The sequence below is a fragment of the Coffea arabica genome, chromosome 11c (genome assembly GCF_036785885.1).
Source record: "Coffea arabica cultivar ET-39 chromosome 11c, Coffea Arabica ET-39 HiFi, whole genome shotgun sequence".
NCBI lineage: Eukaryota > Viridiplantae > Streptophyta > Magnoliopsida > Gentianales > Rubiaceae > Coffea > Coffea arabica.
Genome location: NC_092330.1, coordinates 42761051 through 42883572, shown reverse-complemented (window position 1 = coordinate 42883572; position 122522 = coordinate 42761051). Strand labels below are relative to the sequence as shown.

The following is a 122522-nucleotide window of genomic DNA, read 5'->3' as shown; positions in this document are numbered from 1 at the left end:
TGCAACGAAAAATACATAGCTTTTTTCAGCTGCATAAAATTATTGAATGATATTCCACCCCCATGTTCATTCCACAGAGAAATGGTCATTAAAAATGTGATGGCTCTGTTTGGAATATTAAAACTTCGATCATGACCTATCTGAAAACAACAATACAGTGCCAATATGCCAAAATATTTGAGCCTATAAAATCCAAACGAGGTCACATGGATTCTAACCTATTTAGCGTCACCGTCTTCTCTCTATATGATATCATTTGTAACCTCTTGCTATTGTTATGCTACTATCTTTGGTGATTCAATCTGTAACCCTTTTTACCTCCTCCTTTGGTTTGCCCTTCTTGATACATATTGCACTTGTTCAATTGAATCACGAACACATGATTTCTTCTCCTTCAATGGTCCTTATCTCTTTTAGCAATTCCACAGCCTGTTAAGTGGTGTATAAATCCATATTGTACCGTTAAATCATGTGGATCATTATTTTTATTTGATTGCGTAAATTGATGGCTTTACTGACTATAGGTTGTCTTTTGGGGAAAAAGGGTTGAGTGGTACAGAAAGGTGAGTAAGTAAGAGATCCCGATTTCAAAACCTTCCGCTTACACTATTTAAAAAAAAATGTAACTTGTTTTTGTAAATCACAGAATTACTTCACAATAAAACAAGATGCAGTCGATTTAGTTATGAAATTAGAATTTGCATTAATGTATTATATATATATATATATATATATATATATATATATATATATATATATGTAAAGTTAGAAGGATAAGGGAGAGTTGATTACCAACCTTTCTAGGTTGTACCTGATCGATCCATCACATTATGCATGCATGTATATTAGTACGAGTATTCCCTGGAGAAGATAAAACAGCTCTAGTATTCTTTCACGCATTCTTGCATACTTTCCCTTCTCCAGCCTCCAAACTCCCATTTCCCCCTCCCAAAAAGTGCCAAAAGCTACAAGAAAAAAGAAAAAATCTTGATGCAAGTTTACTGGCTGTGTGACTCCATCACAATCGAATTGTAGCAGAATCTCAATATTAGCACTGATTTACCAAACGAAGTCAACCTTTCCCAACCCTTCGCCACAAAAAGTCGCTCTCGCAGTCTCACCCGATTTTGGCCGCCACTTTCTCTCTGGCAAATGCTTTTAGTGTAGGAAACTGAATGGAAAAAATAAATCAAGAATTTTCAGTTCAATGAATATCGCCCTGTACTGTCACGTGAATATCTGGTGTTAAAGAACTAGAGAATTCTGCTTTTGTTTTCTTCCTCACATGCTCTACATTTGCAGCACTTCCTCCTAGATTTGCATCTGTGTTATTATATACAGTAAAGACACTCATCCCTTAACTGCTGAATTCATACTTTTTCCCCCTTGTATTGTATGTACTCTTAGATTTGGATTCGAAAAGCTAAAAAGTAAAAGTTCCAAGTCATGGTGCAATAAGGCGATCGAGTTAAGAGGTAATTAAGTATTCAATTAAAGCCAATAATTATTCACCTAAAAAATCTTTCCTGTTTTGTTTTCTTTTGATTCATTGCGGGGAAAAGGAGAGGAGAGGAACGTGAGCAAAAATGGAAACTAATATATTGTACATCCATAAACCATTGTTACTACCATTAAGCCTTAATTTACCACTAATATATCAAACTCTCCTAATTTCATTATTTCCTGTCGCTGGAGCTTCATATCTCTCTCTTTCTTCTTCTCTTTTGCGGGCAGTTCTAAATTTAGTTAATATACATTATAGACAATGAAATTTTAATTAATTCTAAAAATTACTATTGATTTATAAATTATTTCTATGATTTATTTTTATTCAATTGGATGCTGCCACATGTCATATGTACTTGGAAGTTTGGCTATTCGGCAGCCAATCATGTCTCGCCACATGTTAAGTTGAGGAGGTGTCGAGATCAATTAAAATTGTTGAGGTATCTTGCTAATCAAATTATGCCATGTCACGTGTCTTTATGACCTGACAAAATTATGAATAAATATCTAAATAATTATTTCTTTATTAAAGAGATAATATTTATAGTTATTTAATCTATGTATATGTCTTATATACTGCAATGGTTCGTTCAGTTAAATTGTGTCATGTCATATGTCCCTACAAGTCTGATCAATTAAGGAAATATTTATTAATATTGTCTCTTTATCAATAAATATAAAATAAAGAGATAATATTTAAAGTGAAGCAATCCTTATATGACTGGATGTCTTATAAGACAAGTAAAGTTGCATACATGACTTCAGGCTCTACCCTATTTTACAGCTATAAATAGGGGATCTCTCCACCAAGGCTCACATCACAATCTCATGTTTGCATATTTTTTTGAAGTTCCAAGGGTGTGAAGGCTCTGCATTTTCAAATGTTTGAGTTCTTCAAAGGAATGACTTAAATCTTAAAGTGTTCGAGTTCATAAGTTCTTCAAATCTTCTATAAATCGACTATTGAATCAAGAAAATATTTTACAAATTAGAGAAAGAAGCTTTATACAAATTAGAGAAATTTTCAGAAATTATAACTCACATATTTTCTTAAAATTCATGTAATTCATATTTGTCGTATATTTTTCTTGTCTTATAATTTTCTTGCAAGACAATTTTATCGCGTACATACATCATCATACATGTCTAGAAAATATTTTACAAGTGACAAAATGATAACACAAAGTAGTGGTATAGTTTAAGAAATGCTAACCAGAATACATCCAGAATCCCCAATGTAGCTAGTTTGACAATCGTGACAACCACAAATTGTTTGAGAGGAAAGGAAAAATATATCAACTGACCAGGGGGAGGAAAAAAGAAAAGAAAAAAAAAAAAAAAAAGAAAGAAGTAAAAGAACTTGGTAGCTGGATAATTTCGGGATAGCCAACTATAAACATATCTGTCAAGTGCTTGGTGTTTAGCTAATTCAGATTTAGCTCCTAATTTGTAGGTTTATAATAATGTTCTACCTACGGACGTAAACAGCTAGCAAGGGAGTCGTTTGTATTTGCCGTCAACATCCTGCAGATAGAGAAGAATCGATCTCCAATTGAAATCGCATCTCTTGGTGTCCATCCTGGGTAACTAAAGTCAATGTATAGAATTTCTGACAAACCCCACAACAGATTTAATAAGGTGCATAGCAATGGATAATAATGCATATTAAACCTCTTTTTTCTTGACAAAAAATAGGAGAATCCTGTAACTGTTTTTAACTTGAGATAATGATACAAATTTCTCCCCTCACAAACAAACCTACTATCAGCCTATCAATGATAGAATATACATACAATTGCTCTTCCTTTGACGCAGTATATAGTATATCAAATAGTCAGATGGCAGCTACCTTCTACGACCTAACAAATAGGTGATTACTTTCTTGAATTTCCCAGTTCCAAGTGCTAGATCAAGACCACATGAAAAAAAAAAAAAGAAAAGAAAAGAAAAGAAGGAAGGCAGTTGTTATATTGTAGAACCATATGAAAAACAGCCGAATGAAAGACGGTTGATGTTTACCTTTTCTCCAACCGTCTAAATCTTACCAGTATCGAATCACAAGAAAGTTTCACAAGAATTGCGGTTGAAAAAGGAAAAAAAGTCTCTTTGATCATCATTAATTCATAGGGTAAAAGTAAAATAAACGAAGAGTTCCTAATGCTGGTAACATGCAGGGTATTATTCTTATTGTTTTTTATTATCGAGTTCCTATGTCTTATCATTAGCATTGTCTGATTAATACCATACTAAGAAATTAAATTCTCTGAGTTCAGCATGTGACTGCCCTCTCGCTAGGACGCATAATCCGTTGCAGGCACCATGTGATTATGACTAAGAGAAAGGTAGGGAGGTGACTTTGAAACAAAGATTAGAATTTTGGATTTCAAGTATACTCATTATCAGTTTCATTCCTCTTATTACTCACTAGAAACCGACAAAGTTTCACCACTCTAATTTTAGCTTTAAGAACTGGGGAATCAGCAGATGTATGTAGGGGAGGGAGGTTAATGCATGCAATAATTAGAGTTGTCATTTAGATTTCTGAAGAATATATATATACATATATATATATATATTAGAATTTTTGAAAGTGTATACTAAGGGTGTAAACGAGTCTAGTCGAGTCGAGTTTTGGCCTTATCGAGCCGAGTCTCCTGTTAATTTTATGAAGCTCAAACTCGATAAGCTCAAAATGTCAAGTTCGAGGTTAAAAAATAAAAAAATAATTATTATTTTCTTTTTAAAAAATAAAAAATAATTATTTTATTTTTAAAAATGAATAAAATAATAATTTTTTAACAAATAATAAAATATTAGACATATATATGTAATTTTACTATTAAAATAAATAATTAAAAAATATATATAATCGAACTCGCAAGGCAACGAGCTTAAATGTTTAGCTTGAATTCGATTTGATTAGTTCGAATTCGAGTCGAGTTTGTTTGTAAACAACCCTAGTGTATATATTATCAGTTAATATATAAAAAATTAATTAATTATATAGTAGTATTTTTTTTGGTATCCACGAGCATATATTTGGAACTAAAACTCATTCAAGGGACCATGAATGTGTTCCAAAATTTCGGCGCCAGGACTGTCTATCGGCCCCTCTCTTGTGCTATTATTTGCATGCGACAAGAAGTACACCTCCAAGCATTATAAAGATTGGAGTATCATATGAATAAACTGAGCAAACTGGATAAAATTGTGACTCTATAAACTGAAAATAATAAAAGCCAAAAAACAAAAGAAAAATCTAAAAAAATTTCACGATTGAGAAATAGGCAAACACTTTAATCGTGTAACAGTAGTATTATTATACATCCCGAATGTAGGTTTCTATCTTTGGCGTAGAGTTGGGATTATAATATTGTTTTCCTCGGTCCCCTGAGTCCAGTCTGGGGGGTCTTCTTCTGGCATGGATTAGAATAGAAGTAACGTAGAAGATTTGTTGCTCCATCGACAAACAAATCAAGCAAAAATTTTTTTTTTGCATCTTATTTTCTGATAGCGTGACGTAATATTTGAACAGTAAATGCAGTAAAATAGATTTTTGTTGAACCTGATATTGGTAACAGTAGTTTCCATTCCCCATGCTTATTCCCCCTCTACAAAGTCTAAACGCCTCGACTGTCGAGCGAAGTTAAAATTGGAAAACCCCACACAGAAAAAAATAGACCAATGCAATGCACCCCCTCAAATCCTCGCTCACTTTCACTGTCCACCCCAATCCCCAGACTCCATGTTCTCCTCCCCAACCGGTTCCACTCCAAGTCCCACCATACCCATTCCCACCCCACGCTGCTAAGATATAAAAGCCATTCCCCCCCATTTGCCATTTCCTCGCTCACTCTCTCGCAACAAACTCCAACCCCACTCTTCAACCAACCCAACCACCCACAGATTCCCATTTCCTCCCCCCACATGCCACCATTTCCTCCTCTCCTTACCGCCGCCGCAACCATCTAATACTCCACCAAAGGTTTTAGTACTAATTTTTACGTCAGCATTGCCTAAATGGCGCAGCTTTCTCGCCAACGGTCCGACTTAAAAAACCGAGTGATCACTTGCCTCAACAAGCTCTCCGACCGGGACACTCTTCCCCAAGCCTCCAACGAGCTCGAGTCCATAGCTAAGACCTTGTCCAACGACGGTTTTGCACCTTTCCTAACTTGCCTCTCCGCCACTGATTCTTCCGACAAGTCCCCAGTCCGCCGCCAATGCGTCCGCATCCTCGGCATCCTCTCCGCCGCGCACGGCGACGCTCTTTCCCCTTACCTCTCCAAAATGCTCTCCTCCCTCCTCCGACGCCTTCGCGACCCTGACACCTCCGTCCGCTCCGCCTGCGTCGACGCCGTCTCCTCCATTGCCTCGCACATAACTAGACCGCCGTTTTCTCTCATTTCGAAGCCTTTGATCGATTGTATATCTCACGAGCAGGACTACAATGCGCAGATCGGAGCTTCACTCTGTTTTGCCGCTGCTATTGAGGCTGCGCCGGAGCCTGACCCTGCCGAGCTCAAGAAACTCTTGCCTAGACTGCTAAAACTGGTGAAAAATGATTGCTTCAAAGCAAAATCTGCTTTGCTGTCGCTAGTTGGCAGCATAGCTAGGGTTGGAGGTGCTTCCAGTAAAAATGTAGTCAATAGTTTGGTTTCGACTATGGTCGAGTTCCTGAGTAGCGACGATTGGTCGGCAAGGAAGGCTGCCGCCGAAGCATTGGGGATGTTAGCAGTGGCAGAGAGGGATTTTTTATCAGATTTTAAGTCCACCTGTGTAGCTGCGTTGGAAAGCAGACGATTTGACAAGGTATTTTATCACTGTTGTTCTCAATGGCATTTTTGGTGAATGTTTTATTCTATTTTATTTTTTACTTTAATGAAAGTCTTTTCTGAAAACCTGTAGGTGAAGGTTGTAAGGGAGACGATGAATCGGGCAATGGAATTGTGGAAAGGGGTTCCGGGAGTTTCAGATGAGGTTTCGGATGAAGCAGAATCCAAGTCCTCCGTGAAAGGTCAGGTGCCCCATGCCTTAGTTTATTTTAGTATTTGGGATTTTTAATTTTAAATTTATGGTATGAGACTTGAATTTGTGAGTGTGCAAATGATGGTAAGGGAATTTCTTGAGTTGATTTGTGGGCTATGACCGATGGGAATGGCCAATAAGTTAAGAATGCCTTGTCTTTCATGTTTGTAATTTGAATTTTTTTGGGTCAGTTACTACTTGCTAGTAGTATGACAAATTGACTGTGGTAACAACATGGTCCCTGACCTAATATTATTTGGGGTCCCCTACTATAGTGTGTCCCCAAATAGCTTCATTTAAGCAGGCAAAAAACGAGTGTTTGTATAATGGTTTGTTGCTGCATAATCTTTGTTGTATGTACTCATACTTTTACCGCCCTACATACTCTGGCTGCAATGTCAAAGCATATCATTTTGGTGTAAAGTATCGAATGTTATTTTATTAGTAGCTGGTTTTTCATGTTCTCGTGTCACTTTTAAAGTTGCCAATCATTCCTTGGATGATTACCCCTGTTTCTCTAACCTTTCTCCATTTCTAGATATTGAAGCTAGCTTGTTTTCTAGAAAAAAAGAAAAAAGAAATGCTTTGGGAGTTTCTCCATATCCCTTTTAATTAGTCGTCCATGTTGCTTTTGTTAGTTATAAAACTTTGAAGGATTCCTTTTGTGTTATATTCGTGGCCTCTCCAAGTATCTGAAAATTTCCTATACCTGTTAATGACATCTAGCATGATGACAATCTGTGCAGATTTTGGCAGTGATGATTTTGGCTATGTGACCCCTCATATGAAAAAAGCAGCCCCTAGAATCAGGTCACCCACGTCCAATACTTCATCTACTACCAACAATCAAAAGAAAACTTCTTTGAAGAGTGATTTTGGCAAACCAAAAGCTGCAAGGTCTTGTCAGGCGGATTTTAAAAGGTTCTCTGAGTGCAGAATTGAAGTTGCTGTACCAGAAAATCCCATTGAGCAGATGAACCAAAACCTTGGAGATTCAGATTCAGAAGATGGTGAAAGCTGCTTAAACAGAAATTTTGAAGCGAAGTGCTTGCCATTCAACCGAAACTCAGATGAAAGAAGCAGGATTGGTAGTTCGAAATTTGGGGCTCGTGTGGTTCCATTATATGGGAATGCAGACTGTGATCCAACTGCACTAGATATCAATGCTACTGATGTGGCTGGGAGCCAAAAAGAGTTTGAAAACCTATCTTTGATACAGAAACAACTTCGTCAGATTGAAAACCAGCAATCAAGTTTGATGAATCTCCTTCAGGTACTTGCTCTCTCTCTCTGCACACACGTGTGCATGTGGTTTCATCTCTCTATTTTTGCTTATATTTTGAAACCATACTTCTGCCTCTGTTAACCATTCACCTGCTATTTGCTCGAGCTGGTCAAGGAGAACCTGCTTTCTTATACCTCATCTTTTGATGTCTAAGTCCATCATAATCCTTTGTGTGCGTCATGTGTGAATATAGTTTTGAAAGCATCTAATGTTCGTGCAAAATTTTTTTAGAGATGTAATCATGTGAGTTTCAATGGTTTTAACATTTTTCTTTAGTTACAAATTTAAAATTCTCCATTTTGTTATGTTTCTGCTCTGCTTTTTTGTTGATATGTTGTAGCTGGATCAACTGTTTGCTACATTCACTTATTTTTCAAAATTGTGATGCATTTCTGCCAAGAAAAAGTATGTTGAAACCGAATTGCTTTTTCATTTGTTGGTTTCGGAGGTTAAAGATTTAAAACTTGTTATGGTTTTCTTCTGTACATCTGGAAGATGCTTATGCGTTGTTTCACAGTGTTCAAATAGGATTGCATCTTTCTGCTTCTAGCATATGTAGCAGTGAATCCTCAATACGAAACTGAAAAATTAGTGCTGAAACCAGTTTTATGCATTGTCTCATGGTCATGAAATAGGATTGTGTCTTCTACGTCTAGCATATGTAGCTGGGAATCCTCAACACGAAACTGGAAAATTAGCTGAAATCAGTTTTATGCTGTTGTGAATTTCAGAGTTTTATTGGCCATTCACAAAATGGGATGAATTCTCTGGAGAGACGTGTAAATGGTCTAGAGAAAGCTCTTGATGTGATGTGCAGTGATCTGGCAATATCAGCAGGAAAGATTACAGACACTGATGCTACAGGAAATACATGTTGCATGCTGCCTGGTGCAGAATTCTTGAGTCCTAAGTTCTGGAGGAAAAGTGACGGACAGAATCAGAATTTCAGTTCGAAGGTTTCTTTCTCAAACCGATGCCAGTCACTTAATTATATGCCAAACAAATATGTAAATTCTGAATCATCAAAACTGGAGAGTCCAATAGAGAAGCATCAAATAGGGAGTGTGTCTGCTGTGGACTTCATGGGAGATGCTCAAGCAGGCTCTAGGGAAACTCCGGATTCCCACTCAAAAAGAAGGATTAATAGGTTACTCAAAGATGCTGATGCGGTAAAAAGTTTCTATAGTGGTGGCCTTGATAGGGCATCACATGCTACTTGTGTACAGAAGCAGACTTGAATAGCTGGTAATTGGCATTTGTTTTCAGTTTCGGCTCCATGCTTTGGAACATTTCATTCGCCCTTCCTCGTTTTCTGCCTAAATAATGCATTCAGCATTTTTAGTTGTTAGTGCATAGAGCTTTGTCCTTTTATGGAAACCCAAAAACTGCAGATGTACATCTAATACTTTGATACGTATTTTAATATTTCTGAACAGGTCATGAAGAACATGGAAAAGTCGCCGCAGGCTCCACATTCAGATGACCGATTGTCCATCATGAATTGAATTAGAATAGGTTCTAGGTTAAATTCCAAGCAGGGAAGATCTTAGTTCGGTAGAATTGCATGTCAAAGGGTTGGAGCACCATGCGGCAGCAATTTTCTCTGTATTTATACCACTTCAAAAAGATCCTTATTTCAGGGTTTATTGTGCACGACATGATGCTGCCCGTGTTGCGTAATTCTGATTTTTCTAGAATGCTTTAGATATAAATGTCGAGCCCCATTTTTAAATGAGGAGCAACAATGCCATAGTGCAAAGCGAATGAACGAGGGAATGATACTCCCAAATGAGGATGGGAAGGAAGACGTCTCTGCAGAAGTTCTTCCAAATTTAGGCTGAAATACAAGGTAGCCAGCTCACCTCAGATAAAAGAGAGTTAATGGGTTCTTATCTCTGGTCCGCAAATGAATGCGTGTAAAGCAATAACTAAATCTTGAATGACCTGCCGACCATTAACCAACGTATTGAAAATCAGCCGGACTGATAGGTCGAATCGGGAGCTGGCCGTGCCTTCGATTTGAGTTAACCATTATTAACTCAAAGAGTCGATTGAATTGATTAAATTAGATCAAGAATCAATTGAATTGATAAAAATTTGGAGGTTCAATGATTTTTTATTAATTTTTTACATTTGACGGCGAATCATCGATATCATTTGGGAAATGAACACCTCAGTTCGATCCACCTGCGTACTTCATTTGCGTCAATGAATGCTCTCTGTGTGATTGGGATGCTCGGCTCGGTCTTATCAATTGAACGGGTTGAACATTTGAGAACTTGATAATGTAGAAGTGCAGAATCACGAATGAAAAGGTGAAGCGAGGGGGAAGAGGACTAGTTGAGTCATGATAGTTGGTGGCTGGCGTACGCAGTAGTGCAGAGAGAATGGAGATTCAGGACAAAGTAGATCAAACGTACACGTTGCTCTCGAACTCACTACTTTTGTCCTTCATACCAATTATAGGGTCCTCCTGCCAGTTGCAGCGGCTAGTCTTTAGTCTTTACTGAATACTGACTGCATTAGATTTTGGACACGGCATCGACTCTCTTTGGCACTTAAAAGATTTTGTGAAGATCTTTTGCGAAGTTCCTTACACGCTGATATTCCCTCCTTTGTGGCTTTCAACTCTTTCTTCTTTTTTGGGTAACATGGACCCGTCTGTCTTCACTTGCTTCTCTTTTTTCCTTTCTCCCTTTGATGCAGAACAACTCAGACTGACTACTTCCTATAATTTTTTGATAAAATGCTTTTCCTATATTAAAAGTATTCTTTACTAATTTTACTTGACGCCAAAACAACGAAAAAAACCCACACATACACGCCTGCGCAAATAGCTTTCTTTCAGAGAACCCAAGTGAGTTTGTTCATATTTTTATTTTTTTTTTCCAAAAGAGTTTAACATATTAGGATCGACAAGCGACACTACTGTTTTCGTGATGATCATTTTTTTCCCTTTAATGTAAGTAGTTTAACATTTTATTTTCCAAATTAAAGATATTCTTAACTTCTCTTCACAAAGAGCTTTCTTTTGGAGATGATTTTTTTTTTTTGGGCTAAAATTCAGCCCGCTAGTTTGACCTGTGATATTAGGTGTAAATCACCATGTATTATTAGGTGTAATTAAAAGAAAAGTGAACGAATCTTCAGGTATGTAGCCTTTCGTGTTCCTAATAATGCCCAGTTTCCAAGTTTAGAGAGTTTTGTGCTTTGTAATTTGAGCGCAGAAAGCGCATTGAAAATTTTGATTTAATAACAATTATTATTTCATGTCTTACCATACAATATCCGACGTTAGGTATTAATTAGTCAACACTATTAACTACAACATATTTTTCCCTTTTTCAAGTTCATATCTTGACACTAAATTGTAATTTTCTAGTTAAAGTAAGTTCTTTACAACTTGCATAGGCATAGGGATGGCAATGGCTTGGGTTTGGAACGGGGGACTGCCCCATTGCCACAAAACTCCCCCTGCCCCCCCCCCCCCCCTGTCCTGTCCCCTGCCTCCGTTTCCCCTATCCCGTCTTGCCCCGTTTCCTCCGCAGGTGATAATTTTATTATTATTATTTTTTAGAAATCTTTATTCAATAGATCAAAACTAAATTTAGAGAATAAGCTAAAATACGGAACTGAAAAAAGTGAAAAATGAAAAATGAAACAAAAAAAGTGTCGAAATAAAACACCAAAAAAATTAAGGAAATCAATTAAATTGTATAGATAACATTTGGGAATACTTATAGAATGCGTAACATGCTTCTACCAAATATCAATTGGAAATTTGGATAGAAATGGGATAAAGATTATGTTTAGTTGGCAAACATTCTAAATTTATTATTATTAGATTATATGATATATTACATTTATTTATATTAATAAATTGAAGTGGGGAACCGAGCAGGGGTATCGTTCCCCTCCCCTCATCCCCGCTCGTGTCCCGTCCCATTACTTCCTCTGTAGGGCGGACACTCGTCCCATTGCCATCTCTACATGGACATGACTGCACGAGTATACAACAACTATCGCTAGCGAGAAAGGGCCTAAAAACAGAAATACAGCCACTCATGGGTAGCCCACATTTAGGTAGCAGGCTTTTGAGAATCCAAAAATAGAGTGGTCTGTCAGCATGGGCTCTTCTTGCCAGCCCAAACTCCAACTCATTGGACTGTGACTTTCTAATTTTTCTCTAGAATGGGCTCTGTTTTCTGGAGGAAGCAACGTGGGATTACTCTGATAACAAATCCACCAGATCAGTCCATCATTTGTCGTCAGCTGATTGTTTAAGACGGATTTGAATCCACTGTTGACAGATTTGACCGTGATCGGTCGAACCGTTGAACATGAGTTTGGCGCGATTATTGGTTTAAAATTTAATTGAATTTCAAATTAATAGTTAAGATAAACTTGAGCTCGAATCGGCTGATCTCGACTATAAAAAGTCCTCAATTACACTTACAATCTTGAAAGACCCGCATTTTTTAAAAAGTGACCCAATGTCAGATATTTCCATGTAAGTTGAAGCCTGTTTGAATTGTAAGTTTTTTGAATTTTTGTATAAATATATAATGTAGTAAAGTGATATATATGGAATAAAAAAATATGTCGAAAAATTTTGGACAAAAACTCACAATTGAAACAAGCTCTTGGGCTTTCAACCTCTTATCCGGTCATAAAAGGATTGAAATCCTTGCCCGACCACGTTGAGTCGAAATGCTAAGCGATGCCCAACTCTTTTGGTACCACATCATTTTTGACATGGAAGAGAACATGTGCCAGATTTGATATGAAGGGAATTAAATTAGATATAAGACGGCCATGCTAGAGATGATGAGTATATCATTATGCTCCTCCAATAAACATAACCTTCTTTTTTTTTTTTTTTTTTTGGTAATTGAGAGAATTCGGACTTAAAATCTCTTATACACTATTCCTTCCACCTTATCATCCAATCCAGACCTTCCCTAATAAACATAGCCATTTATTCTTTAATGTCCAATAACAACTGCAATAGAAAAATTAACAATAATGCCCGAAGTTCCCTAGCATAGTTGGTAGCTCCATACAGTTCCTGATTTTATAGACAAAAAACCAAAATGTCTCTTTTAATGCCAATTGGAAGGAGCTTTAGATGATTAAAGAAAAAAAGAAAAAAGGTAGAGAACATATATTAATTCCTTTTCCCAGCTGAGCTAGGAGAATCTCTCCTCCCCAATAAAAAAAAAGAAGAAAAAAGAAGCAAACCTCAGTGCACCTTTTCCAGCATAGCTGTCTGTTGTCTATTAAAGCGCGTGGTTTACACTTTAAAGAGGCGCATTTAGCGGTATTCAGCCAATCAACTGTGGGCTCTGTGCACACACACATGTCTAATTGCATATTCTAGGAAATTTCCATTATGTTAACTCTTCATTCCTTGCTTTCCTAATATTTCTCCTCTCCTATTACACTTATCTTTACTCGTATTGTTCTTTGTCACACGCGTGTAGATTACGTCGTTGAGGCCAATGTGGACCAACCACCGGTCAAGCAGCCCAGTTGCCGGCTAATATTTAATTATGTCCACTCAAAGTTTTTAAAGTTATGATTAAGGGGGAGGGATGTTACTGAATGATGTTAGTTAATCCTTTCCTGCATAGCTTAATAGCCAAGCTAGAAATGATGTAGGAGCAAGTGCTCTAGTCATGTAACTTTCTTGGTTTTTGTGATCAATGAAATTGTTACCGTTTGGTAAAAAAAAATAAAAAAAATTAAGGAGGAAGGATGGATTGGATGGTAGGAGAAAGAGAGTAGTGTAAGCCAGAAATTTGGACTAATAAAACAAAAAAAAAATGTTATGATAAAGTTAATAAATCGATACAATAAATATATTAAAAAAAAGTTACTGTAATAAACATAAAAAATAACATTGGAGGACTTTCTCAAAAAAGACACTTCGTGTGGATTACTATTCGGTCCGAAATCGCTATTATTTTTCTATTGTGGCAGTTGTTACTTGCCAATCATGCAGTTGTCCAAACCAAATAATTTGGCTAACTTAGCTTCAAACTTCTGTTGGCTTCTTGTTTATTACTGCTACTTATTACAAACAAGAAGAGCTTATAAGATAGGATAGACTTTCATTTCAGTCCGGTTCCAGTTTCTATAGTTAAACTAATAAGCCAACAACAATTTCAAACAATGCACGTGGAGGAGGACGCAAATTCCGTGTTTGGAAATTCCCTAAGCGGTGGTTAACTTGGATGACAATCTGGCACTAATCTAATCACACGTTCTGATATGTTTCTGACTTTTTAATCCTACTTGGGAATTGCAGCATGTGCATTTTGAAGCTTCCTCGTCGTTTGTGTCCTGAATATATTCCTAAGTACGGTCTGGATTATCAAATACTCCCCCGTCCCATTTTTATAGTCATATATTCCTTTTTCATCTGTCCTAAATTGTAGTTCACTTTCCAATTGAAGAATGCAGTTATATTTTAATTTTTCTAAAATACCCTTGTTCAATGTAAGTAATTGTTACTATAAACCTACCCCATTTAATGAGAGTTGATTCCTTTTTTACCATCAATTCAAGTTTCCATAAAGTTGTATCATATTTAATGTGAGGGTATTTTAGAAAAATACTAGCAATCTAAATTTACTTTTCCAACAAAGTTAACTATTTTTTTTTAAACTGTGTGAAAAAAGAAACAAGACTATTAAAGTGGGACGGAGGGGAGTACAAAACTGCTATTTAGCATAAGCCATCATTCCATCTGTCACGGGAGTCGATCGATTTGTACATTAAATTGCCAAGCTGTTAACCTAATCATTGAACACTTGATGATAAGTTTTTTTGTTTTTTTGTTTGGCAGGCTGTGATGATTTATGCATATAAATGAAAATTCATCGTATAACAAGATTAAGTACTGGTCCAGAAAAAAAAAAAAAAAAAGGTAAAATAATTGATGGTTCGGTTCGAAGTACTCTATGACAATGCACTCATGGATTAATGCCACGTTTGGATTGACTACATTTTTTTTAAAATTTTTTGTAAAAAAAAAAATTACTGTAGTGATTTGATATATATATATATATATATATATGAGGTAAAAAGATGATTAAAAAATATATTCACGAAAAATATAACAATTTTTCGTTGAAAAATTGTTTTCCAAACAAGGTAGGTATGATCTGCCAAATGCATAGAAAATTTTTGACAAAAAAAAAAAGCATAGAAAGTGGAAAGTCGTGCAGGCCGATCACTCTTGCTGATAATATGAGTTACTAAACTATTTAGGGATACAATCAATTAAAAGGACAGCAATTTGTGACAAAATAGCCTAACTGGCCTGGATAATAAATAATATAGGGTGTGTATATATATATGTGTGTGTGGGTGGCGTATGGTTGTCTACATGCATTATATATATGTATATATATATATATGTGGAGTAGATGATGGTCCAGGTTCAAGTCCAGCACGCCAACACCTCATTTTGTTCCTTTTTATAATTGTATCTTTCTTTATTTTATCAGCTGGCGCTGGCGATGAGGATAACGAAAGCAACTTCTAAACTTCATAAGAGGGAAGGGAAATGGAGTCGTAAGGATGTCATAGAACAATTATGGTCCAAAATGAATTATGATATCTATTCAATCATTAATCAATGAAACTGATTTTGATAATGACAATGAAACAAAGTTTGCACATACAAAATTCATATGGAAACTGTGCGGATTTGTTGAGCAGAAGTGATTCCGTAATGGTAAGCAAGCATTTAAGAAAACTGATCAGCTCGTTTTGTTTCTTTTTGCTCAGTATCGTTAATTAATTAATATTTTTTCCCTATCAAAATTAAGCAAATTTCAGGTAGAAAATCATCACTATGCTTAAGATAAAGTCACTGTGTTATTGTTGTTAGCGTTCTTTAGGTAATGATAAATGAGCATCATAAGAAAGAAAACTCCTAAAACAACCAAACCCCCCCCCCCCCCCCACAACACACACACACACACACACACACACACACACACAAAATACTTGGAAGGGGAGAAAAGTGTAATTGCGTAAAATTATGATGGCAACACACGCAGATAATTGAGTTGAATTTAGAAGTAGAAAGGAATTGATTAAATAATGGAATTCACTAAAAATCATGATAGATATAAATGTGGAATCCCTAAAATGATGGAGGAGGAGTAGGAATTTTCTAAATAATAGACTAGACAAAAGCTGAAAGTGAAACTAGAGAGGAATTCCAAAAACAAAGATGGGCTATTCCCCACAAAAAAAATAAAAATAAAAATAAAAAAAATGAAGTGAAGCGGAAGCCTCCGGTGTTCCAATAGCGCTATGCGACGCCGGCCCGAGCACATTCTTGACGCGTGACAACCAAACGCTGGGATTCAGTAGGCTTTAAGAAAACGAAAGACCCTCGTCCGCCGAAACCACTTGGGATCCTCGGTGACATGTTTTCTATGCCAATCCAATGCCACCTATAATATTGTGACAAGTGTTCTGTTATTATTTACACTTGTGTTAAACCAAACCAAGTTGAATTATTAAAAAATTAAAGTGTAAATAATAATGGGACACTTGACGCAATACTATAGGTGGCATTGGATTGGCATAGAAAAACATGTCACCGAGAATCCCAAGTGCGCCGCAACTACGTCACAGCCATTTGCATTGTGTTTGGATAGGAGATTATTTATTCAAATATATTTACTTACATCATCATTATTATAATTTTTAATATATTTTTTATTTGCTCAATTACTTTTTTATTTCATATACATCGCATCACAACAAGTGTTACGGTAAAAATATTTCAAATAATTTACAATCCAAAACTGAAAAACTTGACCAAAAAAAAAAAAAAAAGGGAAACAAGCTGAATGAATAATTCTCCATGATTCCAATAGCATATTTATATCGTTATCCTTATGCTTGACACTGGTTTCACTTCGATCTCTCATTTTTCAAGCTCAACACATTTGGTCTTTTATATACGAGTCTAACCTTATTTTCATCCATCACATTTCAATATTAGTGAATTTTGTGCATTACGTTTCCAAAATTTGATTATAAGAATGATTAGGTAATGATTAATGTTGCAACTTCTAAAATGAAAACATGAATGCACGAAATGCAAAAGAGTTAAAGAAAATCTCAACATAAATTTAATCACTGAAAATCCATTTATTTCTTAATTAATTTTGAATGAGGATTCCTTTCCACTCTTTCTCTTCTTTTAGAACATCAAAATAAGAATAGCCTAGAGTTAGAGATTATTACTTGATGATTTGTGCTTTACGACCTTGGATAGAAGTTGGGATGGGATTGATAAATTTTTTTTTAAAAAAAATGTGATAAAATTATCAACACATTTTTTAAGTATTTTTTTAATCTTTCCAACATACTTTGTTGTTTCGTATACAAAACATTACAGTATTATCTTCAAAAAAATTTTATAAATTACCTTAAATCCAAACAAACCCATTGTTCTAAAACACAAAGAACGAAAGAAAAATATGAGAATTATAGATGATTGATGAGGGACTAAATTAGGACAAGCACGAAAGATAAGGACAGGTATACAACAAAAAAGTGGGATTCTAACGGTCTAAAGATTTTTGTTGTATTGGGGGGGGGGGGGGGGGGGGGGTTACTCCACGCGCTCTTTCATGAATGGTCCACGTATTTCATTCAATCCAACCAGCAAATGTGGACTTTCAGAATCCAGACACAGCTTTTCTTGTTCCTTCATGATTTCGCCACTATTAATTATAAAATCGTACTAGCAAATACCAAAAGCGTTCCTTGGAGAATGAATAAAGCAATCTTCAATTCAATTGAGAATCATCCAAACACGTCCTCTGCGACAATTACCGGATTACCAGCTGAGCAGAACTGAGCATCAGAACCTCAAAAGGCCAGAGGACCTCTGTCGGCGTCCCATCCCACGTTAGATCTACTCCAACACAAAACTTCAACTTAAGCCAGAGAAACTCTTTCTTGAATTGAATGCATCCTAGCTCAAGATAACGGATTTTTTCCAGACAAGTTATGGATTCTTCAGACCAAAGGAGGAAGAGAAAACGGCTACTTAGAACATCTGCAGCATCGCAAACTTCATATCTATTAGTTCTACCTTCTCATTTATTTTCAGTAAGATCTCTTCTTCTTTGTTTCACCTTCTTCACCTTTCTTTACCTCCTATCCTACACGGCAAAGATTCATTCTTCAGTTTTTAGGCCAGTTTTGGTAGTTTCTAGCTTATCTTTATTGTCTTCTAGTAGTGATTCCGTTCAACATTTTGATGAGCTCATATCGTTGCCATTTAAGATAGAGGATCGGGTTTTGTTGCCTGATCATATACTTTTGTTGGTAAAGAATAATGGGACAGTGAAGAGAAATCAAGAATTGGATTGTGTTTACTGGAGAAGCATAGTTTCTGAAGGTAGGAACATCGATGGTCTGGAGGCAAGGCAGAGTCTTGTTGCCAAGCTGAATGTTCTGTCCGTTGATGAAAATGACGAATTTAGATTGATTGTCAGATGTCCACTTCCGCCTGTCAATTACTCTGCTGTGGTAAATTTACAAAGGCGCTGGAGAAATGGGATTGAGAATTTAGGGGATGAAAATGGCTTACGGGGGATTAGTAATCAGTCAGTTCATAAGTGGGAACGTGTGGCCTATACTGCTACTTTGGATGGGGACACTGCTGTGGTGTTTGTAAAAGGTTTGAATCTTAGGCAACAACGAGAATCGGATCCGAGGCAGTTCAGCTGCCATTTTGGGTTGGGGAACTGGGAGGCGGATGGAAAATTTTTGCTCACGACAAAAGCTGTTACGGCTGCTCAAGAGGTTGTGAGGTGTTTGTTGCCGCGGAGTATCAAGAGGGCCCCTGAAAAGGCTCAGGGAATTAGCGTGACAATTGGAGTGACAACCCATGTTCGTTCCAGAGCTCATGAGCATGTGGTTTTTCCTTCTGTGGCTAAGATTTTTAGTCCGAAGTCTATCGAGGGTGGGGTTGGTGGTCGGGGAAAGTATGAGCTCTGTGTGTGTACAATGGTGTGGAATCAGGGCTCTGCTTTGCGTGAATGGATTATGTATCATGCTTGGCTGGGAGTTGAGAGGTGGTTCATTTATGATAACAATAGTGACGATAACATCAAACAGGTAATTGGGGAGCTCGAGCGAGAGAACTACAATGTCACCAGGCATGTGTGGCCTTGGGTTAAGACTCAGGAAGCTGGTTTCTCTCATTGTGCTCTTAGAGCAAAGGATGAATGCAATTGGGTTTCGTTCATGGATGTTGACGAGTTTTTCTATTTTCCCTATTCAACACCAAGGCATCAGACATTCAGGGAAGTGGGCTATGCTGGTCAGAATTCACTACGGACTCTGGTGGCAAATGTTTCATCATCCCCAAGAATTGCAGAGATAAGAACTACTTGCCATAGTTTTGGGCCATCAGGATTGAGTAAACAGCCTCCTCAGGGAGTTATGGCAGGATACACTTGCCGACTTCAGAGTCCTGAGCGACACAAATCAATTATTCGCCCCATGGCCCTTGACGCTACCCTTCTGAATGTGGTGCATCACTTCCACTTAAGAAATGGATTCAAGTACCTAAATTTGCCTCAGAGCACAGCTGTGATAAATCATTACAAATACCAGGTGTGGGATGTTTTCAAAGCAAAATTTTACAGAAGAGTTGCAACCTATGTTGCTGATTGGCAAGAAAACCACAATGAAGGGTCTAGGGATAGAGCTCCTGGCTTGGGAACCGAGGCCATCGAACCTCCCAATTGGCCACAACAGTTTTGTGAGGTTTGGGACACTGGCCTACGAGATTTTGTTTTGGCCAACTTGGTTGATACCTCAAATGGTCTGTTGCCCTGGGAAACATCTTCTTTAGACCAATGAAGTTGCTTTAGACCAATGAAGTTGGTAATGGTTCCACGCTTGTAGAACAGAGAATTAATTATACACACCCAATTCTTTCCCTACATTGTTTTATGGCATGTTGTAGTTTTTCTTTGTAGACACTCAATTAAAAGGCACCAGTTAGATTAGGAGATTTTCTTGGAAATTATACATTCAACATTGTAGCAGTTTTGTGCAACGTAACCCTTCTATTTTCTCAGTGATTGATATATTATTTGATTCCTTTGTTCTCACAGTTCATATGTTGAGCTTCTATTGTGACTAATGTGACAGGAAACGCAAAAATAATGAAACCTTCCTTATGATCCAAGCAAATTCAGAATCATATCAGTCTAGCTTGCAACCTTCTGCTGGATAAGTTTCAAATGGAGCTGCAATAGATTTAGCAACGTGAATGGTTGAGCGAGAACAATCTTAGTTTTCAGCAGTTGTTGTTATTGAGGGTATCAATTCAGCGAACCAAAATACAAGAATAAGCAGCCATCAAAAGTTCTATAACTTTCCGAGTTTCGATTTAGTTTCTTTTTTGTTTTTTTGTTTTTAAATACTTCTCCACAAACTGTGGCAGTCAGCAAGGTCTCTGCAGTTTTTAGTTTTTCCATCCAATTAAAAGAAAAGAACTGCTGCATTTTGATTTCGAACCGTGGTTGGATTGTTAGTTTCCAATTTCGACGTGCGCGATATCATTGATAGTTTATCGGTTTTTAGTAAGCTCTAACTCTTTGCAGCAGGTCAGATTCCTAAATGGAATCGAACTTAGTCTACATGTATTTACGGTATATAATACCCTTCTTTTTTTTTTTTCTTCTTAAAATATATAGTTATCCCTCGTACAAAGTAGTATTTGAAAGTTTAACATCGAATCAATTTCTAAGAAATGAGAAGAATCAAAATAATTTCATGATGATGAAAGCCTGCAGCGATAAGTACCCTGATGTTGAAATCAAACGAAAGACAGAGGATCATCATGGATGCCTCAGATCTTATTAATGAATTGCTGGATGAAATCCTGTTAGAAATCTTTGTTACGCTGTCAGTTAAAGAGGCAGCCAGAAGTAGTGTTGTTTCCCATAGGTGAGTGAGTTTATGGAAATTTTACAGCGGCTGTTTTATGGTATGGTATGGTAAATTATGAAGAGGAACGAAGCAAGTACGTGAATTGCTTCGCATCAAGGAGGGACAAGGATGAACTGACTAACATCGACCGATGGATCCAGTTTGCAGCAGCCAAGGGGGTTAGCAGGCTTGAGTTCAACTTTTCAGATGAGTTTGTAATTCATCCACGACGTCAGACCCGCCATCTTTCGGAGGCTGAAAGGTGTTACACCTCGCCAACTCCAATAACTGAGTTAATGAAATTAGGCAGGGACTTAAAGCAGCTGGCTTCCCTCCGCCTGCGCTCTGTCGGTCTAGCCGATGAGCACGTGCCTTGCTTCTTGCATAATTGTCCCCAACTGGAGGAGCTATCAATTGTTCATGCACCATCTCTAAGTGATGTGAAGGTTGTTGCTGCCAAAGTTGGCCATGCTCTTAGGTTGAAGCACTTGGAGATCAGCGAGTGCAAGGGGTTGCAGCATCTTGAGGTCGTTGCCTCTTTTTAAGTTTGATGGGACTGTCACTGCTCATTGAGGTCCCCTCTTTTTGTTTGCAAAATCCAGAACCACCTCATCTTCCGAACATGCTCTTCCAGGATGTTCCCCAACTTTCTTCCCTTTCTCGTAGAGGTGGTGATTTACTCTGCACTTGGTAGCTACTGAATTCAGAGGGCTCCCCATTCCTATCGCACAGCTACATACGTTGGCACTGAGATCTGATTTCTTGCTGTGTGCTGTAACATGCTACAAGTTTCCTCGTCAAGAATTTGCAGCTCAATTTACGAACCTTCGCTGACTGGAATCAGCATTCAAGGTACTAGATGAGCAGACCATGCTTTTCGTGGGATCATTTCTACGTGCATCTTCTGCTCTGCACAAGTTGGTTCTTAAGTATCAAATGTCTGGGGAAGAGTTCTGTTGTTCCAAAAGACAAGGACGGTTTTGTCCATAAAAAGTACCATTTTCTCAGTCCTCCTCCAGCAGAAAGCAGCATATAAGTTGTGAATGCCTAATGATAGTTGCGATTGATCTAGCAGAAAGCAGCATAAAGGATACTAGCGATCGCCCTAAGGAATGGTAATGTAGTGTCAATAATCCCAATTTGGTATATGGATCAGGGTTAAAAGCTTAAACCTACGGTTGCTAACGATTCTTACAATAGCTCAGAAACGTTGAGATTTTTGGGAAGATTCTTTATTACACAAATGAAGGGAGTAACTTCCAAAACATTACTGTTCCCTTCTGAGGAGATTCTGCCAGAAGATTGGAACTTGAACTGACATTCTCTCCAAGTTCAAAATGCAATTGCTGATAGAGGAACTGTGGTACATTAAACAAGTGTATCAACTTAAGACTTGAAAGAAGCGGCTCAATAACTTGATGGGACTGATCAGCTGAGCATGCATCTTATGCATTCACCGGAATATTGTTCATTTTTGCAAGTGTAGCATCTAACTTTTCTCCAACCAGGGTGATCCATGCCTGTGCGTCAAAGAGAGAAGACATATACCTTAATAATGGCAAAAAGGCAACCTAGATCATGAATTCAGGGAGCATTACAGTCTAACAACAAACTTAATCCAAAGAAAGAAACAGCCAAGTGTTCAAATATACAAATAAAGGATGTAATTCTGTGTTTATAGATGTTAATCAGTAATACCACTTAAAAGTAAAAACTCTACAAGCAGAGAAGAAAGCATAATTGAAACTTAAAAACAATTCTTAGCTTCTCACCTGGTCAGAAGTAGTGAATCCCCGGATCATGTCACCACCAATTATGGCGAGTCCTTTATCACCAAGGGGTTGCAAGATGACTGCCTAGAGATTCAATATGGGGATCAGAAAAAACACTATATGGCCATGGGGAAAACAATTGACAGGATAACAAAATTTCAGGGATTGCAGGAATTGCAAAAAATTTTCTTTTTCCCTTCTTTGTTTGCTCATGCTCATATATAATCCAGTCATCAGTATCTTGGAGTATAATGGAAAATGAAATGATCAATTCCCTTTTAACAATCTTGAATCAACAATCGAACAAGTTAATAACCTCCTGGATTTTTGACAAAATTAAAAAAGTCCTAGAATGTGCTCACCTTTTTAAAGTTGTTTCATATAACATGTAACCATGAAAACAAAGGATCATAAGAACAAAGGAAAATCATTTTCCAAGATAAGTTGTTATACTGTTTTTTGTATCTCTCAATCTCATCAAACTTCTCAACGAAGAAAATATATCTCAATCATGATTATGCAGACAGAAAAAAATCATAACTACCTGTGTATTGGGAGGTAGAAATGGCAACTCAGACTTGGCAGGATAAAGAGATAAGTTGGCTAAGTAGCTCTCTGCAAACAAGGTAATAATTTGCATCTTCAAAAAACACCTGAGGTATAAACATTATACCAAACATGCCAGAACCAAATGAAGGTGAATGCAGGTCTCTTACGTGATTTGGATTTCAAAGCACCCTGGTAAAGCGATCCTTTCATCAATTTATCAACATCAACCACTACTGCATCGTGAGTATTAGACGATGCAGTAGCAAACCCTATTTGGAGGATGACTCTCTTATCATACACAATAATGAGAGACCTGCAGCATGTTGCATCTGATAGAGACTCCCATACCCTGAGAATAAGCAAAATTACTGTCTTCAGAATGCTGTCAATCATCATCAAACAGCTTGATTGATGTCCATTCTGGCATTCCACCTTTAAGTAGGACAAAAGCTTTTCCTTAAGCGTTTTTAAGTGAATAGTTGGTTCTCATTAACTCTAAAATCCGATATAAAGGTCTTCTGTCATAATAGTTCACCCATTTTCATCTTTTTTTTTTTGCTAGTTCATTCATCATCTGAGTCCTCAACACCACAATTTTAGCCCCAATCATTTGCTCGATCTAGTAGTTGTATGCTTATCCAGAATATGATGAGCTGCAATACTAATGCTTATGGGCTCTAAATCATCACAACAATCATCTTCAATGGATGGTGTAATCCCCAGTTACTAATAACCATCAGAAGAGGCATCTCCAGTCATCACCGTATCTAGTCCATTCAAGGATCCCAGTAAATGCCGCACATACAGAGAAAATATTGATACAGGACAACACCATTGCAGTTCACAAATTACAAAACCATCTATTAGACTGATGAAATTCGATATCACTAGAAAAAATAGCAGCTGAAACTATTCAAGGGTTTCACCAAAACTTCCCAGGCATGACTAGTGAATTAAGACATAGACGAAACATTATCAAGAACAATTGGACCGGCACTATGAAAGCGTCCTACCAAAGGAGCTCTGACGATATGAAATCAGGAAGCAAAGGACATATACTTTGGCACTCCGCACCTTCAGGGTTTACCTGTGGAAACTTAAAATAGTTGAAGGACAAAATATTGTGGAACTACAGATAAGAAAATAATGTGCAGGAGCAGGATATCAAGTATATTAAAATTGAAAAGCCTCACCGCAGACACAGATTTTGGTCTGATAGAAAGCCATACTAGACCATTCAGGATGTTTGTGACAGCCAATCCAAGGGTCAATAGATCTGCTCTAGACTGAGAACTACAGAAAGTCAAGGCTTTGAATTGTGAGAGGGGAGAAATAGTAAATTCTTGAAAAAATTACAAATCAAATCTGGAAAATTTCTCTTCTAGCAGTAAAGGGTGCAAAGGTATGAATTGGACTGACCTGCTGGCATCAGCAACCGGAGCAATGCCGGAAATAGTGCGATTAACGAGAACAGCTAATAGCGACAGCCCTCCAACATAAATGGGCAAGCTCCTAACAACGTCGTCGTTCTGAGAAACCCAATCTGCTACACATTCCCGTTTTGGCTTCGGGCCTCCATAATCTCCCTACCCATTTCATTCGCAAGTGTTGCAAAATTTGTTTGAAGATTTAAAAAAAAAAAACTTGAAAATACTAACTAATTCATTTATAGACGCGCAGACCTGGGAATTTAGAGAAGACGATGCCTTAACGGGGGTGGAGGAGCGCGGGATAGAAATAGAATTAGAGGAATGATAACCGGGAGTAGGGGTGCGGGGGGGTGGCCGTTGCTGGGACAGGGGGCTGGATTTTAATGGTGTTGGACGGATAAGCGTTCCCGCCCCCATTGAAAAATCAGTTATATTCAGTTAGTTGTAGCGGAAGGGATAGTGTTGTAGTTGAAAGTTGAAACGGATTAGCCGATTAGCATTGGCCAATCCACCAATAACTAAGCCAATTTGGTACAAGAACGGGTGCATGGAGAACAAACACTTAGAGCTATATGTCGTTGACCAAGTTATCCTATGTAGCAGCACGAAGCCACAAATGAGTTCACGAAACCACAAATGAGTTTCTTGTTGACATGAATGATCAACGCAAGGTTAAATTGATCAATAAGATGGTTGTTCTTAATTCATATTCATAATGAATTTATCATCGTGCGACTCTGAATGGAGCAGTAAGAATGACTAAGTCGGCTAATTATTTCATTTTGATGGATGAATGAAGAAAAGACAAAAGGTTACTTTTTAATAATTTAGCTTATCGCTCACAAACATTAATTCCCCCCCCCCCCCCCCCCCCCCCCCCAAAAAAATCCAATCCAGCAATAGAAGAATGGACAGAAAAGAAAAACCCATTAACCCTGAAGAACAATCATAAAAGAATTGAGAACCAAGATTCAAATGTGATTTTTTTCCGGGCAAAATACACTTTAATCCGTGGTTTAGCGTTTTTCATATAATCCTTTATAATTTCAAAAGTTATACATAATTTTCTTATGATTTGAATTAAAGTATCAAAATGACGAAATTTTCAGTTATTTATTACATTCAAATATATCACAACAAGCTAGACCTAGACCATATTCATGCCCTTCAAATCTCAGATTTGTATGAAAATATAAGAACTTTCTAGTTCAACAAATACTACTAGATAACATGATGTGGTGTGCCCGTTACACAAGCACATTTTCTCTAGTTCTTTACTACACTTGTAAGTTTAATTTAGTGGGCACACCTATATCATTTGCATGTATTTGGTTTCGGCTCATCCAAGTCAACTTTTCTTTTTGGTATCCCCAAATCTAGACCGTCCAAGTCACAAAATGTAATAGAGAAACCAAAAATCAAGGGCAAAAATTTTGGATGGCTCTCAAATTATTAAGTTTGTGGATTTTTAACTCTTCAATTATTAAGTGTATAATTTTTGTCCCTCAAACTTGTAAAAGGTATATTTCTTACCCTTTTGGTTGGAGATAATTTTAGAAACCTCTCCTGAGATTTTTGTTAACATCACTTGACATTCCGAAAGTTTCAAAAATATTACTAATATCTCCTAAAATTATATTTTTTTATAAGGGCAAAAAACCTCAGCGGCCATTAAACTATTGTCAGGATCATGTTTGAGCTATCGAATTATTTTTTGTCAATAATTGACCATTAAACAATTTAATCAGTAGACCCGTGGTCATTTCATCAGTAATGACTCTTAATTTCTGAAATTAGCATGACACGTGGCAAAGCACAAGGGCAAATTTGTCCAACAATTTACTAACCGTTGAAACAAATTATGAGTGGGAGCAGACATCCAGAGGCAACGGAAGGGTGTCCAGCAAAGCCACGAGCGAGGGGATTGCTCCGAGCAAAGCAAGAGTGGTTTTGGCTTGAGAATCACCTTTAGCGAGCCTTCTGACCTCCTTGGCTGCCTCCAACACGCGAACATCTGGAGCTAAGAAGCAATGGTTTTTGTAGTAGGGCAAATTTTTCAGTAGCCACGTGTCAGTTCGGACATGATGACCTGTCAGTTCGGCCAGCCAATCCACGTATGACACATGTCAGCTCGACTCTGTCACACGCGAGGTCGGCAATAGAGATCGTATAGCTCGGACACCTCAACTCGGTATAGAGGGAAGTCAGCTCGGTCACGGTCGTCGCCTCTTTATGGAATGGGCCAAATGGGCCGCCGCCTCCGAACCTTTAGGGGCAGTAGTATGAAACCCTAGAAAGACTCCGAATCCTAAGGGGACTCCGACTCCCATATGGAAACTACTACCCGTTAAACTTATAAATATAGCATTACGCAACAACTCAAGGTACGCCATCTACAGTATCCTCCATACTATTGCCTTATTCTTAAACTCTACTGACTTGATCGTCGGAGCTATTCCGGGGACTCTAGTCCCGCCGTTGTTCTTTCTCCGCAGGATAATCTGTTCGATTTTCCCCTCTCAGCTCGACTGCACTCAGCCAGCTCTGTTCGTAGCAGTTCAGCTCGGGTTGCGTCCTTGGCAGCTCACCAGCCCAGCTCGCCAGCTTGCTTCCTCTCAGCTCGACTGCACTCAGCCAGCTTTGTTCGTAGCAGCTCAGCTCGAGTTGCGTCCTTGGCAGCTCACCAGCCCAGCTCGCCAGCTCGCTCCCTCTCAGCTCTCTCAGCCCGTCGCAGCTTAACTCAGATCTTGTTTTTGACAGCCGCATCAATTGGCGCCGTCTGTGGGAAACACGTAAATTCTTCTCTCGCGAATCATGCCAAGGACTAGGTCTCAGAAGAACGCTGACGGATCCAAGGGGAAAGAGCGAAACGGCCCTCAGAACTCCCCTCGGGGTCCGACTCCTGGAGACGAGGGGGCGGGGCTCTCACGAATCCCGCCTGAGCAGCTAGTTCAGACGGTGACAGAAAACCTACCTACCTTCGAGGCTATTATGAACTACCTCAAGGGGCAGATAGGAGGTCATCGTGACCAGGAACCTAAGGTCCCAGGGGTGGAAGGAGTTGGGCTGTCAGAATCCCGAGCAGGGAGTCCTAATCCTCGGCTCAAGCGGATGCGTAAGGAGCTCACGCGTGAACAGATCGAGGTCGTGGAGTCCTCCCACAGCACTCCCGAACTGAGCACCCGAAGCCCTTCCGGAGGTTCTCAAGGGAAGAGCTCTCCCCGCGGAGAGAGCAGCTCCAGGTACAGGACGAGTTGGACCTGTTGTTGGACCCTGAGGCGGACATGTACATTGCTTCCCCCTTCGTCCCTGACATTGAGAACTACCTGCTGCCTGCGAAGTTCAAAATATCGACCATGAAATCGTACAACGCGACTACGGATCCGGAGGATCATCTGTTCGCATTCTTGACACAAATGCGCCTACAAACGGCCGCCGATGCAGTCAGATGTAAGATCTTTTCAATATTCCTGGAAGGAAAGGCACGCTAGTGGTTCCAAGGACTACCTCCCAAGTCAGTTCGGTCCTTCAGCCAGCTCGCGCGACTGTTTTCAGTTCAATTCATTTCGTCACGAGCCTTTTCCAAGAGTACTGCTCATCTGGTGACAGTTCAGCAAAGGCCCGAGGAATCGCTGCGTGAGTACATGGTCCGATTCAACAACGAGTCCCTCCAGGTCCGCGATCTGGACGATAAGGTCATCATGGCCGCCTTGATCAACGGACTATGTAAACAGAAACTATATACCGAGTTTGTGGAGAAACCTCCCCAGTCAGTTCGGGAGATGCTGGACCGAGCTCACGAGAAGGCTAATGCAGTGGAAGCTAATCGCTTGAAGGGTGAACAGGAGAAACTACGAGGCCAGAGATGGTAGAACTTCTCTATTCGGCCTCAAAATAGAGATGATAGAACTTCTTTGTTCGGCCTCAAAATCAAAATGGAGATGATATAATTTCTTCTGTTCGGCCTCCAAATAAAGAGAGTAGAATTCCTCTGCTCGGCATCTAGTCGAATAATGACCTGCTAACCGTTCAGTTCGGCCTCCAGCTGAGTAATGACCTGCCAACTCTTCCGTTCGATCTTCAGTCGCAGAGGAGACCGAACAAGCTGCCGAGGTCGTACAGGCCGCAAAATCCGCCGAGGCTGAACTGACCTGAGACGCAGCTGAGGCCGAGCTGATCGGAGAAGCTACCGAGACGGAACAAGCCAGAGAAGCTGTCGAGGTCATACAGGCCGCAAGAGCCGCCGAGGCCGAGCTGACCGGAGACGCAGCTGAGGCCAAATAGGCCGGAGAAGCTGCCGAGGTCGTACAGGCCGTAAGAGCCGCCGAGGCCGAGCTGACCGGAGACACAGCTGAGACCGAGCAGGTCGACGATACTGCTGAGAACGAACAGGCCGGAGAAACTGCCGAGGTCGTACAGGCCGCAAGAGCCAACGAGACCGAGCTGACCCGAAACGCAGCTGAGGCCGAGCAGGCCGGAGAAACTGCTGAGGTCGTACAGGCCGCAAGAGCCGCCGAAACCGAGCTGGCAGGAGACGCAGTTGAGGCCGAGCAGGTTGGGGAAGTTGCCGAGGTCATATGGGCCCCAAAAGTCGACGAGGTCAACCTGACCGGAGACACAACTGAGGCCGAGCAGGTCGGAGAAGCTGTCGAGGCCAAACAGGTCGGAGAGGCTATACTGGCCGAAGAAACCAAGGAGGTTGCTGGACAGGCCATCCCAACCTAGACATCGTATATTAATAGAGTATCAAGTAAGGGTGTGGAGTCAGACCCCTCCTAATCAGCTTTACGGGGGAAGAATTGACTTACGCCTTGAGGTTCGACTTTAGGGCCTCCAATAACGTGTCCGAGTATGAGGCACTTTCATTAAACCTCACTTACTCTGTCCATACATGACCTGAGTTGTCTGGTTCTGCATGGTCCTATCTTTTCGTGCAAATATATGAACTATTTGGAAGTCAGTTCGCGCGTTAGCCCGGGGTCTGTTCGCGCAAGTGTATTCAGACAGTATGATAAGAAAGACATGAACGAAAAATTTTGCTAAGTATAAAATGAACAAAAGTCTATTCAATCCATAAGAGTCTATTTACAAAGGCGGAGTTCATACAAAAAATGAGCTGGTCCTACTCAGTTCGATCTTACAAGTTACTCGAACAAGGGCCGTCATCGTGAAATCATGGGTCTCACACCGAACTGACTCTTCGCCAAGAAACTTGGTCCAGACTCATGCGACTTTTTCGATGACTCTAGACTCAAAGGGGGACTAGTGTAGTTGGGCAAATTTTCCAGTAGCCACGTGTCAATTCGGACATGATGACCTGTCAGTTCGGCCAGCCAATCCACATATGACACATGTCAGCTCGACTCTGTCACACGCGAGGTCGGCAATAGAGATCGTACAACTCGGACACCTCAACTCAGTATAGAGGGAAGTCAGCTCGGCCACGGCTGTCGCCTCTTGATGGAGTGGGCCAAATGGGCCGCCACCTCCGAACCTTTAGGGGCAGTAGTATGAAACCCTAGAAAGACTTCGAAGCCTAAGGGGACTCCGACTCCCATATGAAAACTGCTACCCGTTAAACCTATAAATATAGCACTACGCAACAACTCAAGGTACGCCATCTACAGTACCCTCCATACTATTGCCTTATTCTTAAACTCTACTGACTTGATCGTCGGAGCTATTTCGGGGACTCTAGTCCTGCCGTTGTTCTTTCTCCGCAGGATAATCTGTTCGATTTTCCCCTCTCAGCTCTGCTGCACTCAGCCAGCTCTGTTCGTAGCAGCTCAGCTCGGGTTGCGTCCTTGGCAGCTCACCAGCCCAGCTCGCCAGCTCGCTTCCTCTCAGCTCAACTGCACTCAGCTAGCTCTGTTCGTAGCAGCTCAACTCGAGTTGCGTCCTTGGCAGCTCACCAGCTCAGCTCGCCAGCTCGCTCCCTCTCAACTCTCTCAGCCCGTCGCAGCTCAATTTAGATCTTGTTTTTGGCAGCCGCATCAGTTTTCATTTTCCTTGAGTTGTTGGCTACTGCCACCGCTACTGCTACTTTGGAGATTCTTCACCATTGTCTTCAATTCCTCCAGTGCCTCCACTTTTCTTTTCACCTCCTCTGCCTTCTTCTCGTCCAGTTTGTTTTTCTTTTCCGATAACTTCAGAAGGTCTGATAACTTGTCTGATCCGGAGGGCGGTGTGTTTGTTGGATACTTAGTCCCACCCCTACCATCGCTAGTACTACCTTTACTCAACTCAGATCTCAGTGTTGTGACTGCAGTGAGATCAATGTCGGGCTCGGGCTCGGGCTCTTGGATGGTTAATTTGCCAGTGTTGTTGTGCTTATGATGCTGCCGTGTCTTGCACCGAACTGTGTCTAGTATAATGCGGCGGAATGAGACAGACCAAATCTTAAACTGACGCACTCCGCCAAGAGTCGGGTAGTCCAGCACCACGGATCCGAGGTTGTTCCCGTGCAACTTCCCCATTAATTACTAGTAGTATCTGCACCATCTTTACTTGAGAATTGAAATTAATTTGATTTCCCAAGATGGATGTTGGAATTAGAAATTTGACAGAGTGTTTCTGGTCAAAATCCAAAGTTATGACAATAAATTATTTGACAAATTTGCTCATGTGCTTTGCCACGTGTCATGCTAATTTCAGAAATTAAGAGCCATTGCCGACGAAATGATCACCAGTCTACTGATTAAGTTATTTAATGATCAATTATTGACAAAAAATAGTTCGATGGCCCAAACATGATCCTGACAATAATTTAATGACTGCTGAGATTTTTTTGCCCTTTTTGTAACGATCTCAACCTTGCATCATTTATAGAAAACCCTTGCATCTCCTAAAAATCATTTTTTTTTTGTAACGATCTTAACCTAACATCTCCTAAAAATTTACAGAAAACAAAGTTATACATGTCTTTTTATGTAATTTGTAAGGCCTCAATGCAAGAAAAATCTCCTTCTCTTCCACATCTCAACAAACCAACCGCTAGCACACCTCACCCAAATTTCCAACAACAATCATCAACAGACAGGGCAACCACAACATTAACAATAATCACTATACCCAGAAATCACAGGATAAGGAGTATTCAAATAATGGAAAACTCTTGCGCTTTTACTAAGGATCTTTTTACTCTAAATTTGAACCCTCAATTTACATAAAAAACGAAAAAAATGAAATCTTCATTACTTATTCAAGATTCATTGGAAAGTGATAAAAGGAGCCGGAACTGCTGATAAAGCTGTATGTGTAATCTATTTTCTTGCCTGCAAAAGTTAGAATAGTTTCTTTTATTGTTTTGAGAATTGCAGAGTGGATAGAGGAGGTAGGAAAAGAAACAACCATGGTAACAATAATCATAAAACTAGAAATTGAAGGATGAAATATAGTTGAATATAACAGAGCCCGTGTGCTTCAGTTGCCAAGTTTTGATCTTTGTGCTTCCAAATTGAACCTTAATTCCGTATGAAAATGGGGAAAAATATATATCTTCACTACTGCTTCAAAATTCACCAGAAGATAAGGAGGACAATTAGAAGCAAGGGATTCTAACGCGCTTACACAAAATGGGTTATATATACAATAGAACAAAAAGTTTTTTCAAATTCTCTTTCTACGTCTATGTAATCTTTTGTACATTGAGAATTTCAGAGTGAAAAGGGAAGATGGAAGGGGAAAAGTTACATATACTCCTGATTCTAGAAATGGAGGAGGGGAAAAATGAAAAATGATTTCAAAAAATTGACAGGGAAGTTGCATGGGGAAGAAAAGGGGTCTGGAGCCCAATTTATCTCCAAACCAAAGAGTTTAAGCCGTCTTAAAATTATAGAGCTTAAGCCCAATGAATGATTTTTATTTTTTTTTTGGTTCAATCTTTTCTCATGGCCATGGCCAGTTTGGAAGCAAAGATATGGGAAAAGAAAAAAGATTATAAAAATAAAAGAAAGAAAAAAATTGATGGTTATACATTTTCTCACTATCTCTATCTATCTGTTCTTTGTCCCTTTTTTCCTTTCCAAGTCTGGGGTGGGAGAAATGGAAAGGACAAAATTTTGCAGGATGGTTCTCTTTGTTATGACCACTTTTGCCCTTGGAACACAATTGAAGAACTTAAAACGGTAAATTTGCAAGGACACGTATGATGTTTGGATTACTTTGACTTTTCATCAATTGTCTGAAATAACGTGGGAAGGGAAGGTGAAAATAGGAAGGAAATGAAACTATTTATTTTGTGTTTTCATTTTAATCGAAGTTTTTTTTCTCCTGACTTCAAACATTGCAAAGGCCAAAGTGCAATTTGATCAACAATCTCTTAGTAACGTTCAATCACCTCAATTGTGAGATGTAATGCCAGTGCAAGATAATCATTGGATGTGGGGCTTTTTTACCCACAAAAATTGTAATAAATTCATAATAATAAGATTATGATAAATACTATATATAATTATAGGAGTTTTTCGAACGATAACGTAAGAAGCACTTGTCAAAACACTTAGGTCTTGTTTGATAATTTAATTCAGCATTTAAACTTAATATATTCATACACGTTTGATAATAAAAAAATCGAACATCTGAATTAATTAAGTGGTAATGAATTTTCTAGGTAAAACTTGCTCCCAGAAATAAAGTGATAAGTTATTCATTTATCATTGAATGCATGCGACGTACAATCAAATATGTTTGATTTAACACTTAACAATCCAATAATTTAATGAATGCAGTTCAGTTTTCAGACTTTAATTTAATCAAACGCACATCTTACTATATGTAAACACGCACGCATACTAACAATTATTAACCTATGATGATGGAATCGGAAAGCATACTTGATACTACCGTAGCAAGCAGTTTGGCAGCGCAATTGTGTTCCGATCCTTTTATTATTATAGTCTGATTTTGTGATTATGAAGTTATTTATAATCAGTAGTGTTTTGCTTTCAAGTCCATCCATGATTCTCAAGTCAAGAAACGGTTCCACACCATAGCTTATGAACTGGGGATGGACAGAATTAGGTCGAGTTTGCGTTTTTGATTGGCTTTCAAGTAGTATAAAAATCAGTAGACAGTGGCAGAGTAATTTTATGCATCCCATCCCATCCCATCACGTGCTTATGCTGGAAATCTGCTGTCCTAATTCAGGACCGTTCATCGATCGAAATGATCCTGTGGGCAGCCACGCACATAATAACCCCAAAAACATTATTGTACCATGGAAATTGAACAGGGAGCACCACCGTAAAGGGATAAGATGGGGTGTGTAATGTTTGTTTCTTACGGGATATCGATTGATTTTTTGTAGGTCAATAATCTGCAGAAGGGTTGTGGAGAAAAAGACTGCATATATTCACCCTTTTGTATGTTATTGGTCCGTACTGAACAGGGCGACGAGACAATGGCACAGCAGGACGCCCACGCAAGTTTTAAAAAAAAAAAAAGGACAATTGAATTGAATGAAAGGGATGGATGGAGAGGGGAAATTAATAAGGATAAGAAAAACGTGCTATCCATCCACTTCTCTAGTTCTCTTCTCCTCCTCCTCCTCCTCCACAAAATAAATACATACAGCTCCACCCTCTCTCTCTCTCTCTCTCTCTCTCTGACAAATAAAATACTTCACTCTTTTTTTTTTAAGAAAAAAAATATATATATATGTATGTATATATATGTCATAGTAGTACTACTAATTATTCACTTGGGATCTTCGATAACATGTTTTTCTATGCCAATCCAATGCCACCTATAGTATTGCGCCAAGTGGTCCGTTATTATTTACACTTTAATTTTCTAATAATTCAACTTGGTTTGGTTTAACACAAGTGTAAATAATAACAGGACACTTGACACAATATTATAGGTGGCATTGGGTTGGCATAGAAAACATGTCACCGAGAATCCCAAATGCTAATTATTGGTCGATCCAATAAGCAATGACAACTTAAGAAGAAGGTTACTAGAAATAAAATACAAAGTCAGATGACCACGAGGGAGGGCTCACGCGCATGTATGTCGGCTACAAAAGGAAAAAGGCAAGACACTGGAAAAATTGATCTGAGCAGACCTGTGAATATATAATACAAAATCATCTGAAGGGGTGTAATTAAATATGAATTATTTCATAAAAAAAAAAAAAAAATAGAGAGGAGAAGAAGAAGAAGAAGAAACAGGAACTTCCACTACAGCCACTCGAAAAGGTTGATGAAAAGGAGTTGGGGTGGAGGGATGATAAGTGGGGTCTTAATGCCCCTTATCCTCACAATTCACAAATCACACCCACCAGTCGTCCACCACCACCAGACCACCACCACCACCACCACCACCACCAAAGGTGACTGACTATACAAAGCCAATGGCAGGACGAAAGCAAAATATTAGTAATAGAGACAACCATCATATCTTTTTCCAAAAGAAACACAGCCCCCCCCCGAATATGCCAATTTGACGGTGGAGAACTGCCCCTCCACCTCCACCATCCCTTTTTCTTTCCATGTTTTTTTTTGAATCCGGTCTCTCTCTCTCTCTCAGTCTCCTCTGCCATTCCTTCTTTCATATTTCTTTCTTAATGATTCTTAAGCATTTAGTATACTAATGGGGCGAGCATTAATTCTCCCCTGTCACCTAACTCATACTACTACTCTCATCCATCGGTTCAAAATACTCTTCTTCATCAACTAATTTAAAAGTTTAAATTCGACCCTTCTTTTTTGGCAAGAAAGTCAAGTGTCTAACAATCGTTAATTAATCACGTCAATTTCCAGTACTCAATAAAACGCCTTTACCCCCGCTAGAAGGAACCATAGGACGGACTCGGAGGAGAAATTATGGAGACACGTGGTTTTAGTGATAATAATGACGCTACTCTCTATTTCCAGTGAACCACGACGACTTTGATTCTTTGAAGTTGACGGCTTCGATTTTTGTGACTTTCTTTGATTCCTGGGCTCATTTTTGATGGTCGACGTACGAGATTTAGAGTTGTAGGTATTTGCAATGTCCCTGCGAAGCATTGGAATATTTTAAGTAATAGGACGCAGTACCAAGAACAAGTCATTAAGCACAAGCTGCTGTAATAAACAAAGAAAACCCTAGCTTGAATGCTATGGTATAATAATATCAACAACAGCGGCATCCCATCCCAGTCGTTCTTATTCATCCTTTCTTATTGTCTTTCTTTCTCTCTTTCTCTCTCAGGAGAGAACAGAACCAAAACCAAAACCAAAAAAAAAGAAAAAGAAAAAGGAAAAAGAAAGCGTCCATTTCTACTTTCCCCTTCTTTTTCTCTCCCTCTCTCTCTCTCTTTTTGCCTGTATGGGCGGCTGAGGATCATTTGCACCAAGCTTGATAGCAGTATATCATCTAACCGTACGTTTTATTTCTTAATTTTCTTAACCAAGTAAGGGAATAGCTAGCTGGGGAGGCTGCGAAAAATGGCCAGCTCATGCTCTCTGCAGTGTGGAAATGATGGCCAGAACTGCTGCCAAACATGCCCGGAAGTTAGTGGTGCCGGGCCGGCCGCGGCGGCTGCAGCTGATGGTTGTAATAAAGGGTTCATGCTGTTTGGTGTAAGAGTGATGGAGGGATCATTCAGGAAAAGTGCTAGTATGAACAATCTTGCTCAGTTTGAGCAGCCTCAGGATTCCATGAATAATAATGATGTTAACGCCGGATATGCTTCCGATGATGTTGTCCATCCTTCTGCTAGAAACCGGGAACGAAAACGAGGTAATATCTTCTAAAATCACTCTTTTATATATATATATATATATATATATATATATATCTGTTAAATTTGATACATAGCGAGAAGGGGCACTCAGTTTATTGTAGGAACCGTATGAGTTTTTGGATGATGAATTGGTGTGTGTGTGTGTGTGTGTATATATATATATAAATATATGTATGCAGGAGTGCCCTGGACTGAGGATGAGCACAGGCTATTTTTGCTGGGATTGCAAAAAGTGGGGAAAGGAGATTGGAGAGGAATTTCAAGAAACTTTGTCAAGACACGTACACCTACTCAGGTTGCTAGCCATGCTCAGAAATACTTCCTCCGCCGCAACAATCACAGCCGGAGGCGCCGGAGATCTAGTCTCTTTGACATCACCACTGATACGGTATTCAACCAATCACTTTTATTTGTTTATTATGATGATGATTATTATTATTCAGCCAATAAATACCCTTGTCAATTGTCTTTCTAAACTAGCTAGTAAATCCTTTCTGAAATGAATTGACAGGTTTTGGGCTCAGCAATGGAAGACAGAGCACAAGAAGAATCCGTGCCTCAACCAGCAATGCAACAGCAGAAAAATCTAATCAACAATCTGGAAAAATTTCCCATGTCCACCTATCCAACAAATATTGCGCCTGTAATGTTACCAGTCAACCCAGTCAAGGGTGTATCATCGTTAGAGAGCCTTACATTAGGACCAGCCAACAATCAATTGCTGCTAAACCGTACCAATAATACATCATCCCCAACTCCTAAGCTTATTCGTCCAATCCCTCTTGCTCCGATCCCTCCATCCTCAAAAATGGCAGATCTCAACTTAAACAAGACAACCATCCCAGACCCTTTGCCTTTATCATTAAAACTATCAACCCCTTCGTCATCAGCAGCATCGCAACCATCATCAGAGCAGCACTCGCCGTCATCATCGTCACCGCCGGCGAGGCACACATCACCATTTCAGGCCATGCCAAGTAGTTTTGACAATAGCAGTGGAGACAGCATCATCAGTGTTGCTTGATGGAGAAAAAGCCTAATTAGTAGTACGTACAAGTAGTAATGTTATTATAACTAATGCAATCTGTGTTGTAAAGTAGAGCTTTTTTTTTTTTCTTTTTTAGAGTAACATAATATGATAGGGTTAGGTTTGATTAGCTTTTAGCATTAGATTATTAGGTGGTTAATTAGAGACAATTCCTTGTTGTACAGGGTTTGGGGGTAATAATTAATTAATTAATTAATATTGTGATGAGAGTGAGATAACGTTAAGTCACTTTCAATAGTTGGGGAAATTCCTGTTTTATTTATGGCTGATTCCTTTGTGGCCTCATACAGGCAAAATGGATCAACTTTCTGCTTGTTGGTGTCCCCTTACTATATGTTGCTTCCACTTGTAAAAAAGCAGTATGGAGTATTTTTCTTTATGCCAATATTCGTAAGATTCCTATGCCACCAAACCCTATTTGTACCAGAAATGTGGCGCTTTTATGATTTTTGGGCATAAATGATTCCCACAGACTTTTTGTGATTTTTCCCCTCGCCCTAATTTAGGTCATCTCTTCTCTGGATATGGTACATGACAACTGCCAGACCAGAGCATGTTCACTGGGTCTTGGCATATTAGAAAGGTAATGGGTATATATGCGCAAACCACTGGGCCAATGGCTCAGTGCCCGTCAGGGAGGGAGGGGCTCAAGTCCTTTCTTGGGCAGTAGAAATTACAGCGAAAAAAATTTAAGAGTTGTGTCGTAGCATTCTCTTAATTTAGTTGGGTCTGTATACTCATTAGTCCTCTACCACAGCCTCCTTAGGCTCCTCCTCCCCCTAGATTAGGATAGAGAAGATTATACAAATGTATTGTTGCTGGAAAAGATATATATATATATATATATATATATATATACACGCATCCAATGAAAGAGAAGTCAAAAGAAATATTCTTCTCCTCAACCAAGCAATAGTGTAAAAGCGATTTGGAATATTTAAGCAACTTCAACCTTGTAAGCATCCTTCCATTGGGCTTGTTAGTCTAAGGCTTATTAGGGGTAATGTTACATGTAACCTCACTACATACTTGTAGGAAAAGTTTTTGTTTATGAGTCGGCATGAATGGTTAATTTACCTAACAATTTATAGGAATCGTTAAGTGATAATTTTCTGGTATAAGCAACTGCTTAATTAGGTAGTGATCAAAATATTGTAGCATTTTTTTTTAAAGTAGCAAGAAGATCCAGGTAATTTATTTAATTAGTCCAGAAAGAAGAAGCAGAAAAGCTGTTAGTTCCAAGTGTCAGTGCTTTATGTACGGCTAGTTGAATTTTCAGGTACTTGATTAAAAAAAATATTGGTCATTTCAGGTGATGGTTAATACCTGAATCGCGAGGGCCTACGTGGATCCGAATCTTCATTAGTACGAGCAATCAATTCCTAAATATTACATCAGGGTAACGCAGCTTATAGAGACCAGAGAATTCTTTGTCATCCAAAAAAACGCAAAAAGGAAAAAAAAAATGAAAGACCAGAGAGTTATTTGAAGGCCAATATAAATATGCATGGCATATTTCTTGATGGATTTAAAAGAAAAGTAAAGAAAATGATCCACTGAACAACCAGCAAAGTGTAACAGTCTAAATCCTATTAAAAGTTGAGTAGGGGAATTTAGCATTTGACAAATATCAATGTGGTCGACTTGCTAGTGGGAAATCTAAATTAATGTAATTGTTTATTATGCATTGACAGAGATAATCGTGCTCCGCTCTTTTTTTTTTTTTTTTTTTTTTTGGGAGAAGATTATACAATAGTGAGAATAATACAATCAACAAACTACTAACTCACAAATGTTAAGAATTGCAAATACCACAAAAAATGTGCCGAAATCCAACAAATGATCTTTGATAATCAAGTACATCATAGGGTTCTAAAGAAGCATATATTATTCGTCGTTGAATTCTGAAAAACTATTTCTCAAAAAAAAAAGGCGTAAGGGTGGATTGAATTGGATAATATCAAAAAGAGTACAAGCGAAAGGTTTCAATTCAAAACCTTTTACTTATCTTTCGACAAAAGAAAAAAAGAAAAAAGAAAAAGTGAGAGGTGCAGCTCAGCGGCATTGTAAAAATCCACGCCTTGAGAGAGAAAGGCGCGGCAGGTCAGTTGCATAACTGTAACGCTTTTAAGTAATCGCTTGTTTGAAGCAATGTACCCCACCCAGAAAAAGCGTGCTCTTCAATGTCACGACTCATTGCGTAAACTAGAACATCGATTGAGAGGTTTTTGGTATGCATAGGTCGGTGAAATTCAACAGTCGCATGGTATTCACACAAATAATCGTCGATACATTCATTCCACAGGGGAGAGACATAGAATAGAGATCCATCTCAATTTGATCCACTTTTTCTTGAGTTTAAACAAGATGAAATCCCGTTTGGCTCCGACGAATTGGCCGTTTGCCGCCGTCCTCTTCTTCTGCTCTTTAATCTCCGATCTCTCTGCTGAGGTCCAAAGGTAAGAGCAAACTTCTTCCTCTGATTAAAGATTCTTGCTTTATGGGATAAAGTTAGTATCTTTACTTTTTTTTGGTTAATTTGTTGATTTGAAAATAGTGGAAGACCAAGAGGGAAGTGGGTTGGGGATGTTTTCTGGGTTCTGGCTTAATTGGTTAAGCTATTTTCTTGAGAACTATTGAGGTAGAACTTGAGGAAAAAGAATAAAAGGGGAAGTCGGGTCTGGATTCCTTTTAGTGAAATTCTTGCTGTATTGGTTTTTTGTTTTCTGGGGTGTATGAACAGAGCAGGAGAAAGTGGAGAAGTGGGTTCAGGATATCTCAACATTGGAAGAAGAGCTTTGATGGGTTTTAAGGAGACTCCTAATGGTGGAAATATTACCTATGAATGCTCACCTTCAGGTCCTTGTGTCCCCTGTGCCTACTCTGAAAAGGTATGCTCACACTCTCTTGCCCCCTTTTAATGTAATTTTGATCAGATATTCATGACCATTTGTTCGAGTGTTTAGAATGTGCTATTGGAATAAGTGTATAGCCGAAAATTCTTTGACAATATTGAACTGATGGAATTACTTCAAGTTCTTGAGCTGATTGACGGGAATGTGCAAGCTTTAGGACTAGTTAAGTGAGAGGTTGTTGATTGTATTCTTTCCCGGGAAGTTAATTTAGGACCTGCTGAGCAAGTACCTGTGAACTTTAAATGCTAATTTGTGTTTTGTATGCATTTTACAATGAGAGCTTGTTTGGTGCGTCTGCTGCACCATTATTCTATGTGGCAGGCTGAGTTAAAGACAAATTAGAGTATGCATTTGCACTTTTTAAGCACAAAAAGCATGCATGCTGAACTTAACCTCGGATGCATTCACAAGCTAGACCGTTTTCATGTAATGGTTGGTTTGCTTCAATTTCCATACGTGGAAAGCAAAGTAAAGGATATAAACTTTCATTCGTCTGATTATCGCAATATGTCATATGTCGTCTTTAAGACCAAATAATCTATTCTAAAGCTGCTGTGAATTTTTCTGATGTGCACAAGAATGAATAATATTTTGTGGAGCACTACTGTATAACTATGAGGCTTGTTACAGAAATTTGAAACAGATAAATGATTGTCGATCTCGATAAAATCCAAAAAGCTTCAAAATTTGCTTAGATGTTTGCTGCTATCCTTATTGATCCCTAGACATTAAGTACTAAGTCATTCTTAGCTGAACATATGTTCATTTGATAGTATTAACCTTGAGTTGCAGTAAGTTCTAATCATCAAATGCAATAAGAAATTCAAAGATGAAATGAAAAATGGAAAAATGTTGTTTTCTGTCAGTTTCTGTTTTTTTATGCCTCTTCCACAATCTGTTAGTTGGACTTAGTTTTGAAATGGCATGTTTGCTGTAGAATGATGAAAAGTATCGCTGCAGTGAAACTGGATATCGTATCCCCTTGAAATGTGTGGATACTGGGTCTGATTCAAAGGAGGCAAATGGCAAGAAATTGCAGAAAGGTCGATCTGCTCTTGAAAGCATGAAGGTTATGCAGCCTGTCAATATGAATTCTGGAGACAAGCTTACTATAATGGCATCACAGAGACATTTACTCGATGAGTCGACCACATCAGATGATGGCAGACAAGCTTATATTACTTACAGAAGTTGTATACCTGCTGCAAATGAAGAAAAGTTGTCTGTGCTGGGTTTTGAGGTAAGTTAAATCTCAACTCACGGATTCTTTGACTCCACAATGCCTTCTAACTATTGAACTTTTGATTGATTAAGACCCCTATACGTTAAAAACGATTCTCTTTGTACTATCCTGTATTTTGGATGGCACCCTGCTAGTTTTATTGGTAGAAACAAATAAACTGCAGACTGGAAGGGTGTGGAATGAGTTATACCTGACAGAAAATAGGGTGCTTAGGAATAAAATTTAATTGTAACCGAAGCTGCTACCATCATGATGCAGATTGTGACCCACAAATGAATGATTTCTAGTATATTCATAGAATAATCATCCAACCTCATTTGATGAATACGTTAATGCAAAATTCTCTCTTTTCTTTTCATTTTGCTTGCTGGCTGGTGTGGGTTGGATGTATAGGTAAGGCATTCATCATCATGCATAAATAGGTAAACTTTTGCTCAGTGGCGGAGCACGGACCATGGTTGTCATTCAGGGGACTGGGTCCACAGCGAGTGTAGTCCTGGAATTATTGTGCTTCAGTCTATAATTAAAAATTGTATTTGAACAAAAAAAAAAAAAACTAACAAAACTTGTATTGAACAGAGAGAAAATAAACTTTAGTTACTCAACTTTTTGATGCTACTTGGGTAGACAGTACTGACTAGGAGTAAAGTTTGGGGACATGGGCTTGTGTGTGAAGACTAGTACCTTTGTGGTTTATGAAAAAGATGCGGATCTTCTGTATGCCAATACTTCGTGTGATTATATGCCAGCTTTTTCCTTAGATGAACAACAGAATAAACAAGCTTTTAGTGCTTTGGTCACACTTGTTCATGTCTGTATTCAAATCTGCTCTATGTAGGGGATTATGGTCGGTTTGCTGCTTATTAGTGGTTCAGCCATATACTTCAGAAGGAAGAGAGCTAACGCTGTGCCAGGGGGACAAGCCAGAGTACCTAATAATTCTAGGTTTTAAATTAGTGCTCCGTGGCCCTCACTATCATTCATAAAGGAGGAATTAGTTGAGGAATTTTCCCGAAAACCTGCTTCCCTCCTTTCCTGTATCACTTTTATTCTTGGTTCTGCAAATCCTTTTTGCATGTAATTTGCGCTCCAATTACCTGCTTTACCCGTAATCTGATTGCCATTTCAAGGTGGCTGCTTCCGAGTTATGCTAGCAAAAAATGTTGCCGCAGTAATTTAACATTAACTGTGTTCAAAGTTTAGGTGTAGAACGCTTGGTTTTGGAAGGGGATCCCATCCGAGATGCCTTTTAAAGAATCCAGTGTTGGCATTGCTGTAATATTTTCTCTGAACCTGTGCGCGGATATGCAAGGCACTCATTTATAACCAGTACAATGTAGAAATCCCTCGTGCAGATAAAGCGAGAGACGTTCATTTATCACCTGCATGGTGAAGGCTACATCTACCCAAGATAGGAGCTTTGTAGTATCATATCAACTCAGCAGTAAAATGCTCAGCAGTTAAATGCTCCGCTACGCTGCTGAGAAACAGATGGCGCATGGCAACGCACACACCGTCGTGCTACACCAAGATTCGCCGAATGCTTTTTAAGATTTAAATGACCAGATCTCGGCAGAACTATTTGGGGCCAAAAAAAAAAAAAGAACAAAAACTGAAGTTTCTAATCCGTCGCGGAAAATTTAGCTGAAATAATTAGTCATCAAAACACGCAGCGCTGACTCAGAATAGTGCCGAGACCTGTGTCCTAAAATAAAAATTCTGACATTACATAACACAATATACCATGTCATGTTATTGCTGCTTCCTTCTATTCCGGAAAAAAATATACAAGACAAAAGACTTGGTGCCTCCCATCAATTCTTGGGCAAGAATCCCGAGCACATAATCAAAGTCAGCAGCAGAGCAACGCCACAAAAAAAAGAATGATGGTAGTAATAATCCTCAAACAGCAAAAACTCCTCTTTTTAGACACATCTACAGAGAGAATAGCAAGCGAGGACTACAAAGACCTGGCAGGAAAATAAGCTCACAAAAAATAATCTGGGGTTTTCCTTGTGGTGTCAGGTTCAATCTGACGAGGTGCTGGATCAAATTGAAGGAAATTTTGCTCCATGTTCTCCCCAATTTCGAGGATTGCAGCCATATTTCCGCACCGATAACAATAGTTTGGAGCACTAAATACAGTCACCACATTCTTCTCCTACAAAATAACAAGAATGAATAATTAGAAACTATGTAACGCACGATGCAATGAGGTCATTTCCCAGTCAACGAACCTGACACCAGTTATAGCCCTCCATGACAAGCTGATGGGCTCTTGAAATCAGACTAAGCCCATTGGTGTGGTTGAACTGAGCTGCAATATCCTGTCCAAAAGTGTAGCCAGCCCCACGAGGTGATATGCCCCATCCACACCGATCATCAGGATCAGACCATAACAGGTCGCACATTGGTCCTTCATGTGGGACCTATACAACCACAAACATATTTGCCAGCCAAATTCTCATTAGGAGTGGTAGAAAATTTTGAGCAAAATTCGAGACAAGTAAAAGAAGAGAGTTCGTCTCAAAGAAAGAGAGAGAAACCAAACGTAGATTTGGGAACATTCAAAAACAGAAGGGGATCGAAAATCCTTACATAAAGCCAAAGGAACCACTTGTCATATATATAGAGAAAAGGTCATCAGCTAAAGTACGTGAAATTGAAGCTAAGACTAATGTACCTCCTGTATGCGGTCCAAGGCTCGAATATTATCTAGCGTATCAAGTGATGGTGAAAGCCCTCCATGCAAACAGAAGATCTACAATAGAGTAATATTGCTATTGGAAGCGGTAATGAGATTAATTAAGCACACATATTCACATACTACTGCTCAAACCTGACTCTCAATAAGTGCTGTCAGGGGGAGGTAATCAAAAAGATCAGTAAAATACTTCCAGACATTGGCATTTCCATACTTCCTTAAGCATTCATCATAAAAACCATACCTGACATTAGGAACAAACAATTTGTTAATACTGAAGCAGGCCTGAAATGAATCAGTATGGTCCCTTGCTTCTAATTAAGCAAAAGAAAGGTTCATTTGTCGCATCCACAACAATAAAAAGGTCATAAGAGGAGGCTCACAAAGCTTGACTGAACATTATGACAATCGACTAGATGGAATTTCAGAGATCATCACTACTTATGGAAAATAAAAATTGCTGGCCCTATATGAAACTTGCTGAAGAAAAGAACAGGCAAGATGCATAGGCTAGAAATAACTCAACCAGGCTAAAGCAAGACACCAGGATAAACATCTTGATATATGGGACTTAAACTTTATGATTCATCTTCCATTAACATTCTCTCGCACAAACCCCACCCTTACATGAGTTTAAATTATTTGTAGGAATGATTCTAACTTTTCGCACTACAAAGATTATGGTATTGAAAACCAGGATGGCTGTTTGGATTCAAGAGTTTTTAAAAAATTAGATTTTCACATACTATTAAAATTTTTAAAAAGTACTCTAAAAGGCACTCTAAAAAGTAGTCTAAATTTTTTTTAATGTTTAAAAAAATCCCAAAATACATTCTAAAAACTCTTTTACTCTTAAATATCCCAAAATATTTTCCAAAAATATCCCAAAATATACTATAAAAACTTTGTTACAGTAAAATTTTTCAAAAACACCCCTTAAAAGAGCTAATCCAAACGGTCCAATCGTGTAGAAAAAACTTTCGGACAAATTGAAGGGAGGATAAAAATAATCTTTTGAAGGAAATGAAATTCAGGAAAAACATATCACATGTCCCCCAAGGTTGACCATCAATGATACTTTTCACCTATAACCAACTCTCAACAGCATAATCCCAAACTAGTATGGACAGAAAAAAACTAAAAACTTATGCCTTAAAAGATCAGTTGGCATTGCAAAGAGAACCACAACATTACAGAAGTTAATTTGACAAAATGCAACAAACAGAAACCTTGTTGGTTCCATCCTTTCTAGCTTTATTCCTTCCCTAACCCTTCTTTCATACCACCTTATGCCTGTTTCATTCACCAGTTAACCACATAAGTATGTATTCAAGTATGCGAGCTGGAATATGCACCTACTGCTGCCAAGCAGAAAGACAAATAATATAGACTTACAGATAATGGAAATAAATACCAGAATGCTTCTTCTGTTGTGAAGCACAGAAGAATGGAGAAAAGTGCAGAGCCATGTCCAGGTGAGAACTAAAGACATATCCACTAAAGTATGTGGCGACTCCCATACTAAATTGTCCAAGTCTTTTAAATTAAACTTTATTATACAAACTTTATGATACAGAATTCCTAAATCATGTATTTCCCATGAAACAACAAGAATCGACATATTTAACCACAGAATTTGTACTCTTAGCAACAATGTACTCATCCGAGCGTACAAAAGCCTTACACTTGAGTAATTTGCCGACTTTCATGATTTCCTCTAAGAATTGTGATTCTATCTCTATAACGAACTTTCAGAGCAACTAAGAGTGTGACAGTCTCCACTGAGTAGTACCCACGGTCTGCATTAAATGGAATTGTCATCAACAGGATATTGAAGTTTGATATCAAGGAAATATTGATTGTCAAGGAACAAGCTCTATAAGCACCAACTTCAAGCTCATAAAAGATACTCATCCAATTAGAAAGGCATCAATGGTGGAAAACATGTCTAGAGCATGGTTATCAAGCCATATAATTTCTAAGATGGACAGAGATATATTATACAGGAAAACATGAATATCATCTCTACTAATGCAGATACGAACTAAAAATAGAAGGTATTCAATGACAAGAAGCAGATAAGACCAATTAACCATCTGTTTAGAAGGCTCAAAATTATAAAGGCAAAATAGAAGTAATGACTAGTAGCAGCCAGAAAAGTTCCCATCATGACAGGAGCGCGACACCTCAAAACCAGAGACAAATTATCTTTCATGTTTCTTCCATCTATTTGGCAATAATCTAATAACACTAAGCAGTTTCCCCATCTTTTCAATGTTTGAGGAAAATCAACATTAAATTGCAGAACCAACAGGATGTTTAAATGCTAACAAATACTTCTGAGCATTACGTACAACTGGTAATCCATATTCCCAAAATCTGCAGAATTCATTTAAGCACCATAATAAATCTTGAATTCACCTATGGTAATTAAGTATCCATTTTCTTCAAACTAACAATGCTTCCACTTTCCAAATACTCCCAAAGACTGATTACTACTAATCAAAGAGGAAAAGGAACACCACTGATTGCCATTCACTGCTGAAATTAGACTGGTTAACAGATGGAATTGGAAATAATATGCAAATAGTTTACAGCAATAACATATAATAAATGAATAGCCAACAAACAGAACAGCATGAAGCTTAAGGTTCTTTACATGTGCAAATCATCCCACAATAGCCAACATAGCCAACTTCCAAGGAATTACAAATATGAGAAGCATTGGCAACATGAATAGAAAAGTTTAACAATCTAATCAACAATGCCTCAACATGTAATTGCAGTTAGTCAGCAAATAGACTGTCTGTGAACAAATCTCATATGCATCGAACTCAAAGCAAACCTTTGCTTTATGACACTAAAGCTCAATCATGCCTCAACCAGGTTAAGCAAGTAAAAGTCCAGTAGATTACAGTGACTAATGACATTCCCAGCAACTCTTCTAACAAACTCTCCAAATCAAATAGCAGCTCAGATCAAACTTGTTAAAGCGCAAATCCGTTTACTAACACAGCAACTTCACCTTCTTCACAAGTCATCAAACTTTCAAGTCCTGGATCCAATAATTCTTCTTCACCTACATTTCTCAAAGTTGCTTGCTGGTGATGTCAAATCCAAATTAACCCACAACAATCCACTCATTGCTGCCTATTACAAGTCAAATACCAAAAAAAACTTGGCAGCTGAGCAGTGCAACTACATGCCACCATGTCAAGCCCCTTTTTTCCCCAAAACTTCCAGAGGAAATTGAAAACGTCAGCCAAATAGTCTCTTCATTTATTTGGTTCCTTTGTTCAGACCTTGTATATCGTGCAATACAATTCCAATAAGCAGTAATCAACCACTACAAACAACTGACATGAATAATGCCACTCGAACAAGGGATACAAATTTCCATAAATGCGAAGCAAAATCCATAGTCAAAGAAATTTATTTTCAAAACCTAGAAAAGTTATTTTGGAATGAACCCCTCATAATGGCTTCAGCTCCTTATACCACATAAATTCCTTCCTAGAACAAATCATAGATCTACCTAAACTGAAATATTCAATAATTTATAAACACCCATCCAAACAATATAGACATCTTTGAATATGCCACTTCTTTTAAAAGCAAACACATCCCTTGATCACATATAAAGCAAACATATAAAATAAAAACCCATAAAAACCAAGAAAACTAATAGATAATCATAGATCACCAACTATTCGACCTTTATATGTACAGTGAAATCAAAGAAATCCCTAACTTTAATAAATTTCCTAAACCGGAAATGAATTGCTTACCAACGTAATCGCCCATGAATAGGTAATTTGTGTCGGGAGCATTTCCTCCTATCCGGAAAAGTTCGATGAGATCGTAGAACTGGCCGTGAATATCGCCGCAGACCGTCACCGGACATTTTACCGGCTGCACATTCCATTCTTCCACTAGAATCGCCCTCGCCTGATCGCAGAGCGTCTTCACCTCCGCCTCAGTCAGCGGCTTGCACTCCATCAATTGCTCTATCTGCCTATCCAGATCCGCATGCGACGGCATTTTTCCCCACTCTTTTTTCCTTTCTTTTCCCTTTGTTTTCGCCGATCTAGGTTTTCTTTGTCGATCGACGCGAATTACAATTAGCTAAACGATGATGCAGGCCACCAAATAAACAAAAGAAATTACCGATTAACTGTCTACCAGAATTCACTTACAAATTCGATTGGCAGAGAAAATGACCAAAAAAAAAAAACTAGGGCTCCAATTTCCCAATTTTCCAAATCATTTTCTGTTTTCTGAAATTTCTCTCCCGAAAATGCAGAGAGAGAGAAAATTCTTCCAATATATTGGCCTAGGATTATATATATGTGTGTATCTATATTTTATCAGAACATATATTTTTTAATCTATCGAGCTGTATGTATGTTTGTGTATTATCTGTATATGTGATGATGGTGTGGGAGAAGAGAGAGAGAGAGAGAGAGAGAGAGAAGAAATGGTGGAATGTGAAATGAAACTCTAATGAGCCCAAATGAAATGCAAATGTAAATGAAATTTGAAAATTTTGCTAAAACAGTCCTTCGCATTTTGATTTAACCTGCATTCAGCCCCGTTAAAGTCCAAATCAAGCAAATTTTTCCAAGTTTATTTAAACAGCTCTACCTTGGTAGTAAATCACTTTTTTGCCCCATTATTTCTAACACCATATTATAACTTTTCTATATACAAATAATTTGGAACGAAAAATGTCTAACATAATGCTTCCCTTTTGAAATAAAATTAAATATATTATTAACAATCTTTTTATTTAATAAAATGGCCAAACACAGTCCCAAAAAACACAAATAATTCTTTGCACATAGTTCCTATTTTAAAACAAAGCAGTCGTAATTTTAATTTTAATTTTAATTTGGAATCAAAGATTTGGCATTTGGGTGTTTAAAGATGACCAAACATCAGTATCAACTATCAAATCTAACCAAGTGTATTTGTCACCAACCAAAAAAAAAAATTAAGGTTCAATCTGTCTCGTTTCAGGCAACAGGTATCAAAATAGGTTTTTACAGAATATGAGGGAGCATTGTAGTATTTTTGAAGTTTCCAGCATGAATTTGTATGTTATTTGTTAATAAATTAATGTTTTTGCTTTGTTGCGGCGTCAAAATTGTTTAACGAAATTTCTCGCTCCGGTGGCTCCGCCGGGTCAAAACAAAATGCTGGGGACACGTGTCACTGAAGCTGCGTTCTAAGATTACGAGCGTACGCGTAAGGCGCAAGATAGTGAAATGTGATTAATTGGGCCAGAATGAATTATGAATCCATTTTGATTTTAGAAGTGGAGCCCGCTGTGGAAGTGTTTAAGTACAAGGAGCCAAGATCGATCAAATCTTCAAATTTGTTACGGTTCAAAATTTTGTTTGGATCGAGTATTATTTGAAAGAGGAAATGACCTATTTCATTTCTCTCATTTCGTAAAAATATTTTTTTCGTCCCTCACACTTAAAATGAAATAAATTGGTCATTCACATTTAAAAATCCAAGCTTTTACATCCTAAAAATAAACTCTCAATTGTGAATCAAACCATCTAACAACCCGGTTACAAATTTTGGGGATAGAATTGGTAGATCACTCGCAAAAATATATTTCCAACAAATAAATTAAAACAATTAAAAAATCTTAATTAAAACCCATTTGCTTCTTCAAAAGAACGAAATAATGCTAAAACTCTCAAGCACTAAACCCTTAGACATATTCCTCAGTTTTGTTGCACTAAAGGTTTAGTGCTTGAGAGCTTTAGCACTATTTCGTTCTTTTGAAAAAACAAATGGGTTTTAATTAAGATTGTTTAATTGGTTTAATTTATTTGTTGGAAATATGTTCTTGCGAGTATTCTACCCTCAAAATTTGTAACCGGGTTGTTAGATGGTTTGATTCACAACTAAGAGTTTATTTTTAGGATGTAAAAGCTTGGGTTTTTAAATGTGAAGGACCAATTTGCTTCGTTTTAAATGTGAGGGACGAACAGAATATTTTTACGAAATGTGAGGGATGAAACAGGTCATTTTCCCTATTTGAAATATTATTTGAATTAATTATTATAATGTTTTTTGTGATATGATGTATGTGAAATAAAAAAATGGTTAAGAATATAAAAAAATGTGTTTTTGATACAAGTAAAATATTATTTAAAAAAATTTACAATCCAAACACCATTTGTCCAAAATTATTTGTGTTTACAAAAAAAATTAATTTTTTATATACTGACAGTGTGTATTTTGTCAATTTCGAATTGAATGATAACTATAGTAACTATTGTAAAATTGAATTTGAAATTCAAATTTTGGATATGTTTCATGCAACGAATTTAGAACAATACCACATACTATGAATTTAAATTTGAAACTCAAGTCATACGCATATGGCATATATACAAAGCTGTAAGTGTAAAAAAAAAAATCAATATACTGTCCGTTTATAAAAAGTTAATCCTATAAATATTTCACTTAGAATCATACCAAGGAGGAGAGGAGTCTCATCCACGAGGAGGATTATGTGGCTAAAACAACGTTTATGTAAGTGTGACACAATTTTTTTTCGAAAATAAATCAAAATTAATCTAGTACTATTTGCGAGGGAGATTTCCAAACCATTTTTTTTTTTTTTTGGAAATAATGAAATCCATTTAGTTCTTTCCTTGTAGACTATTTCAATTTGCACTCCAAGTTGACTTCAAAGTTGGCTGTTAGATTTTGCTACTGTTGAATCACATTTCAGTCATAAAACATTGATGTGTTCAGCTGACCAACAGGAAGTAGTCAATGGCGGAGTTGGAAATTCTACTTATAAATTAGGTGGTGGGGTTTGATTCCAACCTGACTGTTACTTCAGTCAGTAGTCACTTTTGGCCGCTATTTTAAAATTACCTGCTCATATATTCTTCTTGTGTTGTGAATTAATCCTCAAGATTTCTGTCACTTGATTAATTTGTGTATAAACTATATATACTACAGGAAGATATATAGCAGTACAAAAACTTTTGACACTGAGGGCAGTTTTACCATATTCAACATAGATCACTGATCTTACTCTTTTGCTCTTCATAATTTTAGACTCTGGAATATGCAAGCATCATAGTTGAGTTACAAGGGAGAGTTGAGTCGTTTACAGACTCGAGGACGCCACAAAACGGGGGGGGGGGGGGGGGGGGGGGGTTAGTGATCTGATCTCCATCACATCAGCGCCAAGTATAGATCTAATTCCAGCAGAGGGATCCTCTTATGCTTTCTTCGTTGATACATGATTAAGCTTTAATTTACTTCTTGTGGAAAACAAAAGCCTGCTACGACAAACTAGAAGACGAAATCAGTATTCGAAGTTTCATTCAGGGACAATGAGGCCTCCCTTTCATGCATGCAACTAAAGATCCTGTCCTCTGAATCTCTTTTTCTTTTATCCCTTTCCGGTAAATTGTCCCACTTGTTGAATCTCAATAACTTTAGACCAAGTCTTGCTTGCTTCTAAGTAAAAACCAAAAGGAAAAGAGAAATAAAAAGCATAAGTAGTGATGCATTCGGAGTTCCATCCATCACCTCACATTCCGAAGGAATTAATGGAATAGAAATACTACTAGTACTCTATAATTTTTAGTTTCGACTTAATTTTGGCCGCCCTTTTTCCAAGCCACGAGACTGCAGAGCCTGGCATAGCTTTGTAAGTTTGAATAGGTCACAGTCCAAAACAGTGTATGGTACACCATACACATTACAGTGCCAAAGAATCCAGTGATAAAGACTAACACGAGATGCTTTCACCTTTTTCTTCTTTTTTACGTGGTGCAAACACCTTTAAATGGTGGATTTGCTTTTGTTTTTGGAACACATACCTATTAAGAAGTTGGATAAATATTTAAAAGAAGAGTACGTGAAATGACTTTGAAACAAAATTAAAAGCATAGCTGATTGATCAGACAGATAGAGATTCTCCCTAGTGTGCATGCATGCATGGCTGCTAAAAACTTTTCTGGTTGCTTAATTTTTTATGTTCCATCAACTTTTGTAAATGAGAGCTAGCTAGTATCCATCAAACTTGTTCTTCCACTTCCAAAATTTCGACTGCCTGATCTCGACTCTCAAGACTCCGTCTCTTTTCTCTAGAACAACTAGTTGTACACTTGTCCAAAACACATTTAGAAAGGAAAAAAAAAAAAAAAAAGGATTCTACATTCCTACAACAGTTAGCTCGTCTGTTTTTTTGACAACATTTTCTTTCCTTGTCTAAAAACACATCCCCAAGATTCCATTAACTCCCACGAACCTAGCAAATTGATCAAGTCAGTAAAAAATCTAAACAATCTGGGATTTCTCAAACGCTGTCAATAAGACGTGGTCACATTTCCAAGAAGTACATACAAGAAAGCAAATGATGGCCTGCAGTCTCCTCTGCGTTAAATCGTAGCTTCTCTTGGAGTCTCCTATGCTCGACCTGGTGGCCGATGAGAGTTGCCAGCCCTTCTGTTGAGAATGAAGCAAGTTTGATTCAGTGCCAATAATTATAAAGCGGGAACTTATTTCTATTGCATGATCAAGCTTCTGTCCTATTATTTTTTGGTAAAGACTATCTCCAGTAGCTAGTTTGTGTTTCTGAAATCTAGAAGTACGATTATTCACTTTTGGTAAAGAAGATGCCTGACCAAAAACTGCAGCCCCCATTTATCAATGATACATATATTTCTGATTAAATTAAGGTGCTTAGGTGTGAGGATAAAGGACGAAAGGAAGGGAAAAGAAGAAAAAGAGAAAGAAAAGAGGACAACATCAAAAGGTTAACTTAAAGGCCTCGTAAGTGGAGAGAACAACATGAATATATATATATATATATATATATGTATGTATGTAGCTTAAACACATGGATTAAGAGAAAGCCTCTTAGCCAATACTTTTCTTCATTTTTTTTTTCGTGGGCCTTTAACATAATTGAAGAAAGTATGAATTATGGTCAAAGATTATGTTGTAAAGTGAGGAAAAACACTACATATCCGTTTGACATGCTTCGTCCCTACATGATCAAAGATGGTCGGGGAACTTGTAAAATAGAGTATAAGCTAATATTCTCTAATCTAATTCGGTGGTGATCGGCCAAAGTTGGGCTACAGTGGATATGACTTTATATAATCATTGACTAATGATATAGGTGTAATCCATCTGTTTATTGTATATAACATCGGCTTTCACATGACTAGAAAATGATGAAGAATAGGAACAAAGAGCTTAATTCTTGATGAACTAGGTTATGGATGTTTAAGTTTCGCTCTATAATTTAGAGAAAGAAAAGAATTTTTTTTAATGGTGATAGTCAAGAAACGACTAAATTAAATCAAATACTTATCACAGAAGTCAGTATAATCACACCAGAATTATACTCTAATTTTCATCCACCACTATTACTTAATTAAATCAGCATGGCGGTGAAATATACCAAGAGACAATTGAATTTGAAAGCATGCAGATCGCGAGAATACAATCAGAGTAAGTAAACTCAACAAGTGCAAACCTGTTGTGGATGGGGTCTGGTCCATTTGGAACTCTTCTTTTGCTGACAAAGTTAATTTCCAAATGTTTATGAGCATTAAGAAGCCTCTTTCCTATCAGTTCCATATGCTTCCAACTTCCACCTGCTACCTCAGAATTTAGCGTTGCCGCTTCATTCTCTAAGATGCCTACCCACAAGAACAAAATGAGTCCTACCAGCACAAGTCTTCGAAACAAAACCTCTGAGCACCACCTGCCACTTCTGCCGCAATTCATTTCTTTGGCTCTAAATATATATCAACTTCAAGATTGCTGCACCTTTTTCCGTGATCAAGAAGTTTTTCCTGATCAAGAATATAGATGATGGACGGAACAAAACAAGAATTGGCAACAAACGTAAGTGTTGTACCTTTGGAGCATATAAATGAGAGTAATAAAATTTTGAGGTGGAGAGCAAACGAGAAAGACAAAGAATAGGATGATTTGTGCTAAGGCTAAAAGTGGTGATGTCTTAGCTGCTAGACCAGGCCGGGGGTTGTGGGTGCCGGGGGGGGGGGGGGTTTACTGCAAGGGATACGGATGGTTGGTTTTCTTTATAGATTGGAGCGATTCGGTTCCTTTCTCGAAGCTAGAGAGAGAGAGAGGTGAGCTGGTTCGAACGTGACATGGAGGGAAGACATTGCTTTATACTGATTTTAGGACCCCCTTACCTTATACCACATTGTCTTTTTTGCTTTGGTTTGTGTATTTTCATGCACATACGATACCAGCAATAGCATGCCAAACTATAATTCCTTACGTACAGTTCTTTGATTGCTGGATTCCCAGGAAACTATTTAACTGCATGAGTTCTAAAATTTCAAATAGTTAAATATCTTCCACGGTAATGATGGAATATTTGGTACATTTCAGAAAATTTGAAACTACATTTTCTGCATGAGTCAATCATTTTTGCACCTTAGAGACTCGTATGTGATCCATAAACGCCACTGATCTTCAAATAGTTGGCCTTCCTCGTCTAACTTTGACTCAAGCACGAAGCTAGCTAAAAATTAGCAAAATGGTCAGAAAGAACTTATCATATATCATTCAAATGCAACATCGCTGTCTCCTCTTTGTCAAGAAACATCAGTTCTTGAAATTGATGAAAACTGATATTCAGAACAACAAAATTAAGAAATTAAAGAACTGGACGATGGTATTCGTGGGGCTACTTTTCAACCCAAGAAAAAAAAAAAGAAAAAAGAAAACTAGTATTCATTTTGATTAAACTATCGAAGTTATCTGAGAGCACGTTCGTATATTGTGTGCCGTATTATTTGAGTTTGAAAATTTGTCAGCCTTTTCCTTTTTCTAATAAGTTAATTTATTGATCTTATTTGAATGAAAAATGGTTCGTGGATTAGGGGGCCACAATGGCGACAAAATTTTTGGTTATATTCGCGCAATCTCTTTTGGAGAACAAATGAATCATTGAATTGTTTGTGCGACTTAAGTTAGGACGAAAATTTCAACTGCTGAGCTCGTGCCTTGGCATCGCTCACTTTTTTTTTTTTTTTTGTTGTCAATCTTCAGCCTTGGCATCGCTCACTTGGATATAGCTTTTCGGGGAAGATCTTCACTATAAAGGCCCAAATTATTTATACGCTAGATACCAAGCTTCAGCCAAAATAAAACGGCACTAGGTCGCATCATTATGAAGTAAAGGAATTTCAGTTATTCTATTTCTTTTTTGTTATTATAACAAGCTCTCAATAAACTATTCAATATTGGGAAGGGTGCAAACCCCCCCCCCCCCTTTTTTTTTTTTTTTTTTAAAGTCTGGACGAATTCTGCAAAGTTAAAGTTGGCGTATGAAATAGTTTTATCTTTAAAATGTGCTATAAAGTTAGATTGTACAAAGTTTAAAATCCTTTAGAAGGATTGATTTGAACAATCAACAACTTTTAAGGTAAATTTTTGTTCTCTAAAGCAAGAAAATATTGACATCATGCAATTAGAGGTGTCAAAATGAGTAACTCGATGGATTTGGGCAAATCATATTTGTGTCGATCCATTTGTACCTATTTAATAAACAGGGTCAAAATGAACCAATTTGTTTATGCTCATTTAATGAATGAGTATTGGATATACCCAATTATTCATTTATAACTCACTTGAAATTTTACTTTTTTTTCACATGTTATTTGACAAGAAATAACGATATTCTATTTGTTATCAGATCAGTACAAAATTCATACTTATTTACTTAACACCCACTAAAATTTGAGTTTAAATGCATAATTATTTTTAAATGAATATAAATAAACGAGTCAAGTCAACCCACTACCTACTAATTAAATAAATTTAATTGGGTATCCATTTAGACATATTTAAAGTTCATTACATATCCAAATCCACTTATTGGTGGACGGGTAAACATACTTATAGATTGTGATTGATACTTCTACAAGCAATCGAGCTCGGACTCAGAAATTTGTGCATGCTTGATCGCCATGCGGGTTTCAATCAAGAAATGTACTTGTCATATTTTTCTGGTAAGAGTAAGACACGCCAAACTTTTAAGTACATTAAGCTGGAGTTAAAAAAAAAAAAGAAAAAGAAAAAGGGCAATTCTTTTACTTAAACTCGAAAAGGGGTTCTCATCATGTTCATTTAGCTGCTAAATGTTTTACAAAAGGTGCTCTTTGATTTTAAATCAATTGTGTCCTTGCCCCACATACTTAACCGCTGGTGTACCAAATCACCGGAATAGTTTATTATGCTTTTGGCGAACGTAGTTAGAAAGTTTAACATGTAAAACAATCATGTTTTGCACAAAGTTTAGATTGACCAGCTAGTTTCTTTGATATACATGATTTAACATTTCAATGCTAAATCCTAATTTTCTAGATAAAAAATTACTAAAGTTACAATGTATCTGAGTAGTTGTTTTGCTTCAATTGTCTTTGGCCCACGTAGATGCTTCAATAACTTGAGCCACTCTTAGTTGAAGTGGTTTGCAAATTAAATCCCATCACGATGGAGATAGATATGATCTTTTATGAAGATGGGAATTGGAATATTTAGCAGAAACTTCTGTACTAGATTTCATATAGTATTACAAGATTGATTGCATCTGTTGCTTCGCCAGATTGAAATGAAAAGCGGGTTCCGGCCTCCATGGAGCAAACCAAGCAGAAGTGTGACATATATTCATATTAACTGTCTATCGTTTCAGCTGGTTCCTTTTCTGTTCTGTTGATCAAACGGAATAATATCCCCTACACCCTTCCTCCAGTTGAATAGAGAGCATCATTTTGAGGACATTATACAAACAGGGAAAAATACAAAAGTTGGCCCCCTCTTGGAGAATCAATGCTCGGATCAAACAGTAGTAGTATAAATGGCTTCACAGGCAAGATTAATAATTAACACCAACACAACAAAGGTTATTACACGTGCTTGGGCACAATTTGCTCTCTTTTTGTGTCCTTCAGATAACACATAACCGGTAGGGTTCGGGGAGAAAGCAGTATTTCTTGGTTTATAACTCTTTTATACACTGAGAATGACAGTATATGCATTAGCGGGTCTAGATGCATCCTACATATACGAAATTTGATGTTTAAATTCAAATTCAAATAATGTGGCATTCATTCAACCCCGTTAATATATACACTGACTGACAGTGTAGGAAATATTAATATATCTCTAATGTCACAATTAATGGTGAGAACAACTTAAATCTACTTAAGAAAAGCCCTGATAACGCAGAGCATGGCGACAGAAATTAAAAAAATTCTACGAATTAATCAAATGCTCGTGGACTAATGAGATATGAAAACAACCAACCAATCCATTTGAGTTGCAGTTACCATCATTTTGTGGATTACTCTGAGTTGCGATTCGTCAGTTGATGCTGTAATAGATATAATCTGTCTGCTACAGCATATGGCGTGGTGAAGAGTTAATATTTTGGAACTCAAATACACACATAAGGCAATCAAACACAGATCATCCAATCGACCCCAGACTGCAGATAAAACTCACATACCACGTACATACATAATGGCTAGGCTAGCTAACAATGCAAATTAAGTATCTTTAGGAAAAAAGAAAAAGAAAAGGTACAGCTGGAGTCGCTCACTCGAGCTTATCAATGACAATGTGTTTGTTGCTGCTTGGTAGGTATTGATGATTGAGAGAATAAAGAGATTTACATCGGATGCTAGAGCCAGTAAACAAGAGCATTGGTTCCAATGACATAAACCATAAGTAACTCTCACTGAAGTTTCATAAAGAAGGCTCACTGTTATTGGCTCGAAGGGCATATCTCCAGCTGCTTGTTAGCTATCTGTCAACGTCCCAAAATTCTAGTATAGTTCTTTTCCTAATTTCTCTGAGCTTATATAGGTCAGAGAGGATCGACTTCGTATGGTCAAAAGCCAAAAAGGTTTCTCAGTCGGAATGGCTGCACAAAGAAATTAAATGCGCATCATGAATATTCCAACCCCCCCAAAAAAAAAAAAAAGAAAAAAAGACTCGTGGGAACATGAAATGAAGCAGCACAGTAAGTTTGTCTCACTTTGAGAATCCCCTTTGCTAGCTGCTTAAATAGTAAGAGTAGATATATATGGAGCCGAGCAGATGATAATATCCATCCTGATAGCTATTGGCAAATAAAATTGCTTGGAGAAGGCTAACATTTATGCAGGTTGATTATTCTCTCCCAGGCCGGGGACTCATGGAAAGTCAATTTTCGTTGGTCTCGAAAGAAATTAATAATACTAATATTGTTTAGTCGTGTTTCCTTTGCATAATTAATTATCTTATCCTCTTTATGGATTCGTACACGACAACTTTATGCAATGCGCTTTAAAATTCGACATGGTTTGTAGCAAATGGAAAGCAGGAGAGAATAAGTGAACAGGTAGCATAAAAAGTGCCCAAAACTCATGAGGATTCCATATGCTCCCAACACTCATCGTTTATTAGGCAAAAAGGCATACACTTCCCCGGTGTCTAATCACGCTCCTCTTTCAGCTCCTTTCCAAGATCAAGATGCATCCTTCAAGTGCCAATGGGCCAATCTTTCTAATTTGGAGACTTTTTATTTTTCTCGCACAAGTTTCTTTCATGGTGGGTTTATTTTGTAAGGATCGAGTTAAATATTTTTTGCCACTCGTACAAATCAAACTAAAAATGGTAAATTATTAGTAAATCCCCTCGTGGTTTCGCACAATTACCACATGACTCTTAGTGTTTCAAAATATCCACATAATCTTCTTGTAATTTTGTGTAATTAAGGTAGATATTTGACAAAAAAAAAAAAAAAACTATGCAATGTTGTTAGTTGAAATATCAACAATACCCTTACTTAAGTACAAAACAGAACGAGGGTCTAACTAATTTGCAGAAAACAGTAGGAGAACCATGTAGATGTATGCAAAATAATAAGTAGAAATTTATGCAAAGTCGCAAGAGATTAAATAGATGCTGTATTATAATTTCACCACTCGAGTGTCTGAATCAATTGTCATAATAAAGAAGATACTTTTTGTTCATTTTTCACTTTACACAAAATTATAGAGTGGTTATATATCAAGATCGATGTTTGAAAATGTTAAGGGATCATGTAATAATTAATATACAAAATTACAAGATATTATTAGTAATTCACCCAACTAAAAATCCAGAATTAACTATTTGGTTGGTAATAGTGTTATAATGAGTACAAAACAAGCTTCTAATCAAAATCTGCAATTTCAACGTCTTACATGCTGCTTTTATTTTGTACTTATTTGCTCTCTCACTTACAAAATTACGTAAATTTGTCTCTCATATATACAAATCGCACCATTTTAATTTTAAAAACTATCTCAGGAGATTTTTAGTCTCAAAATATCACGTGACCACCAGTTGATTTCGATTTCAGGGGCCAAAAAAATACCACGTACTTATAATTTATTATTGTGTTTCTATATTTTTGCTTTTCTTCATTCGTTTCTCCTTTGACCTAGTCTAATTTTTTTTTTCTTTCCATCGACAGAAGAAACCAACACACACAATTAGATTAAACACACTCAGAAGGCATCGAACAGCCGAGTCAGTGACTAGTCTAAAGGGGACCCACAGACCAATACCATCCAGCCAATTGGTGGCAGGAGGTGCGGCCGAGGACCTAGTCTAATTGGTACTTGGTATTCTACATTGTTGTTATTGGTTTTCAGTTTAAATATATTTGGAACAATTTGCGGATCTCGTTGTTGGACTTGGATTATTTTATACATGATAGAAGATTTGTGCTGATTAATTTTCTTTTGTTTTTGTAACAAGAAAAAGTCACCTGAAATGAGTTTTAGAATTGAAATAATGCGATTTGCTCCCATGAATGAATCAAAAAATCATTTTGAGAGCGGGGACCATCAGTCCAATTTATCAACCAAAAGCTAAAATAGCTGTAATTTTACGGAAGGACTCGGTGCAGTTGATTCACGAACGAGTTGACTATGAAGCTGGATCCGGCGGCTCTGCAGCATCATCGTCGACGTCATCCCCGTTCGTGTCATCACTATGTTAGGGTTAGGCCGCCATGCATAACGGGCCCAAATCATGTAAATGCCATTTTCATGCCCTTCCATTTAATATGGACAAAAACCCAATTCAAAGGTCTGTTCCTTTTCGACATCGATTTTCACTTTAGTTTTTTTTTTTATTAATGCTCATAATTTTTAAGGACAAAAAAAACTTAAAAAAAAAAAAAAAACATTGCTACAGCAATTTAGCGAATTGAATCATCATTATTACTACGGCAGCAAAAGTAGTAAATAGAAAAGAAGAGAAATTATGAGGGTTTCTGGTAAAGCTTTTCGTTTTTCTTTTTCAAGGTAGAGAGCCTCCCATTTTTGTACTGGTATAAAAACAAACTAGTTTTGACAATTTGACACCACGTGATTTCTTGATCCATCCAAATAGATTTGAAGAATGAATGGAAATTGAAAGCTGTCCTTCTAAACAGATATATCGTTTTTCATCGAATGCATCTCCATTCGATCATCAAGAAATCATAAACTAGCCCCCAGAATGTCCTTCATTTCATCAGCTAGTCTATATGAAAGCGCAAATATATAAATGCTTGAGATTTTAAACGGCTGAAGTCAAAAAGTTTTGCCAAATTTAATTACTAGGATAGAACCAAAAGCCCAATTGTAGTGAAACCAGCGCCATTATATATTAATTAAACTTAACTATCATAATCTAGGTAGTTGGCTCAACAGATCAGAAATTTTGGATTCAAATCCTTCTTCTCAAATCCCGTCATTCCCCTACTTTAAAAGAAATTAAAAAAAAAAGTGATTGGATCGCATTTTTTTTTTTTAATAAGAAAGCAGAGCATCATATTAAGTACATTGTTGAAAATCATCCAACATGAATCGCTTGACATAATTTAGAAAAAAAAAATTCTTTAAGGGGTCGATGATAAGGTTAAAAGGATTTAGCATAAAAAGCTAGCTCATACTCAAGTTGATTATAACGATTAATGCAGTGCGCACGGTCAAGCAAAAATCCTAATTATTGCTTAAAGTTACATGAATTTCAAACGCCTTTCCTGCTGCAATTAATCATCGAAAACTAGGTCTGGGATAGGAACGAATGAGGGTCAACAGTGGGTGCTAAATTTGTTAACTTGTAACAAATCTTCAACAATTCTAGAACTTTTAGCAATCGAAAAGGGGGAAAAAAAAATCAAAAGATTATTTGATAAGTCGAATGCGCTAAACAGATGCAAATGTAAAGGACGAGACGTGTGACATCATTATTACTTACTGTTACACTAGTATTGTTAGGGAACAAAGCAACAGTATATTAGTAATTTCAAAAACCTCCTTGAGGTTTCTAATAATATCAGTCAACTCCCCTAAAAATTTTTAAATTCTCATTGACCTTCCATATCAAATTAATAAGACTAAGAGTGCGTTTGATAAAACTGAAATCTGAAATTTGAAATTTGAAGTCTGAATCTATTAAGTGATTGAATTGTTAAGTATTAAATCTAATATATTTGAGTACATATTACATTCAATGATAAGTGAATAGTTTATCATTTAGTTTGAAAGCAAGTTTTGTCTAAGAAATTCAGTGCCACTTTAATTCATTTAAATGTTCAATTTTTTTTTATCAAACGGTTTGAATATGTTAAGATCTGAATCCATTAAATTTAAGTGTTGACCTGGGTTATCAATCAGGGCCTAAATATTTCTATCAAAACCATAAATTGATAATATTACCCTTGCTCTAATAACTATTTAACCGATAAAATAAAAACTTAAACCAAAATATGTAGATTGAAAAAGTAAATTGATATCTAATAATGGTCCATATTTCTCTATACCGAGATCGTGGTGGAACAACAAAGACCGTGGGCAAATTAAATCTAGTCAAAGTCAATCTCTTAGAAGGATTTTGGTGAGTAATTGACACTTTGAAAAATTTTGTGGACAATTATAAGGAAGTGAAGAAATTTTTTTAGGAAATATATTTAATACATGATGTAATTTAAGTAAACTGAAAATTAAAATAATCTCTTTATACATGTGAATTTTTCAAGATGTAAATTTTGCTTTTATTTCAATACAACAAAAATAAATAGTTCAAGTCAAGAAATATATACGTTATAAGAATTTAACTTTTTTTTTTATTTTTTATTGCTATTGTAAACTTCATAAGCAAGATATCATAAGAGTAATATTAGAATAAAAATTTTATCTTTCTTGTATTTCCTTCAAACGAGCTAAAATGTTACAATAAATGTCAATCCAAAGGAGGCAAGTGAGGCTTTAAAAACCTCTGGGGAGCCAAGTGATATATGAAAAATCTCAAGGGAGATTTCTGAAATTATGCCTTTCTTTTTTCTTGCTTTCATTTCCTTGTCTTCACGTTGTTTTTCTCTTACACAAACTATAATGAAGTGTAACTTCATTTTACATCAAAGATGGAAGACTCATCTTTCATGATCATGTATCAGTGTCGAAAGAACTGATGAAAATAATGGGGTTAGATTACGTAGAATTCCACCATGAAAAATTAGTGGTAAAGTTGTGTGCCATACGTCCAAACGCACTTGAAATGTTTAATCTGAAATTTAGAGTCAACAGCTACAGAGTATCCATCACAAGGAACTGAAGAAGTTTGCAAGCTTCTTCGACACTGACTGATGGGATTCATCAAAGAGTTCCTCATCATTCTCATCGTAGTCATCATCGCCCTCGAAAACCAAGTGAATTCCATGCTTTTTAAGCTTAAGGCCATTAAACCGCGGGTTTTCTCTCATTGTCACCGCTATCTTATCACCATCTTCCAACATGAAGACGAGCTGCTGAAACTCGTGAAATCGACACAAGTATAGCTGATCCTCGTCTGTGTCGGGAACTCCAAGTAAGTACAACGCTTTGGTGAAAATGGCATCATTCAATCTGATGATCTTGGCTTGTATATCAACGATGGCTGGAAGTTTCTTTCTGAAGTTGTCCTCAACTTGTTGATCAAGAGAGACTACGACACCTATAATCACAGCCTTAAGTTTGAGATTCTTTCGAATTGAAAAACGAGGCAATTCCGGAGCAAACCAACTCGGAATTTCAGTGCCGGGAACACACAGATAGATTATATGCCTTAAAGCTTCCTGCAAGACGTAAAACATTTGCTTATACTTGTCATTTAGGATAATTTAACTATAATGAAAATGAAGAAAAAAGGAAAGAACCTTGGAAAGTCGTTTTTTAATAGCTGGCAAACATGAATTGCAACCACCCGTGTATAGCCTTCTCAATGACTTCAAACATTCAAGGCCGGGAATATCTGTTATCTTCTTGCAATTAGTAAGTTGAAGTTCCTCTAGATTTCCCAAGCTTGATATATCAGCTAGATATTCCAATGCATAACAATTGGCGACGTTTAACTCAACCAAGCTTGAAGGAAGCGGGGGGAGAAGTTTGAGCTCTTTGCATTTGGGTAGAAGCAACTTTTTGAGAACAGAAAGTCCCCTCAAGCTGGAGGGAAGTAGGCGAAAATCATTATCACCAAGATTCAGAGTCTGCAGTGAAGATAACTTCTCAAGATCATCAGACAACTTTCCTGATATTCTCCAGGATCGGGCATCCAGTTCTTCCAATGAGGAGAGGCCTGAAAAGGATTTCGGAAGTACTACAGGCTCAATTTGGTGCTCGGCAACCAAATCTGTCTGATTGGATTCCCTGCCATTGTTATTAGGCGCTCCAGAATCAGGTTGTTTTGCCATTCTTAGTACTTTTAAACATGATAGCCTTCCAATTTCATCAGGTAATTCAGTCACTGCATTTTTATCCATATAAAGGTACCGCAAACTTGCCAAGTTTCCAATTGAAGCAGGTAGTTTTCGAAGATTCTTGCAGTTGTTCAATTTTAAAGTGTCAAGTCTCTCCAATAAGCCTATGGATTCTGGCAACTCTGCTATTGAGAGATTATCCAACTCCACATCTCTCAGACACAACATTCCGCCAATTGAGCCTGGTATAGAATCCAGCAGTTCAATGCTCCCCAACTTGAGCTGCTCAAGGTTATTTAATGCACCTACCTGATCTGGAATTTCCTTCAGTTGTGTTCCTTCTAAATGAAGACTAACCAAAGATGACAATCTGCCGATAGAATCAGGCAATTTACTGAGGGATCGGCAATGATCAAGCATAAGGAACTTGAGATGAGATATTGAACCTATAGATGCTGGTAATTCCTTGATTGAACTTCCACCGAGGCAAAGTTCAACCAAAGAAGTAAGATTGCCAATTGAATTAGAAATTGAGGTAAGGGACTTGCACATTCTCAAATTTAGCAACTCGAGATTGCTCAAGTTCCCAATAGAATCTGGCAGTTTCTGTAGAGCAGTGCCACTCAAAATAAGCTCCCTCAGAGAATTGAGATTTCCTATGGAATGAGGCAGTAGATCTAGACAATAGCAATCAGCCAAATTGAACACTTCAAGATTCTTTAGGCGGAATATAGTGTCCGGTAATTTCATTATAGGTGTTCTATCAAGTAGCAGTTCTTTCAAGGATCTCAAACCACTCAAGTCCTCTGGTAATTCCCTTAAATGAATGCAACCAGAAAGGATCAGTTTCTCGAGATTCCTTAGCCCAGATATATCACTTGGAAGCTCCAAAAGGTTTTCACACTCTTTGAGGTTCAAGTAAGTCAATGTACCCATATCACCTAGTGAGTGATGGATCTTGACTAGTCCCTTGCAATGCTCAAGAATCAACTTCTCTAAACAGAACCCGGACAAATCAGGGATCTCTTTTAGATGATAGCAATTACTGGCATTCACTACAAACAGCTTCTTGGTCATCTATGCAACAGAAAATTTTTATTTGTTAAAGATCAACTGATTAACCATATTCTTGAAAGGCTAAGAGGATGAAGGTGACCAAGCCCAGAAGTTTGTTTATATTCGAATAAGTCTAACTTTTACCCCGAATCACAAATTTTTTGAAGCATTAATATCATGCTGCGGAAAATTAAATGATGATGCTGCAAAAAGTCAGCACTTAATGAGCAATTAAGATTGAAATGTATCTCATAGAGAACAAAATGGCTCAACCTCCTAGCAAACGGATCTTATGCCCCACACAAGTTTGGCTTTTCCTCCTTAGTAGTTCAACTACCTGAGATAATTAGATAAAAAAACTGACACAGATGCAGAGTTGGTGTACCTTTTCACGGTAATCTCAAGAAGTCATAAAGGGATTCTTGGTATCTAAGGGATGTGGTAAAAAGTTCAAAAATAGAAGACTGCCGAACAAAGTTTGTCATTCATTTTTGATAAAACTACTCATATATTTCATTGATGGCTTCCTCATAATCTTTGTTCAGTATGAAAACCTATGTGTACTTATCTTTTTGAGTTTTTTTCAGTGATACTCTTATTTGTTTCTTCAGGGGGAAGGTGAAGAGATATACAGAGAAATTGAATTTAGTGATTGAATCATGAAACTAACCTTGTTCCGCTGCCAATGACCCACAAAACTGTGACCCCACAGCTGCACAATGCTGCTTTGAGAGATATCAAGTATGGCAACATCCCTGGAGAATAGAGCAGAAGGAAGGCTTTCTAAAGGGCATCCTTTCCATTGCAGCCACTTCAATTCAGCAGGTAGTATCTCGAAGTTACCTTCCAACTTCGCATGATTAATTTGGAGAAGCCTCAGATTCACCATACCCTTAAAGGACTCTGTGTTAAGCAAGTCTCCATCTTCTTTTGCAGTATGCCCAAAACGTTTCTTGTACTGCTTCTTTAAGAATATAACTGCTGATTCTAAGCCTGGGAATTTTCTTGCGTTGACCTTATCTGCCTTCTCACTGCTCAACTCCTGCTTTTTTCCCAAGTCAAGTGTGATGCCCTCGATGCTTCTTGTTCCCTGTATTAATTACTCAAGGACTATATTAGCCAGATCAGCAGATTCAAGCGGTGAAAGGTTCAAAGATACAAGCATGGGGAGAATAATTAAGATCCAGGAAATAAAATATAAATCCAGAAAGCGACATTTTGTTTTACTAATTTTCCCAAAAAGCAACTTGTAGCCTTCGGTGCAGTTTGCTTCTTGGCAGCATACCCCTGCCTAAGAGGTTCCAGTTATCAAAGAATAGATCCAACCAGAATGAAGTAATGACCTTCAATCCTGATGAGGTTGGCATGTATCAATGCAGTAGTAATTTCAGTATGAGTATCAAGAGGTGCCACAGTTACCTCGAGCAAGATTGAAAGTTACTTTGAAGAACTCGAGCTTAATTAGACTGATTTGTTAAAATATGAACTGTCACTTACTATATTCACACTTAATGTAGTATAAATAGGGAAAGATGAAGTGTGTTTTTCAGTTCATACCTTACGATTCTTCAATACCATCATTATTTCACCTTGACTCCAGAGTCTACTGCATCTACCAGCATCCGCATAGCTTTCACGTTGAACAATTTGCCTTCCCATGTCTCTGATTTGGTCATGCATCCACAAAACATTTCCCTCAATGATCTTTACCAAAGATCTGGCGGTAAGATCTGTCAGCATTGAAGCCACAACCCTTAAAAATGTCAATTGCGTCTTCTCTAATCAGGTTGCTGTTAACAAAAAAACAAGCAAGGTCCAGAAATACACGCTTCTCTTGATCATCCAGTCCTTTGAAGCTAATCTCTAACACATCCTGGAGATGATTGGGGCGAATTTGTTTCAGCTTTTCCAGTTCATCAATCCATTCTGTTTTTCTCCTCTTATAGAACATGGAAGAACCAATCACTTCCAGGGCCAAAGGTAGTCCTCCTGTTAGATTCACAATTTGCTCGGACAGCTTCATAAAGTCCATGTTAGGTTTCTCTCTTCCAAATGCATGATAGCTAAACAACTGTAGTGCTTCAGGGTAAATTAGCCCATTTACTTCATAAACTTCATCAACAATATTTTGGGGTAAAACTTCCTTAGTTCGAGTTGTGATGATTATTCGACTTCCTTCATAAAACCAATCTCTCCCGCCAGCCAGTGCGTTTAACTGGTTTGCATCATCAATGTCATCGAGAACAAGAAGAACTGGCTTATCGTGAACAGCTTCCTTGATATAAATGATTCCTCTGGCGATGTCGTGTATTGTTGGTGGCACGGTTGAGTTTACATCACCAAGAAATTTGCTTTGTAGATAAGTCAAACCAGAATCCTGTGAAATCTGTCTGACATTGGAGATAAAACTCCTTGTCTTAAAATGACTGACAAGTTTATTAAAAAGAGCCTTAGCTAGAGTGGTTTTGCCAATCCCTCCCATGCCATGAAATCCAATAATCTGGACACCATTGCCTTTGACATCTAGCTTTCTCAACAGTATATCAAGGCGTGAACTTAATCCAACTGGATATTTGGCCACGCCTAAGGGCGTATCGTTCAGTTTTGCCATTATCTTCTTCACTAGGGAATGGATAAGGTCTAATTCATTCCTGACATAAAAAATACTGTATCATCAAGAGTAATCCACAAGTCTATCAACCTTGATTCTCATTTTGCAATCATTTATTTTTAGGTGAAGTTTAATGGACCAAAAATCATAATTTTGTATCGTTGCAAATTCCAAGCATCGAGCCTTATTACCACAGAGAGGAACGTTTATATTACCACCTCCTCCCTATTTTTTTTGGTTAGGTCCGGGAAAAGAACAGGTATCCATATTTGGGTCGCAAAAGGGTAAGCTAGTTAGAAAAACAAATATGCAATTTTTCTTAGTTCGAAGTCCCAAATGTTGTGAGGTGTTGCATTGACTTGCAGTTGGTTCAATTATTTTAGACAAATAGAAACACACACAGGTCTTTCTTCTCGGTTGTTTTAGATTTTACAAAATGTGACTATAGAAACTGATTAGAGAGAAGAATCAGAATCAGTAAAAGCTACCATTTATGTGATTATAAATTTTAGCTTTTTTGTCATTAAAAAATTTATAATCAAAATACAAAAGCAACAGACAATATCACAAAAACTGATTATCGAAAATCAGAATCTATAATCAATCAAAATAATCAACCGAAAACAAGTCCATAATTACTTGATTGGCGCATGAGAATATGATGAGCTGCTTCGCAGAAGTCATTCTGGACAATTAGGTTATAGGAAGTAATCAGACCCTTCAACTCTTTAATCTCTTTCCGTTTTTTTTGCCATTAAGAAAGCTAAATTGAAATGGTGAAAGGGATGTGATATAGCCTCTAGGGTCATATACATTAAATAGCTCATGACAAGGAAACGACTGCTTAAAATCAATTTTTAAATTCTCAGTTATGTGTGAGTACATAAATAACCAACCATAAAGGAAGGCGGAAATTATAATTTGTTGTCCTTTATAGCTTGCAATAAATTAATTAAGCAATTAAACAGGCAGACTTGTGTAGACTCTACAACAATCAAAAGTCTAACTATTAAACAAATCTTTATGAATCAACTAGTATTACACCGTTTGCACCTAAGCTGTTCTGGTGTACTGAGCTTTGCCAAAAGCAACGCATTGAACTGTCTTCCGATCAAACAAACAAGTTTCCAACCTACCTTAAATACAGCTATTATCGTACATTCACTCATTAATTAATGAAGTCAATGAAAACTTAGGATCTAAGCTTAGCCAAGTCGCTTTAATTTTATTGTGTGTTGACCATGTCACCATGCACGCATGCATGGGGAAGCATACGCCATTCCCAGATGAGATGAGATAGACATTTGAAAGAGTACATTGCACCGGATTTAAAATTATTTGAATTTCTTTATAAGGTATTATAACAAGAACTAATTTATGTGAGGTTTTAAAAGGGAAAAACATAAATTAGAAAACCTGTTTGTAAAACAATAATATCAATGACATACCCAATAATAAATATTCAATCTAAACGTCTCTCTTCATAAACTCATGAGCTTATTGACTATCAATATCGTCTTTTCAGACATGAAAATCGGTTCTTTAGTAAATGTTATTGGTTCATTAGGAGTTCGTGTTTCTTAAGGGATGATGTTGGAAGAGTATAACAAAATAGTGTGTGTTAGGTTTATGAGTTAATTTTGTTGGTAGTGTTTTCTTTTTTCTTGTCCTAGAATGAGAAGAATGCTTTCAAACAAGAAGATTGAGAGCTCATCCCTTCTTCAGATTAGATAATTAATTTACACATGCTCCCAATTCCCACCAAATGCCTAACTTAGCTAAGAACAAATTAACTCCAAAGGAAAATATTAAAAAAAAAAAAAAAGTTTCCAACCAATTGTGTTGCCAAACGGGTAAAAGAGAAGGGGAAAAATGAAAAAAGAAAAAAAAAAGGGTAAAGAAGAGTACTCCTACAGCATATCTTTGACAAAGAGCAGGAGGAAGTTAATAATGATGCAGCAGGAGGTAGCACGTACGTACCAAGTCCTGGAATCCCAGCCGGAGATTCGTCCAGCCCTGCTCATGGCATCCCTCCACCGGCTTACCTTATCAGCCGCCACATCGGTGTCGTGGTTTCCAAAATCCTTCTCAAATGGACCCTTTTGTCGCCTCACATCCGAAGGATCCACCTCGTAAAACACCGGCAGCATCAGCCTCTTACACTCCAAAATAACAGCAAGCTCCTCCAGGCACCACTTTGAATTAGCGTAATTCTCGGATATCACCGCTATAGATGCCGCCGAGTCTTTGATCGCGTCCACGAGACTAGGCGCTATTTCTTCCCCTCTCTCTAGTCCCTCATCATCCCGGAAAGTTCTGACCCCCCGGAGTACTAGTTCATTGTAGAGTCGTTCTGTAAAGTTGTGGCGCGTGTCTTCGCCTCGGAAGCTCAGGAACACGTCCCACCTGAATCGATATGATGGGGTTGAATTGGACGATGAGAACCACGCAGCATCGTCGTCTTCGTCGCCCATCTCTCATTCGCCGGAGACTGCAAACAGAGTGAACGGAAAACGCTAATATATTGGTTATTGAAACAAGCTATCACCTTATATACTTAATGGCGTATAAAAGTTTCGCATCTTCATAAGTACTAGGAGTACGAAACTTGTTTGGTGATCATATTAAGCAACGAATATCATAGTTGAGGATGCCTCTAACTTTTCGACATGCACCTGGAAATACTTCTACAAACAAAAAAAATCTGCATATTACCTCTGTACCCTACCTGTAGAAATTCTGGTGATTTTCTTTGAGCTTGAGTTGCCAATTCAACAACAATGGCAATACAAAGAAAATTTTTTTTGTTGAGTTGCATATATTAGTAGAATTATTTTGGTTGAAGCAAATCCACGACATGTCGCAGTAATCAAAAGTCACAGCACGAGTAACAGTATTGACCATTGAGATTAGCAAGTTGAAAAAGTCATACGGTTTTTTTCTTTTTAAGACTGAGAATTTGGTACTGGATCTGTCAACTCTCCGTTGTACAGATTATTGCTTTCCACACTCCACCCAAGAATTGGAATTATTACGCCAATAATGCGAAGGCACGTGCTAACAACAACACGTTGGACCGTCTAAATTCATCGGAAGGTCCACATTGGATGGGACGTCATGATTTCATCCGTCCGTCTTTCCTTCGTTTTAATGCACAGGAAAAAGACAGCAAAAAAAAAAAAAAAAAAAGGAGAAATGCCATCTTGCATTTTTCTCAAAAATGAAAAGATTTTAAAAGACGCAAAACAAATGGAACACGCATTGCTGTGCAAATTTGGTGGCAGCTCATAATAAAATAAGGCAAGACAAATCATCTCATAGTCATCTCGTCAAAAAAAAAAAATCATCTCATTATTATTAATTAACCATATAGACTAAGGGCGGAAGCTCGGTGTCCGCGTCGGCGTGGTCGTCCTCCGCGTGGCGGCTGGGGATTCGTTTGTTTGATGCTGGCGTGGAGCGGATGCGTTCTTTAATTTTCCCCCCGCACTGTTTTCTTCTTTTCTTTCTTTCTTCTTGCTCGGTGAGAGGCTGGCTGAGGTCGTGGGTCACTTCTCTGCCACTTGCTCAGTCTTCTGTGTACCAACTCCACCAAGCTGAAGCTTTTCCTCCTTGTGCGGTCTTCTTTGCAGCTCAAGTTTTACCCTCAACTTTTACCCTCAACTCAAGTTTCACCTTGTACGACCCGTCTTTCGTCGGCCCTATTTGCCTGCATCCGTTAGGTTGACAACCCTCCAGGTCCCCCCCCCAAAAAAAAAAAAAAGTTAGATGCTAAGAAATAAAACCAAGACCAACTAAAAAAGTGCTTCGATAAATATAGTACAAAAGTAACGCCTACAACAGAAGAATTTGTATAGTATCATCGGGGGCTAATTAGTTACTCATGCACGGTTATATATCTAGGCATTACGTAGAGGGTACTGATGACACTACTGGTCAATCTTAATTTTTACTTCCGACCAACATAAATGTACAATTGAAGATTGATGGTACGGGAAAATGGAGGAAGAAGAAGAACAAGAAGATCAATCTTCACGGTCAACACCCTGCGCCTTGAGGTTGAGGTGGGATGTTTTCTTGAGCTTCCGGGGGGAGGATACACGGGACAACTTCACGGATCGGCTCTACTCGGCCCTAGATACGAGCGGCGTCCGAGTTTTCCGAGACAACAACGGGTTGACCCAAGGGGACCAGATTGCTGGAGGCTTACTCGAGGCCATTGAGGACTCAGCAGCTGCCATCGCCATTATCTCAGATAACTATGCATCCTCCGGGTGGTGTCTCGAGGAGCTTGCGCACATCTTCCAAAGCCCACGACTCGTCCTTCCGGTGTTCTACCGGGTTGATCCGTCGGATGTTCGACGCCAGAGGGGGCCATTCGAGGAGGGTTTTAAAGCTCTGGAGGAAAGGTTTGGAGTTCAAAAGGTGGTCAGATGGAGGAAAGCCATGGAAAGAGTTGGTGGGATTTCTGGATGGGTTTATAACAACAGGTAATGCCCATGATCAATGATCGTATACATTCATTTTTTGTTTCTCTCGTCTGTATTCATCGGCAAATGTTTTTTCATTCTTGAGCAATCCTTTTTCGTTTTTGTGATAGCTAAACAGTTCTTACAACAAAATTAGTACGTACTCTAAAAGAAAAGTATATTGCAAAAAAAAAAAAAAAGCGAAAACCCTAGCGCAGCATCATGGACATACAGAATTGGCCTTTCCTAACCATAAATTATCCACAATTAAGGAACAAGCTTTTGGTTCTTGGATACATGAACATATTAATGTTTGTTCGAGTTTCATAAGGTGACAGCGATATCAACTTCTCGAACATCCGCTAAAGACCTTTTAACAGCAGCATATTGCGCCTTTTTTTTTTTTCTTGTAGCAAATCATCTTTTTTACTGCATCCAAATACCTTCTAAAAATAATATGAAGACTAAAGAATATAAAAAATTAATGTTTCAAAATGTACACTGTATTACTAAAAAAAAAAAAAAGCCAAGACAAATTCGAAGTTAATACTATACCTTCTTATTTCCTGCATTCATGCTACTGCATTTGAAAAGGAAAGAAAATATTTTGGTATGTTAGAAACGTATTTCTCAAAAGATAACATGGGAAAAAGATTTGCAGAACACAAGCGGTAGCTCTATATTGTGGCTCGGGTAGTCCACCATCTAGGCTTCGGAGGGAGATGACATTAGAAAGTAATATATTTTTTCGAGTGCTCTTCAAGAAAATAAAATTTGCATGATTAATTAATTGGAAGCATATATAGTTGGCACACCATTTTGTCAAAAAAATATATTGTCGGGACCATAATTTTTTGTATCTTCTTTTAAAAAATCCTCATTGGTGGCAAAATAAACCAATTTTCTTGAATTTTCTTTTAAAATCTTAGTTATTTTCTTGTAGTCAAGTAAAGATCTTTAGCTGTTTTCCTATTGAGTAATCAGTATTTTATTTGAAATCCTCATTTGTGTGGTAGTTTCCAATTTTTCAAGTATGTTATGCTATAAATAGAGCATTGATTAGAGCATTTTCCAAGGAGAGTCAGCAGAGTACTTGTAGGATATTTATTGTGGCGTGACTTTCTTCTATAATTTAAGATATCAACAATATGATCAGTTGTATTGATTATTCTCTTTTCATAAGTAATCATTTTTATTCTCTTTTCACAAGTATAATTCTTGTGAGTGTCTGTAGTTTCAATATTGGGCTGTGCGTTGAGGCGAAATATGAGAACTTGGATCCATCTGCAAGAACCAACACACGTAGGCGGACTTATACTTAGTAGGTGGAATCGATTAATTAACTTTGTGGCATTCTAAAAATTTCAAAAGTTTAGGGCATTATAGAGCAAAATGAGTCCAAACGACCAAAATACTGATGTATTGAAGCTTGACTTAATTTATTATAACAAACTTAGAAACAGCGTCAAGCTTGGCTTGATTATATCATTTCTAGCCAATTTTGAACGACCTCTCGAAAAAGTGAAATGGAATCGATCCTTTGTTTTTTTCTTTCATATGATTGTTACTAGGTATCAGGTTTCTTTTTTTTTTTTTTCTTTTTTAGGATCTCTCACTTACGTTCCTTTTTCCGATACCATCTAACCCATTTCTCCTCCCCTAATGCCTCCTCTCCCCCGCCTATCTCCTTGAAAAAAAAAAGTTGAACTTATGCTGAGTTGGTGAAGTTAACAAGTGTACAATCTTATTCAACGGCTATCCTAAGCATGTTTTTTTCCTTTTAACGGCTACCCTAGGGCCTAGGTTGTGAAAATTGACTTGCCAAAAATGAACAAAAAAACCAAATTAAATAAGACCGCATCAAAACAATATTCTTATTATCACCATGTAGTTTTATTGCTACATCCACTTGTACTTTACTATTAATACTTCACGTGCAAAGCACGTGGTTATATTATTTCAAAATATATGTATTATTTTTTTTACTTTAGACAATTGTTTTTAGGATACATTATTTAGAAATCATAAATCTAAAATTTTTCAAACTTTTCTAAACTATGAGGTTAATTTGTAGCTTAAATTTTAACACACAAATATTAACACCATTATGTTTTGTCAAATTTATTATATATTCATGATATTGTTACACTTATTAAATCATAAAAGTTGTAATTTATAATACACAATAGAACGTTGTTAAGCAGTACAAATAGATACACAAGCCAAATATGGAGCGGTAAATAACTTTGATAAATAATAGTAAAGTAATGGCTCAAACTGTAAATTTAACTTCTAGAAGGTATTAGAGTAAATGAATTGGTTTCTACAATTTATGTTACAGATTTTGATGAATAATTGAAAAAGAAAATGACCAAAATACTAAAGGTTTTGCCATTCGTACTGGTTTTTTGAATGATACGTAAAATACTAATATTTATAACTTTAATTATCTTTTTATTTTATAATACGCTTGTCTTGGTTGTTAAATTGTCTTCTGCTTGACTTTTCTTTTCTGTTTATATTTTATACTTGGATGACTATAATACGTGCAGCAGTTTGGTCAATGATAATGTATTTCAAATCAACGATAACATGCATAACATGAAGGCTAAGGTCGTGACTAATTCAAAATTGTCAAAGAAGAATCTGAAGCTATGGAAATTTGTTGAAATGTGTTCTATTTAAGCAATATTGTCCAATGTTCCATAGTATTACTCTTCAATCAGCTGAAATGTGTTTAAATTTGTTGAGACTGAATGAGGGGTTGGTACTTGGTAGGAGCTTTGCATCTTAGATGACAGTATATCCTAATTATAATTCAACCTTCTTCTGCAGGCGAGATTTTTAAATACAGAACTATAGGCTATCGTAGAGTTGTGAAATCGCAACAGTTTAGCTAATGCAATTTCTTACTTCATATTACACTGCTGACTAGTGGTATTAATTTGCGCAATGGCACTCATGCGTTCCAAATTTATTTGATTTGTTCTCAGCGAAGAGTCGGATTTGATACAAAACATAGTCAAAAGGATTCTGGCTGAACTGAGCAATTCCCCTGTGGTTGTGGCTTCTTACGTTGTGGGACTTGATTTTCGTCTGGAAGAATTAGTGGAATTGTTAGACGTCAAGCAAAATGGCCTGCAAGTTCTGGGTTTGCACGGACTGGGTGGAATTGGTAAGACAACTCTTGCCAAGGCTCTCTACAATAAACTTGCTAGACACTTTCAATGCCGCAGCTTCCTTTCCAGTGTTAGAGAAAATTTTAAAAGTCAGCAAAATGGTCCTGAATTCCTTCAGAAAAAGATTGTTGGTGATCTTTCTTCACACAAGGTGCCTCCTACTTTCTCTGATGCCAAATCTTATGTGCTAGAAATGAAGAGGATACTGAAACAAAACCGAGTTCTTCTAGTTTTAGATGACATTGATGATGCAGGACAACTTAAAGAACTAGCTGGCTCGAGAGAATGGTACTCTGAAGGAAGCCGGATAGTAATTACTACTAGAGATGCGGCAGTTTTGCCAACTGATTTTGTGGATAAGATTTATGAAGTGAAATCTTTGGGAAACTCTGAGTCACTAAAACTTTTTAGTCACCATGCATTTAGAAGAGAGAATCCCACAAGAGCTTTCCTTAATTTGTCCAAAGAAATTGTCTCCTGTACCGGTGGACTACCGTTGGCACTAGAAGTCTTTGGTTCTCTTTTATACGGTAAGAGAATAGTAGAGGAGTGGCAAGATGCTTTGGAAAAGCTGAAACAGATCCGTGGGCCTGAACTTCAGGGTGTCTTGAAGATAAGTTATGATGCCCTTGATGTTCAAGAGCGGTCGATATTTCTTGACATTGCATGCTTGTTTCTGAATTTGGAAATGAACAGAGAGGATGTAATTGATGCGCTGAGAGGCTCTTATTTTGGAGTAGAGACTGCGGTTACTACTCTTGTTTCAAGGTCCCTTATAAAATTTATCGATTCTGAGCAGTTATGGATGCATGACCAGATTCGAGACATGGGAAGACAGATAATTGTAGAAGAAAATTTATCAGATGTTTATGGGCGCAGCAGAATCTGGAATCCTGCCGATGTTTTGGGTCTCTTTCAAGACGGAAAGGTTGGTTATACTGGAGATTCTAACCTTTACTTCTTGTGAAGCTTTTGCTTATACGTCTTTCACTAGTGTATGATTGGTCTCGATTGCACCGTCCAAAACACGAGAAAATGCGTGTGCAGACTAAGATGGTGAAAATCATACTGCATGCTTTGCTCTTCTTTCCAAGTCATAACAGATTTCTCGACTTCCTTTTCTATTAGGGATTTTGTGGTTGCACCATGCTGACATTCACGCATAATTGTTTATTTCTTGATGATTGCAGGGTACTCGAGATATTCAAGGAATTGTATTAGACCTTGAAAAGAAGAACTTCCCTAGGGATATAAAGGCACGGGCAATTGCATGGCAACAACTTCGTCAAACACCCAATTTTACCTCTGCAGGAACATACCTCTGGGAGATATACAAGGAACATCATCACCGTTATGCAACAAAAGATGGTGAAGTCATACTTAATGCTACATCATTTGAATCAATGGTGAATCTGAGACTGTTACAGTTCAGCAATGTGAAATTGGAAGGACATTTGAAACGTTTACCTGCCCAGTTAAAGTGGTTACAGTGGAGAAAATGTTCCCTGAGAAGCCTTCCTTCTGATTTTTTCCCAAGGGAATTGGCGGTCCTTGATCTCTCAGAAAGTAAAATTGAAAGAATCTGGGGACGGAAATGGTGCTGGCATGCTCAACAGGTACTTCTGATTCTATTATCGTTTGGTTGGTCTCTCGATTTAGTTATTTTGGATAATAACATGCATCACACATTATACAAGAAAGTCAAAGTGATGTAACTGGTCAAATCTTTTGCTTTTTTGCCTTTGTCTACTATTAAGATTCCCCGAAGTCAAGAAAACATATTGTGTATAGGTTTGTCTAGTAAGGATCTGTTCTCACATATAAAGTGGATTCTGCTTGCAAGACTCTGATTGCATTCATAATTCAACCAAAGAGAAGCTTTCTTTTTGCACTATGGTCTCCCTGCAGTGATCTAGAACCTTTATAACACAACGAGTTCTTCAATATGCGTCTCATCCCGTTTCTTTGACAACTATATGTTTTGCTGTTTTCAGGAATGATGCAAATGATGAAACATTTTGATACTTTTAACTTTTTGGAAATAAATGCAAATGTGCATTTGCTTAACTTTAATCCGTCATTCTTTTCCTTTATCCGTGCAATCTATTTCTTTATAGGTGTCAAATAACTTAATGGTTATGAATCTTCGCCGCTGCAACAACATTACTGAGATCCCTGATTTATCTGGGTATGAAAAATTGGAAAAGCTGATCCTGGAACGCTGCACCAAATTGGAGAAGATTCACCAATCAATGGGGAACCTTCGATCATTGCGTCATTTGAACTTGAATCATTGTTCAAGCCTCGTTGAATTTCCTGAAGATGTTTCGGGACTTAAAAATGTGGAGATTCTAACCCTCTCTGGTTGCACAAAGTTGAGGAGTCTTCCAAAGAATATAGAATGCATGATTTCATTGAGGGTACTTCTACTTGATGATACTGTGATAGGGCACCTACCAGAGAATATTTTCAGGCTAACAAAACTTGAAAAGCTTAGCTTGGGAAGATGCTCGTCACTGAAACGACTGCCAAGACACGTAGGGAAGCTAATATCTTTGAGGGAAATCTCTCTATACCATTCTGCATTGGAGGAAATCCCTGAATCTTTTGGTTCCTTGCGGAGTCTTGAGACACTAGATCTGAAGTGGTGCAGATCACTAACTGTAATTCCTGAATCTGTTGGCAATCTCAAATCATTAACAAAATTCTATCTTAGTGGCAGTTCAGTAAAGCTTGTGCCATCATCTATTGGTTACTTGTACTATTTGAAAGAATTGTCACTTGGAAAATGTTTTCATATAAAAATGCTGCCTGCTTCAATCGAGGGGCTATCTTCCTTGACAGAGCTTCAGCTAGACGACATGCAAATTACGGGTCTACCAGATCAGATTGGTGCCCTTATATCAGTCAAGAAACTTGAGATGTGGAACTGTAAATTACTTAGTTCACTTCCTGACTCCATTGGAAAGATGTTGGCTCTGGAGAAATTGATCATAACAAATGCTGCCATTACAGAGTTGCCAGTATCTATAGGTTCGCTGGAAAATCTCTTTATCTTAAGATTGAACAAATGTAAGAATTTGCAGAGATTGCCAGATTCATTTGGAGACTTGAGGAACTTGCGCCACCTGTTAATGGAGGAGACTGCTATGACAGAATTACCTGAAACCTTCGGTAAGCTTTTGAACTTAATGATATTGAAAATGGCAAAGAAACCGGACGGCCAACTTGCTCAGAGTACAGAAACAATAGATCCAGTTATAAATGTAGAAAGGGAAGCTGAATCGATTTTGCTTCCACCTTCTTTCTCAAAGCTCATCTCGTTAGAAGAATTTGATGCTCGAGCATGGAAGATCTCTGGGCAACTACCTGATAATTTTGAGAAGTTGACATCATTGAAAATTCTGAATTTGAGTCATAATGACTTTTTCAGCCTGCCGTCTAGCATGAGCGGACTCTCCGTTCTGAGAGAGCTTTTCCTATCCAGTTGCAGCAAGCTTAAAGCTCTTCCTCCTCTTCCCTCGAGTTTGCTGAATATTAATGCCTCAAACTGCATAGCACTCGAAAGCATACACAGCCTTTCAAATTTGACGTGTTTGCAGGACCTAAACCTCGCAAACTGTGGAAAATTGGTAGACGTCCCAGGTATTGAATGTTTAAAATCATTGAGAAGGTTGCACATGGTTGGATGCAGTTCATGCGCCGAAGCGGTCAGGAAAATTGACAAGGTACTCTCTCTCTCTCTCTCTCTCATAGTCAGCTTATGGTGAAGTATCTCTGTCCCTGCGTTCGCAGTATTGGATGCCCACATGCATATTATTATTATTATCTGCAGAACTTGCATGTTTTTTTGTTGGGTTTAAATGCAGGTTGCCCTGAAGAATCTGGGCACTTTGAGTTTTCCTGGAAGTGAAGTTCCAGACTGGCTAACTTCAGATGTGGTTAGCTTTTCGAAACGCAAAAACATTTCGCTTAAAGCTGTAATCATTGGTGTCGTCATCTCTGTGGATTGTGGAGGACTAGTTGATTCCCGACATCAGCTGCCTGTAGTACCTGGTGTTAATGCAAAGATCCTCAGGCTGAACGAAACAGTACATACTTCTGGCATGTTCTTGGCAGGAGTGCCTAGAACGGACGAGGATCAAACTTATTTGTGCCGGTACGAGGACTATCATCCCTTAGTTTCCATACTAAAAGATGGCGATAAGATAGAGGTTGGAATGCAGAACCTTTCAATTTTTGAAGGGCTGCAGCTGAAGAAGCGGGGAATACATTTGATATTTGAAAATGATGATGATTATGATGGGGATGAAGAATCGTTGGACCAAAGTCAACAATCCATATCAGAGAGGCTAAGAAGATTCATAGGTTCTCCCCGAAAAGGTGATCTTATCACGGGCTCAGGAGGAGAAAATAAGCAAGAACTGCAGAAGCATGTCTCCGATTGCTGCCAAGGGATATTGGGCTATGCTAAATATAAGCGAAGCCTAATTGTCTTAATCTCACTGATTCTAGGCATAGCGTTTGCCTGGTGGCTAAAAGTTTAGACTGCATTGTACCGTACGAATTAATTCAATGGTTTTGGTTGCCAGATAAAATTGTAGTTTTAATTAATCAATCAAACTCCATTTCTCTGTTATACAGGATGCTTGCCATGTGTCCCTTACCCAATTGCTCCTCTCTCGCCCTTTTTTTTCTTTTTTTTTGGGGTGTGCTCTGTGTGTGTGTTCAAAATGCCCGATTCCATTTACTTGTGCCATAAAAGAGGAAAATTTGCACATTCCAGGGAATGATTGCAAACAATTGCAATGCAGATTATTGGGAACGATATCAAAAACTTGCAACTTCCATATAAAATTCTCACTCTAATAATTTTTATGGTTAATTATGCTAAGCCCCCTGAACTTATACTCCAGCTACACTTTGAACCCCGAACCAAAACAATAGGCAGTTTAAGCCCCTTTGATATATTTGTTCACCAAAATTTTGCGTGCGTATGTGTGTGACAGAGTATGTTTGATATGTTGGAATGGGAGCGTCAGGGAAACGGGTTGAGTTTGTGTCAAATGTCTGTGCATGTCCGTGAAAAAAACAAAAGAGAAAATAAGTGGACATTAATATGGTAGTTTAAGCAAAACGAGGGGCAAAAAAAAAAAAAAAAACTATCACTTAAAATTTTATGTACAAATTAAGTGATGCTTATTCTATACCGAAGAACAAGAAAAACTAAATGGTGCTCCATCTATATTGAAAAATAAGAGAGTTTTGTTATCAAACACCCTAAATAATGCAACTTCAAAAACTTTTGATAAAACTGAAATTTCAGTACTAAAATTTAAATTTGCTGTATCTATGAGGTCAAATTTGTTAAATTTGAGCACTGAATTAACAAATTTTATTGTATATGTGTTACATAGTTTAATACCAATATTTTATTTTACTATTCTATTAAATTAGTTTTTTTTAATATCAATTATTAATATTGATAAACTTGAAAACCAACACAAGAAATGAATATATGTCTTTGTCTATATGTGAAAATATGTTACATGAGAAAAGAAATATGTATTTTTTTGTGTACAATAAATAGATTATGTATGAAAATATATATTGACAGATTAAAAGAAAAAAAGTGGTAGAGTGCAATTGCGCAAGAGAGAAAATGTGTGAGCAGGTACATGTGTGCAAGAGGCGCAATACGTATGTGCGTACATGTGTGATAGTACGTGTGAGAGAGAGAGATTGTGTGCATAAAAGTGTCTGGATATAGGAAATAATAATTTTAAATGAATATTACGACCCTAGTTCAACCATTCAGCAAATCAAATCATTACACTTTCCATTAAAATTTTGTATAGAAATTGACTCTTAAATGGTAAAGAAATTTTGTTATGAAACAAACTTGAACAAAAAAGAACTTGACACATTAATTTTAAATGCTTAACGTGGTAATCAAACATCCCTTAGTAGTACATCCACTATAGGAATTGTGTAAAAAACCTTGGGCCGGTAACATTTTGCATATACAAGCTCATACCAAACAATGTGCTGCTGTAAAAGAATTCTCAATGCCATTCCCAGGTCTTTCAGTCAACACTTGATACCCTATACCTGATAACTAACATCTAACTATCGGTTAGCAGCTGAGAAAACACTACAAAAAGAAATCAAACCTACACCGCATATGGTACAACTAATGTACAGATAGTTCTACAAGCTATCGTAGCGAAGTGCCGCAAAGAAGCAAAACTTTGTACAGACTTCCAACTCAGTTCTTTCGAGATGTTTTTGGGCGCGACTTCATGCTGGCTCGTCTAGCCACATCCCACGCCTTTTGAGGAACGAAAACACCTGCTTGTGATGCAAAAAAGGACTCATAACCAGGTGAATCAAAAGCAAAACCAGTATGCTTCGATTTCTCTCCTGGTAGCTGCATTATAGCATAGCGTCGTGCCTCATCTGGGGTAAGTTGATTCCCAATCTCTAATAATCCAACCTTGCTGGCGTCAGGCTCATGCCTGTGAATTTCCTGAACAATCTGGTAATCATAGGGGAAGAACCATCTCTGGGCGCTGAAACCATATCATCAACAGTTTAGTGAATGAACAAACTTCTACTCACAGAAGAGTAGTGTCTATCATACAGCATGAGTAAGGTGGGGGAAGAAGGGCAAAAAATGTGTGCAGCTACTTGTCTAAAGAAACCTTCAAACAAAGATCATGATACAAAGGCATAGTTTGCTCAAAATAATTAAAGACAACCACCCAGACATATCTATGCATATTAAATGTCTTGAACCATAATCACTGCATTCAACACGTCAATATTTCTGAAGGACTAAACAAGAGATTCTGAAAAGAATGAATAAAGCTTATATATACTGACAGTGTATACACTATCACTGTTGGATCCATGACACAGTGCAAAAGTTGAATTCCAAGTTCATATTTTGCATAATTGTCATTTATTCAAAACTGACAGCGTATAAACTGCCAGTGTAAGAAAGATGAATCCGAAAAGAAAAGCCCGCAACTGGCCAAAATAACAGACAACAGTAGGTCAAAAAACCTTTTGCATACTTTTCAGCTGAATTTAAGCAATGATCCAATGCAACTTAAAAAAAGTCAGAACAGAAGGCCTTAAAGGATCTTACCCCTGGTATATAAAATCACAAAAAAGTGCAGCTATAGGAACAAGAAGCAGCGTCAGGTAGAAATAAATCGTACTCATCAACACATAAATGACGAAATAGATATTTTCCTGCACCATAGAAAAAACCCCAAGAACATCAACATGTGAAATTTTCTACACTAAAACAATGGCTATTCACACTGCTGACCTGATCTTTTGGCAAGACGATGCCAGAGTAAATAAAGACAAATATAAACCAAGCTAATATACTCCCACCAACAGTAACATGATGCCACCTTGTAATTGTATTAGACATCATAAGAAGGCGCAAGTTGACAGTAACTACAACACATGTGAAGGCCATTGTACTGACATCCCAAAGACCAAACATTTTCCCTGCTTTATTCATTCCTGTAATACTAGAAGCTGTCACAAAATGATAGAATACGAGAGATTGATAAATTGCAAAGAAAGCCCAAATTGCAATGACTCTCCATTTGAAGAATGTGTTTCTTATTCCTTCCTTGTATAATTCCGGATATTTCTTGGAAAGGGATGCACTAACATCCTGCAAGAAGTCACATATGAATAGTGTCAAAGAATATAATAAATTGCATACTGAGCCTGCATAAAAATTTTTTGGCATTACAAAATCATTAAAATGAATAACAAAGCAATCAAATGCACTGTTGGAATTATGCAAGGTAAAAAACCAAATTTCATAAGTATAAGATTACCTTCTCAAATATTCCTAGGACAATCACAGGTAAGGCAGTGAAGATAACATTGTAGAGAGACTGAAACCAATCATCATAGAACCTTTGACCAGAAAATCCAGTATGGAATGTGAACCAGAACTGGGTCAGAGTAAACATCAGATTCTTGTAAAAGAAGTACGTCACCACCTGTAAACAAAACAAAACAAAAATTGAGCTTAAGATGCAAATCAAAAAGCACAAGATAATTGCAACGACAATGTGACTGATCACTGCTAAATGCATTCGATGACACAACGAATGGATCCGCCAAGCTGATACAATAAAGAATCCACAATGGCTCTTATAATTCATCAATATATCTTTTTTATTTTTTATTTTTTGGGGGAAGGGGGCCCGGGGGGGGGGGGAAGGGAAGGAAAATACCATACCTTGCATATCCTAAGATACGACCACCTTCCATGCACAAGAAGTAGGTCTGTGAGAAAGCGGAACTGAGCAATTGCAAAATCACTGGCCATTACTGCTTGCATCCCTTCCTGTCCACTTATTCCAACACCAACATGAGCAGCCTGAATCATGCTAACATCATTGGCACCATCGCCAATACTGAGTGTGATTCTCTTTGCACCCTTCTTAACCAGGCTTGTGACCTACAACCAATAACAGAGTTTCCTGAAACACTTGAACATAGAAGTATATGACTTGCAGACCAGATGCTATTGTACAGGCTAACACAAAATAATCAACTTCATACCTAAAAGATTCTTTAGTGCCCACATTTGAGGTACACAAGAAAAAAATTATGACAGCTAAATTATGACATTTTGAATGAAACAAGATCATGTGCAGAGAAAAGTTTGGGCCCATCTTCCAAGCAGTTTTTCAGGTTATGCCAGAGGAACAACTGTGACGTATAGCTTATATTTTAACACCACCAATACCATAAACAATAATATATATACTTCTGGCTACGTCCTTGACAGAAAGGAAACGTAAGAAAGTTAAGGTGTTAGCCTCATAAATTAAATCAACGGTTTCACTTGATACACTCTTCAATAAGAGTCTTAAGAACATCACCTGTGCTTTTTGTAAAGGAGAAACTCGACAGCAAACCACTGCATTACAATTTAAGCTCAAATTCAACAGCATTACGCGCAAACTTGGATCTAATGCATACATCAAACACTTCCCATCAATCACAAGGGCTAATTTTGTTTCTGATCCAGTACGAAGATACTGTAATGCTTCTTCATAGCACCTTTTCAGCTCATTCTTCACATTTTCTTTCATAAACCGAGCAAGCTCCACTTGGTCACCCTAAAATTAGGTTTATGACAACTTAAGCCTTTGACATCAAAATTCACTAAAGAACTGTTTTACAGAAGAAATGTTACTCACTCTGTCTTCTACTTCTCTAACGGCATCAGTTTCAGAGCTGATGATAAATTGTTTCATGCTGTTATTAATCAATTTGCAAGCTGTACCAAAAAATCAAATGAGATATTCCACTATCAAATTAATATGACATGGAAACTCCTAGAATGTGCTGATGAAATTATGAAGCTGAAGCTAAAATACAATGAATAAAAGTTTATTGTTGCCATTAACGTAGAAAAGAATAGAAATGAAAAAATTGAATTCTAAGGGAAAAAATTACCATAAGCTATATTTATTGCTGTCTCCATCTTGTCCCCAGTAAGCACCCAAATCTTGATACCAGCCTTTGACAGAGTCTCTATACAAGTGGGTACCCCTTCCTGAAGCTTGTCTTCTATAGCAGTGCACCCAATCAGAACAAGCTCTTTTTCAATGAGTTCAGCTACCTGCAAAATAAACAGATAGTTATTTGCAGGAAAAAAGTATCAGAAGCGGCTTATATACAGTAAAGGTACACCAACAAAAAGCACATTCAAATACATATGCTATCAAAGAAATTGATGTTGTGCGTCCACTTCGATGATGAAAATTGACAACCTAAAGAACCTAATGTACTATATCCACACATTCTAGAATATAGATGAACATATTGCACCAAAAGCCGCACCAGCATTCAATACTTTTCCAGAAAATCATTGGACCTAGCAAGACAAATCAAGATGCTGCACCTACAAATCACATTTTCTTCACATCCTGAGATTTTTTTTTCTTTTTCGTTAAAGGGAGGTGCGGTGGTGTGGTGGGGGGCCTTTGAAGACATTTTTCTAGCTCCCCAGATAGTGATGGATAATAATGAAAAGATGGAAAAGGTTAAATGCTACCATTAAAAAGCCAAATGAAAAGCATCAATAACTGGAGCACCAATCAAATGCCAAATGCCTCACAAACCAAAATCCCAATGTAAGAAACCACCAGAACTTCAATGGTATTTCCCTCAGAAAGCTAGTTTTAACTTTTGGTAGAAACTCAAATTAACACAGACCTCATCTAATTTCTTTTCACGATCCCTTAAAGAAGATTTTGCCTGAATATATTTCTCATTCCAACTCTCATACACTTCAGAACTCAAATCTCTGTAGGCCAGGCAAAGCGTACGCAGTCCAGCAGCTCCAAACTCTTCCAAGTGCTCCCTACTGGTTCTTTTCAGTTCATTGTCTCTGTCAGCCAATCGTTCATAAATTACAGTATCTGCACCCTGCGAAAAAGCAAGTACTGTAAAAAAAACCATCTAGAAAGCCTAAAGACAGGGTTCAACTCGCATAGTCAGTCCCATGAAACCATTACCTTGCAGTACAACACAAGTCTGCCATTTGAATAACGACAGACAACAGATTGGCGCTTCCTTGTACTACACACACCATAGAGTGTTTAAGTCAATTTTATGAAACATAGCATATAATCGCTACCATCATGCAAGTAATAAAATATAATCACCTGTTGAACTCGAGGACATTCAGGATCTCATAAGGAACATCTTCAACCTTTCCCATTCTCTCCACGTGTGATTCATGGACATAAATTGTAGTAGGTGTACGTCTGCAAAAGCATACTTCACCAATTACCATCACAGATGCTACTGACTATCTTTAAGAGAAAAGTAATCTCCTTTTCTATATTTTCTACATGAAATGCAATTTTCCATTCTGGATTACCCCTCTGAATGGTCATCCTTACTATGCAATGGCCAATTTCCTTGAAGGTAACTTTAACTAATTCCAACTGTTCCCCCAAAACTATACAGAGTAATAAATTTTCGCCCATACAGGTGAATTGATTATCTCATTTGTTCAAGCACAAGATCCATATCACTTTCTCATTCCTATCTAAATTGACAATTCGACTATCATTTGGAGATGAAATCACTCTAATTTAAGGTTAAACATCACTGAATGACGAAAAGATCGATTTTTACAAGTCTTATCATTCATAAGTCATTATTCATGCATGCTTACTTAAAAAAGAAGAAGCCAAAGTTCTTGGCTGCTGTAACCAAAGCAGCCTCATCAGGGGAAGCAGCTTGGTAGCGAATTTTTTCAGGGGAATCTTCACCTTCAGGGAGTACAGTATGACAAATTGCAAGGCATCTGAAGAATTCCTACACAAAAAAGAAAAGCTTTTGTTGATGTTGAACAATGAAATCTTTTCATTAGATATGTACATGGTCATCAATTATTAGATGTAGTAGAACCAACAAAAGCAACAAACACTTTACTTTCAAATTTAACAACATCACAATAGCATAATAAATAAGAGCAGGAAGAGGAGAAAAGGGAGGAAAACTAGACTGAAAGCAAAGGAAGCATCAGATTGCACACAACAGTCAATTCACAAGTAAGGCAACAATGTCTTGATAGCTTAACACAATTGACAGGAAAGGACAAAAAATTCTAATAGATACAAGCAGTGTCCCCAGAAGAAGGTGCACACCAAATCAAAAAGGTAAAGTTGCATATCACAGAGTGCACACAGAGACTTTATCTCATTTACTAGCTCTTCTCCATCCGATTCTATGAAAAATTAAATAGCTGAAGGCAGTGCAACCGGTACAGAGAAGAACATTTCGGCAAATGAGTAACTGGATAACAATGAAAACTGAAAGCAGCCACAAAAATTATAGGTCCACATCTCAGAGAAAGTAATTGTGATCAAAAGTGGAACAAGAGCACCCAATGACCAACATATTTTGAATTGGATAATGGGAAATTCAGTTTCTTTAAAGATTGAGCATGTAAATCTTAACTAGTTCCTATTTTATATATTCTACCTTGCATAAATCAGGATTAGGTTCATTCCGCCAAGCACCTCTCATAAGCCGAGCATCATCAAAGTTGAAACCCTTTTCATGTGTAGCATCTGACGATTTCTGAACCTGTATGAACTTTATGACATGAAAACATGCATGACTGCAACTAAAATACAATCTCTCTCCTTGTGATGGCAGATTAACTTACCTCTACTTTCATTCCATTCCTTTGAGCAGTTCCAATCTCGATCTCGCTGATACCAGTACCATATATTTCTCCTCCAATTGAACATTTAAAGAATTCCATTAAGTTTCTTGTCAAAGTTCCAGTTTTATCCGAAAAAATGTATTCCACCTGGTGAAATAAGATGATAAATCCAGTTGCCAGAAATCAGCTTGAGTGAATTACAAAAGAAAGATGATGACAATAATTTCTTCATCCATAGGATTGTGCTCATGTAGGAAAGAGAATAAGCAAAAGTGAAAGCAGATAGATTTTCTGCATCCCGTCCAATCAAGAAAAATCATTAATAAATAAATTTCACCTGCCCAAGTTCTTCATTCAAATTAGAAGTCCGTGCTAAAGCCGGGGTGTTGCTCTCAAAATGATACATATGCAAATCATTATTGATAAACTGAGTGGACTGGATAAATTTTATCATCTGAAAAGGAAAAGAAAGGCAAGCTTAGATGAGACTTATACACATACAATGAAAAGAAAATGCCAGACACATACCTCGACAGAGACATAGAGGGAGATGGGAATTATTGGAGAATAGAGTGTGATAAGAGTGAACATGGTCAAAGCAGCAACCTGCACAATTAATACAATCAGTAAAACAAGAAGCAGTATAAAAAACAGAAAGCAGAAAAAACATAAATAATCTCTCCATCACCGCAAATCGATTGTCTGGATTGGACTGTGCATCTGAGTTCTTGCTAAACTGTAAGTAATAATACTTCCGATTGATGAAAATACCACTGCAAAAATTTTGAACAATAAGTCATCGTGAAAGTGTGAGCATGCTTCAAATGAAACCTCTATTTCATACTGAACATTTTGGGGAAGAGAAGCTAACCTGCCCACAGCACCCAAAAGGCACATGCAGAAGAGGACACAGAACAGAGTCAAAATAAGTTTGTCAAGTTTCTTTTCTAAAGTACTTCGCTTTGATGGGATTTTCATTGCATTCATCATGACCTGCAATTTGACCAAGGAGGCCATGGAACTGGACATTATGAAGATGAACAGTAAAAATGATGGCAAAATGTGAGAAATAGAACATAAATATGGACAAAGCCAAGCCAAAAAGTTCACATACAAAGAAATAACATTGATAGAAAACAGTAAAATATCTTTGCTTAAGCACGTCTTATTGTAGAACTAAATTTTTTAGACCATACCCAACCCAGTACCGTGAAGACTGCCCATATAGACATTGTTATTGTGTGTTACTATAACCAGAATGGAGGAAATCTAACAAAGACATAGTGCTGCCATATATAGTAGTACCTTCGTCTCATGCCCCGTGAAAATTACAGCGCCAACGATGAACTCAGTGTTCCTGAGACTACATCCCTGTGGAAATTTAAAGCAAAAGTCAGCAGGTCAAATCATAAACAAGTTAGGCAGCAAAATACCAACGTTAACCAGGCAAGCAAGTGTGAAGAATAGAAACATAGTCCCACCATGAAAAATTCAGTTGAAGAAAAATAAAATTAGGTGAGAAATGCATGCACTAAGAAAAGCATATCAGACTGGTATATGAATGAACAAGATTTGAACCCCACAAACAATGAAGAAATAGTCATTCATGGAAAGTATGACAAAATTTGCACACAGATAATTAAATAATATGAATGATGTTAAAACAATCAAAGAATCATAAAGATGACAAAATGAAGCCGTACTCGCAGTAAAATCTGATTAGGACTCAGGGGCAACGTCTGATTTTGAATTATCAAATTGCCAGTAAAGGTGTACAATGAATTGTTAGGTTGCTCACATTGCACTTCACCTGCAACTTATAGAAAGACACACATGAGATAGTAGACAATAATGGGATGATTACAGAATATATCAGTTGATTTATCATTGTTACAGGGGCTATTGATGCTAGTTAGAATTTTCTAATAAATTGACTAGCTTAACACGAGGATATATAGGCAAAAAAATGGATAGGTAGAACCTTTAAATTCAGAGACTCTCTCAGGAGTCAAATAATCCCATGTCTTCTCTAATGCTTTTCTGATCTTTAAATTTGTTTCACCATCCAGATTTGCAGTCTGTGACAAGACAAAAAGAACTACAAGCTGAGAGAGAGAGAGAGAGAGACAGAGAGAGGAGAAACAGACAGACAGACCAACAAGCCAGGTATACAACAGATAAGATCATGTCATCCTTGCGAATGCAACATAATCAAGAGTTCAGTTACAGGCGAAAGTCAATGGGAAAGTCAACTGCACAAAGAGCTATACCTCAGTGTAACAGACCCCATCCGGATTAGGGCTGGCCAGAAATAATAAATCAGCAGGAAAGAATCCATCCTGCTTAACCTGAAAAATAGAGCAACACATGCTAAATAACCACAAAGATGCCAATTCTTCCAAGCACTAAGAATGGAAGGTCAAAACTGTAAATATAAGTTGCCTTGAGTCAATTCTGATGAAAGTTCAGAACTGTAAAGTTGCCCCGAGTCAATATCTCTGATACTTGTTAAAATATAACTTCGACATCAAAGTAAGGATACCAATATTCACATAAAAGACCAGCAGGATATTAATATACTATTGCACTCTTCTGAAATAAATAACAGTCTATACATCTTATTTCTAAAGCAAAGCAGTAGTGCCAGGGAAAAGAAGAGAAAAAATCCAAAAAAAAAAAAACTAAAGCTACCTGAATCAATATGTGCGGAAGTTCCCTTCCATATTAAGTAAAATCAACCATAAACATAAAGGTTTAACCAGTGTGGCAAAAATGAAGCTCTTCACAAGAAAAAGGAGATAAATGTTGGAAAAGTCACAATCAAGACAACAACCACAGATAGAAGATGCATGAGCATAAGAGTAGGCAACAATCTTAGTCCAGCTATACATGAATACAATAAATGGGTAAACATCATAAATTCGATTTACTTACTCTGATGATGTCTCCAACCTGAAGTTTCTTCCAAGGAACAGATATCCACTTTTGATCTAGCAATACATCGACTGGAGTATTATTAATTGCCATGTCATTTTGAAAACGCTTCTGTTATACACAGGGCACAGGAGAATAAAGAAAAAAAAGGTGAGAAATCCCTTAGGCCTAGCAGAAGCATCAGGAAAGAAAGCTCTAAGTTCTTGATTAGATGCAGATCAAATTACTGTTTTATATATTAAGCCTATTCAAAGACAAGTAAAGCTTTTGACAAATTGGAACATTCATCCTATTAAGTTCAAAAACATAAAGAAAACAAACTAAAGTTATCTGATAATACTCACCCAGTCCTCCCATGCCTCCTTTATCAGAGAAACAAGAAGCACCAAGCTCAAAGGAAGCACATTTGTAATTGGACTTACAGGACTGCAAGGAAGAAAATATAAAAATCAGAGTAGCTAAAACTCCCAAAATCACTAAAAGCCCTCCATCCAAATTCTCTCTGATGCTATGGGAGTACACAACTCCATAAAGCATTACAAACGTCACTAACTCCCAAAATCACTAAAAGCCAACTCCATCCAAATTCTCTCTGATGCTATGGGAGTACACAACTCCATAAAGCATTACAAACATGCACTAAGTAATCACTAAGTAATGTTTTGGTGGTAACATTTTGGTAACACAGGGTAAGTAGGAGATAATAGCAGTACTAGATCTCCACGATACTTCTGGCGAAACCAGTTAAAAGCTGAGGCACACCTCATATCAACTGTAAAAGAAACTTGAGACAAAAATTTTGATGAGTTTTACTATAACTCTCATGCTTGAGGTTTTTTTTCACTTTTTCCACTATTCTTTCTATATAACAATACTCTATACCAACATCGCCCAGAAAGAACAACATGAGATGCTAATTTAGAAGCAAAATTCAGTGCATGGAATCCAGATTCAAGTGATGATTCAGAACTAATAAAGCCATGGGTCTACTTGGATGGTGTGTTTTATTGATGTTTGTCTACAACTTTACTGTAGCTTACTGTAGAATGTTTTACAAAAACCTTTCCATGAGCCACCCACAACGCCGCTCAATCTGGACATGACACCCACCAGCAACTCTCACCACCATTCCCCACCCACAACCGCCACCGGCAACCACTACCGCCTCTCCCTCACCTGCCGCTGCCCCTCCCACTCCCTACTTCTCCACTACCCCCAGAAGCACCCCTCTCACCACCCCCCACTACCGGCCGCTCCCACCCCCATCCCCTCATCCTCTCTCTCCACCATGGCAGTTTCATCCTCCTCCCTCTTCTTTTCTCCCTCTCCTCCAGCCCGCCACCACGGGGTATGGGAAGGAGAGAGAGGGAGAGAGGGAGGAGAAGGTGAAGGTGGTGGCAGGATGGGTGGTGGTGGAGAGGGAGATAAGAGGAGGAAGGTGATGATGGGGATAGGTGCTGGTGGGGAAAAGAAGGGAGGAAGAAAGTAGGGGGGGGGGGGAAGAGGTGGAAGGAGGAGGAGAAGAGGGGAAGAGGGGAAGGGAGGGGAGAGAGGAAACAAGGAGAGAGGGGGAAGCAGAATAGGTGGCGGAAGTGTGGGGGAGGGTGGTGGCGTGGGGCAGCCGTGATGGGAGGAAGTGGCAGCCGCAGAAGGGGAAATGGTTATGGAAGGTGGTGCGAGAAGGGAAAAAGGGTGTGCAGTTTTTGAGTGTTTCTTTTTTTTTTTGTGGTTTTTTTTGTTGGGGGGGGGGGGGGGGTGGGTGGGTTTGTCTTACAAAATTAGGCTGTTTGAACAAGTTATTGTAGCTAAAGTTGAAGAAAAACTTTCACTATTAAAAACATGCAAAAAAACAGGGGTGCCAAATGAACCCCGCATTTTGCTTGCTTCTTGACAAGTTAGAAGATAAATTTTGCAACAAACATACCTGACGGGAGTGCATGACAAGATCGAGATCATAAGGAAGTAAAGGTTAGCCACCCGCCTGAACTGTCAGCACAAACAACAGCAAGAAGAAAAGATAAAGTGAAATAGACAGCAAGGTTACATCTTGTGAAGAATTGCAGAGATGATAATTTGAAATTACTGACTATTAGCATTAATGGTATAACAAAATTTACCTGTTCAAATAACCCCTTTGGGAGAAATGTAAGCACATCATATTTTGTGGTTGACACAGAATTTCCCTGAGAAAAAGAGTTTCAGTAAACTAGAACCAAACTTCATCAAAATTCGAAAGTAACATTAAGAAAAATAACTGAGAAGTTTATATCTGTTTTAAGCTCCAAAATTCAATCTCAATAACCTTTCACATACAAATCAATGATATCTTTCCAACAAATCTTAAAAACATCACTTCACTCACAGGAGCAAAGAGTCTTGGAAGAAAGACTTATGAGTACAATCAGTTCACTTTGCAGTCCAAAGTTTAGCTTTAGACATCTGAACAGGCAATGGTCTCAGTATGGCATCACATGCAATTTTATGCAATTAGATATTATTTTTCGATTTCTTTTGCTCCTGAAACTATATGCCAACACACAAAACTAGATTGTGACAATTTTCACAACTACAAATGAAGACATTTTCAATACAAAATGACAAAGCTAGCTTAAGGCTTAGAATGTGCTACATGGTTGAAACAAAGTTCCAGTTGTTGGGAAACAGTTTCACCAAAAAAAAAACAACTACTAAACTTAATCATACAAACAAAGCATCAAATTGTCGCATAGTCAGAAAGGTCTATACAGTGGACCTTTCAAAGTATCAGCAAAGATGCTAACAGACAACTTGAAGAAATAGAACCAATCATAAACCAATTTCATTCCAACATCTCTCTCACGTAAGCAGAAATCAGGCCCCAATGGCTCCATCCAGTGTTGAATGTCTTAATCGAGCTGGACATCATAAAGCCATTTCTCCCTGTGCCTGTGTTCTTTTGTACGAATTGAATCACAAATCTTAGCTTCTCTCAATCCATCAGGAGAAATTAGTTATTCTAATTGCATGAAGAACCCAAATTGACGATAAACTAGATGGGCCAAGCTTCACTCTCGCCATAACACTAAGACTTGACAGCTTCCACATAAGATCTTTTTACAATATCTAGTTCTCTTAGAAAAGGAACAAGAAAATAGTTCAAAACAACTTGTTGTTAAAGCTCTAAAATACTTCTTTTTAACTCAGTGTGGAAAGGGAAGATAGAATTTAAGATAGAATACTAGACAAGATACCATGACAAAGATTAAATGTCACAAAGATTGACATAGTGTTAAATGCATATTAGAGTTCTATTTTCACGTAAATAAGGGATTCAAGTGGCCCTACATACATTGTTAAGGTTATGAATGTACTGAGAACAAGGATTCTATGCATTCACAATTTGCAGAAGATGTTAAGGTCTTAAAAATTCAGACTTAGTTTAAGAAAGAAACAAATTCTTTTCTATTATCAAGAAGTTAAATATTCATAAATAACATACGTTGAGCAAAATAATAAACTCCATTCCAATTGATTTTCCTCACAGTTATTCCAATAAGAACATCTGTCTATTTCCTAAATGAACAATAAGACAAGAATGACTCAATAACATTGATAATTTATCAACTGAAACTTAAATGCACAACAATCCATCTAATTGTGCACCATATACTGCCACCAGAAAAGGCAAAAACAACTCGTATCATTCTTTTCAACTTTATAAATTTGAAACGAAGACAAAACAATCGTCCATCTTTATATCCTAATAACCACTAGCCGCTGCTACCAACATTTAAACATGAAGTAAACCTTCGATGAGCCTCCCAAAAAAAATTACTGCCCTTCAAAGAAATTCGTGCCTACGTCACCATCCCACATTTCGAAGTAAATCAACCAAGAGGAGAGGAGAGGGGGAATAAGCAAACGTCTAAAACGTAGTAAGGAATGAGAAGTTGAAAAGTTAAATGGACCTTGAATTTGGCGAGGGCATTGGCTTCACGGTCATTACAAAACACGGTACGGTGACCAGGTGCCTGCGGCTGGACTCTCCCGAGTCGAACAGTTCGAGACGAAGAGACGTGCTCCGTCATAGCCATGCCTCCGGTGTCTCCGCCGCCGCCTAACCTCGATCTGGATCCCCTCCAGCCCGCCATACTACTGCCCTGTAATCCCTCCGATCGCACAGAACCGATCAAATCAATTCCGGAGACTATCACGTTGAACAATTCTCCAAATCTTACCTCACTTCAAATTTCCTTTTCATATATTTGAATAAATTGGGGGAATATTAATTAATTGCTGATTGAAGTGTGATGATAATAGGACGGAAGAAGAAGGGAGGGGCTTTTGTTGGTAATTCAGCCCTTTTTCGTTAAATATATTACAGATTTGATATTCCACCATCTTTGTTCCGCGTGAAATCCATTACTGCATTTTTTTGGCGAAAATTTTTGAGATGTAGTCCCTCAATTTTCGAAGTATAGTTTTATACTCCCTCAATATATCAAACAATGCACTAAGCTCCTGTCGTTGTGAAAAGGTAAAAATATATAAATTCAGTGGGAACAAAATACATCCTTTATAGTTTATTTTTTAGATCACTTTCTTATAAATTTGTTCTCTATCTAAATTATCAAATCTTAACATGACAAATAATTTTTACAAAGTAGAGAAATAATATATATTTTTTCAACATACGTATTGAATTAAAAAGGATTGACGAAATGAGTTATCTAATACTAATTTGTTAACATGATGTTATATTATTTTCACAACATCATTCACTAACAATAAAAAAAATGATGATTTACTCTAAATCTAAATTTTATGGTTAACTAAATAATTTCTTTCATGCAAAACTCTCTTTTGATAATTACATTTCATGACTTTACAATGCAATTAAAAAAAATAATAGTAAGAAAATGGCGTTTGTGGATCTTACTCACTAAAGTATTTGTTTTTTTTTTAGATACATGAGGCAAAAAAGGATGAGTTGCAAAGATGAGGGACAGCATTTGCAAATTTTTACGTATCGACTGTGGGGATTTAGCAACTCCTGGCTGTGCGCGTTGAGCACTTTCTGCACGGGTTTTGAGAAATAAAACTCCGGACAGTTTGTGCACGCGCGGAAAGGAAAGTGAAGGTTAAAGAGGATGTCATGGAGAGGAGAGACGACAACGTTTATTTCACGTGCAGGATGCTAAATTGCGCCGTCAACGAAGTTTGTTAATGGGGGCTGAGAGGCGATAGAAAAGGGCCGTTGTCGTGATGATCATGGAGCGGACAGTTGAAATTTTAGGTGATGACGTTGGATGCGGCGGTTAGAATAGAAGAGGTACATCTGTACTGCTCCCACTCTTCTGCGCCAATTTCTGCAAAATAATAATAATAATAATAATAATAGTTATTTGTTTCATGAATCACTTCTTTATTTTTTTAAATTATTTTTTAATCTCACATACATTAACTCTTTTTACTTTTTGTTTACTGGTTGGAAATTATAAATTGAGAAGCAAAAATTTATAGCATAATTTGTATTTTCAAACTCTATGTTGTAAAAATGCTATAGTTAATGTCAAAATAATAACATAAAAATGCCACTTCCAACATAAGTTTTAATCTTATCTAGAAGAAAATAATCAACCTTTTAATGCATTTGTATAATTATACAATTGTCTTGCGATTGATAATAATTATGTCACATGACTAATTTTGTGGTCTCATTGCACATTCTTGTCTTATTCATACTGTGCAAAATAACTACTTTAATTTCCTCTACTTTCCGTAGTTTATTATTATATATACGGCGATTCTTTGAATTTTTTTTATTAAAAAATTAATTGTTTTTCTCCTGTCGAACTTGTCCAACTTGAGATTCTTCAGTAATTTTCAAATATGTCCGTTTAGATTATTATGTTTTAAAATTTTTATAGAAAATATATGATAGTGATTTGATACATATAAAATAAAAAGGTGGTTGAAAAATATATGTTAAAAATATAAAAATTTTGTGGAAAAAAGGGCAATCTAAACCAATTTAAACTAGTTTAATAAGGTGCAATTTTCACGAGGGGCAGAAAAATAAGGTGCTAGTCTAGAACTGTTTTGGAGAAAAAAGTAGTGGCACACTAGTTTGGGGAAAAAAAAAAAGAGAGTGAGAATCCCAATTCTCAACAGCTGCTTGAAGTATCGGGCAGCGCCAGTTTGACAGTCCTACTCGTCCCATTCCAACACCAAATCAAACACCTTGCTTCATCGAATTCAATTATCTCTGGGAATAAGCAAAGGCTAAGTACACGTTTACAATCTACCGTACGATTATTGGCACCTTTTGAAGTTTTCTAACTTTTCTCCTGACAAGAAGTCGCCGTATTTGCTCTTCTTTTCGCCAAAGCTTTTTGTGGGCTTCGGTTAATTTCGCAAATCTTTTACCAAAACTTTTTCAATTACAATTTGGCTTGGACCCATCAAGTATTGTCCTCGGGGGCTCTTTTTTTGAAGATTTGAAATTTTAAGGGGCCTTGCAGGGGAATTTTGGGAAAGAAATCAGCAAACATGGTCGTTGACGCTGAGGAAGGAACTTTGCTTAAATTTGCACCGTTTCAAAGTAGAGTGGATGAGGGTTTCTGGCATAGATTGTCTTCATTGAAGCTCAACAAATTACGGCTTGATGAATCTCCAATGCCCATTACTGGTTTAATTCTTTCTGCTTTTTCTACACTTTAATTTTATGCTTTTTTTTTTTGGTTCAAATACTCAGAAAGATTGAAGATTGAATTTTTATGGGATCTTTTATGATATCTGTAGCTTGTCTTTGCTATTCAATCATGTTTGCAATCAAATTGAGCAAATAGAGAATATATATCGCACCATTTATGGTTTCCGTTGCTTCTTTCTGCTTTTCTACATGTTTTTTTTCCACTTTTTGTTTTGGGTTTAGTCTGGGATACATATTTCAAGCAATCAAATTAAGTAGAAATTGAATTTTATGGCACTATTTAGTTATTTATAATGCCTAAGCAGGTTTTAGTAGCTTGGTTTTGTTGTGATAAAATGCTAGGTTTTTTTGCACCTTGTTCGCACAAGCAAGTTCCAAGTCGTCTGACCCTTCTGGCCGAGTCTTTGCCTAGTGAAGATCAAAAACAATCATCATCCTTACCTGCTACTTTGAATCAGGGGAATAGGAATAGATGTCCTGTACCTGGCATTCTTTACAATACGAACACTTTGGAGGGCTTCAATGCCATTGATAGAGTGAGCTTACTTGAGACTGAAGCTAAGAAGGTATTATGAAGTGAAGTTTATTGAAACTGTCAATGCCATGTGGAGAAAATTTTATTTTTGAATTTGATTACTTAACTAGCTGTAATCTTTGATGGATGGAAAGCTAGATGTGCTAGTGCTGGAACATTGCTCATGTATCTAGTTTATTTATCGTTTAATATCAGATTTGGGATGATATTCACAATGGTAAAGTGGAGGAGAGCAGCTCTGTGCTCTTAAGATTCATGGTTATATCATTTGCAGAGCTGAAAAAATGGAGCTTTTGTTATTGGTTTGCTTTCCCTGCTCTAATGCTTGATCCTGCAGCAAGGGTGGTCAGTTTGCGGTCAGCATCCCAGTGCCTTAGTTTAGAACAGGTGTTACTCTGATCAACTCTATGGATTGATGATAGCTTGTAAAGATAAGATTTTGATCTTAAAGATGTTCAACTTCTTAAACAGGCTGAGTCCTTGTCATCAGCATGTAATGAGTGGCGTAATACAAGCTCTACAACAGGCATGATTAGATTATGGCTTGTAGTTTTATCAGAATTTGTATATTTGATGTGTATTGTCTGATACATAAAGAATTTAAACCTTGATGTCACTGCAGGTGTGCCATTTTTTCTGGTTTGTATTGCTTCAGACTCTCATGTTACTCTTAGACATCTAGCTGATTGGGAAGCTTGCATGGATGATGGTCAAAAGGTCTGTTAACATGCCTTACACTAGCTGCTATAAAAATAAGGTCGTTATTAGTGAGTGAATAAAATTTTGACAAATGATAGCTTCTGTTTTATGGACTTATAATGCGCAAAAAATATAGTTACAAAGTACATTTAATGAAACATAGGAAAAATCAATAGTTTTTGAACGATTTTTGGTGCCGCTCTTTTGTCCAGGTTTTATTTGGTTTTTATGACCCTTGTAATGTTCCATATCCTGGTTGGCCACTTCGAAATTATCTTGCATATATTTGCATAAGATGGGGTCTTGAGAAGGTTCATTTCTTGTGCTATCGCGAGACTCGTGGTTTTGCAGATTTAGGGTTTTCACTCATTGGAGAAGCTTCTATATCAGTTTCACCAGGTAGAGATGCAGAGTCTTTAACAGCTTTTCTTCAAATTGCTACTCATGTTCTTTCAACTTTTAGCAAAACTTTGGTTTCCCTGCTTTTCTCAAGTATATGCTCACGTTTGTTTAGAATGGAAAACTCGTGACTGTACGCCTAAAGCTGTTGGATGGGAAGTGAACAAAGGGAATGCTAAACCAAACTTCATCAGCCTTGCAAAGGCTATGGATCCAACTAGGTATCAGAGGAAATTAGTTAAAAATTGCTTATTAATGTGGTTTCATTCTCCTTATTTAGGCCATTTTTGGTTTATGATGTGCAGTTTAGCCATATCAAGTGCAGATTTGAATTTAAAGCTTATGAAATGGCGTGCAGTGCCAGATTTGAACCTCAGCATCTTGTCTGCTACTAGATGTCTTATACTGGGAGCAGGTACACTTGGATGCGAAGTTGCTAGATTGCTTATGGTAAGTGTTTGGTACCAATTTCAAGTTAAACCTCTTTTTGTTGAAAGAAACAATAACTTGATAATCTTAATGCCTCGATACCTTATTGAGAATTATTTTAATTTTGCAGGCTTGGGGTTTCCGTAAAATTACAATGCTTGATAGCGGCAAGGTTGCCATTTCAAATCCACTGAGGCAGTCCCTGTACACATTAGATGACTGCGGTGAATTTAAGGCCATTGCTGCAGTTAGAAGTTTAAATCGCATCTTTCCTGCAGTGGTGATTAATTTAGTCCCAAAATGAATTAGCCCTAAGAAAAATCGATTTTTTGGCTGAAAGGATGTTGTTTGTTCTTCCTCTCAGGAAGCAGAAGGCATTGTGATGGCTATTCCAATGCCTGGGCATCCGGTGCCCGAACAAGAAGAGCAAAGTGTGCTTGAGGATTGTAAACGGCTGCACGATTTAGTTGAATGTCATGATGTAATATTCTTGCTGACTGATACGCGAGAGAGTCGGTGGCTGCCTACTCTTCTTTGCTCTAGTGCTAACAAGGTATGGTTTATTAACTTATGTCCTATTAAGTTCTGTCCTGTTGTATAGTTGTTGCATCATATCTTGGGATCATTTTACATATAATGTGTGCTTTAAAATATTGATGCTTAAAGACTAGATACCTTGGGTTGCTTTCACTTGTACAATGGTCCTGATAAATAATCCTTTTTTGTGTAGATAGCTATTACAGCAGCTCTAGGATTTGAGAGCTTTGTAGTTATGCGTCATGGAGCTGGTCCTTTGAGCATGATCAAAGATTCTGGAGCTCTAAGTAGTTTGTCTGCTGAAATGCACAACCTCTCACTTACAAACAGGATGGGAAAACAGAGACTAGGATGCTATTTCTGTAATGACGTGGTTGCGCCAGTTGACGTAATATTTTGAATTATTGAAATATCTTTTAAGTTATAAGATTTTGATTTTAGAAGCATTGATCACTTGTTCTACTTTCAGTCGACTGCAAACCGTACCTTGGATCAGCAGTGCACAGTTGCTCTTCCTGGACTTGCTTCTATTACATCTGGCTATGCTGTTAAACTTCTAGCAGGAATTTTACAAGATCGTTTGGGGTAATTGTCCTTTTACTGCATGACGTTATCAATGGCCATTACCTGATGACAGTTTTATATTGGGTGTGCTGTGTTTTCATGTTTCTTGTTTATGGACACTCTCACACAGGATATTTGCGGATGCTGAGTTTGCAAACTCAGCTAATAACCCGAGCAGTGAGAATTGTCTTGGTATCTTGCCCCATCAGATTCGAGGATCCCTCTCCCAGATGTCTATGATAACACTTGTGGGGCATGCCTCTTCTAGCTGCACTGGTTGTAGCAGCACTGTAAGTTTCTAAAAACTGTTAAATCCCCTTATTAGTAAATAAATGCATCACGTTATTTACCACCACAACCCGGACAATCATTTTATTAATGGTTTTTTATTAATGGTTTTGTTTGTCGGCGTAAAACCATATTCTCTAGCTTTGCGTTTTACCTGTGTGAAGCTATTATAATCTTTTGCATATCCCTTCTTTTGGTTTTTGTTTAATTCTGGAGGTTGTTTGATGTCTCTGGAACTTGAAATATTCCAGGTGATATTGGAATATCAGAAGAGAGGGCTGGATTTTGTCCTTCAAGCTATCAATACACCTATGTATCTAGAAGATCGAACAGGACTAACAGAGCTGAAAAAGTCAGCTGATTCTTTTAATTTGGATTGGGAAGTTGGAACTGATGATGCGGAGGATGATTGTGTGGAAATATAAAATCTTCTGGTGCAATTAACTTCAGCTGATCATATAAAATCTTCTGGTGGAAATTAACATGAATGTTCTTGTTTGAAGTGTTGTAGAAATCACCAGAAAAGAGACGAAAGTTTGACTTCTACTTGATTTGTCCTTTTCTTTTTTTTTTTTTTGGGGGGGGGGGGGGGTGGGGGGGGGAAGTCTGTTGATGTAGTTTCACTTGCAGAATGGTTGGTACAAGGCAAACAGAAAGAAGGAAAAAGTTTTGAAGACGAGAAGTTATCTTTACCTACTAGGATGTGCTTCTTGCTTTCCCGTTTTCTGTGGCATCCCCAAAAACTAGTTATTAGAACTCTTGGGAGTGGTTAGCTGGCAAACAGCATAAGAAGATGTTCCAAAATTGCATCCATTCCCAGTGCTACTAATTTCAGAAATTGTTTTGGTAATGCAGTTTGTAGTTACAAAAAAAAAGATACTACTATTATTCCTGTTATTTGTTGGATACCTGGCTCCGAATGAAAGCTGCAGGTTTCGTGACAAATTCTCTGATTAAAGTCTTTAGTAAAGACACAATCATGCAGGTTTCCCAAGTATCTTTTAGTTCCATTCAACTTGAATCAGGTTCATGTACTATATGCATACCCTTAAAAGTTTATCTCTTTTTACGAATAACTGTTTGCAGATATGAAGTTTCCTTTTACTACTTATTTGTGCATAACTCTGGAACTAGCTGTTGTTCTGGTTGCATGCAACGCTCATATTGTTTGGCATTTTATCTTTGATCATGGTGGAGACCTCTGTGAATATAAAGGTGTGGAATATAATTACATGTAATTTAGATGGTATTAGCTTTAACATATGAAGGATGGGAATAATTATTGTAAACCTTTGTAACTGCACAAAATATTGTACTGTTCAAAGATATCCTATGATTCTCATGTCATTTGTCAAGTGTTATTTTATTTTCAAGTACACTGCTTTTGTTTCTAGTCTGTCGTTACATCTATTTGTTAGTTTAAACACTTTCAGGTACAGTACAACTTTCTGGCTGGTGAGTTTGCGTTAGTTCACAGCCTAGAATCTTATTATGGATCAGCATTTGGCCATTGGAAGGTGTATCATTTGTCAATTTTACTACATAAAATGGAGTTAGTGCATTAAAGAACAGTTTTCTTCTTCGCCGCTTGACCCCTGTTATATTTCGGATCCGCCCTTTTCCTGTTTCTCCAACTTTTAGTATCAAATTAGTGTTTCTTTGCATGAATACGGTTATTAGTTGATATGTGGGCAGCATGTTTTTTTGGCTTGATCTTACTCAGTTTCTTGTTCCTTTGTATGACAAACGCTAGTTTGTCGAAGAACTCATCTTTACATAGTTGGTCTAATTAAATAAAGAGAAAGGATAAGCTACCACATATTTTGATCCATTGGTTAATCTGCATTTTCTGGGTCACTTTTTATAAATTCTCAGAAGTTTGTGGTCTGTGTATCCCCTTTGTTGCAAGAATACTGGTGTCTTTTGCACTTGCAGCTTTGCTGTTGGTTTTCTTTTCATAGTACTTGAGGGCAAGGCATCGTTTTCTGTTCGTGATTTTGACAAAGTGCTCATAATGTTGCATAAGCATTGGCTAGGTCGTGTTCGCATCAGTTATCCATGGAAGCAAATGTTGTTGTTCATCTTGGTGGTACGCACACTTGGGGGAACTGTATTTTGGTGTTTATCTATCAGCTGGTTCTACCCCCAATCTGGCTGGAGCTGCTTTTAGCCAGAGTCGGCTTCGGAAGCCATGCAATTTCCATGGCCCGCTTAATTGTCAACCCTTTATTAGTAGCAGGTTTACTTTTCCATCAAGGAATAATACCCCAACTTGGCCTGTCATGACCCGCTTCAAACTGCTTTGTTTGGTTTCTATTGTACTTTATGATTGATTCTGTTGATCGAAATCAAAAAGCTGAAACCCGGTCCAAGGTTCTATTGCATCCGCATCTTAATACCGTGCAAACTCTCTGGTAATGAGAAATTACTCTCGGACGTTGAATTTTTCTTCTTTTTCTACATCGCCAAATATAGGACGAGGTTTCGGCCGGCCGGCCAGCCAGCCATTCATTGATACATAGACAGATGGAAATTATAAGCCGAGCAGCCAGTGCGCGAGGTCAAGGGTTTTTGTTCATATTTCCATCCACCAATCCCTTTGCGCTATTTCATTCCCCTTCTTTTTTTTTAAATGAAAAACGCAAAGACAAATGAAAAGATCGGTCTACGTTGCCAAGGTACCAAACCGGAAGGCAAATTTCCGCGAACCATTAAAAAAAAAAATTTTTTCTTTCCCTTGAACCCTTTTTAATGTCTAAACTCGCATAATCAGGTAATATGAGAGCAAAGCATTGGAACTTCTGAAACAAGCACTTACATCCTTGTAATTTTATTTATTCAGTTAATCTTCGGTTTCTTAATATATTCAATCAAACAAATTTGACACAGATTAGTCGAGCTTTATAAGTTCTGGGCAAGCAACCTCACAAGAACACTGTACCAGACATTATAGATCAATCCCGCCAGAAGAAGTATAGAAGCTAAACAATTTCTCTCTGTTTACCAAGTTATGGAGATATTCTGATATAAGCTTCAGGAGTCGAAGAGACTACCGACATTTCTGTGGCTTTGATGAAGAAACGAGTGTAAGCTAACTCTTTGACCCAGAAAAATGGACATCTTCTGATGGTCACTGAATGAATGAGCCTGGTTTCTCAACGCTCTTATTACCAGTTGATCTGAACTATATTTACTCATGATGATCTTTCAAAACCACCACCAATCTGCATGTGCAACCAATCAGGTGATGTACCTCTAGCATATTCCCTCACCGCCTGTGAAGCAAAGGCCATCCCAGATGAATCAAATGGCTGCTGGCCAAACTGGAAACAACATGTGCTACATGTCAAAAAATTTACACCAAAAGTATGTAAATAAAGGTAAAAGTATCTATATATTTTATCAATAGTAGCAAGTCCCGTCTCTATCTTTTATGATCCTTCAACAGCTTTCAATCTTTCTCTACTGTATGTAGTTTAATAAATAAGGTGTCCTTTCTTCACATAATATGTTTCAAAGTGCTGAAAAATTTTAGAAAGGAAATGATGTTTGGTCTTTCATTTCATTGAAAGAAAAGATGAACAAAGTTCCTCACCAAGTCACGAGATTTTCCTTTAGCGTAGCTTTTAAGCAAGACAAAAGAACTCTTAACAGCAGCGAGTTCGAACAAAAGTAAGGATTCAGGAGTCAGGTAAGCTCAAATTATGAAGATCAAGTAATGATTTGGCTTGACTCAACTGCACACCCACTAATTCCAAATGTTTCACAATGTATAGCTCCTATCATGGGACACATTCTGGCAACTCATGATAGATGTCTAGTGCACTTACATCTTTGGAGGGAAAACCTTCAATTCCAGGGCTTAATCTTGAATTAACTGCTTCAAGCTTCATTGAAAGAAACTGGAAGGCAAGTAAATTTGCAATTCAGTATAAACTGTTACAGAATGAGCCAAAAGCAGGAGTAGTCATAGGATTATCCACTATTCACAAGAAGCTGCTTCTCTTTTCTTCTTCTTTTTCCTTTTTCTTTTTGGGGGAAGGGGGAAGACTGTACAGACTGTACCTCAACTTGGCGCTGTAAGGATTGGATATAATTGATAATCTCATCAAGAACCAGAGCTTTTCCGATAACCTGAATCCGAAGACCAACTTCTGTTAGAAAACTGACATATCCTCCAAAGTTTGCCAGCTTAAAGAAGTGAAATATTACCCTTCAAGATAACTAAATTGTGCAACAGCTAGAGGTGCAATTCAGAAATAACTCTTACACATTAAAAAAAAAAAAGCACTCAGGATAAAACAAAGAAAGAGCATCCACAGAAACAGACTCCAACCAATGTAGCAGTGTTAATTTATCCCTAGACTCCTTAGGAAGGTGAAAAATGAGTCTACAGTAACAGAGGGAAAAATATGACCGAATTGTAAGAGAAAAGATTGAAAGAGAGATTTCTTGGAGGGAAAAGATTGAAAGAGAAATTTCTTGGGACTTGATTTTTTACCTCCAGCAGCACTACCTTCAGTCATCCAATGGGAAGGTGCACCACTAGGATCATCTTCCGCCAATTTAGTTCAAATACCTATTGTTTTCATTCTCTTGTGGTGATTTTCATTAATGCTGTACTACAAAAACTTGATGACCTTTGACAGCAAGGATCAGGTGTCACTTTAATTTACTATCTACCTTACGTATCTGTTTCTATGGGTACTATCAGCCATAATGAGATCTAAGTTGATTTAAGTTGCTTATACTTTAAGTGGCTTCATCAGCTTTAATGAAGATCAAACTGTGTGAAATCTCAATTGAATAAGAAGGATAAAAAAAACTAAGAAAAACAAAAGAAAATTCTTTTTCAATTCTCTATGTCATCTTATATGACAATTAGCGAGCAAATGATACCATTTCCCAATGTCAAAATTTACCACAGTATCAACAAACAAGAACTGTTAGTTCATGAAGTAAAAGACAAATGGATATAAAGCCAGAGCTCACCTTGTTACAACCAGGGACCAGGTCCTGGAGAATTTTCATCCTCTCACTTATCTTCTCTCGCCTAGCCTGCATATCAGTAAAATAAAACAACTAAGCCTTTGTTATTTTCCAGAAGTAGCGTGCTACTTTTCTATTAATCCATCTGATGCAGCTACTGAATGAAAATTTGAAGACCTCCAACCTCTTAACTATTACCCTTACTATCAGCAACGTAAAGAATTACTACAACAAATCGATAGATAATCTAAAGAAAATTACCCTTTCGGCTAGACTATGACTGTCTGTAGCTTGACCTCTTCTCGCTCGCACATGGATGTAATCTTGCTTAGGCGGTTCAGCCGGTTTTGGAGATGGTTCCGCTGCCTTGCCTGAATTTGCTTCCCCTTCTGCCTCCGCTTCCCGATTCTCATGCGCTCCTGCTGTCTTAAGTTTTTTACTATCACATGCTTTCTGCACAATTGTCAAAAGCCGCTAAATCATAATCAAAATTAAGCAATTCATAGTTCAAATCTTCAGGTTAAACAGTGATAGCAACTAACGGTAACGGTAGAATTGGTATAATGCACAGGCAATCCACGTGGATCTTCAATTTACGAACTCTAGATTCTGATGCCTATGAACTTAATATAGATAAAATCAGCTCAAAACAATGACAAATTCTAAAACAATGCAGAATCTGATTTGAAATAACTTCTAATATACTACATCCAAGCAATTCAACTAAAACAACTAAACAACAAAAGCAAAAAAAAAAAAAAAAAAAGAGTGTGGAAAGAATTTCCAGCTTAGTAAACTTTCATATGCACAGCGTAAATTGAGTGTAATTTTAGTAGGAAAAATTACCATGGCATTGCCATTACTGCTATTTGAAACTCCTTTAACTGCCTCATCGTCATCTCTTCTCCGCCTAACTCCTCCGCCACCACTGCTGTTGGGAGTCGGATTTGGAGCCTGCTCCATTACCATCGGATCACGGTCTCTATTAACACCGGAATTCACATTCATGTTCATACTCATAGTGGCAACAAAGTCATTAGTATTGTGAAACGACGTCGCAGCGCTTGCACCGGGACCGGGACCGTTGTTCATCGGAAACGGCCAGATCTCCGCTAAGTTATACGCCGCCGTATCACATCCCAGATTATAGGACGCTTGCGGATCCATTTCTCCCAACCCGATCCGAATCCAAAAACGAACTGGAACTTTATTTATTCAGTTACACAGCATTGGTTGAGACCTTGGGAGAGCTGGTGATGCAAAGGTTTTGTTAGAGGAACGGTGACAGCTGAAGGAAGTAAAGGTGGTGGCGGTGGGAGGTGGAGGGCGCTGTCGTTGGTATGCGTACAGTACTTAGTGGCTCACTCTGCCGTAGCTTTCTCTTTCTCTGTCCACCACTCTCTTCTCACTATCACTCCTCGGGAGTTGAAAACAACTGACTTTGGAGTGAGGCTTTCGCGGAGGGTCCAGCGTTTCCTGTCCTAACAAACACCTTCCTCCCTCCTCTCTTCTCTACTCTTCGCGTGTACTTCCCACCTCCCTCCCTCACTTGCCCTCGGATTTGCTTATATAAAGTAGCGTGGTGTAAATGAGAGTAATTTACATATCTAAACTTTGACCATCATTTGATTTGACTTTTTTTCTTAGACAAGTTCATATGTTACGTTTCAAAAAATTTATTCTCCTTCTGTTCCATTTTGATAGTTTCTGTTTTCGTTTTTTATCTGTCTCGAATTATAGTCTACTTTTCATTTTAATTTAATTTTTTTTCTTAGATAATTTGGGATAGATGAAAAAAGAAAACAGGACTATCAAAATAGGACGGAGGAAGTACTAGGTAAAATTGCTAGTACCGCGCGGTTTGTTTGGATAGTCAGCTTATTCCAAATATTATTTCGCTTGTATCATAAACACATTTTTCAACCCACCTTTTTATATTTTCAATCACTTTTTTATCTCACATATATCACATCACAAAAAATGCTACAGTAATTATTCCATGAAAAATACAATCCAAACACAACCTAACGTTGAAAACCGGTTCAACTAGTTCAAAAACCACTACTGCAAATTAGATTCGGTAGTTTAGTTTACTTTTCACCAAGGAAAAAAAAAAAAGAGTTTAGTTTGTCTTTAATATAGATTTTGCTTTTCACCAAAGAGGGGGGAAAAAAAGGAAAAAGATTAGTTTAGTTTGTGTTCAACAAGTCAAACGCGCAGTCCTGTGATCGGACGGTAGGGGATATGAATGAAGTCATACGCGCGGTGTAGATGAGAGTATTATTGGTGTGATAAACGGGAAAGGGGTTGGCGTCATTAGGTAATGAGAAGTACGCATTCAGTGTAGTACAAAAGTTAGGATTGGATATTCTGAGTGGTTTCAGGATATATTTCGGATTTTGGGAAAGATACTAATTATGATATTGGCTATAGTCATTTATTAACAAAGGGATTAATGCCGTTAAAGGGTACATTAATTAATGATTGATGGAATTATGATTAAGTGGTCTATTTGTGGAAAGGTTAGTGATAATGATAGTTGTGGGTTAGAAAATTACATGGGTTTAGCAGATACTATATGAAATCCGGAATAGTGGATCGCACATCATGTTTTGGCCCACCCTTTTGGAGGTTAGTTTGGATACTGCAAAGCAAAGATGTGGTCTATTACCTAACAACTGAGGAATGTTTTTTCTTTTTCTTTTTTTCTTTCTCTTTTTTTTTTTTTTGTTGCTCCTGTTTCTTTTCTTGATTCAGCAAACAAATACTGCCAGTATTAGTTTCATGTATCAAAAATGAAATTTCCATCAACTAAATAATTGAATCTTCTTAATTTCCGTGGTTATCCATTGTTCTTGAGTTAGGCAGGCGAGATTCCTGACTTTTAAAATGCCAATTTTTACTTTCTTTCTTTCTTTCGATCTCATAAAAAAAATGAATTTATCTTAATGCGCGTAAACAACTAGTGTGGTGTCTAATTGATACTATTAAAAAGAAAGCAACCAAAAAAAAAAAAAAAGCACCAGAATTTTCATTCAGTATCGTCTCTTTTGTTTTCGTTTTGTTTGGATTACTGTTTATTTGTCAAAATATATTTGCTTACATCATCATTACAATTTCCAACGCATCTTTTTATCTTCCCAATTACCTTTTCATCTCACATATATCACATTACAAACAATGTTACAGTAAAAATATCTCTAATAATTCACAATCCAAACAAACCACTTATTGCATTTTCATCTCATCCAATGAAGAAATTACACTTTATATGTCTTGGTCCCTTAATAAGTGTTAAATCATAGAAGGAACTAAAGGGGATAGGGAGGGTCCAGTGCCCTCCAAGTTATAGGAAACTAGCTTTTTTGCCCTTCAAAAATAAAAAATAAAAAACTTTTGCTTCAGTAAAAAATTGAAAATGTTATTTGGTAGAAATATGCACTCAAATTTGTGTGCTCCTATTTCAAAGTTAATTACATATACGCTAATAATAAAGAGTTTCAGTTGTAGACACCATTAATAAATAACGTCTTTTGGCACAAAACTTTTTTGAGCAAGAACTTGTAAACCTTTTAGAAAGTTAATGGCTGCAATCAAATAACTATTTTACACGGAAATGATAAAGAGATGTAGTTATAGTAACTGTTGACAATGCCTTTTTCATACAACAATTCTTGAGTAGGAATTTTTACGTCTTTTAGAAAGCTAGTGCTGACAATCAAATGACCGTTTCAATGTCTAGATGTTGCAGTGAGTTTCATTGCAAAGCTTGAAAGGTTTCTTCTTTCCTTGATCTGATTTACTTAAACCCATAAACGAACCAAGAAAATGAAACTGTACCGACTACGAAGAGGCGAAATCGGGCAGTATTGAATGGAAGAAAGGGTACAACCTTCTTCCACAAAGACGGATGAGAAGAACGAAGAAAAAGCCGTGCAATTTGTTGTCTGCAGCGCGAGAGGCAAAAACAGACAAACCACAGCAAGAGCGATACTTGTTGTTCTTTCAATCTGGGTACGAATAGCCAAATATTTGCTCACATCCCGCGAACTGCATTTACTTGCCTTCCATTTCTTGTTTGCATGCATCCATTCAAAGGAGAAAATGAACCCACCACCACACCACGTATTTGTACTCCATGAAAATTCAGAGTTGTCAATGGAGATCCCTAAAGAGAGCAAATAATGATGCAGTAATTGTAAATGTCAGATGTCAGTTGTAATCTAGGTGGAATACATGGAGATGATGAACCGGGCTCACAGCTGGGAAGAATTTCATCATCCGTACTCCCCGTAGATGGTAAAACATGTAGATGTCCCATGTTCCTACAGGAAACTATCAAATTGTTTGGACCCCTACCGCTGAAAGAAATCACAGCTGCCCTCGTAGAGAAATCAGTAGGCACAAGAATTATGCTGCGGGCTGCAAATCTAAGATTGTGTTTGAATTGCATTTTCCATGATTTTTCATGGAAAAAATACTGTAGCGATTTGATGTATATGAGAGAAAAAGATAATAGGAAAATGTGATTTAGTTCCAAACAAGGCTTTAATTCTCTGGTCGATTTAGTTCCAACTTACTTCAACTAGTGTTCGAGTTCGAGCTGATATGATTCAGTCGAATTTGGTCGACACTAATCGATAAAAATTAACATAATTATAAATATTGGATACGATAAATCTTCCACACCAATAAATATAAAAACTTCAATATATAGATGTTTGTCTGACTGATTTTGAGATTAAGTTCATCCACCTTGTAAACCTCATATATAAGGTTTGAATTGACGATTTAACAAAGCAAGCTTGTTAATGGTTGAGTTTGATTCCTTTGCATCCTGTGCAGTAACTAGCACACGTCATCCCACCCCACCTTCCCTTCCCCCTGATAAAAGTAACCTCGGTTCACTTCACTTCTTATTAGTGGTTGGTTAAGGAGTTGGAGGACTTTTACGCTTTATGACCACTGTTAGTTGTCCTAGTTGTTGCTCGGGTCCCAATTCCAAGTAGTTTAATGTTTTCGGTACAAATTAAAATACAACTGTTGTGAATCCTTGTCCTAATTGTTAGTGAAATTAAATTATTGTTCGCATTAAGTCTTAACCGTCAAATAATTTTTCATTACAAATTAATTACTAAACTAATTAATCATCTCAGTCGTGGTCATTTCGTCCATTATTTGCTCTAAATCTACACAATAACAACAGAACACGTGTCAAAACGCAAGAGTATGTTTATCCACCATAGGTTCTTTTTTTTTTTTTGTAAAAAACACAGTTCTAATTATTTAACAAATTAAGAGCAATAATTGACAAAATGACCACGAATGTTTCGATTAGTTAGTTTAGTAGCTAATTTGTGATGAAAAATTATCAATAGTCAATGGTTAATGAGAAAAATAGTTTAATGTCCGTCGAGATTTTTTTTGTCTTGGGATTCCATACCAAGGAAAAAAGGGGTAGATTTGCGTGCCCATTCGATTATTGGAGATCTATGCTTTCCCAAAAAAAAAAAAAAAAACTTCCAATTCCTAACCCCAAAAAAAAAAAGGTATAATACATCCAACACCTAAACAAGAGGCGTATGCTGTTTATTAACGAGCGATGGAGTGAATTCTATATCTAAGTAGAGTTAATGTTACAACAACTTTTCGACGAGCAACAACTGCACATCTTTCAAATCAAGCTCCTGGCTAAGGACTAATTAACTGGGCCAGTTGATTGATTCAAGAATTGCCTAACATGATGGTTTGGTTCGGTGCTAGAGGTAATGGCCACCGTACAACTACGCGGAAGAAAAATAAAACTGAACAGTGACGGCTCTTGAAAACTGTTGGTGCCGAATTTTGCCTGCTGCTCATCTTGATTTAGTCAGACATCAAACATCGCTGGAAAGAGCAGCACCTCTATAGACTCTTATACCCTAATTCTTGCGGTTTCATACCATCCAACTCTAGATGGACCCTGATCAAAAAATTTTCGTTCGGAAATCAGTACCATCCCAGCTCGTTTTCTTTCTTGATTTGAGATTTTGTGACGGGAATGCTTCGTTCCATCAGAAGTTTGTTGGAGGAATACCAAAGTGTAGCTTTTTGGATTTGTCATCTCCGTGCCGAGTGGGAACAATTCTTGATTGTGTTTTTAGCCACGTGAAGATTGAAAAATATGTGCCACTTTCTATATCCGGTGAAAAAACATGTCCGGAGAGCAACTGGATGATTCTACACTAACATCAAATTAATGGTGGTGATGCCAATTGCCATGCAGGCCATGTGAGAAAATTCTCGAAATATCAAAGCAAATGCCGTCCTTGACAGACGAAGGTTGGTATCATATATACAAGCCATGAGAGGAGCTGGAGCAGCATAGCATGCATGCTTATGCAGCCACTAGCTATATGTGTACTTCCACGATCTCCACTACGACTGGGATGCTCGATGCTTCCCTTTTTCTTTTCACTTGTAACCAGACGTTGAGTAAATTGGAAAGTGATATCCAGAACTGCAATGGGCAATCAATGCATGAAGAGGCGTGACCGATCAGTCATTATCATTGGACCATCTAGATTAACTTCCAGCAAACAAATGACAACCATGCTCAGTTCTTCCGGTTCCGAGCCCAGCCGATTATTATTTAAGCGCCATTAATTAATAGGACGTGAAATGCAAACTTGTTTTCAACGGAGAAAGGGGCCGGTAACTGCTGTCAGATACTGCAATTTCACTGAAAATTACGGTCAGAACTGTTGCTAATAGATAGAGCAAATTTTAAAAACAGCAGGAGGAATTTGATGGACATGTATTATATATCGCCAATGGTTTCACCAGCTAGGTGCACCTTAAAAACGTGTAGCTTTGCAAAGAACTTCAGTATTGATTAATACAATTCGATTGGCAAGCTAAACTAATTAACAATTTTAGCCTGAATCACTGATTTGAAATGTTGTTGCCAAAAAATTGCATGAATATTGTTCTTAGTAACTGTACCTGATTTGCTAGCAACGTCCCAGTGACGGTACTTTAAATGGCTCAAACATTGCAACGTGTATTTAGGACCACAAATCCAATTTGATGGACGTAATTATTGGGTTTTCTCTGTTCTTGTGGATTTAGATGCAGCACCACCAATTGCTGGTCGATAAAGCAGATGAGGCATCAAAATCAGTGCTCTATTGTCTAATGTCTAGTCCTTCCCTTGTATTCTGCAGGGTAGTGGATATGAAAGAAGGCAGATGCATGTTGGAAACATGCGATATAATATGAGAGGCTACCAAATGCAGTGATCTTGATCAAATGAGTTGGGAGGAAAAACAGAAGAAAAGAACAAATGAAGGACCCAATTCCAGCTTGATATCTTACGGACCATTGCCTTAGCATTGGTGGCCTCATCAGGCAGGAATTGTCCAACGGCCCCGCGCCCAAAAAGGCAGTCATATGGAGATTGATTCATATTGTTGTGGGGTTCTATGTCAAGAAATTAAAGATTTTTTTCCTAATTTTTTAATGAAATATTGCGATGAAAATGCACGTCGAACTTGGCCCTTGCAGTTGCAGAAATATTGGGTGGGGAACTGAATGGGACTGCAATTCGGATTTCTTAATCATTTTGGGAATTCCATATCTATGGGTGCATGAACTTGCAAGGCTTTGTTGAATTCTCAAAAAGAAAGCAATGGCCTACCTTTTGGGACTATTGGATTCCCAGGGGAGGTGATTTATCCGGGTGCAAGATACATAGGAGCATCAATTTTATCTTTATTTGTATTTTTTTTTTTAGATGTGTTATATCTATTGATTTCAAATCTATATGTGTTTGTGTTATGTTTGTTTGATATATTTTCTGTTATTAATGCGGATTTGTTTGAATGAAATGATCTTTTTTATTAAAAAAAAAAAAAGTGTCAGGAGACGATAAATATTGCTACTTGACCTTGAGATCGAATAAGGTCGACGTGCTCGAACTCAATCAAGTACTAAATTTGATGCTTGGATCACTTTCCCGAGCAGAACATGTAAATTATTAAAAAGTAGCATCCAAATTTTAGTAATTTTATATAAAATATAAATACATTGATAGAATATATGTCGACTTTTGAAATTAATCAAATGCAAAATTTGATGTTTGAGATCACTTTCACAAGTAAAACGTGTAAATTATTAAAATGGTGAGGGAGGTCAATATTATATAAATAAAATGATAAATTATCAAGCTACTCAAACGAACACTAGAGTAGAGTATTACTGTGCTTGAGCTCTCATTACAAGTAGAGTATTACTAGAGTAGAGGTCTTTTTTTTATAAAAAAAAAAAAAAAAAAAATTTTGGGGTACGAGGCTAGACTTCTTGTCCGAAAGTATTAATCAGCCACACCAATTTCCTTCACCCCCCCCCTCCTTCACTCTCTTCCCAAAAACGGGAAAAAAAATTTTGGGATTGCAATTTATTAAACTAGTTCTGTAATATTTCATCATCCTTAATGGTAATATTTTTTGCCGGATCAATTCAAGCAGCAAAGATCATCTTCCACTCAATCAATCAAAAATCTTCTTGGCAAGAGAAAAAAGTGGATTAGATTTTACAACTTGAGAATTTTTGGCGGGAAAATGGAGCTTCTGAAACTATCAAAATTCAAGCTCCAACTCAAAGCCCTAATCTCCGAAGTCAAGCAACTCAAAGTACTAATTTATGACAGATGATTCATTGTTATTTTAATTCCACGTCTTAATGTATATCTCCTCCTAATTGACTTTAAATTGCAGGATAGAGAAATCTCGGCTGATGATCAAGTCCGAGTTTTGACTCAGGTTGGACTCAATCCACTTCAGCATTTTTATTTATTTAGTTATTTATTTTTAATTTCTTCTGTAGCAACTGTTTTCCATGGATGACTACAGAAACAAAAGCAAAGAGACGAGGCTTTTAGTGAAAAGTTAACGGCATTGCAAGCTGAATTAAGTTTATCTAATGATATCCGACAGAAACTCGAAAAGAAGGTATGAAGTTTTTTTTTTTTTTTTGGAATAAGATGATGATAAATTGGTCAATTAGATTGAACTTATCTGTTGAAGTAATTGGAAACTAAATTTGTTTTGATAGGTGAGTTGCCTTGAGAGTGAAAATGGGTTGCTAGAGAGTAAGCAGCAGGAGTTGGTGGAGACAATTAGCAGCTTACTTCAATCAAAACAGAGTTTTTTCCAAGTTTATGAGGTTTGCTTTAGTTGCTTTTCTGTTATTAGGAAAGTTTGAATGTTTATCAATTGGTAAACGGATTGCAGTTAGAGGTGATAGAAAATTAATTTCTGTGTTTCTAACTGTTTAATGAGGTGGGGTTGTTTATGTTTGAGTGGATTAATAGGTAAAGACCCGTTTGAGTTTGCTATGCCAGAATGCAAATTGAACGTCCGAGGCAAATTTTATAACTTCTAGTCTCTTTGGGTCAAGCTAATAACTTTATTATGATCTTTCTTTAAAAAAAAAAAGAAAAAGAAAAAAATTTATTGAATGTTCTATCTGTGTTGCGAAGCTGGTACATTGTATTCTTAATAATCCATGTGCAAAAGCAGCGCTGTGATCAGAAAGTACCGTATGTTCTGTTAAAGCAGTCTTCTCTTTCATTGTTCAATTGTAATAGCAGCTGCTGAAGATGAAGGTTTGCATTCATTATAATCAGGAAACCTCTTGCAATTTGCAAGTCTACTTTTCCTCATCTGGCTCCAAATGTTACTTTAAGTTTCATACTAGTATCATTGCTAATTGTTTTCTTTCAATTGGATAAGCATGTGTTGGGGAACAGTTAAATGTCATGTTATCAAGTCTATAAAGTTGGCTGAAAACTATTTTTAGCTGCTCTGTGTGCTAGCTGGGATTTAGAAGCATTTCGTGATTACGCTGTCTTTATATCTGTAGTTACGAGATTGCCCTCTCTCTGTTCTTCAGTAGTGGATTTTATAGTTGCAACAGTAAAACTCAATCATCCCAGAGGGCTTGTTTACTTCAAATCTTGTTTTTGCAATCAATACAAGGAGGCAGTTAATATTGTTTATTTCTCAGGACTCCTTTGGAGAAATGAAACGAGCTATGGAAGACAGAGATAAAAAGATTGCTGTTCTTTCTGAGAAGATAAAAGCTCATTCCCTACTATTTGACACAATTGAAAAGGAGGCTAATTCTATCAACCAGGTCGTGAGTAATGCAGAGAACGCTTTAAAAGAAAGAGAAGAAGTAGGCATGTAACTTTCTGCAGAGCAGAGCTTTATTGTTTGTAGTCTTGCCATGTTAACTTTTCTTTTTTCTTCCAGTTGTTGGATTAAAGAGGAAATTTGATGAGGCTTCTACGTGGGAAACACTATTTTTGGGTAACCTGCTATCTCTATTTACTGTCACGTGTGGCGCATTCTTCATTCATTTTCTGAAGTCCTCCCATTTTATGCTACGTTAAAAAATTGACCATGTTATTCTCTTCCAGAGTTTTTTTTTTTTTTTTTTTGTTTTTGTACAACAGCGTGTCATCGGATTATACCACCACAGCATGAATTGAAAAATGGATGTTCTTTATTGGTGATTTATAAACTCTCTTGGGTGCATAAATCTGAGCAATATAATTCTTTTTTGTGAAAAAACTGCTTTGACAATGTTCCTCGCAGAAACAATCAATAACCTGGAAAGAAAACTGAGAGATGATGATGAGCTCAAAAGGAAGGATAAAATCATTTTGGATCTGGAAGCACAGATAGAGGCAGCAAAATCAACCTATAACTTCCAACCAAGAGTTGATGAGATATCCATGAACTTTTTAAAGATCTTTGTGGTCTGTTATCCTAACCATATTGATAATAGGAAAGTTCTTTGAATGTCTTGTCTTGACTAGCCAAACCTTCAGAATGCATTAGCTGCCAAGGAAATCGTTATACAGAATTTAATCTCGGAGAAACAAGTAGGCAGCATGATTTTTGCTTTGTTCCTTTAAAGCACAATAAATATCATGATGACTCTTAAACCTTTTCTTGTACATTGATTGATCAGGCATTGCATTTTGAAGTTTGTAATCTGGGTTTTACCATGAAGAAGATTCAAGATGCTGTCTCAGGAATGGATGAAGAGGTCAGAGAAAGGTCCATTTTATATGTCACAGGATCGCTCTATGCTATAATTGTCAGTAGTGGTTCTTCTGAACCATTTCCTCATCAGTACAAGTATGCGAGACTCTAGACATCAGAATTCTAGACATGAGTTATCTTGTCCGTGCTTTTGCAGCTAAATTAGAAATGACATGCTGCAAAGTCAATATGGGGAATATAGTTGGGTTTTTTCTGTCATGAATTCTTTATGGCTTTCCTCTTTCAGATGGAGTTTTCGTCAACCATAGATCACTTAGTGACATTACCATACGTTATCAAATGATACTTTTGGAGTACAAGTACAGCTGTTAGTTTAGTTGTTTCTTCCAGGTGATTCTTTGCAAGGACTCTCAGTTCAATCAACCTTTTCTAACCCCTTGGTGGTGTGGAAATGCCTAGAAACATTATTACTATGGATTGCATTTATGTGGTTCAGCATTACTTTTTCTTTTTTCTTCTTCAGCAGTAATTGCTAAACTTTTGATGCTGTTCCAGAATAGGAAATCATTTTCCTCAATTTTATGTGAAGCAGAGGAATGCGTAACAAATGAAAGCAATGAAGTCCAAGGGTAATCCGTCCCTGTTTGCTTACTGTTGGATTCATTTATGTACCTTTTAATTAATGAACTTTTGGTGTCTTAGTCTAACTTTGACGAATTCAAATCCTTTCATGCTATATTGGTAGTTCGAGAATTTTGTTATTTAGTAAATCATCACTAGGCAGCATAAAGTCAAATGTGATCAATAAACGAGGAGAAAGATCATCATCCATAGAAGGAGCAAAAAAGTGGAGTCTTTCTAATTGGCTGTCTATTTGCGCGCAGATTAGGAGATGTTCAAGAAGAGGAAGATGGCTGTCACCAAAATACTTCTGCTGTAGGAGCTGTTGAAATTTCAGGGTTCTTCTAGTTTTCTGGATGTCAGAGTTGTACATTCAGGAACAATCAATAGGAATCATAAAGGAAAATGCTTTGAAGTTCAAATCTGTATTATTACTTGAAACTCTCTCTACTAATTTGTGTAGTCGTGACACGGTCAAGGAAAATGTTTTGAAGTTCAAATCATACATATATGACATATATTCATAGCTGTATTATTACTTGAAACTCTCTTTACTAATTTGTGTAGTCGTGACACGGTCACTTTTTGCACATTTACTTAGTTGACAAATATAAAATTCTAAAATACTTCTAATAGTTTATATAACCCTCAATCATCCAAACACCTGGGATTTTTATTTAGATTTTTTTAATGGGAGCACTTACTAACATGTCTAAATTTCATGTATATATATATACACACACACACACATGCACACACACACATTAGCAATTACTATTCTCTTTTACATTTAAACGCTTTTTCTCATTAATCTTACTTTTCCAAAAATGTAACAAGTGGAATATGTTTTAACGAATGTTCAATAGACATCCGTTAAACAAAATCTTTTTTATTTTATCTTAACAAAATATACAAATTTTTACGTTGCTCCAGTACACTCGAACTTTAAGATATCAAAATAGGCGTGGGAATTGAAAGAGTCTTTTTTTCGAAATTTACTGCAGTTTCTGCGAACTAATGAGTGCTGGCTTGTATGACCGACCTTGTGTTAGCCACTGGACTCCAAGCAGCCACCCTGTTGTCAAGTTCCCCAGTAAACAAGTCCAGAACCATTTCATGTACTGTACAAATCGTAAACGTACGTGGCAATAATTACCTTTTATCTTGAAGCGGTGTATCATTCTTTTGGATGGGAGATTTTCACTTTTACTCCTGTGAAGAATGGATCAGGGACAATGGCCAATAATAATTGGAGAAATGCAATTTATGCATTGATACAGTAAATTTATGTACTAATACAATAATGGTATGCACTTAAACAGTTAAGGGGCTGCTTAGTACAAGGGTTTGGAAATCAAGAATTGGAATCACCACCATATTTGTTGCTTGTTAAATAGGTATGGGTATTGAAAAACTGGAATGAATTCTAAAAACTTGGTGACTCTCCATTCCCGACCATATTGGGAGGTTTTGGTTGATTCCCATATTTGACTCATAAATAAAATATAAAAAACACACAACCACCAGAATACCGCCCCTTGGCCCCCTTCTCCTTTCAACACCATCCCCAACCACCATCTTCCTCACCCCACTTCCACCAATACTCCTGCCACCTCCCCCCCCCCAAAAAACTTCACTCACCCCTCCCCCACCAACACTCCAAATTTCCAGCAAAAAACAATCCAAATTTCCAGGGAAAAGAAATGCATACTTAGAAATTCATAGAATTCCAAAGGCTGAGAAAAACTAACCCAAAAAAGGGAAGGAATCGCGAGAAAAAAGGGAAAGATTGCCTGGAAATCACAAGAAAAAAGGGGAAGAAATCGCGAGAAAAAAGGGGAAGTTTCCTCATCATCTTCTTCTTCGTGATTGCCGCCATTGTTGCTTCTCTTTTCTTCTCCTGCTCGGCTTGTTTTTTCGATTTCAGACTTTTTGAGAACCAGACGGGGAAGGCCATTTATGTTCATTTAGTCTTGTTTCTTTTCTTCTGTAGTTGGCTCTGGTTTTTGTAGTGTTTGACCAAAGAAGAAGATGAAGATTGGCTCTGGTTCTTTTCTTCTGCTCTGGCGGCATGTGCAGCGAGGAAGAAAGAAAAAATAAATATTTTATTCTGATACCCAAGCCTAGAAAGTGTTTACCAAGCAATATATATTGGAATGATTACATAGGGCCATACCCATACTAATTATTTGTATATGATACCAATTCCAATTACAATTCCGGTTCATGAACCAAGCGCCCCCTAAATAACGAGTGTAAAAAAATAACACCACAAGGGACATGAAGTACTAGACTGTACCTTAACTTTCTTCTTTAACATATGTGTTGCTGAGAAACCTTTTACAAAAAATGAGCTGAAATTCTTGTTGGATAACATCTTAATATCATGGTGAATGGCGAATGATTGCTTCATTGCTTTGGATTTAGTTTAATCTTCATCATAGTCCCATTTTAAAACATCAACTCAAATGATTCATTAAACAACGATGTCACTGATTGTGCAAAATTCTACTTGTATACCCTAATCAAGCGGAGATAAACTAAAAATCATCAAACAATAATTTGTAAAACTTTCTCCGTGCCATAATTATTTGCTACCTTCAATCACAGGCACCCAACTCCCACACGTTGCGCCCGCTCTCTCCCCCTAGTATAACGACAAGAACAAGTATTATAACCAGAAAACTGTGCGTTAATCAATTTATTCCTAGGATGGTGGTCACGAAAATCCTTTATATGATCCTTGTTAGGCTTCGAGTGTAAATAATGGATCGATGTTGTCTTAACTGAGCAGCTTCATGGATTCTTGGACGTGACAAATTGAGAAAAATCATGGAACTTTGTAAAAGGTTATAAAGAAAACAGTAAAAAATAAAAAATAAAAAAAAAAGTGGGATGAAAAGCAATGGCAGAAGGGTCCACCAGTGGAAATAATTAATTTGGCCAAAGTTATAAATCTCTTTAGTCTTTATTGGCTTGGCCTTTAGGGTATATCCAAGATTCGAAGCACCTCGATCTTGAACAAGTACTTTTTCCCGAACAATAAAAATCTTGAGCGAGTACTTGTTAGCTACTATACAAGAATATATTCTTGTTTCTTCCGGTAGAAATTGTCTCGTGTCCCACGACCTAAAAGACACCAAAAAACAAAAAAAAAGGAAAATGAGAAATAGAAGCAACAAAGAAAGAGGCTGAAGAACGCAGCTGCAGACAGCGTTCGCATTACGATTGCCGCCGCTCCCCAAACAAAGGTGCATTTGGATTGACAATTATTTGATTTTTTTAATATATAATATATGACGTGAAGTGTGTAAAATAAAAGGGTACTTAAAATAATAAAAGGATGAATTATTTTAAAATAAGGGAAGAGCAAAATTTAAGATGTGGAGGAAAAAATAATACAAAAATAAATAAATAATCTCACTTTGCAAAGGAATGCATTTCTTCAAATGGCATCAAGAGAAAAGAAAAAAAAAAAAAATGCCTTGCCATTACATTACGTTTCTGTGTCTTTAAAATCAAATATTCGAGAAATCGTAATGTAGCAAGAATGCAACGAAGTAACTTTTGTTCTATGGCAAATGGTTGCTCACAGGACGAGGACTACCACTTTGTTGTCTGTTATTTGCCTTCGTTGTTGTGCTAGTAGTTAGGAAAAGGTTGCTTACAAGATACTACAAACCTATATAGAGTATCCATGAACGCCATTTTTTTTCTTCTTTAAGCAGCAATGGATGCTATTACACTCTTTTACGCCATTCATTACCTCCCAAAAATCCTAATAAGCGAGATTAATTATGAGAACAAGTAGAGCACCTCACCAATATGCAGCATATATATTTCGTATTCACTCTCTTGATTTTCAGCTAATTACTACTGTTTCTGAAATTTTCCCACCTTTTTATTTTGAGGAAACCACACCAAGTCTCTTAATGCCGACTACGTTTTGGATCCTCTTAATCAAGTATATCAAGCAAAAACAAAAAAAAAAAAAATTTTTTGAAGGTGACTATTTTGTCCCATGAATTTGGTACTCTTTTTCTTTAATTTTTCTAACTCAACTCAGACTTTTCTATTACCTTAAAGTGCAGAGCATGAGTATGATACCCTACTTCTTTCCTTGTATTTTCATGATGAATTCGACACACAAATATAATTCAATAGGATTTTTTTTTTTTATAAAAAAAATGTATTGTAACGATTTGATGTACGTGAGATAAAAGACGATTGAAAAATGCGTTTACAGAAAACGTAAAAATTTTTTTTTTTTTTTTTTTTGCAAAAAATCACAATCCAAACAATTTGATACTAGAAAAAAGGGAGTACCTAAAAGGGAATGTGGAAATCATGTGCTCTACTATATTAAACTAACAAGATATTAGCGTGATGAAAGTAAAAGATTTTTTACTATATATGCACTGTATATGGTTTAGGGGGGTAAATTAATTGGATGGACAAGTTAGCTTGAGGCCTACTCAAATTGAGACCATTATTGGCAAGTTTTACGCAGACCTTGCTTTCGGTCTCTACTGCAAATCTTCCTTTTCTTTATTGCACTGCACATTTTTCGACACCTTATGTACTGCCACGCGATCTCAGAGAGCCATTATTACTATATCCTTCAAACAAATTAAGTTTACGGATCTACTTAGTTAATTACTCCACGAGGCAATGTCGAGAGGGGTGGAGGAGGAATTAATCACTCTTTATTGCAGCGTAATGAATCAGTCACTTTTGGGCTTCTTATTAAATCTTAAAAGCGTGATCGCTGATATAGAAGTTGTTGAGGATTTTATGACATCCATTAATTACCCATTTGACTGGTGAGTAGATCGCAAACTACCCCAGTCAAATCTCATCAACACCCGACAGTTTGCTCGAAATAAAAAAGCGCACATCTTGATGCACTACACTCAATGCCCTCTTGGCCTTTTGCCTACAATTTTGACAAAATAATCATCCTCGAATTTCTTTGGTACTAAAAAGATTTCCCATCTCCTTTTCCTTTGATTTTCTTTGAAGTCAAACAATTACTCAAACAAGAACGACAAATTTTTCGATCTAGCATATCATAAGAATAGATACCGAGTTTTTTTTTTTTACTACTTTTATGGTAAACAAAAAAAAAGTTTGGTACGAGATTACACCATACAAGAGACAGGACAAAAAAGGAGTGGTTTGAAGCAATTATAGTACTTTTTTTTTTTTTTTGGAGGTGACAACTGTAGTA

At 37.3% G+C, this 122522-nt stretch overlaps 13 protein-coding genes and 1 non-coding gene across 22 annotated transcripts; 8 read left to right on the top strand and 6 right to left on the bottom strand.

The window, feature by feature from the left end:
• Positions 1-5226: 5226 nt before the first annotated feature.
• LOC113716909 (TORTIFOLIA1-like protein 5) lies at positions 5227-9551 on the top strand. Its single transcript, XM_027241461.2, has 5 exons — positions 5227-6318; positions 6415-6523; positions 7281-7807; positions 8551-9064; positions 9256-9551. Exons 1-4 carry the CDS (start codon positions 5527-5529, stop codon positions 9055-9057), a joined length of 1935 nt encoding a protein of 644 aa, XP_027097262.1. The 5' UTR covers positions 5227-5526; the 3' UTR covers positions 9058-9064; positions 9256-9551.
• An 8006-nt stretch (positions 9552-17557) lies between these two features.
• On the top strand, positions 17558-19993 carry LOC113717213 (glycosyltransferase family 92 protein RCOM_0530710). The gene has a single exon (XM_027241921.2). It carries the CDS (start codon positions 17867-17869, stop codon positions 19730-19732), a length of 1866 nt encoding a protein of 621 aa, XP_027097722.1. The 5' UTR covers positions 17558-17866; the 3' UTR covers positions 19733-19993.
• A 727-nt stretch (positions 19994-20720) lies between these two features.
• On the top strand, positions 20721-21354 carry LOC113716256 (uncharacterized). The gene is made up of 2 exons (XM_027240548.1): positions 20721-20808; positions 20855-21354. Exons 1-2 carry the CDS (start codon positions 20721-20723, stop codon positions 21352-21354), a joined length of 588 nt encoding a protein of 195 aa, XP_027096349.1.
• A 576-nt stretch (positions 21355-21930) lies between these two features.
• On the bottom strand, positions 21931-25273 carry LOC140004085 (protein COFACTOR ASSEMBLY OF COMPLEX C SUBUNIT B CCB4, chloroplastic-like). Of its 2 annotated transcripts, none has more exons than XM_072070331.1 (8): positions 24813-25273; positions 24550-24716; positions 24324-24423; positions 24144-24217; positions 23298-23479; positions 23126-23196; positions 22582-22661; positions 21931-22329 (listed from the first exon to the last, which is right to left on the bottom strand). In XM_072070331.1, the coding sequence occupies exons 1-7, from the start codon at positions 24975-24977 to the stop codon at positions 22623-22625; spliced, it is 798 nt and encodes a 265-aa protein (XP_071926432.1). In that variant the 5' UTR covers positions 24978-25273; the 3' UTR covers positions 21931-22329; positions 22582-22622. The 2 variants fall into 2 exon arrangements, with proteins under 2 accessions (XP_071926432.1, XP_071926431.1); XM_072070330.1 differs by having other exon boundaries at positions 22582-22665; positions 24813-25260.
• Positions 25274-35814: 10541 nt separating this feature from the next.
• Positions 35815-37466, top strand: LOC140016883 (transcription factor MYB1R1-like). Its single transcript, XM_072070977.1, has 3 exons — positions 35815-36287; positions 36471-36679; positions 36803-37466. The coding sequence occupies exons 1-3, from the start codon at positions 35993-35995 to the stop codon at positions 37313-37315; spliced, it is 1017 nt and encodes a 338-aa protein (XP_071927078.1). The 5' UTR covers positions 35815-35992; the 3' UTR covers positions 37316-37466.
• A 1865-nt stretch (positions 37467-39331) lies between these two features.
• LOC140017025 (uncharacterized) lies at positions 39332-42645 on the top strand. Of its 2 annotated transcripts, XM_072071383.1 has the most exons (5): positions 39332-39442; positions 39581-39798; positions 40083-40230; positions 41192-41494; positions 42336-42645. In XM_072071383.1, exons 2-5 carry the CDS (start codon positions 39707-39709, stop codon positions 42447-42449), a joined length of 657 nt encoding a protein of 218 aa, XP_071927484.1. In that variant the 5' UTR covers positions 39332-39442; positions 39581-39706; the 3' UTR covers positions 42450-42645. The 2 variants fall into 2 exon arrangements, with proteins under 2 accessions (XP_071927484.1, XP_071927485.1); XM_072071384.1 differs by lacking the exon at positions 39332-39442 and having other exon boundaries at positions 39565-39798.
• Positions 42646-43203: 558 nt separating this feature from the next.
• LOC113716974 (serine/threonine-protein phosphatase PP2A-2 catalytic subunit) lies at positions 43204-48641 on the bottom strand. The gene is made up of 6 exons (XM_027241551.2): positions 47990-48641; positions 45886-46000; positions 44337-44445; positions 44181-44258; positions 43735-43926; positions 43204-43658 (listed from the first exon to the last, which is right to left on the bottom strand). Exons 1-6 carry the CDS (start codon positions 48240-48242, stop codon positions 43485-43487), a joined length of 921 nt encoding a protein of 306 aa, XP_027097352.1. The 5' UTR covers positions 48243-48641; the 3' UTR covers positions 43204-43484.
• Positions 48642-52259: 3618 nt separating this feature from the next.
• On the bottom strand, positions 52260-54350 carry LOC113715410 (uncharacterized). Its single transcript, XR_011822916.1, has 2 exons — positions 53734-54350; positions 52260-52694 (listed from the first exon to the last, which is right to left on the bottom strand). It is a non-coding gene; the product is annotated as an uncharacterized protein (transcript).
• Positions 54351-62556: 8206 nt separating this feature from the next.
• LOC113715409 (uncharacterized) lies at positions 62557-70589 on the bottom strand. The gene is given in 7 exon segments (XM_027239593.2): positions 62557-63375; positions 63457-65073; positions 65723-66142; positions 66610-66784; positions 66786-67703; positions 69644-70154; positions 70392-70589. Coding segments are annotated over 6 exon segments (4137 nt in total). The 5' UTR covers positions 70138-70154; positions 70392-70589; the 3' UTR covers positions 62557-62862.
• Positions 70590-71192: 603 nt separating this feature from the next.
• Positions 71193-79950, top strand: LOC140016790 (uncharacterized). Its single transcript, XM_072070632.1, has 5 exons — positions 71193-72153; positions 75126-76239; positions 76502-76927; positions 77429-79039; positions 79181-79950. The coding sequence occupies exons 1-5, from the start codon at positions 71663-71665 to the stop codon at positions 79856-79858; spliced, it is 4320 nt and encodes a 1439-aa protein (XP_071926733.1). The 5' UTR covers positions 71193-71662; the 3' UTR covers positions 79859-79950.
• Positions 79951-81213: 1263 nt separating this feature from the next.
• Positions 81214-94881, bottom strand: LOC140016726 (phospholipid-transporting ATPase 3-like). Of its 2 annotated transcripts, none has more exons than XM_072070328.1 (27): positions 94431-94881; positions 92601-92666; positions 92408-92469; positions 90828-90909; positions 90484-90594; positions 89820-89897; positions 89531-89627; positions 89253-89359; positions 88855-88920; positions 88421-88542; positions 88238-88322; positions 88078-88155; positions 87887-88003; positions 87550-87696; positions 87363-87467; positions 86551-86693; positions 86033-86134; positions 85883-85946; positions 85581-85793; positions 84819-84984; positions 84560-84639; positions 84239-84478; positions 83590-83811; positions 83180-83347; positions 82651-83010; positions 82465-82571; positions 81214-81883 (listed from the first exon to the last, which is right to left on the bottom strand). In XM_072070328.1, exons 1-27 carry the CDS (start codon positions 94611-94613, stop codon positions 81580-81582), a joined length of 3675 nt encoding a protein of 1224 aa, XP_071926429.1. In that variant the 5' UTR covers positions 94614-94881; the 3' UTR covers positions 81214-81579. The 2 variants fall into 2 exon arrangements, with proteins under 2 accessions (XP_071926429.1, XP_071926430.1); XM_072070329.1 differs by having other exon boundaries at positions 92408-92464; positions 94431-94616.
• A 1689-nt stretch (positions 94882-96570) lies between these two features.
• Positions 96571-101715, top strand: LOC140004083 (ubiquitin-like modifier-activating enzyme atg7). 5 transcript variants are annotated; one of them, XM_072070378.1, is made up of 15 exons: positions 96571-96771; positions 96987-97153; positions 97520-97743; positions 97908-98099; positions 98184-98238; positions 98335-98429; positions 98624-98810; positions 98926-99031; positions 99116-99260; positions 99370-99519; positions 99604-99792; positions 99970-100164; positions 100246-100361; positions 100471-100630; positions 100880-101715. In XM_072070378.1, exons 2-15 carry the CDS (start codon positions 97015-97017, stop codon positions 101051-101053), a joined length of 2127 nt encoding a protein of 708 aa, XP_071926479.1. In that variant the 5' UTR covers positions 96571-96771; positions 96987-97014; the 3' UTR covers positions 101054-101715. The 5 variants fall into 5 exon arrangements, with proteins under 5 accessions (XP_071926479.1, XP_071926478.1, XP_071926481.1 ...); XM_072070377.1 differs by having other exon boundaries at positions 96571-97153; XM_072070379.1 differs by having other exon boundaries at positions 96572-97153; positions 97636-97743.
• A 1712-nt stretch (positions 101716-103427) lies between these two features.
• On the bottom strand, positions 103428-107164 carry LOC113716791 (transcription factor bHLH79). Of its 2 annotated transcripts, none has more exons than XM_027241235.2 (6): positions 106464-107164; positions 105879-106070; positions 105621-105686; positions 104694-104762; positions 104459-104530; positions 103428-103951 (listed from the first exon to the last, which is right to left on the bottom strand). In XM_027241235.2, exons 1-6 carry the CDS (start codon positions 106782-106784, stop codon positions 103823-103825), a joined length of 849 nt encoding a protein of 282 aa, XP_027097036.1. In that variant the 5' UTR covers positions 106785-107164; the 3' UTR covers positions 103428-103822. The 2 variants fall into 2 exon arrangements, with proteins under 2 accessions (XP_027097036.1, XP_027097037.1); XM_027241236.2 differs by having other exon boundaries at positions 103428-103903.
• Positions 107165-113872: 6708 nt separating this feature from the next.
• LOC113715738 (uncharacterized) lies at positions 113873-117837 on the top strand. Its single transcript, XM_027240029.2, has 11 exons — positions 113873-114289; positions 114374-114418; positions 114509-114607; positions 114711-114821; positions 115665-115839; positions 115913-115969; positions 116258-116391; positions 116488-116547; positions 116637-116714; positions 117227-117300; positions 117556-117837. Exons 1-11 carry the CDS (start codon positions 114218-114220, stop codon positions 117638-117640), a joined length of 990 nt encoding a protein of 329 aa, XP_027095830.1. The 5' UTR covers positions 113873-114217; the 3' UTR covers positions 117641-117837.
• The last annotated feature ends 4685 nt before the right edge of the window (positions 117838-122522 follow it).

Excerpts from the sequence above, each read along its gene's own strand:
- LOC113716909 (XM_027241461.2), top strand. The coding sequence starts at position 5,527 with ATGGCGCAGCTTTCTCGCCAACGGTCCGACTTAAAAAACCGAGTGATC. Across the intron at positions 6,319-6,414 it reads AAAGCAGACGATTTGACAAG|GTGAAGGTTGTAAGGGAGAC; the intron begins GTATTTTATCAC and ends GAAAACCTGTAG. Across the intron at positions 7,808-8,550 it reads GTTTGATGAATCTCCTTCAG|AGTTTTATTGGCCATTCACA; the intron begins GTACTTGCTCTC and ends TGTGAATTTCAG.
- LOC113717213 (XM_027241921.2), top strand. The coding sequence starts at position 17,867 with ATGGATTCTTCAGACCAAAGGAGGAAGAGAAAACGGCTACTTAGAACA.
- LOC113716256 (XM_027240548.1), top strand. The coding sequence starts at position 20,721 with ATGGATGCCTCAGATCTTATTAATGAATTGCTGGATGAAATCCTGTTA. Across the intron at positions 20,809-20,854 it reads AGTTAAAGAGGCAGCCAGAA|CGGCTGTTTTATGGTATGGT; the intron begins GTAGTGTTGTTT and ends GAAATTTTACAG.
- LOC140004085 (XM_072070330.1), bottom strand. The coding sequence starts at position 24,977 with ATGGGGGCGGGAACGCTTATCCGTCCAACACCATTAAAATCCAGCCCC. Across the intron at positions 23,197-23,297 it reads TGCTTTGAAATCCAAATCAC|AGAGCTACTTAGCCAACTTA; the intron begins GTAAGAGACCTG and ends CCTTGTTTGCAG. Across the intron at positions 22,666-23,125 it reads TTCTACCTCCCAATACACAG|GCAGTCATCTTGCAACCCCT; the intron begins GTAGTTATGATT and ends TTGAATCTCTAG.
- LOC140016883 (XM_072070977.1), top strand. The coding sequence starts at position 35,993 with ATGGCCAGCTCATGCTCTCTGCAGTGTGGAAATGATGGCCAGAACTGC. Across the intron at positions 36,288-36,470 it reads AAACCGGGAACGAAAACGAG|GAGTGCCCTGGACTGAGGAT; the intron begins GTAATATCTTCT and ends ATATGTATGCAG. Across the intron at positions 36,680-36,802 it reads TTGACATCACCACTGATACG|GTTTTGGGCTCAGCAATGGA; the intron begins GTATTCAACCAA and ends ATGAATTGACAG.
- LOC140017025 (XM_072071383.1), top strand. The coding sequence starts at position 39,707 with ATGAAATCCCGTTTGGCTCCGACGAATTGGCCGTTTGCCGCCGTCCTC. Across the intron at positions 39,799-40,082 it reads CTCTCTGCTGAGGTCCAAAG|AGCAGGAGAAAGTGGAGAAG; the intron begins GTAAGAGCAAAC and ends GTGTATGAACAG. Across the intron at positions 41,495-42,335 it reads TGTCTGTGCTGGGTTTTGAG|GGGATTATGGTCGGTTTGCT; the intron begins GTAAGTTAAATC and ends TGCTCTATGTAG.
- LOC113716974 (XM_027241551.2), bottom strand. The coding sequence starts at position 48,242 with ATGCCGTCGCATGCGGATCTGGATAGGCAGATAGAGCAATTGATGGAG. Across the intron at positions 46,001-47,989 it reads ATTCATGGGCGATTACGTTG|ACCGTGGGTACTACTCAGTG; the intron begins GTAAGCAATTCA and ends CATTTAATGCAG. Across the intron at positions 44,259-44,336 it reads CAGCACTTATTGAGAGTCAG|ATCTTCTGTTTGCATGGAGG; the intron begins GTTTGAGCAGTA and ends ACTCTATTGTAG.
- LOC140016790 (XM_072070632.1), top strand. The coding sequence starts at position 71,663 with ATGGAGGAAGAAGAAGAACAAGAAGATCAATCTTCACGGTCAACACCC. Across the intron at positions 76,240-76,501 it reads GTCTCTTTCAAGACGGAAAG|GGTACTCGAGATATTCAAGG; the intron begins GTTGGTTATACT and ends TGATGATTGCAG. Across the intron at positions 79,040-79,180 it reads CGGTCAGGAAAATTGACAAG|GTTGCCCTGAAGAATCTGGG; the intron begins GTACTCTCTCTC and ends GTTTAAATGCAG.
- LOC140016726 (XM_072070328.1), bottom strand. The coding sequence starts at position 94,613 with ATGGCGGGCTGGAGGGGATCCAGATCGAGGTTAGGCGGCGGCGGAGAC. Across the intron at positions 89,898-90,483 it reads AGGTTGGAGACATCATCAGA|GTTAAGCAGGATGGATTCTT; the intron begins GTAAGTAAATCG and ends TCTATTTTTCAG. Across the intron at positions 84,640-84,818 it reads AGCAATAAATATAGCTTATG|CTTGCAAATTGATTAATAAC; the intron begins GTAATTTTTTCC and ends TTTTTGGTACAG.
- LOC140004083 (XM_072070378.1), top strand. The coding sequence starts at position 97,015 with ATGGTCGTTGACGCTGAGGAAGGAACTTTGCTTAAATTTGCACCGTTT. Across the intron at positions 99,032-99,115 it reads AAGGCTATGGATCCAACTAG|TTTAGCCATATCAAGTGCAG; the intron begins GTATCAGAGGAA and ends TATGATGTGCAG. Across the intron at positions 99,261-99,369 it reads AAGTTGCTAGATTGCTTATG|GCTTGGGGTTTCCGTAAAAT; the intron begins GTAAGTGTTTGG and ends TTAATTTTGCAG.
- LOC113716791 (XM_027241235.2), bottom strand. The coding sequence starts at position 106,784 with ATGGATCCGCAAGCGTCCTATAATCTGGGATGTGATACGGCGGCGTAT. Across the intron at positions 104,763-105,620 it reads TGGTCCCTGGTTGTAACAAG|GTTATCGGAAAAGCTCTGGT; the intron begins GTGAGCTCTGGC and ends CTTCGGATTCAG. Across the intron at positions 104,531-104,693 it reads CCTTACAGCGCCAAGTTGAG|TTTCTTTCAATGAAGCTTGA; the intron begins GTACAGTCTGTA and ends CTTGCCTTCCAG.
- LOC113715738 (XM_027240029.2), top strand. The coding sequence starts at position 114,218 with ATGGAGCTTCTGAAACTATCAAAATTCAAGCTCCAACTCAAAGCCCTA. Across the intron at positions 115,970-116,257 it reads GTGGGAAACACTATTTTTGG|AAACAATCAATAACCTGGAA; the intron begins GTAACCTGCTAT and ends TGTTCCTCGCAG. Across the intron at positions 116,715-117,226 it reads TCTCAGGAATGGATGAAGAG|AATAGGAAATCATTTTCCTC; the intron begins GTCAGAGAAAGG and ends ATGCTGTTCCAG.